The sequence below is a fragment of the Carassius carassius genome, chromosome 8 (assembly GCF_963082965.1).
Source record: "Carassius carassius chromosome 8, fCarCar2.1, whole genome shotgun sequence".
Classification (NCBI taxonomy): Eukaryota; Metazoa; Chordata; class Actinopteri; order Cypriniformes; family Cyprinidae; genus Carassius; species Carassius carassius.
In genome coordinates this window covers 21,254,536-21,398,714 of record NC_081762.1, presented here as the reverse complement: position 1 = coordinate 21,398,714, position 144,179 = coordinate 21,254,536, and the positions used below count along the sequence as shown (strand labels likewise).

Sequence of the window (144,179 nt, the reverse complement as noted above, 5' to 3'; positions counted from 1 at the left end):
CCTTCCAAAAAAAATGAAATGTGTTGTGATTGGTAAGCTGTCTTACCAATTGCATCCCTTCTAGTTACAACCACGAATATAACACATAATTACTGTATTTGCATTACTGTAAGGGTATGTTTAGGGTTGTGGTTGTTGTAGACGTAAATAAACCATAACTTTACAGGTAACATTTTTTGTTGTCGAATTGTACAATTGTACAAGGTAGCAAAATCTGACAAGGTAGGACAAATCGATGGCAACATAAGGATGGCATCAATATTACCATATCAATTTGAGATAGATTCAGACACCAAGAATATTGAACAAGAGGATTGCAAATTGCACACATGGATATTAGTGAAGTGAAGTGAAGTGACATTCAGCCAAGTATGGTGACCCATACTCAGAATTTGTGCTCTGCATTTAACCCATCCGAAGCGCACACACACAGAGCAGTGAACACACACACACACACTGTGAGCACACACCCAGAGCAGTGGGCAGCCATTTATGCTGCGGCGCCCGGGGAGCAGTTGGGGGTTCGATGCCTTGCTCAAGGGCACCTAAGTCGTGGTATTGAAGGTGGAGAGAGAACTGTACATGCACTCCCCCCACCCACAATTCCTGCCGGCCCGGGACTCGAACTCACAACCTTTCGATTGGGAGTCCGACTCTCTAACCATCAGGCCACGACTTCCTAGTGGTTACAAGACATATTACAAGACATATTAGAGTGGTAACGTTATCATTGTTTTTTTTTTGTTTTTTTTTGGCTAAATCACGTTTAAGATAGGATTTCAACAACCGCTTAAAATAACTGCATGTAATATGTACAGATAAGTGTAATAGTAATATCTATAATGTTTATTGTTCTTTCATTCTAACATTATAACATGAATTGCAGTGAAACTGTTATACAGTTGAATTTATTTTGTCTCATAATTGAAGTGTAAATACTGCAGATTACATCATTGTCCAGTATTGTATTGTAAGCAGTTTACGAAAACGTTTACATAACTGTAACATACATATTCTGGTGCATGTGTAATAACTTGTGAAAACTTGAGGCTATAGCTGTATAACTGTTAGCCTGAATGCACTGTAAGTCGCTTAGGATAAAAGTGTCTGCTGAATGCATCATTTTAAAATTACAGAAGCACTACTTCTTCGTTGTTGTGGTCTTGTCTGATGCAATCAACCAAGCATTCTAACCACGACCTCGCCCCTCCCCACCCCCCAACCATTGGAATTTCTGTAGGCGGGAATTATTTTAATTATATTATAATGGGCCACTTTGTGACATCACAAACCCCAGAAAACAACGTTGTAGTCCAAACGAGCCGTTCTTTGTAGTACTTGAAAAAAGATTTTTCTAAAAACAAAATATCTACTTTTGGAGTGGACTTTGAGATTTGTAACTTTGTAGATCTTTTTAATGTACAAACGTATACACTACACTACAAACTAGTAGTTAAAATAGACTGTTTATGCTGTACTGTGGACCAAGTAAATGCAGGCTTGGGGAGCAGAAGAGCCTTCTTTAAAACAACATATATATTTATTTATTAATGATTAATTAATATCTATGTGATGTGAAGTAAAACTGTTGTTATTACTCACATTGTCTAATTTTCCAAACTCTTTTTGATTGTTTATCTCTGTAAACTTCAAAATCACATGGCGTTTTGTCTACCCCTGAAGATGTGCTAGATTTTCAAAAATAAAGGATACCAAATGATAATTAATGAGATAGTTAATGAGAGCATAGCATGCAGAGAATGTGGAGGCTGAATACACAGATAAATGTTTTGTTTATATCGTAGGCTGTATTGAGATATGATGACTGTACTAATGACAATTAAGCTATATTGTTTTACATTACATTAACTTTGTGTGGAAGGAGCAAAAAAAAAAAAACATTGTGCAAAAATGAACCTGGGTCATTTAAGCATTATGACATGATTTGGGTGACCTAAACTGGTGGACTTTTGGTCTGGACTAATTTTGAATAAACTCCACTCTTACAAAACAATGCATATTCAAGCATTTCACACAGTGAGATGAAACATCTTGCCCTTTAACAGCAGATTTATAAACAAAAACTTAGTCAAGAATAACCAGAATATGATTCAGTCACAAACAATACTTAAATCTGCCATGATTCCCTTCTTGCCTCACCAGTCAAATCCTCTGCATACTTGAGCTCTGATGATTACCTCTGATTCTTTGATCATTTTGGGTATGAAATAACCAATTCTGATTTGTGAATCGACAACAGCTGCAAACAGATCAGTTAATTTTGAAAAAGGAAATGAATAATTTTATTTTATGAAATTTTTGTACAGCCTGTGAATACTCAACATGTTTTTTAAGAAGGCTCAATAGTTATTAGTTATTAGTACAAAATTATTCATAATCTTACTCCACACACTCTTCAATGATGCGTGACCCATAACGGAAGTGCAGGTAGGACTAGAGCATCTGCCAGGGGAGATTTGATACCGCAGTACAGAAAAACAGCCTTTGGGCAAAAATCCTTTTCAGTTAAGAGTAGTGGGGTTGTGGAATTCCTTACCTACAAACATTCGAAGCCTCAATAGCTTCTTAAGTTTTTTAAAAATAAGCTTAAGTACTGGCTATTATCACAACAGATCTGCAACCACTAATGACTGTGTTGTACATTATCTGTTTTATATTCTGGTTTAAATTTTATATTCCTGGACCTTTATGTATTGTGATGTTTTATGTGGTGTGTATGTATTGTATGTCATTTTATTTGTTAGGGACAGCAGATGTAAACTAGCTATTTGCTCATTCTGGTGCAATTACTTTTAATTGTGCATTGTCCCTGTAAAAATAAACAATAAAATGAAAAAAAAATGAAAATGAAATGAATTAATTCACAAACCAGAAACTCCCTTCATGTATTGATTTCTTCATTTCTAAATGACTGATATGTTTTTATGAAATGTAGTAAAATCTGACATGATTCTTTAGAACATAGAGAAGTAAAAGTTTAAAAAGAAAATCATTCTGTTAAAGTACAGATAAAATTGGTCAGATAAAATACAAATAAAAAGTACATCAAATGTTCACTTTTTTAATTAAGATATTTATTAACAATCCCATCAAATTGATCAAGAGTGACAGTAAAGACATTTCAGTCAAAAAACCTTTGTCAACGTATATTTATTACAATTATATTCCAGATATTTTTAGTGTTGGCAGTGTGTCTCTGTTTTAGGCCAAGTTCCACACGCCTGTCCTTGCAGCAAGTCAAACCCCCCTGTGGTAGAGAACAGATCCAGTATATGCATACATAATTACAATTGACGATTACATGAGTTTTAGAAATACAAAAAAACATGATAGAGAATGCTTGCAATGAAGTGAACTGTATACAGAAAAGAAACAAAAGTCAGATTAGATTACAGGTTTAGTTAGGTGGAGTTGGGGCTGGAAGAGGGAGTTTAAATTGTGAGCAGCGATGCGATAGAAGAGATGCTGAAGAATGGCAATTTAAATAGACCGCTGCGACAGGCTTCAAGACTGGATTGGTGCACTACAGGATCAGCTGACTATAACTTACGCAATGCTAAATGTATAGATTAACCTCCCCAAAATATATATATTTTAAATCAAAGCTGCTCTTTTGAACCTTACATTAAAGAATCCTGAAAAAAAAACATGCTTTCAATAATAAGATTACATAAATATTGAATCAGAATCAGAAATATATATTTAATATATATAATATATGTTATATATAATATTATATATAACAATAAATGTTCCTTGAACACCAAACCAGCATATTAGAATGATTTCTGAAGGATCATGTGGCAGTTTTGCATCACGGGGAATAAATTATATTTCAAAATATATTAAAATATAAAATACTTTTTGAAACTGTAAAAAATATTTCACAATACTACTGTTTTTACTCTACTTTAATCAAATTAATTTAGCCTTGGTGAGCATAAAAAAATGTCTCTCAAAAACATTACAAGGAAATAAAAGGCAAAGTTGAAGTGTGCTGCTTTTCAACATACAAAATTCAAGTGCAGTGAAAATCAATGTATATTGATTAGATAATACAGTATACGAAAGTTTGTATTATATGCATTGCTTATGTGATTATATTTTGCTGGTGGCCAGTTACTTTAGTCCCAGTCCATCCCTACAAGATTGATCCCAATTAGGCAAGTGACCACAGTTGACTGCTTGACTTCATCACAAAGGGTGTGTTAAATTGTCATTGACCGGCGTGTCCTGAACGATAAATCCAGGTCTTCTCATTTTGTTTTCCTCTCACTGGCAAGCCGAACAGAAACCAGGCCATGGGCTGTTAGTGTCACAAACAGTCACCCATTCCAGCAGAGGACGGGGAGCTCAAGGGGTGATACTATAAGAGTGAGAATGAGTCATGTGGCACGAGTGATAGAGAGTGTATTCAATGCGAGGCAGCGACTTGACTGGAACCGTAGCAAGCGGGGATGTCGGGATGTGTAAGAGCACAGAGGCTGACGCAGGCGTGTGTGTATGTGAGTTAATATGGCCTGTGGGGATGATGAAACAGCTCAGACGTGTATTGTGCTTATGTGTGAGTGAGGATGGGCTCACTCAGCTGCATAATTGAGTGGGATCTCAGCCAGCCCCTCAGTGCAGCCGGTCCCTTTTAGCTCCACTTCACTTTCTGCACTTCTTTGATATCTAAAACTGTGACTTCTGCTCTCAGAAGCCACATGCATGGAAAGCCAGAGTGGAGGCGACTAACAGCATACCATAAAGTGTTCACAAGTCATCTCTTTCAATGTCAGAGGAATAGCTTGTCCTCACTCCATTTTACTCAAAAGAAGAAATGCTGCACTAAAACTTAATCGCATGTAGCTCATAATAACAGTGATATGTTTTACTACAGTTGCATCTGCTCTGAGTTTATGCCGCTTGTGGTGTGCATTTGGGAACACAATACGCACCACCCATTCACCAGATTGGCAATAAAAATGCATTTATAAACCTGTTGCCAAAAGAGAACCTTCAAGTTCCCCCTGTGGCTTTTCCAGCAAAATAAAAGCTTAAATAAATGTAATATTGTAATTTTACACTTGTACTGTGAAATGAAACTCTTTGTTATTATTTTTACTGTAATGTTTTATAATAATAGCCCTATACATACAATAATTACAAGTTTTTTTATAATCGGTTGTCAGTACTACTTGTGTATATTCTATGCTGTATAGTTATTTTATACTGTTCCTCTGTATATTGTAGTTAGTGTTTTTAAACTTCATATAATCACTTGATAAATTTGATATAATCACAAACTACTACAGCTAATATACAGCTAACCTAAAGCTCACATTTAAAACTGCGTTCACGATTTATATCAGAAAACTTCCAAATTGTTTAGCTTTACAGCTTACAGTCTCCAACAATTTAGATAGAAAGATAGATAGACAGAATTTTATTTTTTTTTTTCTTTGGGATGGCATTTTGTTAAAAATTTTCGGTGGATGCAATTTCAGTGCATTCCTTTTCTAAAACTTTCCATTTCTGGTTATAAAAAATTAATTTATAGTTACATTTAGTGTTATCCTTCCCTCTAGTGAGTGACAGAATCTGTCCAGTGAAATCATAAAATAAAATATTTCCAAATACATCACTCTTACTGACATACATCGATTGACATACAAATATTCCTTAGTTTACTGTCAATCAAATGAAATACAAACTCACAATCTTTTGGATAAAGAGCAAAAAATCTTCCTCTGAGCCATATCCATAGCCTCACTATACACACATAAAACCCAACCTCTTTTGAAAATAAATTTCATAGGAATTTGTGCAATTTTATTTGAACAAAAATGTACAATTTGTATAAAAATAAGTTTGAAGCTCCACTCCTAATCCAAACCCTCAGTGTGGAGTGATTATATGTCCATGTGCAATTGTTGTAATTTAATATTTATAATAATAATCAGAGTATTTTTATTATTTATTTTTAATGGAGTCCATCAAACAGGACCTTTGTGTTTGTGGTAGTACCAAAGTTGGTTTCGAAACTTGTGAAATTTCACTGGTATTGATATTGACTATTGGTGTCTTGTTATTGTGACAGTACTAGTCCACTGTGTAACCACAATTACAACACTTTGCAAAGAACACACACACACACACAAGTACCTGTAAACACAATACGTTCACGAGTCCTGTGATCTTCTAATCAATCACTGCTGCGGTGGTCTCGAGTCTGGAGCTGTCGACCGACATGGTCTGTCTTTAGGGAGGGTGTGAAGCGAAACTGGTGTGACATAGTGATTGATGCTCCCAATCTGTCTGCATCACGCACAGTTCGAAATGACTGTCACTCTGCGGTGGTCTCACTCCCATTAGCTCTGGGTGCTGTGATGTGGACAGAGAGATGGGAAGATAGACGAGGAAAAAGACAAAAATGCAGAGAGGATGCTTAATGTGTCACTGAAACCATTTGTTGGGGCAGGGCATACTGTAGTAACGGATCTGTTTAAATAGTCAGCAGCCTTAAGATTGGCAAAACCATTGTTTATTACTTGCTATTGCTAGCTGGAGGCTGGTGGTTTATTATTGAGAGGGAGGAGACATTGTTATTCCAAAGAACACTTCATTTGATGCCGCCCAAATTTTCAGGAAAAGAAAGAATGTTACTTTTATTCTTGCTGTAGTATTGTTGCTTCCACCGCCATGTCGTGGAGATGCTGTGTTCCGTTGTGAAAGCGTGAAATTTCGTTGTGAAATGTTTTCATATGTAAAGGATTTGCCACTGATGATTCAAACGTGAGTTTTGAGCAGTGTAGAGTAGCGCTTTTTGTTTGTCATTTCTCTGATCACAAATGCAGACAAATGGTTCGCTCGTTCGCTCATTGGCTTGTTCTGCTGCAACTGCACAGCCTATCGAGCGCGGGCTGATGCAACATCAGACCAATAAGGGCGCTTCGCGCCCTTCTTGCCACTTCCCGCCGAAACGGGTGTGGCCCAACCTATAAAAGGAGCTCGAAAAGGCTGACTCACCTGATTTTTCATCTCTTCAGCGAAGCTCACGCATCGCTGGATCACAGAGGAAGCAAGCGCCGTCTGAGAAAGCACATCAGCAGGACGAGCCATTCTGAAGCTGCTGGCATCGCCACCTTCCACTGCCGTTCCTGCTGCGCTATCCGGCGCCTATATCCTTTCAATTCTGTTATATCCAAGCTGTTCTTTATGTGTGTGTGTGTGTTCGCCCTGCGACACACACTCGTAAAAGAGATCTTTTTTAAGATGCCTTCCTGCGGCTCGTCAGAGCCCCACTCAGCGAGGGAGACCGGTACGTCATCTGTGTCTCCTGCCTGGGTGAAGATCATGCAGCGCTCACGGTCGCTGACGGCGGATGCCCCCACTGCGAGCTGTTGCCATGGTGACTCTTCGCCTGGCCTTTTTCTCTGAGCCTGCATTCTCCGCTGCGCTGAGGCGCCGTAAAAGCATCGCTTCCAGCGGATTCCGGAACCGTCTTCAGCTCAACCGAGCTCGCCGGTTCGCCCTGCTTCACCGGCCCCCCCTGCATCGCTTCCCGGTGGGCAGCGCCCGCTGTTTGCCGGCGCGTCGTCCGAGGAAGTCGATCTCAGGGCCGCGTCGGGGGAAGAGGACACGCGCTCTCTGCTAGCTTCGGGCAGTGAGGGCTGGGCGAGCTCTGAGGATCTCGCGCCTTCTGCTCAGAAGCCCAGCAGACGAGCTGACATCGAGAAGGAGCCGGGGCGAATGCTCGTGTTGGCCGCGATGAGTCTCGGCCGTGAGTGGTTTGCACCAGCGCCCCCCCTCTCGTTCCCGGCTGGATGGTATTTCCCTTTCGGATGAGCGTACTTCTCAAAGCCCGCCTCATTTCTTCCTGAGCTTCACGAAGAGGTGGCGAAGGCTTGGAACGCTCCATATTCAGCGCGAACTCATTCGTCTGTCTCACTAGCATTCTCCACACTGATGATGCTAAAAACAGGAACTACCACTCACTTCCGCCGGTGGAACAGGCGATAGCGACGCACCTTTGTCCGCCCTCTGCTGGACGGCGGCAAAAGCGATGTTGCCATCTAAAGCCTGCTGTGTGACGCTGCGTCGGCACTACTAACTTCACTACTTCATCGAAGCGCAGGTGTACGAGTTCCGCTGTGGCCGAGCTCTCACCCAAGCGCGCCGCTGTTTCAGTTCCAGGAATTGTGACTGTCTCAGCGTTTTCTGCAATGCGCAAGCCTGCACAGTTGCACGCTTGCCTGCACACAAAAGCCGTTATCACAACAGCTTCAGCAACGCAGCTCGAGACCCCCGTTCTCGCTCTACCGGCCGTCGCCCCGCGCCACGGGGACCGCGGCAGAGGATTACGGTGAGGCCGGGAGCCCCGAAGCCATCCAAGGAAAGCCATCTATGCATGCTGCATGACGCTGCGTTGGCACTACACACGATGGCTGCTTCATCGAAGCGCCGGTGTACGAGTTCCGCTGTGGCCGGGCTCTCACCTAAGCGCGCCGCTGTTTCAGTTCCAGAGATTGTGACTGTTTCAGCGTTTTTTGCAATGCGCAAGCCTGTAGGTTTGGACGGACGCCTCCACTTCGGGATGGGGAGCGCTGTTCGAGGGCAGACCGTCCTTTGGCCTATGGTCAGAACGGGAAAAGCTCCATCATATCAACTGTCTGGAAATGCTGGCAGTGGAGAACGCGCTGATGCGCTTTTGTCCCCAAATCAAGGATCACCACGTCTTAGACCGTTCGGGCAACATGTCTGTGGTGTCCTACATAAATCGCCAGGGCGGTCTCGGGTCCTGAAACCTGTACAGGCTAGCGGAACGCCTCCTGGTTTGGGCTCAGCACGACGTGCGTTCGCTGAGGGCAGTGCATGTGCCTGGGCTACAGAATCTGGGTCCAGACAGGCTGTCCAGAGGCAATGTTCCTACAGGCGAATGGTCTCTACACCCGCAAACAGTCCGGCTGTTGTGGGAGAGATTTGGCAGGGCGGAGGTGGACCTCTTCGCGTCCCACGAAAACGCTCACTGCCCTGCGTTCTTTTCCAAGAACGAAAGTGCGCTGTCACGGGAATGGCCGTGCTGCCCGCTTTATGCTTTCCCTCCCGTCTCCCTCCTTCCGCAGGTGATAGAACGGGTGAGAGAAACGAGATGTTCAATACTGCTTGTAGCACCTCTTTTGAGGAACCAACCATGGTTCCCAGATTTGATGCAGTTAGCAGATGTCGCCCCGTGGCCAGTAACGTTGAGGAGGGACCTCCTCTCGCAGGCTAGGGGCTCGATTTGGCACCCTCAACCGGAGTTGTGGTCCCTCCATGTTTTGCCGCTCAACGGTTACCCGCTGATCTCGCAGTGGGAGTGCTGAATACCATCACTCAGGCTAGAGCTCCGTCGACACGACGTCTGTATGCCTCGAAGTGGTCGGTGTTCTCCAGCTGGTGCACAGCTCGAGGATATTCACCCCTTAGTTGTGAGGTGACGGAGGTTCTCTCCTTCCTACAGGAGCTGTTGGATAAGGGCAGAGCCCCATCCACGCTCAAAGTTTATGTGGCGGCCATCGCAGCGTTTTCTGAAACAGCGCTCGGTCAGTCAAAAGGAAGGAATGATTTGGTCATCCGGTTCCTCAGAGGAGCTAGGAGGCTGAATCCTCCCAGACCTCCGTCAGTCCCTTTGTGGGACCTCGCGGCGGTTTTGGAGGCCATGAAGGGTCCCCCTTTTTTGAGCCTATCCAATCGGTTAGCCTTCAGCATCTGTCGTTCAAGACAGTATTCTTGTTGGCTCTCGCTTCGGTGAAGCGTGTGGGTGATTTGCACGCGCTCTCGGTGAGCCAGTCGTGCTTGGAGTTTGGGCCCAATGACTCAAGGGTCATACTCAAACCTAGGCACGGTTATGTGCTGAAATCCCTCAACACGCCGTTTCGGGCTCAGGTTATTGCCCTGTCAGCCCTGCCGGTGTCAGGTGAGGATAGAGACTCGAGTCTTCTTTGCCCTGTCAGGGTTTTAAGAGCTTATGTGTCTCGCTCTGCTGCCTTTCGGCAGACGGAGCAGCTGTTTGTCTCGTTCGGTGGACGTTCCAAGGGAATGGCTGTTTCGAGACAGACTCTATCCAGATGGATAGTTGACGCCATAGCGTTAGCTTATGCTTCCAGGGGCCATCAGTGCCCGTTGAGCGTCAGAGCACACTCCACAAGAGGCGTCGCCTCGTCGTGGGCGTGGTCTACTGGGATCTCCTTGCAGGATATATGTATGGCGGCAGGTTGGGCCTCGACGTCTACATTTATCAGGTTCTATAACCTGGAGGTTCCCACCTTGCAAGCAAGGCTGCTGTCGGTATAGTCGAATCAGGGCCCTGAGGGGAATTCTGAGTTCATGAGCGCTATGTGCTGCCGACTGTTATATGGGCAGTATTGCGTAAGACCCGCATTGCCACATTGGTCAGGCTTGGCTCGGCTGTGTGATGTCATATTGCCGCATCTACGGATGCTGCTAGATATGGGACGGAGGGCTTTCCCCCTTTTCTGTCCTGGACTCTCTGTGAGTCCCTCAGGTGACTGTGCACTGTAAATCCTGGGCGTTGCTTCAGGTTTATTGGTGTGTGATCCCTGCGCGCACGGCGTTTTGCATTGGGTTCCCGTAGCGTCTTAGCTAAGACGCAGTACGAGAGAGCTCTCGAACGAGTACTGCGTTCTCTGCCGTGCGCACGATTCACTCTGGTTCGCTTCGGCGATGAAATAAATCAGGTGAGTCAGCCTTTTCGAGCTCCTTTTATAGGTTGGGCCACACCCGTTTCGGCGGGTGTACCCAAAAATGCAAAATTAAGGATAATTTTTTGCTTCAGTATTTCGTGAAAAGAGACTTTTCCCATAGCGTCTTAGCTAAGACGCAGTACTCGTTCGCTCTTCTAGAGAGAACCGAGGTTACGTTTAGTAACCGAGTACGTTTTATGTTTACGTGGCGTGATACGCAATGCGTAAAAAGACAGTATAAGTCATTTTAATCAGTATTTATGTACACACTTGATGCCTCGTTTGTAATGGGTTTTATTGGTTTAGTCTCATCGAGCCGGGACACACAGCATCACAGTATGGTGAGGGGCGTAACATTTCCGTCACATGCTTGAGGAATTTTTCCAATCACAACACACTGGATAGCTGGCCAATCAGAGCACTCCTCAGAACGATGAGCTTTGTAAAATTTGACTCGTTTCAGAAAGGTGGGCATAGAGGAGAAACAATAATGTACAGTATGTGAAAGAAATGTGTTTTTTAACCTTAAACCACATAAACACATTACATTACACCAAATACACCAAATAATGTTCTTTTTAGCAACGTCATATGACCCCTTTAACTTAAAAAATTTGGTCGATCCCATAATAACATAAGATTTGTGTTTTTTAAAGCCGTTTACGGTGAATGCCACCTGACCAGTGGCCCCTGAGTAACTTGGGTTTGAAATCCTTGATATAAATGGCTTCAAAGTCAATCGATAAGGAATAAAAGCCTCAAAACTTCAATTCTGAATTCAGGGGGCTTTAAACTTCATGACAAGCAGGAAGAGATAAGGCCGCAAAAGAGATAAGGCCGCAGGTTAGATGCTTGTTTTATCTCTCCTAAAAGCCCATGTCAGACATCTATTCACAATGTTTCTAACATTATGAAAATACCTCTTAGTTGGCTGACAGAAGGCTGGTGAATTACCGGAAAAACCGCAGTAGTTCTGAAGGTTGGCTCGACAACACAGTCTGAGCTGCTCTGCCAGAGACTTCATCTACGTGTCCCCCTGAAGAGAGAATTAGTCATACTGTCTACCTCTCTCCAGTGTTACAGTCTTGTTTTCCAAGGAAGGAAATCTCCAAACGCATGCTCTGCCTCTGTCGGAGAAGAATCAGCAAGTAAACAAAAACAACAATTTGAAAAGGTCAGTGCTCACATAAAAATAAAGGCCTTGTCCCTCGCTCTGATTTCCCATCATGCATTACACAAAACATCTCACTAAAGGTTAGGCTGAGTACAGATACGTTTCTTTGAATGAACAGAGACAAAGGTTGAATGAGTCCTCCCACGTGCAGCTTTTTAATGTATGCGGTGGCATATAATGAACGCTTCTGAATCCAGCAGTCAAGGTGCAGTCATTTAGCTTACGGCAAGTCAAACCGGTAGATCGTTCCTTGCATACAGCCGAACTAATGATCAAGAAACATCTGCTTATAGTTTCTCCTTCTTTAAAGACCTTTGTATAGTTTGTAGAAGTGAGATGGCTGTGGGTCAGGGGTGATAGGATAATAATGCCATTTTTGGCATACATTTTGATTAAATACTTGCAATTCCTGCAATGACTTGAATAAAGTTCTATGATACGCATACTTTTATTTGTCAGAATTTTTTTTTTACAAAATTGGTTTATTGCCTATTAAAGTTTCTTCTAAATTAAGAAATAATAACCCATGCAGACACTCATTATTGTATGTCAAGGTCAGTAAGTCTTAAAAAAATACTTATTCAAAAGACATTTGATATCTCATAATTTGACTTTCATAATATGACATGATTAGTTCCGGTAAAATACCATGTGGTGCGACACCCCAAAAAATGTGAATACGTGACTACGGTGAATACACGCACAAAACGCACAAAGATAATTGAAGATTATCGATTCAAATAGTCATTAATAAATCCACAAGAGGGAAAATACACAGAAAAGACAGGCAGGATAAATGCAAAGGGATGTAGTTAACACAACTTAAATAGGAGGGTAAATGAGGAAAACTGACACAACACTGAACATAATGATACAAATCAGACATGATGGAAAACTAGGTCACAGGCACATGAGGGAAGAAAACACAACAAAAGTGCATGAGAACTAAAAAGAACAGAACGTGAGAAGTGTGACAATAGTATTGTTAAGTTAATAATTCTTAATATTTGATTATTACTATTTACCTTGAAAATATATATAATGAAAAAAAAGTATTACAATGTGTACACCACATCCTAGTTTTAGTGTTATTGAATTACTATTATAACATTTATTTAAATTTCCATTATATTTTATTTTTATATATGCGTTTTTTATTTTATTTTTTTTTTTAATTTTTTGTCTAGTTTTGCTTCTGTTTTCATTTTTATTTATTTATTTGTTTGTTTGTTTTAATTGATTTAATTTGTTTAGTTTTTTTGTTTTTGTTTAGTGCTTCAAGTTAAACTACATGAACATGAGAAATGTTGCCTTGCACTGAAAAAAAAGTGCTGTTAGATCAAAGTAAACTTTGATCTTCAGTTCAGTTTCTCAACTGAAAAAAAAAAATGAAGATTGGACAAATTTCTATAGACAACTGAATCTAAAATTTCACTTTCAACCAAATTTATTTTTTACATAATTATACCAAAAATATCACAAAATCGATTTGGATTAATGTAAACTTTTACATATTTTTTTAATCAAATATCTAAATAAATACAAATATAATATAAATTGTACATTTTAAGCACACTGAAAAATGTGACCCAATTAAGTAGTTTAAATTAGACCAACAAAACTAAATATTTTACTTTATCTCAGTGACAAGACAGAAAAGTAAATTTATTTAGTTGAATCAAGCTATAATGTTCTTAAGCATAGTGACAAGGCATATGCATTTTTCAGTGTAGCTTAAATAAAAGTTTTTAAAAAAATTTATTAAAAAAATGTTTTTAATGGTTTTGATTTTATAGTTTATGATCATAATTCTGCATTTACACTCAAAGGTTTTCAAGGTTTACGGAAAATGCTTTTACTTTTTACTTATTCATCATGATATGTATTTATAAACATTATATACGTATAAAGTCAAAACATACAAAATCATAATGCATATAAAGAGTAGCCTTTATAAGCATTTGGCATATATCAGCCACTCAACTCCACTGAACAGCTTCAATGTAATTCATTTGATCAGATTTCAGAGTCTTAACTGTGTTTTTTATGCAGATTTCTATTTTAGTATTTTCATTTAGTGTGCTGCTGCATCAATTAGGTAGCACATGCATATGTTAAACAACAAAAAGGAAATCTCAGTGAAATGTAATCAATCTTCAGTACAATGATATAAAAGACGGTTGTTGATCTGTCATCATAAATCTGTGTACCCGTCATAACTCAAGCATCCATAAAAAGAGTTTAATTATGATTAAGTCTAAACAGATGCTTCTTTCTACTGAACACCTCCTTAAATTCATCACTCCAGACTGCTAATTACTGCAAAACGTTAAGTTGCAAACACTTCCGAACTCACAGCCAAAGCTATATATTTAACATGACAATATGTTGCATGCAACACATTTGCAGTGTGTCTGCTGCAATGATCAATTAGGTTGTGCCAAAACCTTATTTGTGAGATGGATGCAGCAAACTTTTGCATATGACAATGTGACCAATTTAGCAAGTGGTGGACACACATTTATTACAAGCAAACACACACCTTCTCTTCAGCACTTATATTTAATAGTGCTGTCACACAGATAGACGATTTCATACAGATCATGTTCCCCCATGATCACAGCAACCTTTATGGACAAATCTCATTTCTATTATTTTTTTTTCCTGAGCATTGTTGAATTCTAGATTCTGGTTTCTATTAACATATAAACCCTACTGTATCGTATTTGATAAACAAATTTCTACGGCTTCTAAATTAAAACACGAAAAAGCTGAAAGAACTGTTGTTCACAATCCCTTTTGTCATCTGATTATATTAACATGAGTAACCTTTATATATATACTTTATATTGTAAGTACTATTTTAAGATTAAGACTTACTGGACTGAAGAAGATTGCGTTTATGTTATTACCAATACATCATTTTAGGAAAATCTTATTATAATCAATATTTTATAAGTAATATTTTTTAAACGTCAGGCTTCACAGGGTAAATGTATTTATTTATTTATTTTGTAAAAAAAAAAAAAAAATCTATGAAATAATAATAAAAGAATATGCCAAACTACAAAAAAAATAAATCTTTATTACAGTGTCAAGACACCTTGGCAGTTTTGACTTTATGCGCCACTAAAAATATCACAATTTAATTCAGAAATTTCAGAAACATGCTTATCACAGAAAAAGTATTCAGGTCACTGTATGTGTCAGACTCGCACAAAAACAAGGAGCGTGATGTCACTGACCCCTGTTCTACTCTATTTCCATTCCAATCCCTGTTTACAGGCACAAACAACCATTGAAGTGGACAACTAAATGGATTTTAATTCCTCCCCTTCACGTTACATTTCCCCATTGCCTTCACCCATCCGAGCGTGCCAAACTACAAACTGCATCCTCACTCAAGCGAGGTCAGAGGTCACTACCTCAGCGATTTTCTTCGCATTTCAGGAGTGAGATGAAGGAAAAGTGTAGCACAGTCTTCAGGCTTCTCACAGGCCTGCTTCTCTCCCATTAACCCAAGATACCCCAGACAACCAACACTTTAACCTCCTGGTATTTTCGCTTCTTCTGACGCTGAACTCCTCCAGTGACAGTACATCATCTGTGATGTGATGATACACGAGCGTCCGCCTCTGCGTTAACACCTCACGAACATTGCTTCATATAAATGAACACATTTAGTAAATGTCTCCCCTACAATTAAAAGAGACGAGAGGTGGATATATGCAACGTGTTGAATACTGTACCTGTCAAGACTCTGAAATTATTACAATCACACCCTGAAGCAAAGCGGAAAGCCTGTCAGATGCAGCCGTCTCCTCTGCATATATAGCCACAGCTAATGAGCAAATAAACCGTACGCACAAAACCTGTTCTGTGCAGATAGGTGAGGGACCATCATCACGGACAAACCTGAAATGCACTCCAAACTTTAGTTGAAGAAAATTAGACATGCCCTCAAACTGTTTTGTAGCTAGTGTTGGTTTCAGACTTTCAGCTATATGCACGTAATAAATCTCTGTCATCTGAAACGGTGTCATTTGTTTTTGCTTCCTGCACAGGGTCATGACTTCACCTACTTTAAGTTTAAAGTAATGAATAAAAATGTGTATTTGAAGTTAGGGGAGACTGGGGAATACTGTAACACATCTTGTTTTTCTTTGTTATTTTCTACTTTGTGTCACCAACTTTGATATTACATTCCCATATTTATGTGCTGCAAATTATCCCTAAATGTTGTAAATTAATGTCAACTGCTGTGACAATCTACAGTGCCTTTTACTGTGGTCTGTTGCAATGCTAATGTGGTTTAAATTCTGTAAAGTTATTTATGCAATAATCAAGCTTACCATTCAGAATAATTGTGCCATCACCACCCTCATTTCATTGTAATCAAAAGGCAAATATATGGTAAACATTTTATTTAAAAATTACAAATTCATAACAAGTATAGAACAAATAGCTAAAGCGAATATATGTTCCTGTTGTCCTATAATATATGTACTAAACTGTTTTGGTAAACCCTCCTAGTTCATTCATTCATTTGTTTGTTCCTTCATTTGTTTGTTTGTTCTTTCGTTCATTCGTTATAAATCAACTTAAACAAGAATCCACTGATATGTATCGTTAACTAACACTAAAATAACTTAAATTATGTTTGTAAATTTAAATAAAATATAAAATCTAAATGGGGAAAAGAAACTATTACAAAAACAAAAATTTAAAAATATAAATATTTATACTTACTAAAATTCAATTGAAACCTTAAAATATAAAAATAAAAGCTACTACCAAATATAAAGACTAGTAATAGTACTAAAATAATCATCCAGTTTATTTAATTATTTTCACCATTACATCCCATTGATCTGTTTTTCAAATTAATTTCCATTCTTATCTTTATTGCTGCTTTTTTTCTTCCTCTCCCTGTATGTATCATAAAAATTGATTGCAAATTTACCAAAGACAGCAGATCGTACAGTCACATCAAGAGGGTGGTGGACATGATTTAATGCTGTAATTCATTTCTAAATGCTTAAAATAATGGTGAATAAAAACCATTTAATAATACTGTTGCATAAACAGACAATTGTAAAATCTGGAACTACACATCTCATGAGCAATAAGCAGCATCTTAAATATGACATGACATGACATGAACCATATATCTAAATATTTTGTGATACTAAACATTCTGCGAATACATTTTATAGTACAACAGAAACACTAACAGATCAAATGAGAAATAAAGAGTGAAAGAGCTGGGCATCCATGCATAGATATTGGGAAATTATTCTCTTTTATTTGAAGTACTGTTGAGAGATAGGGCCGTGCTGAAGACAGCCTGATGTCTTTCATTAAAATGCTAAACAGGTGCAAAGGTGGAGAAGGAAGACAACGTGTTTGATCAATGCACCCTTACCGTTTCATCTCTACCAGAATGGGACTTTATATAGAACAAGATCTGGCTAAATCTACAGATGTGATATGTTGCACAGAACTGAAAAAAAAGTGACATTTGGAGGCAAATTTACAACAGTCCCACTATTTCAGCATATATATATATATATATATATATATATATATATATATATATATTTATATATATATATTAATGTCGACTTTTATATTATTTTCAACAAGACTTTAAAATGTAATGTGTTGTGACTATCAAGGAAAATTAACTGTATATTTATAATAGTAAAAGAAAATACAGTAAATAAAATGTAATAAGATTAATAGAGCATTTATACAAGAAAATACTATTTCATTATTTCTGCTTGGAAAATGCATGTAAATAATTGTGAAACTTTTTTTGTACATGAAACATATGAAAAAAAAACTTTTCAAATTTTTTATGGTATTTTTTCGGCAAGAAATATCACAATTTATTAATTCGTAAAAATCTTTAATTTTGGGGAAGTTGCACCACATGACATTTTACAACCTGAAACTAACCTTGTCATGTCAAAACAAGGTCAAAATATCTCATATTTTACATTTTGATCTTGATACACAGCTATGATATCACTTCCTGCTTTATGTATGTTGGTCCCACCGCATGACTTTAATTTAGCAGACAAAGATTTTTCAAACATTGCTGAGCTGGAGCACTCCTGTTCAAATTCTAATATTAATCATATAAGATTATGCCAAACTACTTTTTTGCATCCCCCAAAAACTAACACGCAGAATTGACCCATAAACATAACATGCAAATTGAATTCAGTTGATTTTTTATTTTTTTTTGGCCTGTTACCTGATTTGCATAATTCCTTTAGTGAATCGGTTACAACAACGCAGACAATTGTATGCAAATTAGCAGTGCTATCAGCAACCGCAATTCATTCATTTTATTTATACATATATTTTCACATAAGAGTTTGAAATGGAGCAGCAAGTCCATTTCATCAACATAATGTTTTGTTTTTATTTTTGTTAGGGAGAAGGAAAGTGCTGCTGTGGGATTCGATTAACATTATTTGCATAACTTATTCACTGATAGCCTACAGAATGTGTCTCTGCAGACATTCACGAGGCCGTGAAAGAGATCCAGATGCCCCCAAAAAAGCTAAAAGTGGGATCGCACTTTGGTGCCATATGCTCTTGCTTTATCATTTGAGAAGGCAAACTTACACTCTGTACTTCAGAACCAACCACCAAATGTGCTCGACAATCAAAAGCTTTGCCCATAGCCCTACCAATATTTCATGATAACGTGATGCAATGCTAAAACACGTCAAAGAGAAAGCAAGTTTTAAAACGGTCTATATAAATAGCGTATCTCCCAGGAATAACCGGAGTGTTGGAAAAGGAATAATTTTATCAAAGGATTTGGGACATATTGAGGTCAGTCTGATATGTGGTAGAGTCCATAGATAGAGACGGCGGGAATTAAACACTGCTCGGTTTCTCTTTAATATCGTGTCATTTGCATCTAGTCACATCTGTAAACACCGCACTGCAAGAGCAACATTTTCTGCAGTGCTTTTTACTTTGCCAAGCGATTCAGAGAGCTGTTATCTATTTCGATGTAGCAATGCCCCCTAACTGAGCAGGCCAGGCTAATGCATTCCCTTTGAACAGCCTGGGCTGGATGGAGGTGTCAATCAGACATTCGTTGTCTGCATCCTCGCTCCCCTCTCACTTTTTATATGCCTTCTCGCTTGTTCATCCAACGCTAGGCTTGACAAAGGTGGTCAAATAGGGGTGACTGCAGCACTGAAAACACAACCGGTCCCTCCAGAGACAATACAAAACATACCCCTGCACTGTTTTACTGCTGTCTGTCCAATTATTTGATAAAAATCAGGTGGTTATTCTGTTTTATGTGCAGTGCAGACACTGTCCTTTTGGACGTTAGAAACAAAGTAGGTCTTTCCAATTATTTAAAGTGAGTTCCTGCTAATTTATCTGCATTAGAAACATATCTAACTGAAATTCATAAGCAGGTTTGGGGGCTGCCAGGATGGTTTGATCATGAAATAGTACAATAAATAAATGATTTTTCTAAGTTATCAAGACATAGCCAAGTTCAACCAAAAATTAAATGCATTATTTGTATCAAACTTTATGGTGACCTCTTACTCGCTGCACATAATGGGGAAAACGGCTTAATCATCTAATAAAAAATCTTTATTTTCTGACCTGTTAAGGACAAGACATCTCATTTTGATGTCTTCATGGTTTTATATGAATTTATATAATGCATGGTTAATATATTTATATTTTACATAAATAGAACATGCATTAAAGGTCTAAGTGTCTAAGTGTTTAATATGTAAGATTTTAATATTGTGAAAATTGTGAAAATAAAATGTTAAAATATATAAGTGAAATTATGTTCCATCTTCATTCATTGTAAAATATATATTTAAGTTAAATGCAATAGCATATTAATTCTGACCTGTACTTATTAAAATGTAATTAAAAAGTAGTCATACAAAATGTTATTACATTTAAAATTATTAAAACGTCTTGCTGACAAATGAGAAAAACCTAGTGATTTGAAGGATAATGGTAAACATTGTAACAGATTTAAAGCTAATTAGTTTAATTAGTTTTGGGGTGCTGCACTAGGAGTTAAACTGATGTTTTTTTTTGTTTTTTTTTTCATTGCATCTAATGATTTGTGTTCTATAAATGGCTGACACAATTGTTTTGTACACTGGCATTGTAATGGGTGTCTCTGTAAACCACATGGAAAAAATGTGTTAGTCATTATTTTTTGCTCAGAAAATAATAATAATAATAAACAGGACACATTCTAAGGTACGAAAAAAAGAGAGCTGTGGAACTTTTATTGTTTGGATGTTTGAAAACCCCTTTTTGTCTTTGACACTAGATACCTGGTACATTTGGCATATTGTGGACAATTGTAGACAGAGTAATTAGAGTAATACTTTATGTAGACAAATGTTTAAGACCATCAAATTATTCTTTATTGCTCAGCTGCTGAGTACCGCTGGCTGTGTTGCTTTGCAAACGATACACAAGCTGCTGCTGGACCACAACACAAGTGCATCCTGTCTGACAGCCAGATTCAATTATGTGAAAGGACTGAGCTCTCTCTTTCTAAAAGCACAGAATTACACTGTTACTCTCTTGACAAACAAAATCTTATCTTTGATTATGAAGTCAACTGAAACAGCATCAACCCTCCAAAACAGTCGGACAACAAAGAAATACATTTAAACCTCAATCGGCATGCCTCACTTCTCAATGGCAGGTTGGGTGAACAAACAACATTTATCACAAATAAATAAGTATTTCTTTGACAAGTTGCTGGATAATTTGTCATTTTGCATTTATTTATAATGTTAAATTAGGACATTTACATAGAAATTCATACTGCAACTTTAGTGGCCATTGACAAAAAATCCATCTCAAACCTCATATAGTTTCTATATCCACTTTATTTCTAACTTACAAATGGGTGCAGCTTTAGTAATTTGCACAAGGCTTCCTGTGTCATTTGCTAACAGTTATTTCATGTGTATAAAAACTGGATATACAATAATGGATACAGTTTTTCTCCAGACAGCATAAGAATGTTTGAAAGGCACAGACATTTGAAGACCTCTCTTTTTGGCTCTGATCTGACAGCATGATGCCAATCAACACCACACTCCAATCTCACTGAGGCAAGCAAGATTTAAAGATAGACAGAGGAAGAAAAGAAGAAAGCATGACCTCTCTGTGTAACTTCACCTATCTCTCTCACTTACCATCTCCCGCTTTTCTCCTGGAAAACTCTTTCACACTATTGTCAGAGGGACAGCGGGATGCCCTCACTGTGAGAGGGTCTGTGCAGTTGTCACAGACAGTTGATCTGCCTCCTCCCAGTGATGCCATGCTCTGCCAAAAGCCTTCCCATCATGCTCTGGGGCAAAGGCATCAGTAACCAGGAAAGGGTGGGGGACCTGAGCAAGAAAACACTCTGAATCATAAACAAAGATAAATAGTGCTATGAGTCTTATTCCACACCGACTGTAGATGGACACTGCATCCTCTCTGACTCGGGTGTTATTGCATTAGGATGGATTGGGAAGTGAAGTCGACACACAAATGGGGGAATATTCAAGAGCGATTGCTTTTCTTTTTCCTCACGCCATGCATCAACTGCAGCTTTTTAGACCAAAGTGAGCTCTGTAGGAAATGGGGTGAAATTTCCGGGCTGCAAATTGGCTACAGATATCTGGATGAGAGGCTGCAGTATTCTGCACTTCCTTTGATATATGTATTTTTTTTCCAACTCAGACTCAATTTTCTCACAGCTTTCAAAGAAACAACCCTGCAGTATGTCATTAGATCATCACTCTATTCATAGGCAGGAGAACGTATATGCTTGATGGGGTTATTGAATGAATGTATTTGAGAATAACAACATGATCAATGACTCTATTGAATCATGCAGCCTGTTTATTTCATTCTGAAATTGGTTGGGTTTGCTTTCTAAGGCTCAAGTCAAAACAAAGTCAATAAAGTGAGGTAATGTGCTGACACAAACTTTGCTGGTCTAAGTTGGTTCAGTTTACTATAGTTTGGGGGTGGATAAAATCAGATTTTACATTGAACATCAAGCAGTGACTGAACGTTGAATCAAAACTGTTTATAATACAAAAACTACAAGGCACAGCACTGCGCATAATGTAAAAGATTGCATTTTTAAAAGTTGAACGTGACATGGCGTCATATAAACGCAATATAAAAGCTGTCAAACCACAGCATATTTACATAGAAAAACAATTAATACGCAGGTGCTGCAGGATTTTAGTGACTTCCAATACAATGTTGTGAAATTTCACGGTCAATCTCTCTGCATCCAGGTTTGATGTTTACCAGCCAATGGGATTTGGGTGTGGGCGTGGCTACCTGGTGCTTCTATTCCATTAAAAATAAAAATAAAACAAGTAGGCCTAACCAACCGAATGTACTGTTGTTGGGTGTAACTGGTTAGGACAAATATGGAAGAGATTGCGATGTTTAATGTCACTCATGTCTGAGCATAAGCTATATATTACATGGAAAAATTGTATTAATTAAATTAAAATAAATAAACACTTCAAAATTTCACAACTCCACTCACCGTTGACATTCTTTCCTATTATCCGAGATTAAATAATCATATAATCATGCATAGCTAGGATACCAAAATACATTAGGAATAGGATTTTGGTAACAATTCTAACAATATAAATAAGCTGCATTTTATTGTTTATATGTGCCATTGATTTTTCACCTTTTTCACCAATAAGCAGAAGAGACCTGCAAACAATTGGAGAACCAAACTAGACTGAAAAACAGGCCTGACTAAGAAACCAGCTAAGGGTTTTTAAGTAGGGTAGAAATAAAAATTTTCAGCGACTGTGTGTGTTTTAAACAAAAGCAGGAAAAGTGCCAGTCTAGTTGAAGGGAAAAGAGATGTGCTGTTGGAAAGAGAATGAGAGCGTTTCTTCAAGGGTGAAATTAATGGAGAGAGGAAGGGAAGGAAAACTGCATACGAGTGTGAGAGTGATCGTGTTTACTGGATGTGTTTACCAGCCCGTTGTTTTCCAGTTCCCCGTGGCTGCAGATCAGTGTCTGTAACCAAACAGGGTTTGGGTGGATATTTAACAGACAGAGCAGTTGGTCATTTCACAGCTCATGCATTCCACAAAACAATGCTAAAGTAATTATGCCTAATTGCATCCTAATCTCTCCCTTTCCATCTTAAATCTTTAATTGGCTGCTGCTGACATTAAGATGGACGGTTCGATATTCTATGCACACACACATAAAGATGAAGAAGAAATCTTTCATGTTTTGCATTGTTTCTAAGTCACTTATCAAATACGCAAATACTTGACACTGATTTCTTCAAAAGGTCAGATGTTTTAAGAGAGTGCATGGTACAAAAATATAATTCATGGACAGACCAGTTGGGTGGCTTAGATTAGATCAACATGTTAAGTATATGATAATGCTTCTTCTTTTTTTCCAACTGAAAAGGGAAAGACATTCCTTCAATATTTGTAATGTGGCTCATACTGGAAGTGACATCCATCCATCAGGTGACAATATATGGTTTTCAGAGTAGACACCCAGTTCACTGTTGTGCCTGATAAAGGTCAGTAAACTTCAGCATAATGCTTCTGTGTCTGCTGCTCTGTTACATCACTGAGCAAATCACCTTGGTTTATATTAAAATATAATTAAAAATCAATATTTCAATATGCAAATAGGTTGAAAATGTAAAATTTGTGATTCAAGACAGCAATATTCAGTAAAACTGGAAAAAGAACTAGTCATTATCTTAGTTTTAGGGAAAAAAAAGTAATATGAGAAATAAGTTATCTGTCCAGACATTAACCTATTTTTAATTGTATTCCAGCTAACAGTCGCTGTTCTCAGAACTTTCTTAATGTTTTGGGAATGTTCTCTCAAAGTTATGAACAAATGCTCTTTCAGTAACATTAAAAGAACCTTTAAAGCTATCTGGTCTATGATAATGTTCTCAAAACATTAGCCCAAAACATTGTCTATACATTGCTAATGTATTGTTATATATATTGTTTTATATATATATATATATATATATATATATATATATATATATATATATATATATATATATATATATTAGAATGTCGTGGAAAAGTTCATTTATTTCACTAATTCCCCTCAAACTATGAAACTTGTGTATTAAATAAATTCAGTGCACAAAGACTGAAGTAGTTTAAGTCTTTGGTTATTTAAATTGTGATGATTTTGGCTCACATTTAACAAAAACCGACCAATTCACTCTCAACAAATTAGAATATGATGACATGCCAATCAGCTAATCAACCCAAAACACCTGCAAGGGTTTCCTGAGCCTTCAAAATGGTCTCTCAGTTTGGTTCACTAGGATACACAATCATGGGGAAGACTGCTGATCTGACAGTTGTCCAGAAGACAATCATTGACACTCTTCACAAGGAGGGTAAGCCACAAACATTCATTGCCAAAGAAGATGGCTGTTCACAGAGTTCTGTATCCAAGCATGTTAACAGAAAGTTGAGAGAAAGGAAAAGTGTGGAAAAAAAGATGCACAGCAAAAAGAGAGAACTGCAGCCTTATGAGGATTGTCAAGCAAAATCAATTCAAGAATGAGAGTGAACTTCACAAGGAATGGACTGAGGCTGGGCTCAAGGAATAGAGACGTGTCAAGGAATTTGGCTACAGTTGTTGTATTCCTCTTGTTAAGCCATTCCTGAACCACAGACAACGTCAGAGTCATCTTACCTGGGCTAAGGAGAAGAAGAACTGGACTGTTGCCCAGAGGTCCAAAGTCCTCTTTTTAGATGAGAGCAAGTTTTGTATTTCATTTGGAAACCAAGGTCCTAGAGTCTGGAGGAAGGGTAGAGAAACTCATAGCCCAAGTTGCTCGAAGTCCAGTGTTAAGTTTCCAACTGTCTGTGATGGTTTGGGGTGCAATGTCATCTGTTGGTGTTGGTCCATTGTGTTTTTTGAAAACCAAAATCACTGAACCGTTTACCCGGAAATCTTGGATCACTTCATGCTTCCTTCTGCTGACCAGCTTTTTGAAGATGATTTCATTTTCCAGCAGGATTTGGCACCTACCCACACTGCCAAAAGCACCAAACGTTGGTTAAATGACCATGGTGTTGGTGTGCTTGACTGGCCAGCAAACTCATCAGAGTCTGTGGGGTATTGTCAAGAGGAAAATGAGAAACAAGAGACCAAAAACTATTGTTTTGAATGTTTGGATGTTTTGAATGTTTGGATTTCATGGGAATGTTTGCTAAATATTCTTAGAAATAATTTTTGTTAGCTGGGATCCACAGACAATCTTCATAAAAATTAAAATTAAAATTGTAAAGTGTATGTGAGGGACATACTGTATATTGATATCATATCTGACTAACATGCTTGTTAATGTGAATTTTTATTTTGCAATTAACATTAAAATAACTGCAGATATTTACTGTCATATAACAAATGACATCAAGTTAGAAAAAGTTACAAAATATGTTTAAAATTTGTAATTTAATGAATTAGATATTCATAAGATAGGAATAATATGACTATAGCAAGAACTGTTTGTGATTAATAGGTTTAGAAACAAGAAATTGTTCTGATTATTGTAATTATGTTCACACGTTTTTCAGTAAAAACTATTAAAAATACACCAATAATTCTGTAAAAGCAATTTAAGTCATTGAAGGGATGCCAAAATGACATGAGCAGAGAGGATAGCATTACACGCTTCATAAATTCTAATAAAAATACACAAAGTTGGCAGAGAATGTGTGGAAGTTATGTAGATAAAAAAGCAGACTGTGGATGCCCGCTCAATGTATTTGAGTGAGAACTAAGGAAAAACTTGCTATATAATCAGAAACAAAAGGAAACTACAGCCAAATTAATGGATAGCCAGATGTGGGAGTGTTGTAAGAGTAAAATAAACAACTAAAAAAACACAACAGAGCCCTAATACTAACAATATTCTTTCCATTCTAGTGTGGGTGATGTAGCCTACAGGTGAAATTATCTCTGTTATTAACTAAAAGTTGTAGTTTCATATCTTTTAAGGTGTGATCTATGAGCCATCACCACTGTGCACTTGAACAAAACACTTTACCTCTAGCGCTCCAGGGGACTATGATAAATGTATTGTCAAAAGTCAAAAGGTGTTGGCTGTATGACTAGTTGGTTCAGTTCTTAATATACACCTTTGCTACTATCACTAAACTTTATTGTAGTTTACTTATGCATTGTATGTAGGCGTTTTCCAAGCATTGAATGTAAATGAAAATGTAAATTGACTATCAAGTCACTTTCAGGCCAACTTTTGTCCTAGTTTCTTCATGTACTTGGTGTTTTGATTTGGTTGACCCCTCTCACTCATGACAGAGTGAGCAGTCAAGCAAACACAGATGATGAACAATGTATTAGGAGCAATGTTTGTTTGTTTTCCGCCTGCCCGCACCAAACACCAGAACTTTTCGGTAAGGACTTTTATGTGAGGAAGCCAGGGGGTATCTCTCTGCCTGTCCAACACAGATGCGCACAAAGAAGAAGCAGCAGAACCCAAAAATAAACCAACAGAACAGACAGAGAGAGATTTTACAAATGCAACTGACCTTGTGATGGATTAGAAATCCACCTCTTGACATAATTGCTACATAAGACCTTTAAAATTGTTACTTAGGAAATAGCTAGAGGATTTTTGCGGATATGAAACATTGATCTCCCCGAGCAAATATGAGTCAACTGGTGATTATGTGTGGATTTATGCAAGCACAGAAAGAGAGCCATCAAAGAGCAAATTCAAGGTCATTTGAATAATATAGCTGGATTATGCCATCTGTCACAAAGCAAATCCAGTCTCAATACGAATGGATATTGTCCCACAGTGAAGATCAGTCCTGAAAAGCAGAGGACCACAATCATGTGTGAACAATAAGTTAAAACACAGAGTTTTTAGATTCTGAGGATTTTATTCATTATTATTTGGTGTCTTCATTATGTTCTTCGTTTTATAAATCTTGATCCCTTATTATTTTAGAACAGGAGAAAATCCCTTATTATTCTAAATGGTCTATATAAAGGTCTTAAATAAAGGTCTATTGCTTAAGTCTATAATGAAATTATAAGGGCTGTATAATAATATATATATGTATATATATATATATATATATATATATATATATATATATATCAGTGATGCGCCAGTCAATGTATTAATAACCCGCACCCGACCGACGTTTTCAAATAACCCTCCCGCAACTCGGACCGCAAAAAAAATTTAATAAAATAATGTACCCGACCCGCTTACTGACCCGCATTTTTAAAAAGCAGTAAATGCTCATCGTAGAGTCATTGGTCCATAGGAACGTAGGCAAAACTAACTAGGCAAAAAAAAAAATAATAATAATAATAATAACTTAATATATTACATTTTTGTCAAGAGAATTATACAAAATCGTCAGTAAGCTCATATTTTGTACTAAAATAGTCTAGTCTGGCTATGTCTATTTGTATGTTTTTGCAAGGTCAGCAGACAGTGAGGCTCGGGTTTGTTCCGAGCAGAGCTCGTGAGCGGAGAGCGCATTTCTGAATATCCCGATCCGCTCGCTCATTGCGTGGGGTCTCGCTCAACCCAGAATGGCCTGCTGGTTCGAAAATATGCAAGGAGTCATTTTATTGTTTAGTAGTAAACTGGTGTTTTCTGTGTCGCTACAAAGATGAACGCCAGAGAGAAATGCACATTTCATATGGATTACATCATCAGAGAGTAGCCCTTTAATTTTGGTTTGAATATTTTCGTTTAAAAGAAGACATTTCAAGCTTTCTGTAATATATAGCCTATATTTCTCAAATCTGAGGCACACGCTGAGTTTAGTTCACATGCAATGCAAGTGATCATGCCGGCGCCACATTGTCTGCTAGGCTATATATTTGCTTCTTATTTATTAAATACGGGCAACTGATTGATAAAACATGATCAAAATTAAGATACAATTTATACAAAACGAAAATCTTTTAAAAATAGTTTTCTATAAAACAAAACTTAATGAAGTCGTCAAAATCATGTTTTACCAAAAACAGCGACGTTGCTCCCCATGCAGTCTTCTTTACCACCTCCATTTCTACGTGCAGACTGAGCTCATGCGTTATCTTCAAGCCAGTTATTCGGCCAATAAAGTGTAGGCCTATGTATTTCAAAAATGTGTCTAGTACTATATACATTTTATTTAAAAGGACCCGACCGACCGCGACCCGAATATCATTAAAAATATTTTTGGATGACTCGTAACCGCGGGCAACATATATTCTAATATGCTGATTTGCTGCTCAAGAAAAAAAAACATTTCTTATTATCAATTTTGGGTTTTTCAGTATTCTTTGATGATTAGTAAATTCAAAATAACAGCATTTATTAGAAATATAAGTTGTTTGTTCAATTTAATGTTTTGATTAACTGAATGAAAGCATTAATTAATATATTTTAACCTTATTGACCCCAAACTTTGAAAGTTAAAAGCTAATTGTAAGAGACTGCTGAATATAAATATGTAATGTCAATTGCTGATAAAAATTATACAAGTCTAATCTAAAGAGGCCTACCATATATATGTGTATTAATTAAAGTATGCTAACATGATGTTAGCCCCACCCACCCGAAAGGCTAGCCCTCATGCTGTAGACAAAACATTACGGAGGAAGGAGAGTGGGGGCTCAGGAGGAGGACGAGGGGCAGGCAAAAGGAAGAGTGTACAGTTCATAGAGCCATGGTGGAGAAGATGGTGGAATTATCCAGAAGCAGGGGGAGACAGTTAAAGATCCAGAGGCCATCCAAGTCGGTGGGGTATGGTGGAGTTGCTGGTGGGAGGAGCAATAGTGAAGGTGGAAGATGGAGATGGAGCCAATGGAGCTTGGTCCCTGGACGAAGACGGAGAGCCAGGGTGACACAGAGGATCTGTAGGGCCAAGGCAAAGCTGACAGCTCAGGGAACTGAAGCAGACGCGGGAATCCAAAAGGCCGAGGTGGATCGGGATGAAAGAGGACCAAGGAAGAGCCTGACAGAGTCAGAGGAACGGAAGGACGAGGCGAAGCCGGAGGAGTGAAATCTCAAAGCAGAGGCAGGTCGACAACTGATCAAGGTGGAGTCGGAGGGAAGAGGGAGCACAGCGGAGATGGTGGCATGATGGGCCACGTTTGAGACGAGGGAGCATTGCACCGAGGTGAATGAGTCAAAGAGGTGAGGTGGAATCCAGGACTCGGAGGCTGGAGGCAGAAAAAGGGGATCCTCCAACAACAAGGTAGCTGGTTACTTTAAGGCTCAAAGTGAATCCAACTCACAGGGTTTGGCATGCTGAGAGTGAGCTGAAGGACTTACAGGAGCCAGCAGAGCTAGGGCTGATATACTTGCTGACAGAGGAGGAGAGAGTGGGAGGCTGGTAGAGCTCCTCCTCTGGCTCTGAGGCAAAATATGGCTCAGTCGCTCTATCTAGTGATGGCTCCTCTGACACGGCAGGCTCTGACCTCTGGCTCTCCATCTTCAGTGGTTGAGCATGGGCTGGGTCTTCATTCACATATCTGTCAGTGAAAGGCTATCCGAAAAAAGCCAACAGCCACTCAGCAAAACTCCCTCAAGGACCATCCATTGGATGGCATGCCTTCAGCCACTCACTGAGTGAAAATAATGCAAAACGGGTAGTGGGTAAGGCATGCCAGATCTAAAAAGTCCCTTGTGTGGTTATCGAGGGAGCGATCCACCCGCTCCAGCAAGGAGGAGTTGGACGGACATGCTTAATAATCATTTTGAGGGTCTTGTATTCGGTTATGGGTTATTGTAAAACCAAAGCACACTACGAAGGAGTAGATACCAAAAACAAAATCTTTTAATCAATATTCTACAAAGAGAACCCTGGAGAACACAGGAGCAAACAAACACAACCGCTAAACTTCAGACAACAACAATACAGGACAAAGAACCAGGGGAGAATTCAGGACTTAAATACTAGAGGGACCTAATAATCAGCAGGAACCGAAACAGGTGTGAAACAAATAACAAGTACAGAAACCTAAAAGGGAACTAGGGCAGAAAATCATCTCAGTCACCATAGAAATCTATTGGAGGGAAAATACTAACAAAGGAAAAAATCATAACATATAGTTATCTTAGCAACATCTTAGCTATTTTCCAATATCTCTATTTTAAGAGACTGCTGTGCACGAGATGCAGTCTTTGTGTTTTTGTGGCTCTAAATAAAACACAAGGTTTTATGATGCTGCCTTAGAAGGCAGCTGCCTATGTACGCAGCACACATCAAGGCAGGATTTGGCACATAGCTAGAGACATCAGTATCACCAGAATCAGGCCTGGAGGGAGACATGAGGACTCCACACCAAAGCTGGCTTCATTACTACATCTGTCACCATGGCAACAGAGGGTTGTTGCCAGCAGTGATGAAGTAAGGACTTGAGGAAGGCAGTTTAAATACTTCAACATGCCTGTCAAAGTACTGCAAGCCAAGGGAACACAATAAGTCCATTATCACACACTCTCCTGCTCTCTGCTTCTCTGGTACAGGGTGCTAAACATGTCTATAAAGAAATGTTCTCAAGATTCAAGGTTCTCAAGAGTAGATTAAAGACTCTCACCAGGTAAAACATTTAACAACACAGTCATTTGGCTTTTATAAATAATGCCATGTTTCATTTTCTTCCAGACTGATCTAGTTTCTAGACTGAGCCAACAAACAGTGCTGTAAAATTCACAGTACATGACATACTCCCATCAGGCAGCAGTTTTGAAATGCGTGAAAAAACCCTCCAAATTACTTGTTTTCACATAAAAGGCTATAAATGAATGGGACAATGACACAATGAGAATAAGTTTTGCCCAAAAGAAAATTCTAACATTATTTACTCACCCTCATGTCATGTTGTTCCAAACTACAATGATCTTTCTCTTTAATTTTAGCAAAATGTTCATACCGCTCTAGTCCATTAAAATGAAAATAAAAATATATATTTATGTATTTTCAATATAAATGAGATTTGAGAACCTAGGAAGATCTTCAGGATAAAGACTTAGAGGGACACTTCACCCTAAAATGACAATTTTGTCATAATTTACTTATCATAATATGGAAGCATATCACAATTATGAGAAAAAAATAAGTATTATTAAAATGTGATAATTCTGATATAAAAATTTATTTTTAACTTTTATGTAATTACCGGCCTTTTAATCGAATAATTTAGAGTTTATGTCAGTTTCGACATTTTGTGTCCACTTTGTCATAAATTGATTTTTATCTCATAATTTGACCTTCAGGTTCAATTCAATTCAGGTTTATTTGCATAGCAATTTTTACAATACAAATCTTTGCAAAGGAGCTTACATACAGAATATGTAAGTTTCAACATTATATTTAGGAGTAGCTTATCAGTGGTGACTGTCAAGTTGATATCAATATCATTCAGTTAGTTAATGACATTTAATCAAACAGACAGTGAACACTATTAACAGCAATGATTAAATGATCAAAAAGTGTGGTAGTTTTATGTTGTTTCAGGGTTTATATCAGCTGAGGTCCTCTGGGGGGTTGGCATCATCTGTTCTCAAGTCATCTCAGATCTTTGTAAGGGTTGGATCCAGACTGAAGCTTCTGTAATTCCTAGTTACCTTGGGATTCCAATCCCATGGCAGAAACAGAGAAGCAAATAGAGACAACATACGTAAGTGTAACTGCTGTTCCAACCAAGCAAAAAAATATAATGTGCATTTGATCAGATATAACTATTGTACAAGGTTATGAGGTACATTATTTGAATACTTGGCAAAAGAGATGTGTCTTTAGTCTAGATTTAGTCTAGAACACCAAACATTATCAGGATCACTTTTACAGAATTTGGGAGCCAAATGTAAAAAAGCTCTACCTCCTTTAGTGGATGTATGGGGTCTGTGTTGCGCATGGGTTGGTGAGTCCTGTGAAAACCAACGTTTGTTAACGGGAGCAAAGGAAGAAATGTTTCCTTACTTTAGCAAAGGATCTCCTCTCGGCTTATATCGAAATACTCTGACATTCTTCTTTTCAGATATTTGTTTTGCACTTCTATTTACTGACCGTTGTTTTGTTTTGATCTCTCTGCTGTGTTTCTTTATTCATCACTTCTGAGCGGCGCATGTGCAAAGCCAACCTCATACGTCATTCCCTCAGAACTGCTTCGGTTTACAGCATTGAGCGCAAACTAGATTAAATTGATTATTACATTTTAAATAGGGTTATTTGTCTTACAAAACTCATCGATTCACTAAAGGAGTCCTTTGTTCATCCCCTGGAGCCATGTGAGACACTTTTTTTAATGGATGGGCACTTTTTATCTCACTTCTTTTGGACTGATGCACTGCAACACCCATTAAACAATTTGAAAGATCAAAGACAATTTTTATATAACTCTGACTGGATTAATTTTTATATAACTCCGACTGGATTCATCTGAAAGAAGAAAGCCATATACACCTAGAATGCCTTAAGGGAGAGTAATTTACGGGCTAATTTTCATTTTTTGGTGAACAAACCCTTTAAGGCCCTTATATGTAAGAAGTAATATTTTGTAAATTATTTGGAACTTAAAAGGTAGCCAGTGTAGAGACTGTATGATCATATTTTCTTGACCTGGTAAGAACTCAAGCAGCTGCACTGTAGACTACCTGTAGCTGTACCTGTACAATGGTCATAAACATTTGTTTGGTTACCAACATTTTTCATTCTTCTAAATATTCTCTTTTGTGTTTCACAGAAGAAAATCATAGAGGTCAGAATGACATGAGGGTAGTGAATACAATTTTAGAAAGACTCCATTTTCAGTCTGTTCAACAATGTAAATGAAAAAACATATGGATTCAGAACTAAATGAAAATAAGTAAACGATGAATGCATTCTTTTTGTGTGTGGGGGGGGGGGTGAACTATACAGGTCCTTCTCAAAAAATTAGCATATTGTTATAAAGTTTTCCATAATGTAATGATAAAAATTAAACTTTCATATATTTTAGATTCATTGCACACCAACTGAAATATTTCAGGTCTTTTATTGTTTTAATACTGATGGTTTTGGCATACAGCTCATGAAAACCCAAAATGCCCGTCTCAAAAAATTAGCATATTTCATCCGACCAATAAAAGAAAAGTGTTTTTAATACAAAAAAAGTCAACCTTCAAATAATTATGTTCAGTTATGCACTCAATACTTGGTCAGGAATCCTTTTGCAGAAATGACTGCTTCAATGCGGCGTGGCATGGAGGCAATCAGCCTGTGGCACTGCTGAGGTGTTATGGAGGCCCAGGATGCTTCGATAGCGGCCTTAAGCTCATCCAGAGTGTTGGGTCTTGCGTCTCTCAACTTTCTCTTCACAATATCCCACAGATTCTCTATGGGGTTCAGGTCAGGAGAGTTGGCAGGCCAATTGAGCACAGTGATACCATGGTCAGTAAACCATTTACCAGTGGTTTTGGCACTGTGAGCAGGTGCCAGGTCGTGCTGAAAAATGAAATCTTCATCTCCATAAAGCTTTTCAGCAGATGGAAGCATGAAGTGCTCCAAAATCTCCTGAGAGCTAGCTGCATTGACCCTGCCCTTGATAAAACACAGTGGACCAACACCAGCAGCTGACATGGCACCCCAGACCATCACTGACTGTGGGTACTTGACACTGGACTTCAGGCATTTTGGCATTTCCTTCTCCCCAGTCTTCCTCCAGACTCTGGCACCTTGATTTCCGAATGACATGCAAAATTTGTCCAAAAGTCCAGTGCTGCTTCTCTGTAGCCCAGGTCAAGCACTTCTGCCGCTGTTTCTGGTTCAAAAGTGGCTTGACCTGGGGAATGCGGCACCTGTAGCCCATTTCCTGCACACGCCTTTGCACGGTGGCTCTGGATGTTTCTACTCCAGACTCAGTCCACTGCTTCCGCAGGTCCCCCAAGGTCTGGAATCGGTCCTTCTCCACAATCTTCCTCAGGGTCCGGTCACCTCTTCTCGTTGTGCAGCGTTTTTGCCACACTTTTTCCTTCCCACAGACTTCCCAATGAGGTGCCTTGATACAGCACTCTGGGAAAAGCCTGTTCGTTCAGAAATTTCTTTCTGTGTCTTACCCTCTTGCTTGAGGGTGTCAATGATGGCCTTCTGGTCAGCAGTCTTACCCATGATTGCGGTTTTGAGTAATGAACCAGGCTGGGAGTTTTTAAAAGCCTCAGGAATCTTTTGCAGGTGTTTAGAGTTAATTAGTTGATTCAGATGATTAGGTTAATAGCTCGTTTAGAGAACCTTTTCATGATATGCTAATTTTTTGAGATAGGAATTTTGGGTTTTCATGAGCTGTATGCCAAAATCATCAGTATTTAAACAATAAAAGACCTGAAATATTTCAGTTGGTGTGCAATGAATCTAAACTATATGAAAGTTTAATTTTTATCATTACATTATGGAAAATAATGAACTTTATCACAATATGCTAATTTTTTGAGAAGGACCTGTACATTTAAGGTCATTTTTGACAGCCTTCCCATTTACATTATAAATAGTCATTTTATTCTCTAATTCAGTCCAGCTGGAATAAAACATGATAGCAGACAGTGAATTATCTCAAAACGGGTGTGTCCTTAGTGGGATGGAGGTCTTTCTTGGAGAGTGTGTAACATAATAGCTGGACTCAGTCAAGTGTCTATAGACTCAGGTGCACTGAGTCAGCACTTAACAAGGAGAGCTCTTCATGATGGAGCCAACCAATCGCCTTTGATACCTCTGCACTCTCTGAGTGTGATAACTGCTCAGATGGAGAGTTTAAAGTATGCTCCTTTAAGTAGGTGGGAAATAAATATTCAATCTGGAGAGTGAGGAGTGTCAGGTGGAACGTTAGTGGAGACCAGAAATGCTGCATGTTTGCTGCCTAAGGACAGACAGGTGCCAGAATGCATAGATCGCTTTTATTAACATTATATATCTTCATGAAGTCTCACCGTTTCTCATTAAATGACAGCTCTGATTATATGCGAAAGGGATTACGCAATATAAAAGCTCTCAAAATCAAATAGCACCTGAAAGAAGGGCACTGACCCTAATCTCATCTGCTATAACATCCACTTACTTCTCAGTATGCACAGTCACACTACATGGATTCTGTCACACAGTGAACACGCATAAGAGATTTTCAAAAGAAAAGGTTAGAACTGTTAGGCCAATCTGCATAATGATAAAATTACCATTATTCTTGGCATGACACATTGCGGATAAAGGACCTATTTCAACTGTGACCATAATAATGTAACAATAAGGTTAGCCTTAGCCTGTGTATTAGCGGTAGGGATTTTTCAGTGATTCTTTCAACAGGTTACAGTAGGTGGCGACAGATGGGTTCCTGAATGACTCAGTATTTTATTTATTTTATTTATTTTTCCCAAGAAGGAATTGGTTGAGTGAATGATTCAATAAGTCACCTTAATGAGTGAGTCACTGAATCATTCATTCTACTGATTTGTTTTAAAAACAATAATGCTGTATCTGAAATCACATACTAAAAAAGAGTAGTATGTCCAAAAACTACCCGAATGACTTGCTACTTCCGATGAGATTGTGAAGTGTGCATCCAGTGGACACTTTGCTCTCCTCTGATGCCTCAAGAGAGGATCTGTAAATGACAGTGAAGTGACGCAACTGACACCGGCAGGTCATGTAACAATGACAACATTGTAGATGTAGATACTAGACACATTCTTACTATATGAAACATACTTTACAGTGGTTGCAAGGTAATTACTTATTCAAAAGAAGTGCCTATTCAGAGAGTATGCGATTTCAGACAACAACCTGTGTTAATCAGTTTAGTGAATGATTAATTTAATCATCTTAAAGTAATGACTGAATCACTGAATTATTCATTCTACTGATTGATTCTATTGCATCTGAAATTGCATACTTCCCCATATAGTACACAAATAAATTGCATGTGAAAAGAGTAATATGTCCAAAAACATAGCATTCATAAAACAAAAAGACTCGCCTACTACCCCAAAGACACGCCCCCCTTCAGTACTGTTGCAATGTCCGACAAGCCATGGTGTTCTCACGCCACACATCATGTTTCTTGCACAGTGAAAAATACTTTGTGGATCAAAGAAGAAACTGACACAATGACAGACAAGACAGAGCTGGTTACTTTAGGTATGAAACAAAGTGTCAGGTTTTAAATTTTGTCATTTTGTAAGAAATTTTAACAATAAAAACCATTTTGTGGCTCGTTGTGTGGTGACATATCGCTGTAGTGCCTCAGTTCAAGCAGCACATGAAAGTATCATCTCTTCCTCTTCTAGTTATAGCATGAAATAAACATGAATGAACATCAGAAGGTATCTTGTTTCAACCACAGAAAGATGTCATTTTTCAAGTTCAAATGCACCCACGTTAATCTCTTTTTCATGACTTCTTTTTTATTGGACAAAAATGGTAGATTCTGCATTATGATTGGTCAGATCTCCTGTCGATCAAAATCCCCGCAAAGGGTCAATTTGCTAACAATGAGGCCACAGCTGGGAGGAGTTGTCAACAGCAGTGAAGTAAAGCAACTGACTCTTATGGGTCACATGACAGTGACAACATGGCAAATGTAGTATGCCTGGATTACATTCACACTTTACTATAACACACTTTTCTTGTGACCACAAGGTTATTACTAAGAAGTACCTACTCAGAGAGTTTGGATGCACCCTAATTCATTCAAGAACAAAACACTGGCTGTTTTGTTTGAACCGTTGAATCATTTACTAAAATTATACTTTAAGGGATGCATTTTGTTTTGACATTAATGCATTTGTGTTTTTGAACAAATCAGTTGAAAGAATGATTCAGTGACTCACTCATAAAGACAAGACATTCCTTCAATTACATTGACTGAAAACATTAATTCAAGACCTCCTCTAATGTGTGTTGCTCAAAGATAAAACACGTCCTGCTTTGGCTTTGCTTGGACACATTCACTGTCAAAGCAAAAGTACACTTAGCAACTGGAAATATTATGTCTACAATATATTTTAATCAATACAATTCTTTTTTTACTAAAATGCTGTATGAAAGCAATATCACACTTTCAACCGTATTGTCGGTCTCATCATTATGACTGTTGACCAGCACTGACAATTATTGGAACAATTTTCTGAATATCAGCATACTTCAATTTGCATCTGTGAATACATAATTACCAATACCTGAAGATGTTAACTGATGTGTTGAGTGAGTGATGAAATGTTCTCTTTGATGATACTGAATGTTTCATGAATCACACAAAACACGTTTTCCCTTGTGTTTCATTCTACCTTCTATGTATTACCAGCGCATAAAGCCTTCTCTCTGCTTCTTCTCAACTCACAATAACAATCCCTTTAGTTTGTTTTCACACACCATCACCATCTTTATCCTGTGTTATGTCTGTGCATCTACCATGACTTGTAACTTTTAAAATAACAGGGATCTCCTCACAGGCTCTCCACGCTCAATCAGCAGAGCAAATATGCTGTTATACTCATCGGGCTAAAACTAACCCCACCGCTGTCACTGATGATTCACTGACAAAAGCATACTTGTGAAATGCAGAAATGCAAATCTGAATACAGCATGAGGGGTGGGGTGTCCAAGCAATGCTTGTTTTTTTAAGTGGAGAAGGTCAACAGACCACAGACAAAAAGGAAGAATTTGTGTGCGTGAAGTGACTCAGCGTACTGAAAGGTAGAGAAGAATAGTAAAGTAAGTTAGTATTGTATTTTTCCTATATATATATATATATATATATATATATATATATGAAGCAGATCCTTTACAGCAGTCTTGCCCCAGAGTGAAAACAGACGTCCTTGGTTTAACTGTCCATTCAGCCTTACACGGTTCTCCAGATGCCCATTTATAGCATTATGCTTTTCACAACCTTGTTCTAGATGTGTCTTAAACCCATTTAGAAGTGTATAATCATATTCCTGAGCTTTCAAATGAAAATTCACAACCATTACATGCTGCTTGGCATTCATTTTCACTGGCTTTTACATTTCCGTGTCTCGGCCTGCTGCTGGTTTTCCCACCCCAGTTGCACTGAGAGAGTGATTCAAGAGAATAGGGAGTCTAATACTAATGTAATAAATCCTTCGGTTCAGCCAAGCCTGGACTCACGACGACCACGGCGTCTTGACACAAGTCGGATTAGGCCCGGGGATTAAGACAATATAAGCCTTGAAGAAAAAGCATCCCCTCTGTGGCATACCGCTCTTGAGGAGATGAAAAGACGCTCTACTGTAGCGTTAACTGTTAAGCACTCACAGTCTCTTTGAATAAAGGCAGTCTTAGGATAATGTATGTGTTCACAGAAGGTCACACAGCCCTGCAGGCAGGCCCAGATGCACTCTACTGAGCTTTTTTCACAATTCCAACGTTAAATTAGACAGTGTAGTTAATATTTACATGGACATGGAAGGGCTTAGTGATATTCAGGTGCATCCCAATAAATTAGAATGAAAAGTTCATTTATTTCAGCAATTCAACTCAAATTGTGAAAATCGTTTATTAAATAAATTCAATGCACACAGACTAAAGTAGTTTTAGTCTTTAGTTCTTTTAATTGTGATGATTTTGGCTCACATTTAACAAAAACCGACCAATTCACTCTCAACAAATTAGAATATGGTGACATGCCAATCAGCTAATCAACCCAAAACACCTGCAAAATGTTTCCTGAGCCTTCAAAATGGTCTCTCAGTTTGGTTCACTAGGATACACAATCATGGGGAAGACTGCTGATCTGACAGTTGTCCAGAAGACAATCATTGACACTCTTCACAAGGAGGGTAACCCAACAACATTCATTGCCAAAGAAGCTGGCTGTTCACAGAGTGCTATATCCAAGCATGTTAACAGAAAGTTGAGAGAAAGGAAAAAGTATGGAAGAAAAAGATGCACAGCAAAAAGAGAGAACTGCAGCCTTATGAAGATTGTCAAGCAAAATCAATTCAAGAATGAGAGTGAACTTCACAAGGAATGGACTGAGGCTGGGCTCAAGGAATAGAGACGTGTCAAGGAATTTGGCTACAGTTGTTATATTCCTCTTGTTAAGCCATTCCTGAACCACAGACAACATCAGAGTCATCTTACCTGGGCTAAGGAGAAGAAGAACTGGACTGTTGCCCAGTGGTCCAAAGTCCTCTTTTTAGATGAGAGCAAGTTTTATTTTTCATTTGGAAACCAAGGTCCTAGAGTCTGGAGGAAGGGTAGAGAAGCTCATAGCCCAAGTTGCTTGAAGTCCAGTGTTAAGTTTCCAACTGTCTGTGATGGTTTGGGGTGCAATGTCATCTGTTGGTGTTGGTCCATTGTGTTTTTTGAAAACCAAAGTCACTGAACCGTTTACCAGGAAATCTTGGATCACACACATGCTTCCTTCTGCTGACCAGCTTTTTGAAGATGATTTCATTTTCCAGCAGGATTTGGCACCTGTCCACACTGCCCACACTACAAAAGTTGGTTAAATGACCATGGTGATGGTGTGCTTGACTGTGCCAGACCCGAACCCCACAGAGAATCTATGGGGTATTGTCAAGAGGAAAATGAGAAACAAGAGACCAAACAGTGCAGTTGAGCTGAAGGCCACTGTAAAAGAAACCTGGGCTTCAGACCACCTCAGCAGTGCCACAAACTGATCACCTCCATGCCACGCTGAATTGAGGCAGAAATTAAAGCAAAAGGAGCCCCTACCAAGTATTGAGTAGCCTACATGTACAGTAAATGAACATACTTTCCAGAAGGCCAACAATTCACTAAAAATGCACTTTTTTTATTGGTCTTATGAAGTATTATAATTTTTTGAAATCGTGAATTGGTGGGGTTTTGTTAAATGTGAGCCAAAATCATCACGATTAAAAGAACCAAAGACTAAAACTACTTCAGTCTGTGTGAATTTAATTTATTTAATACATTAGTTTCACAATTTTAGTTGATTTACTGAAATAAATCTACTTTTCCACAACATTCTAATTTATTAAGATGAACCTGTTTATAGGGTCGTGTGAAGATGAGCTCAGTTCAGATCTCATCCAATCATTCATTGGCAAATATAAAGTGTTCTCAACTAAACAAGACAAAAGACATTATACAAATTTTCAAAAACCAGAATGCACACAAATACAAACAATGCACTATTTAACTCCACATAAATCATAAATAAACAGCATGTCATATTTAAACAATTATACAAGCAAGTGTGTTGTTGTTCTGAATGACATGCTGATATTCAGACTAAAAGCATGACCACAAGTGTGAAATAGTTTTTATATAACAGTAATAACCATTACACTTCTGTTAAAATTTTTGAAGAAGATTCATATATATATATACACTTTTATTTAATAAGGATGCATTACTTTGACCAAAAGTCACAGTAAAGACATTTGAAATGTTATTATAAATGCCCTTCTTTTCATCAAAGAATCCTGAAAAAGTTTCCACAAATATATTAAGCCGCACAACAATTTTCAACATTAATAATAAGAAGAAATGTGTTTTGAGCAGCAAATCATTTGAATATTTTCTGAAGGATCATGTCACACAGAAGAATGAAAATGAATCTTTACCATAACAAGAATACATTTAATTTTTAAATGTATTCAAATAGAACACGGTTTAAAATTGTCATAATAGCTCTTTCAAAACATTTAAAAAATCTTACCAACCACAAACTTTGAACAGAAGTGTATGTTTCAGATCAAATTTAGCCAGTTTGTGTATTTTTTCTAAAACAACAGTCTACACACAGTACACACTCTGGTCTGAAATGGTGCATACACTGACAAGCGAGGAGAAACAAGCAGTGAAAAGTCACTGTGCTGTTGGACTGTATATTAGCACACTTGGAACGCCTAGCAGTCAAACAAGTTTGAAGCCAAAAATAACTTTTGGCTTTAATAATTAATTTCAAAGTCGACAAGGAATGATTGATTACAACCTATTTTGTATCTGTAATATGATACATTTCCAGGAGAAACAACTTGTACAACGGTTGAAAAAAACAAACAATTAATCTTTCAAGATTTGATTGTATGGTGAAACTATTTAAAAGGGAGAGGTTCAACAAGGGCTTGGTGATTTTAGCTGAGAACGAAACTCATATTGAAATGTAATGAACTGAATTAAAGAAACAAAAAAAACTTAGAATAAAAGGTGTATTTAAATAATTTTGATTCCAAATAATGAATGATGAAATATGGATCAAGGTGTCATTAGAGCTCTGCTTAAGACAAGTTACCGTAGCATCTAGATGAGCAGCCATTTCTAAAGCTGCTTTGGACAAGTGAGAACAAGCAAGTGAAATTAGGCCTCACTGTGACTCACTCTTCCCTCGAGCTCCTCACACCACCCTACCTAAACACTCGCAAAGCGCCACCACATCCAGCTCGGTGCTGATGGAGAGAGAGACAGAACAGAGGTGCTTATAACACATCCATTGATGAGAGACAGACAAATGTGGGAGGCCTAGAGAGAGAGAGGGGGGGGGGGGGGGGCTCATTAAAAACACGTGTTGCAGGGGTGTGCAGCGGAGCCCAGAACAGAATCCAATTATCACCTGCCTTTTTCTCAGCACCGCTGCATCAATACATCATTACAAAAGAAGCATCCATGAGATTCACACTCAAACAGGACCCAGTCTCCAGCCCTGCAGTACACCTTCCTGTTCAACTCCAGAGTCTGGATGTGTCCCTCAGATCGCCCCATCTGGAAGAACCACTCACAGCTGCCATTCTCTTCTGAGTGTTTGAGGACCCCAAATATTGACATTTTATTTAAAACAGCTAGTTAATAAGGACAGACAGAGATATGCCTTTACAGGGTAATAGGGCTAAAACTGCCTCTCCTCTATGCTAAAACTGTAATCTGTGCTGCTTCTGTTGGCATGTAAATTATATAAACATGTAAAAGTGAATTTTGCATAATTCTTGGCTGTCAATGTTTCTAACGTATTATTTGCTTTTTAAAAATGTTCAAATCCTAAAACGTTATTTCCAGGTTAAAATGTGATTTCACATTTTTTAAACTTAAAGGATATATCGACCAGCATCATCAAGAGGCAAGATGGTTTATGCGCAGTGCTAAAAGTGACAAAGTCCAGAGTGTTGTTAGCTGTGCTAATTGGCTGCAAATTCTTATTTCATTCAATACTAAAATACCTATTCTTATATTACAGCAGACTGCCAGAGAAAGAAGAGCAGCTGTGCTTGTAGCAGAATTGCATCACCTGGCATCTCAGTATTTAAGCTACGCACAGATTAATTCAAGCTTTCAGTGCTCCTTAAAAATAACCTAGAGCATCCAATAAAAAGCAATAGAAAATGTCAGAGATCAACGGTCAAAAGCGGCCACATCAACTGTGAGGTCGAGTAAAACTGCTCACAAATTGGATGTTTACTTTTCAAAACATACACGCTGCATAAATGAGGGGCAGCAATTTCAAACTGATCGATTGAGCAAGCTGCTGCTAAAAGGTGGAGGAAGAGAGAGAGAGGGGAAGAGAGAAAATCTCAGGCACAGAGTTTTTTTATTTTTCTCTGTATATTCTATGTTCAAGAGTTTATATCAATTTCTATATATAAATGTGTGGAGAGCTTGAAACAATGAAAACTGGTTGTATTGATTTTTTTTTGCAATGTAAGCTGGTGCGTTCGTATAATGACAAACTGAATCTCAAAAGGACTATTTTGATGGTGCTACAGACATGACTCTGCAGACCTACTCGACTACACCATGCAGTATTGCTTTCTCAAGAGGTATATTGAAGCCAGACAAGATTATTGTGTAATGTTCCTGACACTGACAGGTTCTAACATTGACAAGTGATAATTACCATGTGGCGCTAATATTCTCTTGGTAATATTTGATCATTCATTATTCTAACTGTCAAATTAATAGCACGCATGATGAAGGGTAGAAACAGTGATTAACTTGCTCAAAGAATATATAAACACATATATCTATAAATCAATAAATCTTATTGGTCAGTCACAGCATACTGCAGTCATGAGTGCTGAACTCTACATAATCAAGTGGAGAAAACCATAAATATAAAATATTTAGAATTCAGGGGAGAAAAATGCTAAATGGTTTTCATTCCAAACAAACAATGCAACATTTAGGTACAAACTCCTATCATTTGGTAGATGCTAAGAAAATTCTAACAAAGATTTTAACAAACATAAATAAAAACATACATACATAAAGATTAATGAGAAGGCTCCAATTTGAAAAAGTCTCTTGAAAAAGCGCCAGGGCTGCATTTATTTGATCGAAAATACAGCTGTTTTCTATTTGAATATATTTTAAAATGTCATTTATTTCTGCAATGCAAAGCTGAAGTTTCAGCATCATTAGTCGAGTCTTCAGTGTCACCTGAATCTTCAGAAATCATTCTTATATGCTGATTTGCTGCTCAAGAAACATTTCTTATTATTAATGTTGACATCCGTTGTGCTGCATAATATTTATGTGGAAATTGTTATACAAAACTGTTCTTTGATGAATAGAAGAAAAGAAAAAACATTTTGTAACGTTTTGACTTTTTACTGATACTGTCTTTAATTACTGTCACTTTTGATCTATTTAAATGCATTTTTCAAAACAAAAAAAATGAAAACCTCCAACTACATTTGGCACAACAGCTATGAATTATTGGCTGTTAGGAGCATGAAAACCAACTTCGTGCTTAGAAATCTAACTATAAAACTATAAAAACAAGTCTATTATATCTATATATACAGGTACTGTGATAGATTTCCCACAGATTTGGGATCTGAAATGAATCCAGTAGAAACAAGTTAGTTAACAAAACCAGGGATGGGAGTGTATTCTGTTTATGACATATATTGCACACCCAGTTCCAGAAACTACAAAGGAAGGACTGATGCCAAGATTCCTTTACGAAAGATTAAAACCCAGCCTGGAGGGGTTCAGAGGGAAGGACACAAGAGAGATAGAGAGAGCCATCTCATTAGTAGGCAAGTAAGCGGAGACCTCCCCCCTTAGTGCAGCGTATCGCCTTGTCATCCTGTCACACAATCTGAAAGAGGAAAAAAATGAGAAGAAACAAAACACACAGACATCCAGAGAACAATGTACGTGTTTATTTCCATGGTTGGTCTTGTCAGGAGTTTGAGTGTAAAGTGCCAGCTGTGCTAGTGCTGCAGCAGAGTGTGTGTTCAGCTCAGAGGAAGTGTTAATGCCACTATGGGCCACAGAACAGACTCAGCCTGAGGCCCACACAGACAGCGACGCTAGAAGACATAGCACAACAGCATGCTGCTGCACTATTTATGGAGGACAGGGAAAGTAGGGGACAAAAAGAGCAAGAGTGAAAGGATGGCGATAAGTCAAGTATACATGAGTGAAACTCATAAACACTGTCAAAAGAAATAGCCTGGCTATATTGAAACCCCAAAAACAACAGAAATAGTGAAAATAAATCATATTTTGAGTAAAATAAATAAATACTCTTAAAAGGACCATTAAGGTTTAGTGCACCAATCAAATAGAAAAGGATATAAAAGCACTATAAAAGTATCAACTTGTGTGCTATTCAAAATCTTCCGAAGCTAGTTTTAAATTCATTATTCACTAAAAGTACTGACATACATCCTAGGTCTTGTGTAGTTCATGGAATAAGTACTTCTATTTCAGTGAATTGGAATGATTCGGTTCATAAAACCAGTCTGAATGATTCATTCATGAATCGGACTGATCCAGGTCCATTCATTGACTCTGTTATTCTTTCACAATGGTTAACCATTCAGTTTTTTTTTTTCTAATAAAAAATACTAGCATTTTCATGAAAATTAGTGAAATATTGTGCAAGACAACTTTTTGAAGAGTGAATGCTAATTTTCGTAATTTAACAGAAAAGTGAATGACATTAATAAACGTGAATGAATGCATATTAACTTATAAATTATTACTTAATTTATTGCCAAGAACAATGTAATTTAGATTATTTTGATTAGGTTAAAATATAAAAAAATACAGCTAACACAATAAAACATGATAATAATTAAAAACGGGATTTGTGAACTTTTAAACCAATGGAGTTAACCGTTTTTGCAAATAAACCCTTTGAATATGAAATAATATTCATTATATTTGTATATTGTCATGAAAATAATGTCAATGCATAAAAGGCTTTTTTTTTACATTCTGGAGTGTAGTATCATATTTCTATGTGAGCCTTATCCCTCAAATTCTTTTATTCAGACAGGGAATAAGAGAGAATTCAAAGTCCAGCTCTTCGCAAACTAGTGATGCTCTTCCCCTATTGAATCACACTCTCCATTCAGGTCACTGCACAATTGTGGCGGACCTCCCTCCGGTCAAGCCCGTTTCAGACACATGACCCATGGAACATGTGGCAGAATCCCTACAGAGGCAAAAGCCTGGCCTTCTGCTCACAAGCCCGGCAGCCATTTTATCATCAAAGGAGCTTTATCTTCCACAATAGCCCACTTTATCTGACAGACCGACTGTTAGCCAAGAAGAGAAACAGCAAAACGGTTTTAATTCTACAATGTCCCCGCACCAGAATCTTGAATGAAACCCTGGGGCAGGGGTACCAACTCACTGAACGCCAGCAGAATCACTGAGATCATCAATCACAACATGGACTGGATTCTCAACCAGCCAAAGAGAAGCTTGCGGTACTACAACAACTACAGAACTTAATGCCCCCGACCGGCTCTCTCTCACTAACGAGGACAGAAAAGACTTGAGAGAGATCAATAAAATGAGCAGGCCACAGGAGTGTGAGCCTGGCCATGTTGCGACTCAGAAATAGGCAGCCTGTCAGACAGAGCGCTGCACAAAGAGAGACAGAGAGGGCTAAATGGAGACAAAACAGATAGAGACAGCAGAGCCAGCAAAAGAGCTTAAAACCAAGAGCGGGATGCCGAGAATGATGGGTCAGGTATCCGCAGTGAGGGACGCTACGGATTGAGGCTAAGATGCAGACAGGATAGTCTAGTTGGTGTCTAATGACATCCCTCGTGACAGGTGCTGGCTTTCCCTACAGGCAGCTGGTTGATTTGCCAAACTCATCTCTTCGGCTTCAAAGGAATGAAGAGAGCAGATGTGACTCAATTCGGTTTGACAGCTCGAGAGGGTGGGAGAAAGCAAGGCAGCAACAGTCTACACATTCTATTACCTAAAGTAGGAATATTTCCAAGAGTACATTCTTCAAACCTCTTTCTCGCTAGCCTTGGTGGTGGAGGAGGACGACACTTGAGGTGTCTTAGCACGCTCCAAGCATTGATTAAAAAGGTCGCCGCAGCCAAGTCATGTGAAAGCAGGGCACTGTTTCCTTGCTCAGTATTCCAGAGGAATGTATTCAGTTAAATTAAGGTGAAACAACACATTAGCGGTGTCCAGAGAACTGAAGTACAGTATCCATATACAAGTTCTCATTGTGAAAGGCAAAGCATATTAAACTTAAGGCTAGCTTCAAAGTGAGTTCACTCAGAAATAAGTCATAACTAACTAAAAGTACTTCTCTACAATTTTCAGTAGCATGACAGTAGTTCAGCTATTTTCATAATAGTCTAGCATTTTCAGTATTACTTTATTAAGCAGTGTAGCACAACCAAAGGCTGGTGCTAATACTGTTTTAGCATCTAAGGGATAACTGATGTAAATGAAAACAGATTTGCCTCCAATTTTGGGTTTTTGTCATGATCTCCATTAATTCGGTCTGCAAGTGGAAAATCAGAGCTAAAATAGGCACCATTAGGAATATACACCTCTCATCGCCAAGTCTAATAGTTACGAACCAACGTTTAATACTTCATTGCAATACACATTGGTTCAAATCCCAAGCTCAAAGTATGAGCAATAGTAATGCTTGTCTTAAAAAAAGCACCATTAAAAAGCACACTGTGGATGATTCCAGACTAAAATGAAATAAAGTTGCTGCTAACTACTGTATAAATGCAAATTACTCAAATTAGCAGCTCTCTTATCAGTTTTGAACTCAAAATCCCCAGACATAAACTGTTTAACCACTAGTGTTGCTCATCTAGATTAACGGGAATGATAAATTCTGTTTAAAAAGCTTACTGCAGTATCCTGGTACTCCTTGGGCAAAAGGGAAAATAAGGCTCAAATTGCTACACCAATGTTCTCCCTGATGACAAATTGAGTATTGACTTACTTATATATTGACCATTGTTTGATTAATCATCTATTCTAATCTAATGTAAAAAAAATTGCATTTGCCAGATGCTTTTATCCTTTTTACACTGCATTCATGCTATGTATATTTATTGAATCGAACCCATGACCTTGGTTTCGCTGGCGTCATTCTGTACTGTCAGAGGTATGTAACTTTGCGCCATCAAGCATAGTTACTATTGCACGTAGCCAAAAATTGGCAGCTCTTATTGGAATGTATTTACAGTCACTACAAAATGCTGTCATTGTGATGCCAATTCTGCGTATATATCGCTGTTTTCTTGAATGCATCTAAAATACATCTATTCACTTTCTATTAGTCTCTGTTTAAATTTTTGTTGTGTATGCAATAAAATATCCATCATACCTCAAATCTACCCAAATTACGTTTTCAATTGACACTCCAATACCAAAATTGCACTGGAATCTGACCCTTATTCTCAGTGAAAAGCTCTGATCTATGGAGAGGTGACTGAGTCACCGCTGCATCTGCTGGCTGGGTTTGCTGCAGGGAGGCTGATACTGAGGTAACAGGATGGGTAATTAGGTTGGAAGTCTGAGTCTCGCAGAAAGACCCTTCGCCCTTCCCCTGCTAGGCTTTCTTCAATCCTACTAAAATTAGAGCTGAGCCAAAGGCAAGGCACATCAACTGCAGAGGGTCAAACATGAGAACAGAGAGAGGAAGAGAAGGAAAACTGCAGGTTGGCAGGAGACTACGAGCAAGCAAGGAGAATTGCTAAGACCCGTAGAGAGCAAGAGAGAGGAAGGCAGAGACAGTCTGTGGTGGTCAGTGTTGTGACTAAAGCACAAGGGACGTGTGGGAAGCCTACGGCTTGGTAAAGCGCACACTTTCCCACCCCCACACCTCCTTCCAAGGCAACTATTTAACATAAAAATTGATTTATATCGAGCCCTAAATTGCTTCCGAGGGATTCACTCCCATGGAAGCGCAGACGGGGGTCTGGAGTCAAGTGTGTGAGCTAATGAGGCCCAGGGTTTCCATGTGAACAGGACAGAAGAGAAGCAGCATGCACGGACATGTCAACGAAGACCGCAGCAATGACCTGTGACAGACCGTTGGGTTTAAACTACATTCCCAACTAGAAGCGATCTTTAAAATGTGATCCTGGGGTTAGCTTGAGAAGGTGGATTTGCTTGGAATCACTAACGATAAAAAACATAAACGGCATCAACTGCAAAAACTTTCCACATGAAAATGCTCCTGAGGCTTTGTTGCCATTTCAGTCTCACTCAGAGAGAACATATTGGCAGCAGACCAGTGAAGAGGAAGGATGAGAGCGGGCGGTTTTGTACAGTCGGCGTGGGTTGTAGGTCAAAATGAGAACAGTTTCCTTTTTAGTTATTTAGCTTTGCCAAACTATGCTCTGAAAACACAAGGATGGAAGCAATTACTCATCTATAAATACATGAAGATGCGATGCAAAGATGCAACACCAAGAGTTTATCGGCAATAATGCAAAATGTACACAATGTGGCACAGAAGGGTTTCTGAAGTGGCATTTACACAAACTGTTTAATACAGATCGGAGGTGGCATGAATGCATTTACATGAGAAATTACAATTATATACCTTGATACTAAGGTGGCTGAGGTGGGATGAAGCAAGCATAATATAGCTGGGACTGTATGCAGCATTGAATCTTTATACTGGGCGGGCTCAGAACAGCCTTAACTTGACTGTGTGAAGACACCTTAAGACATGATACTTCCTCTTGAACTTAATGCTTGTTGAGCACAGCCAAAGGGCAGACTGGCGCCCACTTCCCTTCAAGCTGTGTAGTGCTCTGCATGTCTCATTGATTCTCATCTGTTGCACCAGATACCTGAGCGCACTCGCATTAAACACATATTCCATTAAAAACACCACAATTGTTCAACAGACCCTGCTTACATCAAGGTTTTTTCTAAACATAGTTTTCTGAGTGCCCAGCTTGTGAAAGCACATCCTCGTTGTGCATTAAAAGTATTCAAGACTAAATGGGAGTCTTCAATTATTCACGAGGGCCACATGATGCACATCTTATCCATCCTTATTGGTTTCAAAACATGCTCAGCACAGCAACCAGCAGGACAAGTAGCTATTACACAGACTGTCTGAATGCTGCTTGCACTTACAATGGAAGTCTATGGGGAATCCATACAACAGCTGCCTCACGGACATCCACTGCAAACACATTTCTGCTGATTTTACAATCTGAGGTATGAGCCAGCAAGATTTTCTGTGGTAATAGGCATGCAACAGATGTTATTCATAAAGCATAACCATAAAGGTTCTTTCTAATCATAAGTCTTCAACCCTGCTCCTCATAACTGCAATAACCTTTAATAATGAGCTAGTCAAGGGGACATCCATTTATATAGTGATGTCCAAAACCATTGTGGACATTTTCGAGTGTACTCATTCAATGTCATAAAGCACCTCATTTACAAGTGTACAACCAATGTACACTTAATGGCTGGCCAATAGAGAACACCCATGAACTCTTATTGTATTAACAGTTCAATTTAGTTAAATTGCCCAACTCACTTGTTTTCATTCGTTAGTGATGCAATCTAGTGATTTCTGAATAAGAATATAGGGAAGGGGTGTTCAGACTCAGTACTGGGCCACTGCCCTACAGATTTTAGCTCCAACTTGCCTCAACACACCTACCTGGAAGTTTCTAATATGCCTAATAAAACCTTGATTAGCTGGTTCAGGTGTTTAATTGGGGTTGGAGCTTGGACAGCCCAACAATCCTGCAAAGTCTGTCTGCAACCTGCTTCAACACACATGCCTATGATTCTCAAGTGATCCTGAAAGACCTTTATTAGCTGGTTTAGGTGTTTGAATAGGGTTGAAGCTAAACTTTGCAGGCCAGGGGTTCTCCAAAAACAGGTTTGGAGACCTTTGCTTTATAGCACAAAGGTTGCATGGCTTAAAAACTAATATATATATATATATATATATATATATAGACAAGGGAGCCACTGACACCTAAAAATGAAGTCAAATTACAGTAGCATTTAATAAAGATGGTAGCTGATTGAGTGCATTGCTTCATTCTTTAGAAGTCAAGATTTAGCAGCCACTGTATATTTTATACTGATTTATTTTACTGTAAACCATTGTTATATTTGTGTCAGTTGTAGTCCATTCTGAAACCCTAAAGAGAACAAGCCATCAAGAGACATGAAAAAAAGCTTTGAAAGAGACACATACGAGCCGCTTCTTTAATCCAGTTTCTTTTTATTTTTGACATTACAAAACGGGTAAAAACATCTGTGAAGTAAAGTATTCTCATTGTACAGTCGAACATAATAACATGCAGGCTGTGTGGGAGTGCTCTTGGATGCACCAACTACCAAACGCCTTTAAATGTAAAGAAAAATTCTGTCCGCTCCCCCAAGACACCAAACGGTTTCTCTGACCCCAAAGGCTTTAGTTTGCTTCTACTGAGATAAGGCCAACAGCTAGGCACTTCAATAAGCTCAAATCCAGTTTAGTTGCACTGTAAATACAGGCTCATCAATATCCTTAGGAAAACAAAAGAATTCAGACTCCTGGCACTTGTATTTCATCACTAATCCCAAGCAATTCCCATGGTTTCCCGACATTATGTTAGGTGTGTCTGCTTATGTGGATGTTGGAAAACATGCAATGGATTGTTACTTCAGCGACAGCCAAGGTGGAGGTGTCCAACTTTTAGTCCTGGAGGGCTATGGATAACTCGAGCCAGATTCCACATGGATGGATTCAATTCATTTTCATCACAGCACATTGAGAGAGACCTTCAGGAGGCTTAGTTATTACCCGCATTTCACACTAAAGGAGGTGGCCAGCGGCCACGGTTCTCCAGGACGCAAGCCAGAAACCGTCACAACTCCTCCCCGTGCACTCAAAACCCTGACTCCCTGGGGTGTGTGTGAACTGGTTAGGTGTGAAACTAGCAAAATAGCCATGCAGGAAGATGAACAGTCAGTAGTGTAGGCATTTTTCAATTCCATTTGCATTCACAAAGCCATGCTTCCTGTTTTCGGCATGCACAATGTTTGTTAAAAGAAAAGAGCTGCCGAACCACAATCCCCCAGTTTCGGACCAACACACATGCCTTGCATATTACCCCAGAGGCATTCCCCAAGCAGCTCTAAGGCCACACATGTCCAACGCAAACAGATATGACCATGTCAACGAAGACCCATTAAGTGCTCACAGTGGGTTTGAACACTTCCTCCTCCTTGAGAGAAGTTTTCTTTAACCCCTAAGCATCTGTCTGCTTTTGCGATTTTTCATAACAGTGAAGTCTGTATACAAACCAGTCAATCCTCTACACACGCGTAGCCATTTCCAATTGTTTGATGAAACTTGAGCAGTGGCTGATGCTTATTAAAATCTGTGCAGAGGACTCAGGACTTCAAGAGATGGAAGCTACAGCGATATACACTGACAACACCACATACACATGCACAGTGCAAAACACAGCGAGGATTAAAAAAAACAACGCAGAATTTATGGAAAGCTCTCATTTAGGCCAAGTAAGACCTTTATCCAGAAGGTAAAAAGCGTTGGCATGATTTAGATCAACCGTTACGCTACACTGCAAAAACCTGGAGCTTTTTGTGCTTGGTTCATCAGACGCAAGATTCATTTGCGATTCATACAAACTGCAAGAGAGCACCGGCAGCATAAACCCATTCAAACATATCTACTCAAGAGAAAGATTAAAATAACCATGGCAATTAACGGACAAAGTCTGTGCTAAGAGATAGGGGCTGGACAACTCCAAATTAGCATGTACATTCCTCAAGCAATGAACCAGGGAAGAAATGCTCGTCTTGCAGAATAAAGCACTGGAGGTGAACAAGTATAGAGAAACCAAACATTCAGTACAAAGAAAATGACCTTGCATAACGACTGGAGAGCCAATATAAACAGCACCAAGAGCTTAAGACTTTTCTGCTTTAACACATTAAGAGGATGCTGGATCAAATGTTTGCCGACAGGACCATCGATTTCTGCCATTCCACACTGTTCAAAAGCTGTTCAGTCAGACTGTCCATGATTCCTTAAAGGCAGCTGGTGTTCAAAGGTAAGATTGCTCTTACACTGCGAACAAACGCTTGTCTTTTCCTGTAGGAGAATTACAAGTTGATCAGCAAAGCAAGCAAGATGAAGGAGCACACACACACACACAACACTGAGAAATCTAAATAATCCGCCAGTGGTCCATTCATCACATTTAGCCACTGGGGCTACCAGTAATTACAGAGCTGAGTATATAGTGGAAACCGGAAGCAAGCCCATTAGGGCAGTGCAACTTTGTGCCATTTAGCTCTTCTTGCAGAACACGCAGATTTGGAAAGATTTGACTCATCAGAATTAAGATGGACTAAAACTACATAAAACAAACAAAAGTAACAAAACTTTTTTTAACGGACTAGCATTGATGCATGTTTTCAGTTTCAGTGGAAAAGATAACTAACCTGAGGAGAGGTCTGACACTCGATTAAATGTTCCATTTCCAGGAATTGCTTGGCATCACAACCTAAGGAAGAGAGAATGCTATGAGCGAACAACCAAACATTGCTATGATAAACTATTTTGTATTGAGGAAGCTCATGCAATCTGCCAAGTTTGAGTCATGCAACTCAAGCTTTTCCAGGTAACTTTTTCCAGGTAGGACATTTGAGTTTTTCAATACGTTAAACAAATCGCAAAAGAAAAAAAAAAAAAGAAAAGAAAAAAAAAACTGGAGCAGCATTACAAACATAGATGGATCAAGATTTGACACTGAGCACTTTTAGCATGAGTTGCATTATAATTCTGCTCTGAAATGTTAGTACAGAAATATTATTAGCAAAATCTATTACTGCGTGTTTGTATATGTATATTTTTCCACTTTACTTTTATATTTTTAAACGATTGAATCTTTTAAATCATTGCACGCTGTTACCAAACAGTTTTAAGTATATGAATGTAACACTACACACGTACAAATTTAGGGTTAGGGTTACCTTTACAATGCTGCACTTAAAGTTTAACAGTCCTCTCCGGTCCTCTTTACTAAAAGCAGCAGGCTTTTACTAAATTATTTCAGGCTGTAATACATTTCCCATTCTGAGACCAAAAATAAAATGTCATTCAAGAAAAGTTTAATACATACCCAAGCATCGAAAGCTTTAGTTCTCTCTATAGACATTAGGAAGCTATCCAGGTTATTTTAAAGAGCACAGGTCTTACCTCTAGGGTCCTTTTTAAGTATAAAAAGAGAGAGAAACATTAAAGGTGTGCTTTTAATTGTCAAATCAAACACTTTAAACAGACTCCTTTAGTGTAGTTTATGACTTCAGACTACATGCATGGTTTTAAATTTAAAATCGAACCGCAGGTTATGAGTTATTTAAAAGGAAATTTCAGATTTTATGAAGACAAAGAAAAATAAACCAGGTTAAAGTTTCATAAAAAACAATCTAGGCTTTATTGACATATGCTGCAAAACATGTTTTGGACAGATTTAGTTACCTATTTAGGCAAGCTTACACAAGTCATTCTGCATTTTATGGAGAGGATACAAATACTAAATGGCAGTAAAGAACAGTTTGGATATGGGTTGTTTTTTTTTCTTCTTTAAATTATGTACAATAGAGTCAGTTTTAGCTGCAGGATCCCTTTACATAAGAAAGAGATGACCCTTGTGGAGATTGTTGTCCCAATCCTTTTTTAAGCAGTTTGTGCATGCAGTTTATATAGCATGGTGTCATCCACGATAATCTGACTATTTTTCCCCCTTTAAACATAAATAGCCAAACATGGGTTATTCTACAGAACAGTTTTGAAAAGTAACATCTTATTTTAACAAATTAAGGATTTGAGGACATTCCATCTCAACAGCGTCTAATTGGGCTATATTTCAAAACTCTAAAGATGCAAGGAAAAATATTGAGGCCTAAATTAACATTTACAGCTTTTAAGACTATTTAAATCAAATTAGGAATAATCAATGGCTGTTGGAAATACCATTAAAGACATTTTGCATTTCAGTAATTTATACTCCTTATTACAAAACAGACATTACGTTTAGGGTATTTTTGATATGCTAGTATTAAACAGAATTTTGAAATGTAGCCTACATAGGAATCTGCAACTGCACCTCAGCAGAGTTTTTAAGGTAACACAAAATTAAAGTGGTGTCCTGAGACACATAAAAAGTGGCTGTACAGTTGTTATGCTTTACCTTTCAGCTAAATACTTTTTCCAATCATTGGAACAAACGTTTACCATGGACAAATGCAAAAAAGCAAGGGTAGGTATGAGCAGAGGAAGAGATATTGGCAAAAACAAAAATAAATAATAATAAAAAAAACAGCCATGTTTAAACTAATCCTTCTAAAGGTTATGTTGATTCTTGAGGCAAATCAAATGCCATTCTGTCGAGTTTCTTTAAAAAAGTCTGGAGTAAAAAACACAAAACCAAAATACAAAAAAAAAAACAAACGGACAATTACTTTTGTCGGGTTGCTTAAAGCGTGAGCTGCCATGGGACACAGTTGTCATGGCGAAGCGTTGGGTGACGTTCCACTAATCAGACTTAGTATCGTCCATATGGGTGTTCCCTTAACCCAGGCTTAGTCTGTCTCTGAGTGGTTGCTTTTCCACCGCCAGCAGTGCGCTGTGTCCCGTTCCAGTCATCTTGAGCTGCGGGAGCAAACACAGTTGCAAGTGGGTAAAACAACAGCAAGCAATCTATAGCTCACCAAAAGATATCATGTAAATAAATGATCTTCACTGTGTTAGAATGGTTATAAATGCAAATTTACAAGAATTGTTTAAAAGTAGGTCTGTACGATTAATCACATGCGATTGTCTCTTTACTAAAGCTGGTTCTGTGATTAGTACTAAATATCCATCACCTGCTTTCAAATGGAGTGAAACTTAATATACAGAGCCGTAGTTCGCTGACAAGCTGCGCAATACCCCGTCATAAATCGCAGATGAATCGCATTCAGTTATGAACGCAATATTGCGTAGCTTGTCGGTGAACTATGACTCTGTATATTAAGTGCCGCTCCATTTGAAAGCAGGTGATGGACATTTACTGCTAATCACAAAACCGGCTTTACTGACGAGACACGCACGACGATCACATGCAATTAATCATGCAGCCCTATTTAAAAGTCAGTCAAAACATTGCTGGTAGGGCACTTGCTATAAAATAAGTATAAAGTAAACTGAATGTGTGCTTCATCCAGATATGGCTACTTCATAATACACAGTAGGTCAGAGTACCCTGACAAGTTTTTCCAAATTCATAGTTTTCAAAAAGACATATTCATACTAAATAGAATGTACTTCAACAGTAATGGTCTCAAAGCAAATACCTTCTAGACGGTATGCGATTTCAGACAGCCTGTGTGACGGGCTTTATTTCCAAATATATAAATATAACATTGGTCTGGTAGTAATACTTCTGTAAAAAATTGTGAAATACAGGAACTGTTCTGTTCAGTAACACCAGTGTTATCAACTGTAACATTGTCCACACCCTTGAAGTAACTATAATAAATGTTTGAAACCATCAGAAACAGATGAAGGTTTGGGGATTAAATGACGAGAAAACTAAACTCACCATAGTTTTCATAGCCCTCCTGTGTCTCTCCATGTCCATAGTCATAGTATTCTGGTTCTCTGAAATAAAAATAAGCAAACACAAACACTGTTCAAATGAACAAATCTTACACAAGAGAAACTGGCCTGAATTTCCATAAAATAAACTAAGTTAGGAGTTCTCAAATCTACATTCAAAAGGTCCAAATCTGAATTTTCATCAATGTCAAAGGTCCGGAACAATTGGTTATTACAAAACATGCATAATAAATAAAAAAAAAAGAGGGTCTTTTCAAAGATACGTTCATAAAAAAAACATTTGAAATGTGCAGTGCTCAGTTTATCTATTTCTGTCAGTTTTGATAGTGAAAATAAATCAATGTAATGAAAATACTCGACACTGCCATTGAGTCAAATTGGCATAATCTAAGTGTAAATATTTTAACTCATTATCCAGCGGTGAAGTGTTGCCTGATTACATCAAACTTAAGCTCACTGCATATCATGACAACAGAATGTCACACAGGAAATCTTTAAATATCCTGCCTTCGCTTTCATCTCGGACCATCTCCAAAAATACGCAAGTAGGAAAGTAATTCCTGTAATATGAAATGGAGGCGGGCCCTGATTGAATTCCCTCCGGGTCCGGATCAGAGTCTGGACTTTGAGAAGTGCTGAACTAAGCAAAAAAACAATCACCCTTTTTCCAAAAAACCTCCATAAACCACAGTAATTATAAGATAAGTTGGTCTTTGAGGAAACCTGCACTTTCCAGGTCCCAAACCAAAAATAATATTAATAATAAATTGTACTATTAACTTACGCTTGTGGCTGACTGTAGTAGCTGTCATAGGATTCATAGCCTGCCTCTGTGTAGCTCTCGTCATAAGGCTGAAGAAATAAAGAAAAAATGAAATCAATCCACATCAGCATAAACTTTGAAGATACTAGTAGTGCACTCAACATCTTCAAAGCAAAATCAGAAAATATCTATAAAAAAAAAAACATACATATTCTTCGTATGACTCTTGAGCAGGAGGGTGCGAGGGTGGTGGAGGGGGCATCCTCTGAGACGCAGGGGCGGGTGGACGGGCACGGTTGGAAGCTGCTCCCCTGGGCGGCTGGGCTGATGGTCCTCCTCTACCTGCAGGTGCTCCCCTTGTGGCTCCACCTCGAGGGGGTCCGCCACGACCACCACGTGGGGGCATACCACGACCCCTGCAAAGGTTAAAAGTGTTAGGTTCTCTCTGCATTAATACCAGTTTTAGAATCTACATGCAAATCCATCTCAAACCAAGTCACAATAAATCTGTTAAAAAGGAGCATTCATTAGTGTGGGTACCTGGGTACTCCAGGAGGAGGAAGACCTCCACGGCCTCTGATTGGTGGCCCTCCTCGGCCTCTGCCCCCATGTTCCTGGCCACCGTTTAGAAACTTCATCTCCATGAATTGCTCCTGGCAAATCTCATCCATCATGTCCTGGGAGACAGGCACATAGCTTAGTAAAATGAAACTTTCATCACATCAGGACATTGTATCTTTCCATAAAATCAGATGCTTAAAGAGTTGAACAGCATGAGAAACCTAGACTTGCATAGCTCACACAACGTACAAAGGTTAAAGTAATTTGTAGTGGAAACGCACACACTGTTTAGTGAAACCTTTCAGTCACTTAGTTTAGGCACAGAAATGAGTTTGAAAACAACCAATTTATCATTAAATATTAATCTGCTGCCACAGGCAGAGCAAGTGGAGTTACAATCCAACAACGCAGGCGGTTTGGACTTAAACAATGGCCCATTTGGAATTCATAAATCACAGCACTATAAACGGAAAGCTTAGACAAAACACAATATCAGCACTTCACTGCAATGAACATGATCTCCGGGCTGCCCTTCTTGAATCTAGAGCAGATTTCTAAATACTTACAGGGAACAAGAACTTTTTGATCTCCTCCATGGCATGAGCCATGCGCACATATGCCTCAGGAACAGGAGCAAACACCTCAATAAACACATGAAGCTCCATGGACAAGTGTGCATACTTTGGTTCTCCACTTTTCCTCAAGCCTTCCTCCTAAAAACACAAAGCAGTTCAGCAGATCCAGTTTACCCTTAGTTTTTCATTTAACCTTCATAAAGACAGACAACCAGAATGTGATGCATCAAATATCCTAAAATCATCCTTTTATTCCTTTAGAGATTTTAGAGCTATCTTAGAAATCCAGCAACAAAAGTAGGTGCCCCTGGTAAATCGTTCTTGCAAATTAATTCAAACTTTTAAAAAGAACCTCAATAACACTTTACCTTGGTTTTGTCCCTCATGGATCCTTTCCCCAGTACAGAGATCTTAGCGCCAGTCTCCTCCTGCAGTCTCTTGATTGTGTTCCCCTGAGGTCCAAGGATCTTCCCAACAAAGTTAAACTGCACAAAGAAACAAAAACTTAAATATTAAACCCACATCGTTTGAAGAATTCTACAGTGCCTCACTTAGACTGACTGAAGTTGTTTTCAAGGACTAAAAACTCAATAGTTTTGATCTTCCTGAACAGGACCAGACTAAATGCAATGCACAGAGATCAAAGGCCAGAGTCGTGCACTGCTTGACACCAAAGCGAGGGGTTACATTAGGCAGTCTGGGAACACAAGCATTAGGACACTCAGCAAAAATTGAGAACTTTTTTTTTTTTTTAATCACACTCGGGAGACAAAAAAAACGTTTCTTTGCACAAAACCAAAAAGAAGCGACACTCGGAAAAAAAACTAAGAGCTAGGTACAACATTTAAAATCAAAGTAACTTTCAGCAGAGAGAACCTAAGAGTCTCCTACTGAATACACCTCAAGGATGGGTTACAATTTTTTTATATTCAATTTGTTGGTTTATTAATAGAATATCAAAAAGGCTGTGCAAATTGTTTCATTTCTCCATGTTATTGGTGCTGATGTGCTGGTGACGCGTTCATGCGAGCAGAGGGTGGCGCTGCCGGTAGCACAATAGTTCTGATGTCAAAGACAACAGAAGAATAACATTGTCTCACGCGCATACTGTAGATTTAAGTCGAGATTAAACCGCCAAAACTTTCTCAGCGGCCGATTTTCTTAATTCTAGCAGCACCCCACCCATGAAATAAAATGAGCACAACTACACGGAGTGCAAAGCTGCTGTACTTACAACAGCTTTCAGCAGAGATCATCCCATAGAGAAAAGCCGTATGTCAGCCAGAAGTGTTTTGTAGCCTCAGCTCGGCGGTTATGGTGCGTTCACATCAGACTCGCGAATGAATCGTTAAGCTCAAGCGATTTACATGCTAAGTTAATGCAAAGATGCGATAGACATCCTGCAGCGCAAATTGAGCATTTCGGGTGTTTGACGTGCATAGCACGTGATTGGCTGAAGTTGAAAATCTGAACTTTGGCGAAAATATACACCGCGTTAACCAATCAGGAGCTTGCTTTAGTAGTGACATGATTATGACGTAGCGAGCAGAGGCAGAAATCTGATATCCAAAGACAAATCGTCGTCACTGTATGTGGATACCCGGAGCTGTGCGATACATCTTCGTACTTTTATAGAAACAGGAAGAAAAAGGATCTCGCTTGGAAGAAAGTGCGTCTCCACTCCTTCACTTTGACTCTCACTCTTCCCTCTTCCAAGCAAGATCCCTTTTATACCTACATGTAAATAGTTGTAAATATTCTTTATATATATTTTTTTTTAATTTGATTTATTTTGTATAAATAAATGTTCTATGATGCTGTCTACATTGGATGCGACACGACGCCACAAATCCCTGACAGTAAACTGCTGCTGCGTTCTATTTATGAAGAGTTGACAAATTTCAAATTATTTTCAACAGTTGCTTTTCGTGTCCAGTGTAGAAGTCTTTAGCTGATGCGGCGCAACATGACAACTGCCGCATCTCGGTGTAGACAGTAGTAAGGAAAGATGACGGAGGACGATGGCAAATGATTTGCAGATCCTCAGCACCACTGACAAACATATAATCTTGTGTGTGCGGCAAATACTGTAGCTCCATAGCATAAATAGAGTATTTGCTATAACGAATCTCGAAAGTGATAGAGAGACTAAAAAGTGATCGTGCATTTAAAAAAAAAGGGGTGGGGGATCTGGATGCCAGTGCAACATTGTGATGTCTATCAGCCATCAGCGATGGACGATGGCATCATCCAACGGCCCAACCTTAGCCAAGGCTGAACCAACAGTGCCGCATTTCAGCCAGAATCGACCCGAATGTACTTCCATCTGGGCTTTCTCTGCAGCCATACTAAAATCGGGATGAAGAGTGGAGTGCAATCTGTTCACTAACATGCTCAGTTTTTGAAAAAAATAAAATAAAATTTGAGATTAGGGCTGGGCGATATGACAATATAAATCAGATGGACGAAATTAAGTCTATCGATTCATATTGTGCTCCATTGTTTCTTTCGTGGTGCCGCAAAATACATTGTTTACGGCAATATGGTTTTCATTATTTGAATGACGGCAGTCTTACATGTATTACACAGATGCAGGCAGATGCATGAATAACAGCGTGCGCACTCTCACGTGACGTCACGTTGTTGTGCGCGCAGCAGCTGCTAATAGAGCTTGTGAGCATTCTTGCTGCTTTATTGGCTTTGAACGTTTTTTTTTTATTTTGAATAAATGCAGTTCTATTTAACCTTTTATTCATCAAATATATTAGACAGCAGAACTGTTTCCAACACTCATAATAAATCAGAATATTAGAATTATTTCTAAATGATCATGTGACACTGAAGGCTGGAGTAATGATGCTGAAAATTGAGCTTTGCATCACAGGAATAAATTTTTTTTTTAAGTATATTCAAATAGAAAACTATTATTTTAAGTTGTAATAATATTTCACAATATTACTGTTTTTTCTGTATTTTTGATCAAATAAATGCAGGCTTGATGAGCAGAAGAAACTTCTTTCAAAAACATAAAAAATAGTAATGTTTCCAAACTTTTGGTCTGTACTGTATATATATATATATATATATATATATATATATATATATATGTGTGTGTGTGTGTATAGATATAACTAATTCCTTTACACACTATTTCTTATATATAGTAGTTTTTGTCCTATTGTCGTGTAATTAGTTTCTTGTTCTTATTTCATCGCTGTTTATGTATCTCCAGTGAACTTGAGTTTTTAGTTTTTCTTCTTGTATTAGTTTGATATTGCCATTGGTGACAAGGATTATGAAAATTCTATGGTATAAAATCTTAATAAAAAATAACTATATCAAGATATATATTGTTATCGTGATACAAAATTTCTCATATCGTGATAAGATTTTAGTCATATCGCCCACCCCTAAAATAGATTATTGTTATGAAAAAAGACGTAGAGTTGCAAAAAGATGGAACATTTCTAGTAAATTTCGGAAACATTCCAGAAATTGTTAACTTTCCAGGATTTTTTGGAATATTCCAGGGATTTTTTTTTTTAAGTTTCAAGAAATTTCCCACCCCTTTGCAACTCTAGAAGTTCAAATTAAAGTTCACATAAGCACCTTCATTCAGGTTGTTCACAATGTTTTAATGCATTTAGACTGTCATTATGGCTTGAAATAATCTTCATGGATGAATTAATCAAACTTTTGATTTTCTTTTTAAATTGTTATTCATGTTCATAAATGTAAATGTACTAACCTTATGAGCAGTTTATCCTAACCGACAGACAGTTATGCTAATAACTCCCGTCACTCAGTTATATTATATTAATATGTTTCAGCACATTACAATCATTATATTGTGTCCAGCTGACAAGTTTGAGGCAAGTCATAAGCAAAGACCTAACATAATTTGCTGCCTCTACAAACACGGTCCACACATGGCACATCCTCATGACAACCCATTTTTTAATCAAATATAAGCAAAAGCTTAATATAACAAGCTGTTCTAAAGAGAAACAGCAATTTTTCAATTGGACTTGAGCAGCATAATCAGTCAATCATTTTCTTGCATACCAATCTGATATTCATGTAATACTAAAAGAAAAAAAAAGCGCTCAAGATTGGATTCTGGGAAGAGGTGGAGAAAAATAAAATGTTACTTTCATCTAATCCCAATTGATCTACGAAGCAAACTTGCAAGGTCAAACTGAAAAAAATAATACTGCTACTGCCTCTAAAACAGCAGAAGACTCAATCAAACGGTCTGATCACCTCTGGCAGGTAAGATATCACAGGACGTATACAAAAAAAAACATGCATTTATAAAATACCTAAAGCCTCCTCATGACAGATTACAGGTCTTTTGCAGGCTTCAACAAATGTATGCCTTTGGTGAGACCAGAACTATTTTGCTCTTTAATAGTTCTTTCCAATACTAATGCAATACTTATCAAGAAATAAGTTCTACTTTCCTGTAATTTTTTGTACCCCTCGAGAATCCTTAGGTAACCTTTGCTTCCACTGAGGTGTTACACATTCATTCAACACCAGATCTGAAGCAGCGCACAAGTAATCGCGTAAACCAGCACAGCATACATTTTCCTGAATACCACAGAGACACTCACCTTAGGGTACTGCTTGACTGGTATGAGAACCCTTTCCTTCAGTTTAATGTTTTTCTGGGTGAAGATGTCCAGGTAGCTTTCTGTATCTTTCTCTGTTTCTCCTTTCTCAACCCTCTCGATTTCTAAAAAGCCACAAAAAAATATTTCCTGGCATCAGATTTGAACATTTAAACGCAAAAATTTAAGCATCTCGATATATTTGAAGATACTTTACCAGTCATTACTTAACCAGATATTACATGCATTACAAAACTCAAACACCAGAAACATTTGCACACAAGTTTTAACTTCCATCAGATAAGATCATTAATATATTCTGTTTCAAGTATCAAGGTTTAAACCTTAAAAATGGCCATCAATAATCAGGAGTCATATTAACGTACATGGTTAGATCACCCTCATTTAAATATGACTGGATTAGAAGCTTATGTTTACAGGGCTGGAAGATTTTCTCTTTGGCCTCTCCAGGTCATTTTACATCAATGCCACATGTACTTCTGAGATTTAAGTGTTTGCTTCAGGTTGCAAAGAAAAGTGCTTGCCTCACTGGCAGCAACAGCCATCAATCAATAGCCTGCTTTTTACTGCAAGTGTGATGCTAAAAACCAACACTTGCATGCCTCTGCAAAGGTAACTTAAGGAACTGATCTGCTAATACAAGCCACAAGATACAGTTAACCTCCCACTAGACTGATGATATAAGACGTGGTGAAACGAGGCCAGGAAAAGACATTTCCTACACCAAAAAAAAAAACCATTTCAGCTCCAGATGTAACAATTCCCACACTAAAGGCACATATGGTCCGGAACATGGTTTTTATTACTACGACTTCTCAAACTTAAGACATTCAGCCGACTTCAATTGCATTTGATCAGACTTGGAAGGTTTTCATCTAAAGCTTTCCAGATCTTTCCGTCTAGACATGAAAGATAAGCGAATGTAGGCTCGGAATTGACGCGTAACGTTACAAAGAAACGCCACGTTGACCCCCTTAGACACAAAGCCCTCCTTACAAGCAAACAAAGGGCAGCAAATATTATTTATATACACATAAAAAAACTAATTCATACGCAATTCTAACACGACAGTCATTTTTTATATGTCATTGAAATTTACTCTAATTCGTATAACGTTAGGAGACTAGTTCGCGGTGGTAAAGTTGTATAAAAGGCGTAATCTGTTTATGAAGTGTCCACTTCGAAGAACGCACGGCTGTTAACGTTAAACCGAATCCAACACGCGCTCAAACACCGCACTGAAGCGGACACGGGACTGCTGCCCGGTGAATGAGGGGAGTATAACTCCACACCACTACGGGTTTTAATAGAGAAGGGTAAAAAGTAATTTTATCACCCGGTAAAGTGTGAATTTCTCCCGCCGAAAAAAGCATAACATAAACACTGAAAATGGCTTCGGTTGCACGTGCCTGGCTCACCCCCCGCGCGCGCGCTGAAGCGAGACTTTGTAACGGTCGCCCTGCGTCCCGTGAACGACTACAGTAGACCCACAGCGTTTCTCTAAATAAAATTACGTTTTCTCTACATAGCAACAAGTTCCCGGTTTAGCCTCCTCTCCTTCGTTTTCAAAAAACAACGGCGTTTACCTGCGGTTAGAAGTTTCATGGCGTGCGTGAACGACGCGTCCAGGCTGTCGCGCTCCGCCAGCAGCTGCGGGAGGTATTTGTTCTCAGTCTCCATGTTCAGCTTCTGAGTTAAAGAAGGTTTAAACACCAAACGTCTGATGGCGAAACTACGTCTGTATCCACTTCCACTTCTGAGGTGCGAACACACGAGCGGCGGCTGCTGCTGCTGCTGTAACGTTACTGAGAGGCAATGGCTCCTGTTCTCCGGCGCGCGGTCACAGACAGATGAACAAAAGCTGGAGACGAGCGCAAATGACTTGAGCTAGCGGAAATTACGTCACGAAACGAGACGTATGGGACCGCCCACTTTGAAAGTTTTTGGATTGTCTATACAAAATTGCATTTGCTTTGGGAAAACGCTGCCAGTCCCATTTATATATATATGAAGAGGTCATATGCAAAATGTTCTAAGTGCTATCTGAAATCTTGCTCTAATATTAGAATTTTTCTGAGGCTCCTATGTTTACGTTCAGTTAAGTGACGTGACGTGACATTCAGCCAAGTATGGTGACCCATACTCAGAATTCGTGCTCTGCATTTAACCCATCCGAAGTGCACACACACAGAGCAGTGAACACACACACACACACACACTGTGAGCACACACCCGGAGCAGTGGGCAGCCATTTATGCTGCGGCCCCCGGGGAGCAGTTGGGGGTTCGATGCCTTGCTCAAGGGCACCCACCCCCCCCCCCCCCACCCCCCCCATTTCTCTTTAATGGCAGTAAAAAAATCATATTAATTGCCATTAAAGTGAAATTACTGAACCTTACACACAGGAGCTGGCTCATTTTACAAGAAATGTTCAAATGGCACTTAGAGCCTTGTGTATCTGAACTCTTCACACACACACACACATACAAATATTTCTTCAGATACACAATATAATTGGTGCACTCCTCATACAAAAATTATCTGTGTTCTTCCAGTAAATATAAATCTGTTATGCATGAATTACTATGCTGTTATGCTGTCTGGTTCTTGGAGGCATCCACAGACGTTTGCATAAGCTTCTGGGCTCATCTATGTGGTAAATTATGAAGGGATGGCGCACAGTGCATAATATAATGTTTGCTGCCCCCCACTGGATGAAAATGGAAAATGATTTACTTTCAAGCGTCGGTGGTGAAACATTTAATACTATAAAAATTGTAAACGCAAACTTGATGGGTTGCATATCCTTTGATTTATAAATTTAATTTACATGTTTATTTATTAGTCACACTTACAAGATAATTCTGTCATAGTCTCATGATCTCTAATCTGTTTTGAATTAGAGAACATATGCTGCACTTTTACACTATTATTATAATATGCATCTTTCATGTAAACACAAACGTGCTTGCTTTCCTTCATCTCTTCTACTAAAAACACAGCTCCTCTATTCCAGTGCTGGAAAGCAGTGAGGTCAACCATGGCTCAGCATTGCTAGGAGGCCAGTGAAACCTTTTTGTCCAGTGAAAGCTTTCAGAACTGTCACACCTGCTTAGGCCTTTAGCACCACTTGCACCAGCCTCCGCTCCCCTTCTCCCCTCAGCCTCGCTCAAGGTTAACACACTCTGTTCGAGCATGTTAGACTATTCAAACTCATAACGAAGTGGCTTCTGACCACTGTGGCCTTTGAGATTGGCTAGCGTATATTCCTCACTTTTTCTTCTCTGCTGCTTTTGTGCTTTGCCTCACTCTTTCTCTTAACAAGGCCATCGATTAAATTCACACAGCCCAGGATAAATAGTTACAGTAGACTACACCATAAAGGACTCCACAGAGTTAATGTGGTGTGGCGGATTGCTATTTGCTAGCTAAAGCTGTTCCTTGCCTTAGCATATAAAAATCATTTAAAAAATAAAATTATTTAATAATTATCATTATTAATCATTATTTATTCCTTGCTGTTTCTTTGCTATCTTCTTGTTTTAAAAGATAATCAGGTAATAAACCCTCACAAGGTTAATTGTAGAGTGGAACAATCAATATTTGCTAAGTAAAGCTGCAATTTGCTTTGGCATGTACAAATAAATGTCACAAGCTATTATTTACTTCTATTACTTTATAATGCTAATTGTTTGTTTATTTCCCTGATGTTTCTTTTATATCTTGTAATTTAAAAAACGTTTGAATATAATCAGGTGAGTTGTTTTGTAGCTCACTGTGTTCCCTTAAAATTTCTCTCTCATCTTCTCAGCACCTGCTATAGCAGGAAACTTATGATAAAACATCTTGTGACATGAGGCAAACACTTGAAATTTCGTTCAAAAGCTGGTGTAGCAACACATTTAACAAATCCCTTCTGTTCTGTTGATAACTGACAAATGGCACATTAATTATGTTAAGAAAACCTACTTTCCAAAACAAGTTATAATTTTAGGTACTGAAATCTACAGAAGAACACAGCTTTAGAAACACAGCTAGTTTACCATTATCTAATCAATAACACTACTATTTTTTCATACCTTCCGGACAACTACAAAGCTATTTACAGTTATGTTATTAATGTGAATAATGCATGATTCATTTTAAAGTGTAGATCATGAAAACCCACTAGTAAGGACTCAAGTATTACCAAATCTGTCAAGAAGGAATTGCAAATTATTTGGAAATGTATTCTAAAGTGAAAAGCAGGACAACTCAGTTTGCAAAGACTCAGGTCATTGTAAGCTTTTGAAGTTTTTGTAAGTTTTTTGGGGTGGCTGTACACATAAGTGTATGTAGTTTCTAAGTAGTTCCAGGATGAAAAAGAAACCGCTAGAGTGCTGTTACTGATTAATTAATCAGAGTTTCTTGTAAGTTAAAAGTAGTTACTATATGTAGAATGGTAATATTTGTGTAAACTTTTGTTCAGTTAGTTATTAGTGATATAATCTAAATTGTTACTCATACAGTAGCACAATAAACACACTGAGCGAGTAAATCAAGTGATATGAGAAAAGCTCCCATGGTTTAACTGCTGGTGTGTTGTTTTCCTGATGTTAGAGCTGCACATCAGGCTCTGACTTCACATTGTGAAGCCAATGAATAGTGACTTTTCAAGCCAATTTAGGAGGCAGATCTCAGTGAGGAACTGTTGGACTTGTTTCTCCCAGTTACTCGACATCCCAAACAGAGGTCATTCGTCATTTTAATCTAAAAATGAATTGCATGGATAAAACTGAAAAAGCTTCACAAGGGTTTTGTAAGGTAAAAATCAAGATTTTATAAATAACTTCAAACCAAGCAATCAATTCCACCCAAAGGGAAGCTGAATAATGGATTATTTTCAAGAAAATAAGTTAAAATTAGCTCTCCAGTGTGTTTGATGTGAAATAACTACAGCGCTGCTTTTAGAAGGTGCCTGTTACAGCACACTTTTCCACATGTGACAGCTTCACAGGAGCTCTGATAATTAATCAGCACAGGGTTTGATTCCCTTTAACCTGCTTAAGGGCCTCAAGCTAGATCTGTTTCCTGAGAGACCAAAAAAAGCATAAGATACACTAATGATGCTGGAATAATCACTTCAAGCGAACAACATTTTCAAAGCTTTTCCAAGCAAGCACACAAACATGTACGCACCGACTGAGAGTGAAATGCCATGTGTAATGTGCTTTTCCCGCTCTCTCTTTGATCAGTTTCCATAAAGACAGCATGCCAGTGGCACTTTATCCGCTGCACATTCGAGCTCTGGCTTCACCAGTAGACCTAATGATACAGAGTTTGGGGGGGGGGGGGGGGGGGTTACGCTGCAGGTTCAGAGTCTGAATTGCAGTTTCAATGTCTCATTAATGGTTGGTGATTTCTCAATTTTGGTCACTTCGGTACATGAGGTTAAAGTGCAACGAACACTGGACGTGTCGAGCTGAACTTGTGTGCAGGTTATTTGAAGTTCAGGAAAATAAAGGGCTGTTTTTAAAAAGAAAGCTGCTAGAGATGATGAGCACTAAATTATGAAAGATGGTGCCATGAAATTATAATGAGCAAATAAAAGTAGTGATAAATGGCATCTGTGAGAGTCTCAATGATTTCAAATCACTATAGTTTGCAAGTTCACTTGAGGGAATTTCAAGGGTATGCCAGCAAAGCAGAAGAAAGAGATTCTAACTCCAGATGAAAGAAATGACCAGGTTTACTTTTCATCGACAGCATTACATGGAGATTACATATGTGTGTGTGAGGTTAAAATTAAGTTAGTATATTTAAATGGTGAATTGTTACAATTAATAATGGCTTTGTATTTGCGTTTCTTTTTAAATGGTATTTATTCCTGTGATACAAAGCTGAAATTTCAGCAGCATTTAACACATTTTTCAGTGATCCTTCAGACATCATTCTAATGTGCTGATTTGCTGCTTAAGAAACATTCATTATTTTATTTTCTGGAAACAGTAATGCATTTTTAACATATTATGGTTGCATAATACATTTTCTAATAAAAGTTCAAAAGAAGACTTGCGGAACGTTATAAACATTACTATTACTTGTGATCCATTTTATTTCTCCTTGCTTAATAAAAGTTTTCATTAAATTCAAACAATTACACACACACTCTCTCTCTCACACACTCTATCTCTCACACTCTTTCTCTCACACACATACACACACACACACACAAACTGATGTAATGTATTAATTTTAATAACCAAATCCTACTACTTTATGTCAAAAATTCTCATTTTGTATTTTATCATCTGAGACAATGTTGAAAATTAATTGAAGCATCACTGAGAGCAACTTTATGAGGTGTTGTATTGTTTTAATCTCATCTTCTCCGTTTTTATATCACTGCCTTGTTAATGTGTGGAGGCTGAATTGTCTAAACTCGTCTTTATCTGAAAGTATCCACCCACCCTTCCTCCATTACGACTCTGAAACAGTGCTTCAATTGCTTATTTCAGTGCCTTTTTGGACATGATGTGTGACTTCACTTTTAGTTTTATGATTGGCTACTATATTCATGAAGCGTTATCTCAAGTCTGCTGAGGTGAATTTGACTGTCTAACTAGATCCATCAGGCTTGACCTTTTGTTTGGGTGAATGCTTGTCTTTCTCTTGTCCACCCAACTGATTCAAAACACACGATTTAGACCAGCAGTTTGAGGCAGCCGCGGGCATGATTTGCAGTAAACGGCGTACTGCCAACTTTACTTTGCGCTTCACACATAAGCCCAGCCATGTGCACCTCAAGCCATGATTCAGAGCATCCCAGAAGCTCTGAAAGCCACACATCCTCAAACGAACCAGCCAAATTAGGGTTAATAGCCAGTAATTTCCTTTTCTTCTTACTTAAAATGTCTTCTGTCCTTTAGGTGGCCTCCATGTGGTGTTTGTCATTCATGTCATTCACTGAAGGCCTTCATTGGGCAGCGTGCCAACGCATTAAAAGACTTTATAATTACTCGTGCATCAAGATTAGCATGCCAGTCTGAACAGATTTCTCATATCCCTGCTGACTTTAGTCAATCTATATGTATTGAAACCAAGTAGACATTTAAGTATCTGCAAGGTCAGTGGCATTATAGTTGCGTAGTTCCTTTGAGGGAACCTCTGTGGCTCCGGCACTAAAGGTACTAATTACCTCTCACACACGGTGCATTTTCAAAGTGCAGACACCGATGAGATGCGAACGGGCTGGGGTGTGTGTATATGCATAATTCAAAAGCTAGGCTGAATATGAGCCTTATGTAAATCATCAGTGGCCTACAGTGGAGATTAACCAGAACAGAAAGGAAGGAGAGCGCCATGAGTAAACTATGCCACACTTACCAGGCCAGACTGTGTCTGATCCTAATCGCCTGTCAACGAATTAACAAGAGCCCTCAGCACTTGACAGCGAGGCCTTGAGTGCGGTTATCACCCTCGAGTCCCGTCTCAATGTCAGGCTGACCGTGTTTCACCAGCACATGTGCACACCCCCGCGCGGGCTCACTGCCTGCCAAAGACACAAACACTCAGAGGATGGAGGGTGTAAATGACCTTTTAGAGCAGAGGGCTGAAAGACAGCAAAGAGCGAAGCGGAATATCAAATCAAGTGCTTGCTTCACATCCATTGTGTATATAATATGTGTATAATTCAAATATACACATATAGAAAAAAAGCCCCCAAATATATTTCCATTATATATGATACAATATATTTACATAAATAAAAATTTTAATAAGTTCAGATATTTTTTGGCCATTTTAAATATTTTTTATATAAATACACTACCATTATATAAGTTTGTTTTTTTCAGCATAAAATAAAACATAAAATGTATTTAAAAATTACATAAAGACAGAAATTACATAAGTTATTATGTTACAGAAGTTTTTCTAGTTCAAATATTTAACAAACATTTTACCAGTTTTAATAAATTCCATTTTAAAATATATTAAAATAGAAAACAGTTATTTGAAATTGTAATAATGTTACGGGTTTAGTGTATTTTTTATCAAATAAATGCAAGGGAGCGCAAAGATACTTTATAAATAAATAAATAAAATCTTTTGAACAGTAGTTTATATTTGTACAATTTAATTTACAAAAAAAAATGTATTTTAACATCGTAAATATATTTTCTTGCCCTTTGAAGTACATTTTGTACAATATATTGGCATCTAAAGTTAAAAACAAATGGCATCTTATATTATATATATATATATATATATATATATATATATATATATATATATATATATATATATATATATATATATATATATATATATATATATATATATATATTATATTTAATAAAAAAATATATTATAATTTTTTTGCATTTTACCTGTGCAAAACTTGTTGACATGACTGGCCCAAGTCACAACAGCCCGTGGTTGCTGTAAATATAAATCTATGAGATTTTTCATTCATTTTATTGCGTGACATGGTGAAAATCCAGGTTAAATACTTTGAAAGAAATACGTGCCTCCTCTCCTCAACAAAATATGATTTGAGGTTTCATTCAGGTCTGATGCACAAACAAGCGCTGGACAAGTTACAGTTCAAAGTTTGATACTTCAGGTCGGATATTTATTCCAATTTAGCAAGCACCCTTAATAATATTGTGTATCAATACATTTTTCAGCGGTAACTGACTGTGATATTGTGAATAACTCGTCCTGCACTCTAGCGGGCCTGAGTCAAAAGCTATGTTGGCACAGAGGAGGGAAAGAGAGGTCGAGGGTGAGCTTTTAAGACTCCAGACTGTGCTGCTCATTGTAAATGGATGGTGTCTTGTCTTCTGAAAGCTTTTGAAGTCCTCTCTTGATATAACAGGTCTGTGAAAAATCTGTTGGGCCGTGACATAACTGAAAGAATGTGCCGGCAGGGGACTTCTGAGAGCGTTAATGTACCATCACTAGATAAAAAAAACCTACAGGACCCCGGAGAGATGGAGCGGTGCACATCCCAAAGATTTCACACTCATTCAGTAGTAATAGAAGGTTTATTTCAAATGTGCTTGTAGTGCATGTCATCAAAAAAGCATGAATAAAGTGCACAGAAAGCACTGGGGTAATCCTTCATCTTCATCAGGGGCTCAGATCTGTCAGTGGGGTCTTGTTTCAGGAGACTGGCGAGTCTATTAAAAAATGCTCTTAACTGTTTGAAATTGCTTTATTGGCAATTCACTGTAATTTAGGCAGAAATGTAAGTTTGTGATCTTGGATGACAGCACTATTGGGGTTTTTGCATATGGTTATCAGTGGTTTAATATATCTATTTAGCAATAAAAATGATTTATGTTTTTTATGTCTTTTACTGTTTACCAAGGTTGCATTTATTTGATCAAAAATACAGTAAGAACATTGTGAAATATTATAAAAATTTAAAAGAACTGTTTTCTATTTGAATTATTAAAAAATTATACTTATATAAAGTGGTTGATCAAAGAGACTTGAAATTGCTTATGTGCGTGCCATGAAAGACATCATTTTATATGTTGTAAGACAGGCAAAATAACTCTCAGGGTTTAATCTCGCCTAGTTGCTGAACAAGCTCTCTTTCCTCTGTTGCCTTGAAGGCAATAAAATAGTGGCCATTTCCAAGGATTATGCTATGATTTTCTGTTAGAGCCAGCAGTGTGGACAAGATTTTGACAGATTCAGGGCGGTTAGTGTGATTTCTTTTTACCGCACCCCTTTATAGTGGCTAAAATAGGACACGCTGAATAAGTATGGGTGCCAAATCTAGAACTTATCACCCTCTCAAGGGCAAACCAGCAACTAATGTTCTCTGCAATCGTCGCACTTTAATATTGAGATCAGTTTTTTTTTCAAATGTGAGATGCATATATCAGCACAACTGAAGAAATAAAAAGGTGATAATGAGTTCACAACAGCAGCATCACAATCAAGAAGCTGAGATAATGTGACATCTGCAATGTCTGGTGAATCATGAAGATAAAAGCCACCAGTCAGACTTATATCCGCTGCTTTTAACACCATTAACAACATTGACAAGACCATCAGGAGTTGCTCAGGTGTCATGTCCATTTTTTGCCATATAGAGGGGAATACACTCAATTAAACGAGTAATGTGTGTTTTTGTTTTTGTATTTTTTTTTCCTGAGAAATTGAAAATGGTATTCCTGGGCATGGTTTTATAATTAAGTTAAAAATAAATAAATAAATAAATAAATAAATAAATAAATAAATAATAATAAATTTAATTTAATTAGTAATAATTACTTAAAATAAAAATAAACAATAATGGAGATAAAATAAAATCTACAAAAAAAGTATGTATTTATTGACTTATTCTTACTTAAGATATCTGTCAAAATAACTTGTCATTTCACATCACATTTTCATTAAGTTTAATTTGATATATAAAATAACAAAAACTAAAAAACACATTTTATAGACATATTTTAAAAAAAAAATTAAAAAACACAAGAAAATTAAAACATAACGAAAATTTAAATAGAAATTAAAATAAAATAAAAAAAAAATCTAAAAAAAATAAATAAAAATTAAATAGTAAAACTGAAAAACAGACTTTGCTGCCACCTCGTGGTCAATGGATTAAAACGCTGTTGAAAACTGCCAGAAACTTGCATATAATATACAGTTAGATTGCATTTACATTGTGTTGCAAATATTGTGCATTTTGTTTGCTTTATTATATATTGACCAGTATGACTGAAAAAACGTGATTGGAACATTTGCTTTGCATAACAGTATAATTAAAGAGTCATGAAAACCTTCACATAGGCTACCTTTCATACAGTATAATCATCTTTCATTTAGCAGAAGGCACTTTCTCATCCCGTAGACTCTGACTGTGTAAGTGCCCAGAGGCCCTTGAGATGTGAACACAGCCCGCTTCTGTTCTCTTCTCTCACTGACGGGTCAACTTTTACTCTGATCTTATTATCTCTGTGCCTCAGGAAAACTTGTATATCTGGACTGGAGCAGACTGCCTTCTAGTGTCTGCATCAGCCCATCTATTAAAGAGGAATTTACACTCACATTACATGTTTCACATCACATTGCTATAGATTTACTCCCAAAAAATACAATAATAAAAAAAAAGAGTTTCTTTTGATGGTAGCCATTGACTTCCATAGTATTTTTCTCGTCAGTGGCTACCATCAAAAGTTTGCTTACTATTCTTCGAAATACCTTCTTTTATGTTCAGCAGAAGAAGAAAAAGTGAACTATCCCTTTAATTACAATGAAAAGGTTAATATGCTGAATCTAAAACTTAATCATAATCATTTTTATGCATTTGCTCCTGGGGTGTGATTATGCATTTATAATATGCAGTAGCTTATTATTACTTGAAGTCATCTATAATGCATGTTACATTATTTAGCTCTAAAGCAGATACCAGGGCTAGATGTAACATGAGGATGTTGTGTTTCATAAATATTTGACTGTTTAAATACTTAAAAACTTGTAATGGACTGTTTAATAGTAGCCTAGTTTCCATTGTGACATATTATTTCATCCACTGACATCCGGCATTTTGTCACAAATGTCAAAACTTGTATTAAATCAACTGTATATAAAAATTCTGACAAAAAGTCCTGGCCCACCTATAATACACTTAACGTTAATTAAGATTAAAAAATAATAATAAATTAATAAATAAAAAAATAAGGATGGAAAATGTTAAACCTAATGTAGCCTAATATTTTCTTTCATTTCTGTATTTTGCGAATACAGACCTGGAGGCATAAACTGGAAGATGCACAATATGTAGCAATATCATGGATTATTTGCTAACCCCTTTAGTTAATTATATTAGTACACATACAATAATCTACATTTTCATAATCGTAGTCTCAAATAAATGCTTGTCTTCGCAACTGTTACTAAGGGGAGGCGGTGTAAACTACGTCCTGTCAATGAGTCTGTGGGATCATCATTCAAGGAAAACTGACCAATCAATCTGACCGCGCACAGCCAGTCCCGCCTCCGTACATGGTTGCCAAGTCGGAGTAAAGCCCCCTTGGAATATTTAATTTGAGCTTATAAAATGTGTACAATTATTTTATGAGAATATTTTAGTTTTTAGCGTGTAAAAAAATTTTGTAAATGAGTAATGAGTTGTTGCTATAATTATTATTATTATCATTAGTAGTAGTAGTGGTAGCCTAGTATTGGTATTAGTATTTATTTGCTCCTAGTTATTTGAAAGGAGCCTGCCAGAGGAAACTATTTAGTGAGAAGGCACCAGTAGCAGTATTTTTTTATTTGTATCATCTATGCAGCATATTCATTATACAATAAAGAAATTCCAAAGTAAAATTTATAAAATAGTTCATTATATTAATTAAAATATATACTGTATATTTAATGTATTTTATATTGTTTTATACACAATTATATTTATTCAAATTATGTAAGTTAAATCATATAAGTACAATTTGTTAGTTTAGTGGTAGACGTGTTTTCATTCACAGTCCAAGGGGGAGAACGCTAAGAATCACTTTAGCATATCTACTGTGCCTCAACTGTGTACAATCATGTAATTTTTAAATACAGGAACCAACAACTTATATATTATTACATTTGCAGTCAAACAATGCAATATTTGTGAATCTATGTCACTTTCACTTCACTTCACTTTAACACTAAGCAGCTTAACTTCAGCCTTTACAAAAAAAAAAAAAAAAAAAGAAAGAAAAAAGGAAGGGTTTTATTTTGGGGATCTGGCAACCTGTCATGCATCAGCGTTCACTGTGAATTGGTCTGAACCACACGCGTCTTAATTCTCTCGTCGCTCAACTACAATTTCGTCTCTTAAATTGTTCGATTTGCTTGTCATGTAACTGATATTTCCAAAAGCAGAAATTAACAAGGGGTGAAAGCTTTTGTCTGGAAAGGAAAAACAACATTCAAGATGGGTTGCGCTGGATTCACCTGCTCCAAGAACTCCCTGTGCGCGCTCAACATCCTCTATGTGGTGAGTAACCAATGCGAGAATAGAAGCAAGCATATGGAACATCTTCATCGGCCTTTATCATGACATTAGCACATCTGCTTTACAAATACTCATACAAGAGGTGTTGTGTCTGTGTGTCTGTATTGCAGTCCTCTGTGTCTCAGGGTTCATGTGAATTATTTAGAGAGATTCTTTGTGTGGAATGAGGCCGACGAGCGGTTCTGGTTTCACGCGCAAGCCTGTAGAATAACATCCCGGTTTCCTCGCAACTCGTCTGTTTGGGCAAAGTCACATCCTGCTTTTGTTCTTCTTATGCAGATATCCTGCTTCATTAGTTTGGAGCTGATACTGTGTGCTGATTAAGCTCTTGTCTGTACTCACTATTTAAGAAAACATTATTATCAGTTGGCATCATTAATAGATGGAAGCAGAAGCTCAGGGGTCATTTCCATTTCTTGGTCAATGATGGACTAATCCCAACATATTCATTTCAGCTTTAAGGGATGAATTGGCTGAAACATTTAGTTTTATAACGTGTGCTTGTGTTTTATTGCTCAAGTGGCATCGCAGCTGTTTGGTGGGCCATTCACAGAAAACCAGCCATTTGTGTTCCCATGAATCACCACTGACAGAATTAACAGGAACCTGAACCCAGTCACATTATTTTATAGATTTAACTTTAACTGTATATCTGATTTCACTTTAACTGTGTGTGTGTGTGTGTGTGTGTGTGTGTGTGTGTGTGTGTTTCATTTAATTAGTCTATCAATTAGTAACTTTTTAGTTTTTCCTAGGCTATAACTAGATATTTAAGAATCTGTCATCATTATTAAACATTTTTGGAAAAAGTTGACCACTTAACTGAATATTGTAGAGCATGTCTCTTTTTGAATCAGGAAAATGTAATGCATATTATATAAAATATTGAAAATCAAAACATTTATGTATATTAAGATAAAGTGGAATCTCCTGAGAATGACTATAATAGTTTTATTAATATTTTGATTTGGCTTTCATTCAGGCTTTCATTATAATTTCAGTTTTGGTGCTATTTTTATTTATTTATTTATTTTTATTCCTATTTAGCTTCAATTTATATTTCAGTTTTACTTTTAGTATCTTTATTACTTCAACTTATTTATTTCACTTAGTTTCCTACACTCCTATTTAAATTTTAGTTTTCCATCTTATCAACTTTATTTCCATTTTTTCTTTATTTTTTATGTCTTTTAATCGTTTTTTAACACTAACAGCACTGTTCCTTCCGGTCTTCAGATGGTGAGCTTGCTGATGATTGGCATCGCCGCCTGGGGCAAGTGTTTTGGGTTGGTGTCGAGCTTCCAGGTGGTGGGTGGCATCATTGGAGTGGGGGTCTTCCTCTTCTTTGTTGCCCTAGCTGGACTTATTGGTGCCATGAAGCACCACCAGGTTCTGCTGTTCTTTGTATCCTTTACTGTGATCATCTGGTGCTCTACATCTCATTTGTTCGGGTTTTGAAGAAATGCAGAATGAATAAATAATTGTAACTGTTTTGCAATAATTATACCAGGGTCTAAAAGTTACTGATGTGATGCATGTAAAACAGTTTATATGAATCCTCATTTTTTTGTTGTATCCATGCTTGTAGTGTGCAGTTTCTTCTGGTAAACTGGACACCGCTGGAGACAAACTGTGCAATCAGTCAAAAATGATTAATTGGAATAAAAGGGCTTTGATAATTATATTGATTTTCTTTCTAATGTATGAAAAATGTATAAATTGTCACATAAGTATTTTAAATGGCCTCATGCAAACAAAACAGAGTGTGTGTGTGTTAAATAATGTACGTTTGCATTTCATTGCATGAAATGCTCTGTGTTTTTCTTCATTGCTTTTGGAGATGAGACATGATTATGATGTGCTCATGTAATGCACTTCACTGTGTGACCAAAGAGTGGTGCAGTTAACATGACAAATGAGAGCACACAACTAAAAAAAAAAAAAAAAAACTCTCAAATAAAATAACATGAACTAATCCCAAGAAGAATTTGGGCCATTACTAAAAATGCCCTGGAAGAAGCTTATATATGATTGCATGATCCTTCTGGTAGTCTGTTAAGGGATAGGAGACTATTTCTGTATATTACATTTCATACTCAATAAAACATAAAATAAGTCATGTTTGTATTTTAAGCATAGCTTACAGCGTAATACAATTCTGTATTGACATTTATTATTGGATTTCAATAGAAAACCCACAAACAACCACCAAATGTCCCTTAATTTACTTTATGCCTTGTTGAATCTAATTTTGTTTTATTGAAAGTTCTGATATTTTATACAGGACATCTAATTTCTACTGAAGATAGTGGTAGACTTTGTGTTAATAGTGGCATTATTAATATTTCTCCATTGTATCTTTGTGTTTTAATCCTTAATTCATTGACAATAGTATATGATCATCCTGTCGCTGGTGTTTGTAGTTCAGTTTTCAGTGTCTAGTGCATGTCTGGCTATTAATGAGGAACAACAGGTAAGATAACATTTCTGAAAGTAATATTAATTATTAAAATTAATGCTTTAATTCAACTTGAATGCATAATATTGATCAAAAGTATTTATAAGTATTACGCCTATGAAAAAAAAAAAAATATATATATATATATATATATATATATATATATATATATATATATATATATATTAAAGACTCCTGAATATAGTATCATGGTTTCCACAAAAATATTAAGTAGCACAACTGTTTTTAATATTAATAAGAAGAAAGGTTTCTTGAGCAGCATATTAAATTGATTTCTCAAGGATCATGTGACACTGAAGACTGGAGTAATGATCACAGGAATAAATTATGGTTTAAAATGTTTTTGAATAGAAAATAGTTATTTCAAATGGTAATAATATTTTGCAATATTGCTGTTTTTACTGTATTTTTGATCAAATAAATGCAGCCTTGGTGAGCATAAGAGACTCATGAACGTAAAAAATCTCACTGTCCTTAAACATTGGAATGGTGTATATACACAGTACAGACCAAAAGTTTGGAAACATTACTATTTTTAATGTTTTTGAAAGAAGTTTCTTCTGCTCATCAAGCCTGCATTTATTTGATCAAAAATACAGGAAAAACAGTAATATTGTGAAATATTATTACAACTTAAAATAATAGTTTTCTATTTGAATATACTTAAAAAAAAATGATTTATTCCTGTGATGCAAAGCTGAATTTTCAGCATCATTACTCCAGCCTTCAGTGTCACATGTAACATCCAGTCTATCACATGATCATTTAGAAATCATTCTAATATTCTGATTTATTATGAGTGTTGGAAACAGTTCTGCTGTCTAATATATTTGATGAATAAAAGGTTAAAAAGAACTGCATTTATTCAAAATAAAAAAAAAATTCTAATACTATATATTCTAATAATATATTTTCTTTACTATCACTTTTTATCAATTTAACACATCCTTGCTGAAAAAAAAGTATTGATTTTATTTAAAAAAAAAAAGAAAGAAAAAAATTACTGACCCCAAATTACTGACCAGTAGTGTATATTGTTATTACAAAATATTTATATTTTAAAAACATAGCTTCTTTTTTCTCTTTTCTTTCTTTATTCATCAAAGTATCCTAAAAAAGTATCACATGTTCTGAAAAAATATTAAGCAGCAGAACTGTTTCCAACTTTGATAATGAATTATCATTTTAGAATGATTTCTAAAGGATCATGTGATAATGAGCTTTGCATCACAGAAATAAATGATAATTTAAAGTATAATACATTTAAAAACAATTATTTTTAGTTGTAATAATATATCACAATATTAATTTTTTTCTGTATTTTTGATCAAATAAATGCATGCTTGATGAGCAGAAGAAACTTCTTTCAAAAACATTAAAAATAGTAATGTTTCCAAACTTTTGGTCTGTACTGTATATATATATATATATATAAAGAAATTTTTTTGATTCTCCCCAAAAAATTTTAAAATTAACTTTTTTGCTACACCTGCCAAGTAGACCCCTGCAAACTCAGATCTGTATAAACAGAGTCTTTAGTATTTTGTATAGTGTTTTGTCATGCGTTCTCATGTGTTTCATCCCTGTGTGTAGAATCAGCTGTTGGAGGTGGGCTGGAATAACTCTCTGACCACTCAGAGGGACGTGGAGAAGAGTCTGAACTGCTGCGGTTTCTCTCACATGGATATCAATGGAAGCTGCGCCGCTGTAATTTCCTCCGATACACAAGTTTCATTGTTCTTTTGTAGTGTTCCTGTAGCACTGCATGTGCTGAATGATATAAATGACACCTGTGTGGGTGATAATAGTTGTGGTACTAATTTGCATTCTAATGAAACCATAATGAACTGCAAGTATGTGACAAGTTCACACAAGACAAACACATAATTTGTTCTGTTATAATAACTTGGTGCTCTTGTCAATGTGTTTTTTTTTTTTTTTGACCTTGTGCAGCCCTGCTTTCGTTACGGCACTTGCACCACATGTGCAGCAAAGATCCAGGAGCACGCCGGTGAGGTGCTGCGCTTCGTCGGAGGGATCGGCCTCTTCTTCAGCTTCACTGAGGTCAGCCTGCTAAACTAACTCCAGCTTTCTCTTCTTTCAGATTCTTCACAACCAGAATGTTTTCTGGATCTTTCCTGATTGTCAGGCATCTTACAAAAGAAAGACTAGTACAGAATACATGTTAAAGGAATAGTCTACCCAGAAAATGAGAACTTGCTGAAGATGTACTCACCCTCAGGCCATCCAAGATGTAGAAGAGTTTGTTTCTTCATCAAAACAGATCTGGAGAAATTTAGCATCGCCAATGGATCCTCTGCAGTGAATGGGTGCCGTCAGAATGAGAGTCCAAACAGCTGATAAAACATTACAAAAATCTTTAGATCACATCTTTTAAAATTTAAAGCTCTGTTTTCTACTAAACAAATCCATCATTAAGTCATGTTTAGCTTAAAACCCTTGCTTCCGGCTAAAACATGAAACCTCTATCCATTATATTGCTATGTCCAGTGAAAAAGTCAGCTTGTCTGAATCAGGAAAGAAATATGCAAAGATCAAGCACAGTTTACAACTGAAAACGGTCCAAAATAATTGTGAACAAATGTGATGGTGTTTATTGTTTTGGGATGACATGAGGATGCACTTTTCTCTGGAGAAAGTTATTATGGATTATTGAATGAAGCTTAGAAGTATTAAAAGCCTTGACGGATTTGTTAGAAACACACTGCTTTTTGCTTCATTAGACATTAATTGATGGACTGGAGTCGAGTGGATTACTTATGGTTTATTGGGATATTTTTATCAGCTGTTTGGACTCTCATTCTGCAGAGGATCCATTGATGAGCAAGTGATGTAATGCTAAATTTCTCTAAATCTGTTCTGATGAAGAAACAACCTCATCTACAAGTTAAATTTTTTAGGTGAACTACACTTTTCAGCGTTTAACTTTTAGCTTCCTGCTTGTTTCAGATCCTGGGAGTTTGGCTGACTTATAGATACAGAAACCAAAAGGACCCACGGGCGAATCCCAGCGCCTTCCTGTAGGTTTGATTCCTATGCTGAATTCTCTGGATTTGTCTTCTGACCACTGGATTTCTGGAGTTGTTAAAGAGAGTGTGCGTTTGCATTTACTGAAGAGGAGACCAACCTGCGTGTTCTTGCTGCTATATATTATTATATTTGCTTGATTTTCCAAGAGTACAGTGTGACGGCACTGTACTATACGTTATGAGGTTGTACTTATGCTTGAAGAATTCCTCTCAATGAAAGAACAGAACACTTAAACCCAGTATGCAGTACCTACACTAATGGGCTAAACAACAAACACCATTTGATTTTATGTTAACAGTTTTATGTGATAAAAAAAAAAACAGTAACAGAAAATGAGCTGCTGTGATCAATACATGCATGACACTATTTATGTTGACAGTTTATATATGCTTGTATCAAAATTTGTCCATATCAATTCCACATAAATTTCTTATATTAAATGCACACGTTATCAAATTAGCACGAATGATATCATTAAACTGAAGTTGCCCGTTATCGCTAATGCAATACAGTTGCAATAAATAGGCTAACTGTCAGAATGCTATATACACTATTGGACTTCATAATTAGTAAGAAAATGCCATTTGAAAATGAAACAATTGATAGAAGTTTTCTTGAGCCCTGTTTAATGATCTCATACTGCATATTTATCTGCTTGTTTTATTTTCCATTATGTGTGTGTTACTTAGTTTACCAATTAGATTTTGTGTATCGTTTTGGCTTCTTGCATGAATTCTTTATTGTAATGTACACCTATATCCAATGGTTCTGTGAACTACGCTGTCAAAAATAAATAAAGACCCTGAGGACACAATTGTACCTTGGCCAGTTTTGTCTTTGTATAATTTAATTGTTGGGTTTCCACATTACTTAGGGCTAATGCTTGTATTGTCTGAAATCCTTTAAGGAGTATTTCAGTAGAGCAACTTCCTTTAACCTCAAACCAATCAGAGACTGACACGCTCAGGCCAAGAGCTCAGTGTATAACAAAGGCAGCTAGTAACCAGGCAACAGTATGTCTCAGGAAAACATGCTGTCAGTTACTCTGACTCCTCCCACCAGGATACTAGCCGGAGGAGACTCCATTAAAGGGACAGTTACACAAACTGTCTAGCGGTAGCCATTGACTTCCATTGTATTTTTTTTTTTTTTTTTCATAGTGTGGAAGTCAAGGGCTCCAGGCAACTATTCGGTTACCAACATTATTATATATATATGTATATATATATATATCTTCATATGTGTTTAGCAGAAGAAAAAAGCCCATAAAGGTTTTAAATGATGACACAACTTTGGAGAAATTTAGCATCGCCAATGGATCCTCTGCAGTGAATGGGTGCCGTCAGAATGAGAGTCCAAACAGCTGATAAAAACATTACAAAAATCTTTAGATCACATCTTTTAAAATTTAAAGCTCTGTTTTCTACTAAACAAATCCATCATTAAGTCATGTTTAGCTTAAAACCCTTGCTTCCGGCTAAAACATGAAACCTCTATCCATTATATTGCTATGTCCAGTGAAAAAGTCAGCTTGTCTGAATCAGGAAAGAAATATGCAAAGATCAAGCACAGTTTACAACTGAAAATGGTCCAAAATAATTGTGAACAAATGTGTTGGTGTTTATTGTTTTGGGATGACATGGGGATGCACTTTTCTCTGGAGAAAGTTATTATGGATTATTGAATGAAGCTTAGAAGTATTAAAAGCCTTGATGGATTTGTTAGAAACACACTGCTTTTTGCTTCATTAGACATTAATTGATGGCCTGGAGTCGTGTGGATTACTGTTTAGCAGAAGAAAGAAACCCATAAAGGTTTTAAATGATGACAGAACTTTCATTTTTGTGTGAACTGTCCCTTTAACTGGAAAACCCACATGACCTCTGCTTTGAATAAACGGTGCGAACATAACAGCATAAACAAATTACCAGGAGAAACAAATTTTCAAACAACTTCATTTATTGGAAAAAAACCTGAAAAGAAAGCCTGAAGTTTACCGTAACAATCTACTCAAAGAACATATCGTAATTTTGTACAGGGCTTTACAGTGCATTACATGCCGTCAGTAAACAAATGACAGAATAAAAGTGACCCTCAGGGAAGTAATATCCTTTCTGCTGGGCTTGTGTGTTCACAACTCTGTCTTCAGAAACTTCAGGGCTCTTTGCATGTTGCTCAACACTGTGGAAACAAACCAGACGAATGATGCTGTCAGTCTGGTGACGGGGAGTAACTTATTTTTGGCATTAAAACAGCTTTCAGACTTACAGAGTTTCATATCCGCAGGTTCATAGGCGTACAGGCGGTTGGAATAGCGGCCAGTGATATCTGCACGAACAGTCATGGAGGGATCTGGGAAACGAGAAGGATTTGAATCATTTATGCACAATACTTCATAATGTGTAGCATTACTTATGTATCAGTCATGATTAAATCAACTCACCGACGAAGAGGATTCTGGGAACGTACTGGCCATCAGGAGACAAGTGTTTATCTGTGGTTTCGTACTGTAAAAGACAAGACAGTTCCCTTTACATACATTTATACACATAACAGACAGACTACAGCCTACAGATTAATACACAGATTGCATTATACATTAACTATGAGCAATACTGTGGTTGCAGTATTCATAAATCTTTGTTAATGTTACCTAACCTTATACAAATGTTTATAAAAATAATAGGTATAGAGTAAAAGCCCTATTCATTTACAGTGTTGAATTTCATATTGGTAGATAATGGAATTAACATTAACTAAGATTAATGAATGCTTTAGAAATATGTTTAACTAGTGTAGGCTAATTAACTGTTAACAAATGGTAAAAAAAATTTTTACTGACCACCAGGTTCAAGATCACGAAATCGTCATCGGCCAGCTTCTGGATGTCTTTATCCTCAGCGAAGGCCTTCTTCAGAGCTGATGAAATAATATGAAGCATGTAAAAATGTAAATCATAATACAAACATGAAGAAAAAATGGAGAATTGTAAACTAACCAACAGTGAAAATGTCAAAATAAAAATCAATCCTTACACTGGCTGTGTGGACAGTCCTCCAGATGAAAGATGACCATGAGGGGCTTGTTCCTAATTAAACACATTATACAAGTTCACCAACAGACCTTATACACACAGAAGTACTTAATATTTAACACCTTACTCTATAATTCTATATAATATCATCATTTTTCTCACTTTGATCGTGACCAAAACAGAGCTTCCTCGTACGTCTGTGCCCAAATCAGCTGATCGCCCCATCCTGAAAGAAAAAGAAAACTGAATATGAATCCTAAAAACCAACATTTACTCAGCCGGATCAATATTGCACAAAGGTATGAGACAGCATTTCACACAGCAAAGAACTAGAAACATTTCCCTACACTACTTTCTGCATAGTTCATATGTAGCTTCAGTTATGCTATTCCAACAGCTCACCAAAGCAACTTAATTTTACAAAAGCTGCAAAAAAGCAATATTTTGGCATGTTTTCATGAAGCTGACCTCTGGAGAGAGTCTGAGGAATCCTCTTCTCTTTCTTGGGAGTGGTCTTCTCAGGCTTCCCGATGGCTGAAGACAAGGTCACCAGGACCAAGAGCACTGAGAGTATTCCTTTAAGCATCTTCACAAGCTGAAAAAACAAAACATTTTGATATATACCTGTTAGAAAATGACAAAACATGATTTAACATCAGTCCCAGCAGTTAATGGTGCGGGACGCTTGAAAGCGACCTCCAGAAAGATATTGCAGAGCAAAGTGCCTGTGATGTGGAATCCTCACCTGTTTTCGCCTTCACTGTCGAGTGTGTTCAGACTCAGACTCCTCGTATCTCTCTCTCTGTCTCTCACCTGTACGGCTCTTATACCTGTTCACCTGAGGCTCCGCCCACCTCTCTTCTGTTCTGGAATTTGATTCTGCGCTTTAATCTATTCCCCCTTATTTTTTGCAAGCAAACTTTGCATTAAGTCTTTTATTTGGCTCGGCGCCAAGGACAGGTCAGCGGATAGTCGTGATAAGCGATTGAAGACTAGCATGATTGGGCTTTTTAGGATTGGCTGAGCTCGGAGCCGTGATGTCAGAGGGGTACATTAATGGGCTTTTGTAATTTGAGGCATGACGTGGTGCTAGAATGAGAAACCTGTTTATTACGCAGGAATATCTTGATGCATATTTTTATCATATTATATTAGATTATAATCTAACTGTACAGTATGTTTGTTAACTGTGTATAATTGCATCTGAAGGAAATCTACTATTTGCATGTAGGAATATTTTGACATTATAAGGTACTAGTGCATTCTAATCTGTTTTCTGTAATATAATAGGGTGTGTATTGTATACAGGATTCTTAATAGTCCATATACAAAGCGTAGTTTGCTGGTGAAATCCTGCCTTGCAAACATTTGCTTAATGAAGCGCTCAAAAGGAAGTTTATTGAACACCGTTCCTTCGAAAGGACTGACGTGTCCTTAAGATGACTGATTCTGAATGAAGATGACTTTTGGTGTAACGTTTTCTGTGTAACCTTTTATTATTATCATTATTATTATTTTACATTATTTTATTAATTTAACTATTGTTTTATTATTTAAAAAAAATCATTCATTTTATTTTTATACATTTTTTCAGTTCTTTTATTTTATTAGTCAACCACTTTTCTAATAAATTCTAATTCTAATAAAGGTTCTAATATATATATATATATATCATTTTATTTTATTAAAAGGAAAATCAACACCTTTTGTTAATAATATTTAAAGTATTTTATTTTTTCCCCCATTAATTATAATGAAGGGAAAATCATCACCTTTTATTTATTTATTATAATTTTTCATTTTATTTTATTACTTCTATCAGCTTTCCATATTAATTCTAATAAAGGAAAAGCATCACCAGTGACCTTTTTAATGTACGTAATAATTTGCTGTTATGTTTATTACATGACAGTTGTAAATGTTATTGTGTAACATCCTCTGTCGAGTTGCTCAAACATACAGACCACGTTAACATTTCCGGAGCAAATCATTGCTGTAAACTGGAGAGGTGCATGTTTAGCTGATTTCATCTCCTCTGAAACGAAGGCCTGACAAAGCCTCTTTCCACTAGTGGCTATGGGATAATGTGACAGCGGAGGATCAATGGTGTCTTTGTGCCGAGTGGAATGGAGTCAGGGCCTTCACGACAGACAACTCCACTCAGACTCAATGAATCCAGTCTTTATGACTTGACTCTCTGTCCTTCAGCTGGACGTTTCACTGCCCCTATATTGTGCTGAAAATGACAGGTATGACTTACTCCCATTCACAAACTAAAGCTTTGTCACAAACAAAACACAGCCGAGGATGTGATTCAACTAAGGCAACAATTTGTATTTATTTTTGACCCTTATGACAAAGTAAAAGGTGCTTAACCTTCAGGAAATGTATATAATAATAATAATAATTAATATACTGTATAATGATAGCCCAAAATACATAATAAAATAATTTTAAATAATACAATAAAATGTATTTTAATAATTTAAATACACACAATATAGTATCTTATGCCCACCAAGTCCGCATTAATTTGGTCAAATGATAAAACTGTAATATTGTATTTTTCTATTATAATAATTAAATGTGACAAATTGTGAGTTTTCAGCATCATTACTCCAGTCTTCAGTGTCACGTGATCCTTCAGAAATCGTTCCGATATGCTGCTCAAGAAACATTTTTATTATTATCAATGTTGAAAGCGGTTGTGAATAATGTTTCAGTGGAAACCATGCATTATTGATTATTGATACATTCGTTTTTCAAGATTCTTTGATTAACAGAAATATTTGAAATAACAATATTTTGTATAAACGAATAGAACAATACACAATGTTTATATACTGTATATAACATTTATATTAATAAAATGCAAATATAAATATATTTTGTATTTCAACAGTTTGTAATAATATATTCTATAATATTATATATTTTTTTATAATTTAAATATTCAAACTATATAATTTGATTAAATTTTTTGTAACAATCTTTACGGTCACTTTTGATCAGTTTAATGTGTCCTCGCTGAAATAAAATAATTCTCACTGACCCCAAAACGTTTGACCAATAGAATCCTTGCATTTACATTTACTTCCATTCTTACATTTATTGCAGCTCCGTTACCAGAATTAGTTACTTATCTGAATACATCTTGTTTGATTTAGTTGTTTTCTTGAAATAATCATTAAACAAATTCTTTCCTTGGAAATAAAAGAACATTTGTCAACAGCAATCTAGCATTACATCACGATCACAAAACTGCTTGGATGTTTTTATACACAGCAAAGACCTAGATTTATTTCCGGTAGCATTTTTCCTGTACAGTGGCTGAAGAGGACACACTGAAAGCTTGTAAAAATGAAATGAACGTTACATAGGATGAATGAATTGCTGAGGTGTCCTTAACTCTAAGGCAGAAATTCTCTGAAGCTGAAGTCAATATTTGTCCTCGAGGGCTGGGTGCACAGACCACCCCTGATCACACACTCCAGCAGCCATCTGCACCGACTCCGCCCTGAGAACACGGATCTGACGGCCAGGAAGACAAACGCACCGCAAAGGACTGTTAGCCATCTGACCGCACTGCCATAAGAGGGGGAGGAGAATTCAGTGGGATTGCGTAGGATCCGAACGTAACCTTGTTTGACATATTCAAACAACCAGCCATTTAGAACTGAAAAAAGCAAACAGGCACCGAGAGAGAGTGCTCCTTATATATTGACACTTGCTCCGAAAATAACAGTTCACTTGAGAGAAAACGGCATGTAAGCTTTATTAATTCACAAGTAGAAAATCACCTTACATTTCTGAATGTGCCTTTTATTGTGTTTATGTGGCGCTCTGACACATAGACATCTCTCCGACAACAATAGAAAAAGCAAAATCATCAGACTTGTATCAAAATAAAATCATGGGAAAATAGCGAATCGTAACAAAAAAGAAAAAGAAAATCGAGTCCCACAAGAGACAATGGCCACTGTTTTCACAGAAAACACCTGAATACGTTTGGCCTTGATGATAGTGGTTTGTAGCCCGGGTTAGGCTCAGCTGAACACTGATAGAGCAGGACAGACCCGCACGGGTCCGAGAACATGAACACACAGCAAAGCAAGCCACAGCATCAACATCACTTATTCTCCTGATTGTCACTCTACACAGAACAACAGCTGATGTTTCTTTAGCAGGCTAGGATCGCTTTCCATCACAAAGTATCGATTCAAGTATTCAGTGGGACTTCAAAAATGCTAAAGGTAACGCTTCTGAATAGTACTGACCCCTTGAGTACATACTATTTCCAATTTCGGGGAACATAATGCCAATTCATAAATACATTTCAGTGCTGCGGAGTATCTTTTAGAAACTAAAAATCGTAGATTCAAAGAAAAAAATAATAATAATACGAGGACCGTGTGGGAGGCATCTACACATTTCATAGAAGTACGGTTTCTCCCTCTTCGATAGAAACCTGAAAATAAAATATCAAAAAGCATCGATTTCATTGATCAAAGAATGACTGACGTGTGAATTATTATTTAGAAAACTGCACATCCAGTATCTTGGGGTTTTGCCAGCAGGAGAAGCTTAAGGAACTGGGGGCCACTGGCTGAAGACAATCATTTACATCACGTCCTAGTGGTTCAAGAGTTATGTAGTACAATCTTTAGCAGTCAGGTCAGTGGTACAAAGATTCACAATAAAAATATACATATCCAGGAATCACTATTTACAGGTAGTCTCTTCACAGAGGATCTCGGATCTTCTCACAGCTTTCCAGATGAGGGAAAGTAGTGTAAAATGGAGAAGTAATATTACTGTTCAGATCCAATGAAGCAACTGTACAGTCAGAGGAAGCAGGTGGGATGGAGCGGTTTCAGTTACGAGGCTCATTTTGAGTCCTGTTGCCCACTAGTGGCGAGTTCAAGGAACAGCAGTTGTCAGTGTGTTAGTGTCCGTGCTGGGGAGGAAGAGGTGGGCCGTTTACACCGGGGTGGTAAAACGCACAGTTGTTTTCATACCGACAGTTTCCCTTCATCATGAAGTGACGACACACCGGCCTCTTTGACATGTCTGAAATTGAACAAAAAGATTCATATTTACGTGCTTGTTTTAAATGCTGGAAAATTAAAAGCGTTTGGCAGTCAACCTTACCGCCCATGTTGTTGTGTCCCCCACGTGGTCCTCCGCGTCCCCCTCGTCCTCTGAAGCCCGGGTCTCCTCCTCTCCCTCTGCCCCGGTGGAAGTGTCCTCCCCGGTGTGGGCCACCTCTCATGGAGTCGTCGCCCCAGTAGTTGCCGTTGTCCGCCCCGCGGCCCGGTGGACCGGGTGGAGGACCCATCATGCGTGGGCCGCCAGGGTTGAAGGGTGGGCCGTGGCCGTGGGGAGGGGGAGGAGGATGGTTGAAATGTGGTCCAGGGGGCTTGTTTGGAGGGAAACCACCATTCATGGGCATCGGCATGTTGTTCATGTTGTTCATGCCGGGGCCATGGCCAAGCAGACCCGTGTTCACTATGAAGTGAGGGAAACAGAACATTAAATATGCTGCTGAACCACCATCCAGTTATTCCTCAACATATCAGTGTTATGGTGAACTAAAACTAATAATAAAAGGCTTTAGTTTACTGAAATAAAATTAAAGATATTAAATGAAAAACAAACAAAAAAGGCTAATAAGTTACTGAAACTAAAACTGAAATTAAAGCTGAATAAACTAATAAAATCAATAAACTAAAAAAACTAAAATCACAAAAAGTTACTAAAATTAAAACCTTACAAATTAGAAAAATTTAATAAAAAGAAAAAATATTCAACTACAGCTGAAATAGATCTAAATAAAAAATACTTATATAAATAGTGTTGAAACAGTTGAAAGAGAGCAAAGACGTACTTGGCGGAGCATGGGCAGGTTGGTTCGGGTTTGGATTCTGGTTCTGGTTCTGGTTTTGCTGCAGAGAGCCCAAAAGCTGCTTGATCTTATCAGAGAAATCAGGCTGTTTGATCAGGTCCTCTGGAGACTGGTTAGATCCCTGAGCACCCTGAAAACCAGAGGAGATGCTTCAAATAAAAGCCTTTACATATTCTCCTGGTAAATAACATTACATATCCATTAAATCTTACCATGATAGATGAGAGCAGTTCCTGCACATTGACAGCGGGGTTATTACTGGTTGCTGGGGCGTTGCCTTGTGGCTGAGGGCTGCGGCCACTGTTGCCCAGACTTCCCATTAGGTTAGCTAGAACAGGAGGCAGCTTGGAGCTTTCATTAGAGCCGCCGGAGGCCAGAGTGTCAGCGGGCTCCATGTAACTCTCCTCCATACTGCTGTCCTACAAAACCACAGAGGAAAGAGCTCATCAACATACCACGTCTGATACTGGAAAATGAAAGAAAGAAATGGAAGGGGAAAGCATATGAAAAGGTCACTGGCTGTCTTACTTCATCCAGTGGGATGAGACGAGGAGGCATGGGCTCATACGGCTCAGGGTCGGGCTCATGAGGACTGTCTGGAACACTGCAGAGAGGGAAACAAACCATATAGGTCCATTCAAAGCTCCTGAAAACAATTAACCCTGTTTACTTCATTCACCAGTGTGGATCATTCATTTGTGCAAGGTTTTATTTAAGCATCTATCAAAAACTTTTTTTGTTAAAGCTAAAATATATAATAATACATGAATTACCTATCTTTAATATATGAAAAAAAAAATCCTAATAGGAAATAAATAAGAAATACTAAATCTGAAAAATAAATAAAGAGTAAAAAAACGACTAAAAATTAAACAAAAATGAAATCTGAAACTATATATATAAAAAATATTTTTAGTACTAAGTATTTTTTTAAACTACACGCATATAAACAAAGCTAAAATGATTAGTGCATATTATTCTTAGTTGTAAATAATATCATGACCCACTTTTCTACACGTGGGACTGTATACACCATATTATGGTCATTAAATGCTTTGCGAATGTTGTTTCATGCTATGAACAATCTTCATCAAAGCGTTGTCTTACCTCTCTTTGCTGAGGAAGATCTCCTGCAGAATTCCCATCTCTCGGTCTCTCTGGATCATCTTCTCTCTGCTGCTGGAAGCAGGAATGACCAGACTGCCTATGAGGGTCAAAGGTCGAGGAGGAGTCCAGGGCACCCTCTCCTCCATGGCATCGTGAGAATGACGACGAGCCATTTCAAACGTCTGCCTGTCCATCATCAGCTCCCGTTTGGCAGCCTCGCCAAAGTCCTTAATTTTATTAACGTTCACTGAGACAGAGAGAAAAAGAGTGAGGATTATTACTGAACAAATCCCACAAGTATTTTCAGGTTTTAATAGTTTTATATTGTAATAATAATAATAATAATAATAATAATACTAGACTTACAAACTGAAAAACCTTACAAACAGCAGTGTAAGTAAAGATAGTGCTGCTTTACCTCTCTCAGTCTCATCCAGATCAAAGTAGAAGTACTCTTTGAGATGATCCTCTTCCGCCCACTGAACACTCTTCTTTTTCTTTCCTTTCTTAGTCAGAGCCTCCTCCTCACCGCGAGGTTCAGCCAGAGCATTGGGTTTTTCACCTTAAAACAGGAAATAAGGCATTTTAAATTCAGCACATGCTTTCATACTGCTCTCATAGTGAGGCTGTGGCCCTTTTCTGTGCAGCAGGACTCACTGGTTTCCATTGCGTCAGGGTCCTCGGTGGGCACGGGTGTGCCGGGCTGCTCCAGGTCTGGGTTCTCATGAGGGGGTGTCTGAGACGAGGGCGTCTCAGGGGAAGACGGTTTGGCCTGTGTGCCCGAGTATGACTGCGGCCTGCTGTCAAACGGACAGGGCTGTGGGGCACATGAGAGATGAGAGGAACAAAACAAAGGTTAGTGGGTCTGTGGGAAATTAAAATCCATGAAGCACAAACACAAATGATGGTTGTATGATGTGGCACACCTTGTTAGTGGTAGGGGAAACTGCTTTTGGTTTCTTTTTCTTGATCTTGATGCCAGGCACTGGAGCGGAGTTGAGGGCATCCAAAAATCCAGTGGCTTCCATCGCTACAGTTAAGAGAAATAAATATAAAGCACCAGTCGGAGGGGAAAGCCTACTCTCCTTTTTTACAGATGATCATAATCATATGGCAGGTGCTGAATGGGCATACTCACGCTGTGCGGGTATAAGTTTGACTTTGATCTCTTTGGTAGAGTTGGGAGTGGTGTTAAGGGGCTTGTACTTCTTCTCCACTGGTGGTGTGTCAGTCAACGATGTGCTGAATAAACAGCAGAGTCAGAGATTAATGATTCATTGTCAAACCCACCCAAGTTAAACTGCTTTCAAATTCATTCAAATCTTCAATCAGATGATAAGGGGCCCATCCTGGATTATATGTACCTGTTCATTACTTGCAAGAAGAAAATGGAGCATCCACTTACCTTGGTCTTTTGAGAAGAGCAGGCTTGATGTTGTATTTGTCTCCAAGTTGTGGTGCAGGAGGGGGTTTCTTTACAGGAACTGGAGCTGGACTCTCTACCTCCAAACCTGAAGACACAATGTTTAGCGTAAACGTAAACAGAATTGTTTTTTAATGTGTTACTTAGACATAAACAATTCTATTATATATATTATATGTGTATATATATATATATATATATATATATATATATATATATATATATATATATAGTTACAAAAATCATAAATTTAAACCTGAACAAAATCGTTTTTGATTTAGTTAATAAAATTAAACATACATATAGCATTTTAAATATATATGTAAAAAATATAAATGTTCCATTCTTGGCAACTAACTGAAATACATTTTAAGTACTAGAACAAAAAAAAAAAGTTAGGAATATTATAAACAAATTTACAACAACTAAAATAAAAAATAAAAAATTTAATAAAACCTAATTAAAATAATGAATAAATACATGAAATATAAAATTACTAAGACTACAAATATAACTAAATACTCTAATAAGATATAAATTATACAAAAACAGCACTGGTGACTAACCTGTAGAGCGGATCTTTGCATGACTTGGGGCATAAGCTTTTGGTTTTTCTTTCTTCTCCTCCTCCACTACTTTTTCTCGGGGCTTCACCTCTGGACGCACTTTTCCATCCTCCTTTTTCCGTTTCTTGTCTGATGAAAAAAAAGGGTTGGGTTATGTGCCAATAGCAGGAACCCCACTTTCCAATAATTCAAGTTGAAAGTGCATTAAGTCTACTTTAACGCAAACAGACTGACATAGTTGACAATGTAAACTGGGAACCCTACCATTGGGTGACGCTCCACTGGAGACACTCTGAGAGCGGATAATAGCCATCCAGCCTTCCACCAGCACAGACGCCAGCTTCCTCAGCTCTGAGAGAGAGAGAGAGAGACAGAGAGAGTTTAAACCTGAGCTCTGGAAGACAGACTGTCCAGTATTAATTCATGGAACATGTGCTCTTACCTTCGGTCTCGCCGCTCTTGCTCAGATGTTTCACAAGCTTAGCTGTGTTGTTCTGTCAGAAGAGAGAGCAGGTGTTAGAAGACAGCAGGGGCATGCATGTGTGTGAGTTTTATGGGCCGTGGTGTGGTGCAGTACCTGTTTGAGGTGGTCCACAGTCAGGGGGAGTTTCTGCAGGGTGAGCAGTATGAGCTGCAGCAGGGGGGTGTTGGTGGTGGTCTTTGAGTAGGTGAGCCAAGAGTTCAGCAACTTGTAGCCTCCGACTCGAATAAACCTGAGCAGAAGACATAAGAATTAAACATAACCTTGAGAACAAAAAGGTTTCAAATGTTTCTTCCGATGGCTATTATTCTTACCGATTGAGTACATCATGTGACTTTGTCTGCAGCAAGATGTTCAGATACATGCATCTGCTGACCATTTTATGCGAGGCCTTCATGAGACTGTTTGAAAAGAGGAAAATATGTTAGAAATACTATTGGTAAAGGAATATTTCTTTTTTTAGAAATTAAAAGGTACAGCTTCTCACCTGAAGACTTTAGCAACTCCCTCAAGGCTTCGTAGCTCTCCATCTTTCCCCAGCATAGCTTCCACTCCTTTCAGCACCTCTCTGGGGTCCACTGGGCCCACGGCCATAGCTGCTTACTGACAGAGGGAGAGAAAACACGGGTTATTCTTGTGCTTGTGCCACTGGGGAGAATCTGGGATATGGCATGAAATTACAGAGTCAATACTGAAATAATGAGATCATGGCACTTCAGGAGAGCTCACTGGAACAGCACAAGGACAAAGTTTGTAGTATTGTACATTTACGGAGGCGACTGAGGATCTGAAATAACCTCAAAACAACAAATTCTGAAGACAGTGGGAACGAAAATGGTCACATGACTACCAAAGACATCACAGAACAGCTGCAGTTAACGCTGCATGTATGCATTCAAAGAACGGATAGAACCTTCTGAATGTTTTATATATTGTACTTAATCAGATGTGGATGTCTTATCAGTTATCTGGCTCACACCTCACAGTGCAATCATGACCACAGAACAAGCTGTGTGTAAAAGAACTGTCTTCATTATTAAACACACTACTTCAAACAACAGTTGGTTTTCAAATTCATGTTGGTTTCATCTTTTAGAAAATTATGTTATTGTAAAATAAGGTGGGATTTAGATTATTACTAGAGTACCAAAACTGTTGGGATAACAAGTATAAATAAATATAATACTTCCAACTGTCTACAAAGAATCCTTCCTGGCAAATAACGTGTTTAATATATGATGTCTGGTGGGAAGTCAATATTTACTGGACTTACTAGAAAGGGGCAGCTGCTACAACTGTTATAGTTTAACATCTGACTGCTAGACTGAATAATACAGCGTTCACGTAAACCAATCTTCTAGAATAATTAAATAAGTCTGTCAATTATTTAATTATACGAGAAACTCAAACTGGATGACTGGTTATGTGAGCGCTGCATAATGTAGTTCATAATTTGAAATGATCAAAGATAAGCATAAAAGTAAAATGTTATATTGCATGTGTCATGTCACTGTCATAAACCCACCTGCTTTTTATACACACTGTACATTACCCAAAGTAAACATCACAGGTGCAAAGGACATGTAAAAGAATATAATGGCTGTGATCAGTAATGTGCATTCAGATTATCATATAATTTAAATAAGAATTATACAAGAGCAGAAATAAAAAAAAATGCTAAATTAAATTTGAGAATGCACTTAAGAGTTAAACATAGTTTTTGCAATTTATTTTATTAGCAATTAAGTAATTTTTATAGCGATGACCCTTGTAATCCTCCAGAAGTTCTATCGTAGCACAACTAATACCATTTCAAGAGAAACTAGGGAGGGCACAGTAGAAGTGTTCAAATGATTGACTGGATTTTCTTGTTTATCAGAAAAGCATCGTCACACCTCAGCTGTAGAGCACACAGGGACTCCAGCATTAATATCATATTTCCGTGTTAGACACTGCTGTGATCCATCCGTCTATAATCTAACATCAATAGATAAAAGATCCTATAGTAAAATTAGATGATTGTAGACACTTACAAACCAAAACATTTACAATAAGTAACACTATAAGTGTAACACTATAAGTAACACGGATTATAAAAACTGAAAACATGAAAAACAAAACAGACTTTACCCATATCCACAATTGTCATTGCTATGGGGTTGATGGATATAAAATGTGTAGGACCCACTCTAGCCTCTTTCAATTTAATTGTAAAACTTTAAATACTAACTTGATACAATGCTCTTATTGTGTACATACTTGGTTTTACACTGTACTTACATTTTAAAAATACCTGCATGTAATTATTTTTAACAGAACCTACCCACGAACCCACCCTGACCTAACCTTCTCACCTTAATGCGTTGCAATACACAATAAGTACAATGCAACAAATAAATGCACAAATAATAATATATACATATTTTTGCTTCAAGTACATAGTAGTTAAACACACCTGATATAAAGTGTGACCAACATGTATCCTAATTTTAAAAAGTAAGCTTTAAATATATTCCAATAATACTGCAGGTTTTAAAATCTCAGTACATTAAATTGACCTTTTTATTTATGTTTTCATGAATTCAGTATGTTTTATACATACAGAAGTCTAGAACAACCAGGTGGGGCTAAAAAATTCACAAAATGATTTTTTTAAGTGCCTTAGTGGCTTTGAGAGACTATTTCCTCATTAGAATTTTATCTGTATTGAGCTACATTTTAAAATATGCAATATTACATATTAAAAACATATTACCCCAATAATGTTGCCAGTTGCAGCCATCTTTTCATATTTTGGCCAAAAAAAAAATCAGGAATAAATATATAATGAAGGAATTAGACTCTGAAAGACAAGACTTTACTCTTGTGGATCAATATCCAGTAGCAATAAACTCCTTAAGTAAATGAGTGTATTATCATAACTCAAGGGGTTTTGTGCGACTGAGCATAAGACTTCGTGAGTTGTATGTCGCCACCATGTGGTTATTTCTAAATATACACGAATACAGAAACAGTGTATTTGCCACGCAGCAATAAGAAATGCAAGTATCAAATGTGATCATAATATATTAAAATACAGAAACAAGTGTAATATGTGAAGTTGTTAAGTTAATTACAAAAAATAGAGGGCAGTGTTTCTGGCCGAGAGAGAGCGAAAGACACACACAGAGAGAGAGAGAGAGAGAGCGAAAGACACACAGAGAGACACAGAGAGAGAGAGAGAGAGAGCGAAAGACACACAGAGAGACACAGAGAGAGAGAGAGAGAGAGAGAGAGAGAGAGAGACAGAGACACAGAGAGAGAGAGTCACGTGATTCGCCCCGCCCACGCGGAGCAGCAGCGAGTATTTCTCCTTCAGTTCCTCTCACTACAGCACACTCGACGGTACACCGGCGACACCAGCTGACTAACTACTGCTGAAAATGAACAACGGGGTGAATTACACATCAAAGAGAAATACATACACCGACTGTATCTAGATTTTTTAGACTGTAAAGCATGCAAGTGTTTAGCAACGTTTGAATTCATGTTCTACGTCATTTCCAAGACAAGGTGAAAAAGGTCTACTAATGTCGAAAAATGAGAACTTACTCAATTTTGATCGTGTGAGAAATCAGGTTTTGTCTTACCCGCAACACTGTTGTTGAAGAACTTTTTATAGTCACAAGCGAACTCCTTTAACACGGAACAATACACACAACTCCTGGAAACGTCAGTTTGTCATAACAAACAAGAAAAAGTCAACAAGAGTGTACGTTCACTGGAAAGAAAAAAGCTTTTAACAATGTATCTGTCAGGTTTCTGATGGAATGCAGATGTGGAGAAACACAATGTTTTAACTTTTACAGTTACATTACACCCTGTCCTATATAAGACTGCAGCACTATAGATCAAGTTCAACACCATGTAACCTACTTTAACTTTTTAATCGAGAGTAACATAGACAGCTGGCATCTTTAAGCAAATAGCATGATGGTTTTGTGTTGGAACTCGTCAACACAAAGCATCCAGTGTTGTTCTGACTAAAGGCCAGTATTTATGAACTCATACATCTGCTCGTGGCCACAGGGGGATTTGATTCATCTGTAGAAGTCTCCCTCTCTCATATAGCAGCTGACAGCACCTCCTCTGATTGGCTGAAGTCTGCGGTAAACCACGCCCACTATCTTTAACCGCTTGTCTTCGTGAACAGTTGCCCGGTCGCCATGTTTGAATTCCAACAAGTTTTTAAAAACACAACGGCTATGTTCCCCTCCGCCTGGCATTAGTCTCGCTCGTTTACAAAATGCTACTATATTTACCCCGCTAGCGACCCACGGATATTAAGACGATACCTCGAGCCGTATATGGGGATGATGGCGACACGAGACAGCCGTTCCGAGCTACAGCATTTCCCGTAGATCCAGTCAGAAAAACAAAGCCACCATTGCCTCGAGTGATCCGAGCAAAGCACAACCCGTCCGCCATTATAAAGCAAGATCGACAAGACAGATATTCTAACCTAACGTTACGTACTCGTCAAGCACACAAAACAAAAAATGCAATCTTTATATTCAGACTGCTATGCATTTTTATAAGTTATAATTGCCTAGGGATGTTTATTTAACCAAACTAGCTCAACGTGTATCAAGTTCAGCAAACTAACAACACCTAACGACATTATAAAGAACAAAATATTGCATTTCAGTCTTTTTTCCCCGTTCGGCTAAATCCACAGGCGTCACTTGGCAATCTTTATGTGCAGATTGCGTCGATTGTTCCAGTGAGCTCTCCTCTGAAAAGAATGCAGTTTATAAAAAGCCCCAATTGAATGCAGTCACTTCCTGGCTCTGCCTATGGCAATCTTTATGTACAGATTGCTTATGACTAGCGATGGCTAGCTTATTATTCGATGATTTATCTATCGCTTCTGTAGAAATCATTAGGATTGCTCCGTCTCACACACAAAGAGAAGCAGGGCGTTGGAGCCGCTGCTCGGTCTTTGCGGTGTGAGCTCATACTCTAGTCTCGCTTTATCTCAGCATGCTGTCTGCTTCTAGACACCGTGGCGCAGTTAGCTCGCCAGGCTCGATATAGCTAGGAATCTTTCATCTCTATGTATATCTGGAATCATTTTCAACACAGACAACTGTTACGCAGTTTCGATTCAAATTGGTTTGAAAGAACACTTACTATTAAAACCTCTCCTCTGCGTCTCGGGCTGCTATTAATATATTGTGCTTAATTTTCAGCTTTTTAACAGTTTAGAAGAACGTAAACTGTCATGACTTTAGCATTATTGGCTGAAAAATGGCATAATGGGCGGGATTGTGGTGGCTGAAATTGAGCTTTTCCTTCTTGAACAATCTGGAGCAAAAAAGTAGTAAGAGAATGTCCGTTACTCGAGTAGAAAAAATGAGTTTTTGGGCTTTGATCTTCGCACACAGTTGAAAAATCCTCGACGCCAGATCTTCAATGAGACCTGAAACGAAACAACAGCACAAAGAAACGTTAGAGAAAGGCGACTGTTTGGCGGCGGAAATCCAGACAACGATCAAAAAGTTGTTTCTGCCGATAAAAACTGATGTGGTAGCTTTTAAATCGCAAAAAGGTGGAGAACCGTCCTCCGACATGACACTTACCTCAGACAAATCCAGGAATGCTCTGGAAAGGGTGGGACTCGGTTTATATAGTTCTGACGTTTTCTGCGTCACCTCGGACTCGCGCCTGCGCGCGTACTTACACAAAATGGAGTTGAAGAACACGCGCTCTTCTAGAAACGACCTTGTTCAAGGACGGGCCCATCCCCCACTCCGGTTTCCGGTTACTTTACGTGATTTCTATGCAAAGCTAATCATTAATCTGTTGGAATTTTTTTTCTGAAAATGACGTAAGAAATCCATCTACATCACTGTACAATAATCTAGGCGTATTCGTTTATGCAAATTCAAGAACTAGTTATTGTAAGACAGATTCAGCCTTTATGTAAATGACTGTCACGCTGTTATGCTTAAAGTGTGGGTTCAAATTTAACATTCATTTAAACGATCATTTATAGAACCACAAGTGATATATCTATGACAAAAATACAAAATACAAAACATTTTACTTTTTTTTTTTTGTGTGTCTTGAAATATTTGACTAGGTAAACTATGAATTCATTTAAAACGATCTCTTTTAAAATGGAAAAAAGTGAGACCCGTGAACGCGCACTTCCGTCACAGTGCACTTTAACCTCTCAACAACTTCCTTTGATACAAAGACGAAATGGCAGCCTCCTTAAAACGCATTTAAATAATTATCTGCCGCACATTTCCCGTCATTTTACATCGAAATATTCAAGCACATGTTGGTTGGTTGCAGACAAAATATTTTAACTGATGTTTATATATCCTGTATAAGAAAACATGCATCTTGTTGTCCACTAATTTCGCGTGCAAACATCCTCAACATAAAGGACACATTACTCGTTTTGTTTTGCAGAGAATCTGTGATTGTAAAATAACTGCTCCAGTGCTGCGTCTGAATGTTCGTGCTTTATCATCTTCATCATCTGCTGATGACACAGATGTGCTGTCTAGATATTCAGACAGACCATGGGAATATATAGAAAGTGAAGGTAAATATGATTGATTAGATGATTGAGTTGATTGCATGAGTGTAATGTTGCTCAAATCTCTGTTTAGAGTACAATGAGCGCTATGGATCAAAGCCTGTGTGGTCTAACTAAAGGAGGAACCATAAGGGGGGCGTCCCTCCTCAAAACACAAGAAAGACCTGTATCGTAAGTAGGACACATTTTTCTAGAATTTTAATTGATTGTTCAGATGATTTTATTTCCTCAGTCCATTAAATCTGTGTCTTGTCATAGAGAGGTGATAATATATGCGGCAACCCGTGTCCCATCTGTCGTGATCCAAACACCATTGTCCATAACAAGGTCTGTTTTTTTGATTCTGACATTTATTTTATTGTGTGAGGACCGTGTGTTTGCTTTAATATACGTTTTTCTCTGCAGAATGTGAACCTGTTGCAGCAGTTCATTAGTCCTCAAACAGGAATAGTGTATGAATCCACTCGAACCGGTGATTCATTTCTTTACATTGAATACATTCAAGAGTCACATTTCTGGTACGATCATAATCTGATTAGCTCTTTTCACCTTTGTTTCTTCAGGTGTTTGTATGAAACAACAGAAACTACTTAACAAGGCCATTGAAACTGCTAGAGATTAAGTTAAACGGACACTTTTTTTATTGGTATTAGTGCTAATGTGCACAAACATCCTTCTATAAAAGAAAGATCAAACTCGTTATATGGTGCTCATGTGCTTAATGTAATGTTCTTTTTCTCCTTCTTTGGTTTAAGGCTTACTTTCTGCCCAGCTACCTCATGTTGATTACTCTAAAGAGGACTACTCAAACACTCATGGTGCTGTAGCACTGACTCCTGCCCCATCTTCTCTCCACTCTGGAGAACTGTGGTATGAAAGTATAAAACCAGATGAGCGAGAACTGGAAAGAGTGAAGTGGATCTTCAAAGACTACCTGAAACCAAACGTTTGAATCCTGTTGTAAAAGACCTTAGTCAGAGCAGATGCTGTGTATTTGACACGAGAGAGAGAGAGAGACAGTTAGGGATAGACTTCCACAATGGCAGGTCCTTCATTTTAAAACTCATTTATAGCGTTATGTCTACTGTAAGCCTTTTTGGAAAAACATTTAATCAAATGAAAAATCTGTATTTTGTTAAACAGCAGAACTGATTAATCGCAGTGTACTTCTCTCCCTCACAAACTCATTTTAATTCCTATCAGAAATGACATATTGTGTTACCACGACTAAGCTCCATTTAAATCGGAAGTTTGATCCAAATGATGTTTCCATAACAGTACGTTCATGAGCATTTTCCTTTCATGTTGTTACATTTTGTCCAAGCATAATATATGAAATCTAATAAAGTTAACTGTTGCAAAAAAAGAAAATATATATTTTATTTGTTTTTCCCATTATATTTGGATGCATACTTTATATTCAAATCAAGTCCATCAATAGTTTATTTCATCATTCAAGACCGATGAGCTACAGGAAGAATCACTGTATGAACATTTACATAGGCTAAACAATTAGGAGCTGGTTTTGAATGTGAGCTTTAATGACCTGAACCCAAGCACTCATTCTACAAAGGCAGTTTAATACTAAATATATGCATCAGACTTCATTATCAAACTGCACCCTTTTAACCCCATCTGTTCACATTTGATGGTGACATTGTGTGTTTTATAGCATTGCATCACATGGATGATCAGAGCTGGTAATGATATGGCCAGAAGCTAAGCATAATACAAGAATGTCAGACATCATGACTAAAGAACAAGAGCTGTATATGCAGTACAAGTTGTCAGCAAGTAAAAATACAGATCTTGAATTGGTCTTCACCTGCTTTAAAAGTAAAAGACATGAAAAACCCATCCTGGTATTGTAGGGTTTGTGTATATCACCCTACACAATTCACATGCAGGTGCTCAGCAAAATCTGTCAATTTACCAAGAAGAATTTATTTTAGTACTGAGGCTTTAAAAATAAGCAATGCAGATGCAACCAAAAGCCCTTCAGTGATGTAGTTTGACACGCTTATGAATAGCAGCTGTTGTTCATTCTTTAGGCTTGTTGACCAGGATTTCTCCGAGAGCCTCCAGCACTTCTCTCTTGTAGTCTTCAAAGTCTCCATCGATATTGTTGATCGACTGGTCCTCAACCACCCACAGCTGGCACTGGGTCTCCGTGATCAGCCTGGCATCGTGGCTCACAATTATCACAGCTAAAAATATTTATAATAAAAGACTTTACCCCCTGGTTTCTACCAGTATCAATCATTGTATATAGTTTAAAAAACTTCTAGAACATCTGATTGCATTACATTTACACAAGATCATTCGGCACAACAAAAAAAGAAATGGAAAAAACATACCTCCTTTGTATTCATTGATGGCTTCTGACAATGCATCAATCGACTCAATGTCCAAGTTATTTGTAGGCTCATCCTGTACATTTGTATGGGGAAAAAAAATGTTATAAAATACTAATTTTAATTAAATTGAGACATTTAAAACCTTTACTCCTTACCAAAATGAGGACATCAGGTTGCCGACAAGCAAGTTCAGCAAATACCACTCTTGCTTTCTGACCACCTAAAAAATTCAGAGAAAAAAAAATTGTCAACGAAGGACAGATGACTTTGAAAACCAGGCATGAATGGATTCCTATAGTGCTAACCGGACAGTTTGGAGATCTGGATGGTGTGAGCATGGCTCTCTAAGCCGAATCGACCCAGGCACTTCCTGGCATCCTGGTACTGGAGGTTGAAGTTCCTCTGGAGGTACTCTGTGGGAGACTCCTCCATGTTCAGCTGATCAGCATACTGCTGGTTGAAGAAACCTACTTTCTACAGGCAAAGGCAGAAGAACGAACCAATTAGCCAAAGTCAGGTAAAGGTAAAACAAAAAGAATGATTTTAAACATCTCTCATACCAATCGATGGTTCTTCCTCATCTCTCCTTTTGTCTAAAATGAAAAAGCCTCATAATTAACGCCATGAAGGAAACAAATCAACAAACATCAGGGGAAAAAATTAGTGCACAAGGATTTTTATTAATATAAAATCTTTTTTTTTTTTTTTTTTTAGCAAATAGTAATACTTTATAAAGATAACTGGTACTTACAGGATTTAATTTTCCAGTCAAAAGCAGGAGCAGTGTACTTTTTCCAACTCCATTGGGCCCAACAATACATACTGAAACAGAGAAAATGATCAACATTCTCTTGTGTATATTTTTCACTATAATTAAACTACTAGTCATGATTTCTACAGATATCTGTGACTTACTTCTGGACTCCATGTCTATACCAAAGTCCACATTTCTGAACAGAGGCTTCTGGCTTTCATAACCAAAGTCAACACCTGGGATTAAGAAGGAGAAAAGAAACCAAGCTGGTCATCAACCACACAACAAGTCTGATACAAATAAAAAACGCCACTAAAAGCCTCACTGTGCAGGCCAAGAATCGGCGGTGAGAGCGGAGGAGGGTTGGGGAAGGTGAATTTGACCGTATATTCTCTCGGTTTCTTGAGGAGCTCTGTGGCCTCACGGCTCTCCTCCTCATGTTGGCTCTTCTTTCCCTTCTGCTGTTTCCTCGTCAGGACCTCTTTCGTCTGTTTCTCCTAGAAATGAATGATGGAGAATTAGTGGAAGGGTTTGAGAAGACTAGGACAGTGAAGAAATCGAGAAAAAAAGTCAAGGACTTACAGCTTGTTTCGTGGATTTTCCTCCAGCCTTCAGGTCTTTGAGCTTTTTCTCTTGTTTCTCGTACTGCTTCAGGAGTTCCTTCTGTTTCTGAACGTACATCTTCTTAAACGTCACTAAGAAACATCAAGCAAACATAAACTACAGTAAGATGATTAAATGTCTTTCATAAGATTTCTTCTGCGATGCTGTTCAGAGACTAAACTCACGGTAGTTGCCCCTGTAGTAGTAGAGTTTCTGGTTGTCCAGGTGAATGATATCTGTACAGACGTCATCTAAGAAACTCTGGTCATGGGACACAATTAGAAGCGTTTTCTTCCAGCTCTGTAAGTAGCTAAAGGAGAAAATATGAAATGGTGATTCATCAGAAGAATATAGCACAAAGGTGCGACACACAAGATTAAAAACACAGGAGCCTGACAATCTCGACCTCCACTTAATACAATCAAAACACACCACCAACTTGGAACATTTAAAAGGAGGCCATTTATAATTTGCATGAAATGTAAATACATCAACTACATGAGTTTGTTTCCTTAATAGCATTGCTTAAAGAAAAAGTAATTACTTGTTAAGCCAGATGACAGCGTTAAGGTCCAAGTGGTTTGTGGGCTCATCCAACATCAGCAGCGTGGGCTCCATGAACAGTGCTCTGGAAGAAGGACAACTTTTCTAATTTCTCATGTCAGAACAGATTTTATTTTACATTTACAAAATTAACTCATAAATTAATGCATCTCAATGTGCCCACCTAGCCAGGGACACTCTCATCCTCCAACCACCAGAGAACTTCTTAGTGGGTCTGTTCTGCATCTCTGGTGTAAAAGACAGACCAGCCAAGATCCTACGAGCTTTAGCCTCCGCCGCCGCGGCTCCAATCGCCCTCAACTCCTCATAAACCTGTGAATTACACACACACACACACACACAGTTATCCTCCTCTACTCCATGGATCAGTGTATTTAGAGGACCTCAGCGAGCTGCTCTCATCTGACCTTGTCCAGTCTCTCAGACACGCCGTCGTCTCCTTTCTCCAGCTGACTCTGTAGCTGGCGTTCCTCCTCCAGGAGCTTCAGTCTGCGCGTGTCGGCCTTCAGCACCGCCTGAACTGCAGGAGTGTTGTCCGCCACCACCTCTGAAGAGCGACACAGAGAGAGAAGTCCGGGATCCGTACAGCTGGATTTATAGCTAATTTAAGTGGTCCAAAATTTGGCTACATTCGCGATCAAAAGCCAAAAAAGCGAAGTATAATATCTGTGATAGCTAAACATGTTGCAAGAGAGGGGTCACCACCAACATGACAAAGAACTTTAATTTAATAGATCATTAAAGACATGATTCAAACACCAACGTTATTCTATTCCTAAATTACAACGATTTGTTGGTTTCATTCCTCAGACTTTGACGTGTGCAATCAATGTTGTGATCACATGGTACATCGGTGCAGAGTAAGATCACTCAGTTTGATTTGAACATTTAAATCAGCATTCACACTGTCACTGACCTAAAGAGAGTAGCTGTCTTTCATGAATGAAACAGCTTCACAGTCTTTTTAGCCACACGGTATCATTATTTCGTGTACAAACATACAAATCACAGAAGTACTGTGATAAAAGTTTAAGTTAAGATATAAACTGTGTGTGTGATGTGTATGGTAGCAAATAGAGTAAATTACCTTTTGAAAGTAATTTGACACTTCAAATGAAGATTTATTGACTACATTGTTATGCCTGTAGGTGGTGAAAAGGGGCTGTTAAAATGTATTTTGTCTTTGAATCATACAAGAGATTCGTTCAAGAAAGCAGATTCATCCAGTAATTCCAGTAAGTGCATCTTGAGTGAGACATTTAATCATTAATTCATAGATTTTGTGTGATTTTGTTTAGTTATCTAATGTATTTTCTTCAGAATCATGAGAGAACCACAACTTCCATTGAGGAAAAATAAAAATAAAAACATGTTTATTACAGCTACTAAAATTATAATACAAAAAAATAAACATTAAAGGGTTATTTCACCAAAAAATAAAAATCACCCCATAAATTACTCATCCTAAATGCATCCTAGGTGTATATGACTTTCTTTCAGACGAATCCAGTCAGTGTTATATTTAGCTTGTGCTCACAGCTGTAAACGAAAAAGTTCGGGGGGAATGACGTATGTAAGAAGAATGTCCGAGGATTTGGAGACTGGTTTCCTTTTGCTAAAGTAAGGAAATTTTGCTTCCTTTGCTCCTGTTAACAAACATTTGTTTGCACGAGACTAAACGGCGCATTTTTCTCACAAAAACACATCAATCCGAAACAGAAGGCCTTTTTCACCCCACGGAGCCATGTCAGACACTTTCTATTAAGAATGGGCGCTTTTTATTTCACTTCTTTTGGACTGAAGCACTTCAACACCCGCAGAGTGTCATTAAACTGCTTGAAAGACCAAATAATTTTTTTTAAATAACTCCGACTGTATTCGTCTGAAAGAAGAAAGTCTTATACACCTAGGATGACTTCAAGCAGAGCAATTTATGGGCTAATTTTCATTTTTGGGTGAACTAACCCTTTAACTGAAATAAATATAAAAAAAGTAAACGTATCTTATTTGATCTAGCTCAGTATAACCTGATGTACTAACATAACAAAAGGAAATTAAAATAAATCAAAACATATAAAAAAAGACATAAAAAATTACAAACACAACAAAATTACTAAAATATTAACTAAAATTAAAATAAATAAAACGTATATAAATAGAATTAATAAAACCTATAATAATATCTTGATTATACTAAGATATCACAGGGTTGTACTGTACCTTGCTCACAAAGCAGCACATCAATATTGGGAGGAATGCTTAGAGCTCTGTTGGCGATGTGCTTTAGTAGAGTGGTCTTCCCTTTCCTGATTCAAACAGGAGTATGGAAACAGGTATCATAACATTTCCAAACTGAACAAAATCTTATGTGCAATGTAGTAATGTTAAATTTAAACAATCAACACACCCATTTGGTCCAACCAGACCATATCGTCTCCCAGCAACAACCAGAAGGTCTGCGTTAACAAACAGCTCTTTACCATGGGCTGAAATGCTGAATCTTTCCAACTATAAACATAAAACAGAAATTAGTACATAGTACAAAATGTTTTCAAATGTCTCAATCATCTCCCAATCGTCTAACCTTGATGTCTGAAGCGTTTTCCAGCATGGCCTGTCGAGAGGACAGCTCAGCTTGAGAGATGGAGAAGTCTCCCTCGATGGCATCCTGAGCTCGTAAACTAGCCACCTGCCGCTCATACTCCTTCTGCACAGCACAAGAGGAAGTGTCTACAATCAGTGCTGTTATTGTCCACTAAAACTATTCTTTGGTTAGTAGAAAAAATATATATAAATGGCCAAAAGTTTTGGCAGTGATATACATTTTGTGTTTTACAAAGTTTGCTGCTTAAGCAGTTGTGGTGTTCATTCACATTGTTTCTGGATTATTGTGTAGACTGATCAGATGCATTTTAAATAATTGCATCAAAATGGCCTCACATGCGAGGAAATTGCTACAAAAAATATTGCACCTGAAAGAACCATTAACCGGATCACCAATAACTTCAAGGAGAGAGATTTGACTGCAGTGAAGAAGTCTTCAGGACGTCCCAGAGTGTCCAGCAAGCGTTAGTGTTTTTTCAAACAGGGCTGCGTTTCCCAAAAGCATAACAAGCATAAGTAGACCTCAAGAAACCATTGCCACATTATTACATTACATTGTTAATATATATAAACTTAATTATGAAAAAATGCATCACGGTTTCCACACAGTTATGAAGCAGCTATAATAATAAAATGTTTATTAATAATACTATATTAGAATGATTTCTGAAGGATCATGTGACACTGAAGACTGGAGTAATGATGCTGAAAATTCAGCTTTGATCTCTGATGCACTTTTAAATTACATTTCAAAATATATTAAAATAGAAAAGTTATTTTTAATTGTTATATTTCACAATACTGCGGCTTTTACTGCTTTTTTCTTCAAATAAGTGCAGCCTTGGTGAGCATGAGACTTAAAACACATATTACATCTTACTGTATCTTTTCTTTGTACTCTTTTGTAATATTACCAAACTTTTGTGTCCATATAATATTTATTTAAATTGGCTAGTCTGTGCAAGTAAATTTAAATTGGTTGTTAAAAGTTCAAATGGATTGTGTTATGTTCTGTAATTGCAGTTAATAAATCTGTCAGAAAAAAAAATGCTAAAGTTTCAACTTTAGCGGTACAACAGCCTGGCAGCCTTTTACAAAAATTAACAATGGTTTTATTAAAGTAACCACAGTATTTGTCGTAAAACTGCAGTAACCACAACTTTACCATGGTAATAATAATAATAATAATAATACATTTTAGTATTTATGTAAAACAATGTTTATTTTTCATTGAGGTAACCTCAAAGTTGCACCTTTGTATCTTATCTACCCTTCAAGCATGCATACTTGTATGGTACTAATATGCTCCCCTTTTAGGGGTACAGTTGCATCTTTGAGGTTACTGCCCCAGTAAAGGGCTAAAATACAATTATAGTATATTTTATTTCTGACAGTGTAAACAAAAAAGCAAGAGTGATAAAGAAGTGGCTCGAAGATCATTACATTGAAATTTTGGATCCGGGGCCAGGCTACTCCCCAGATCTCAATCCCATAGAGAACCTGTGGTCAGTCCTCAAAAGGCGAGTGGACAAGCAGAAGCCCACAAATTGTGATCAACTCCGAGAACTAATAAGGCAAGAATGTATCGCCATCAGTCAGGATTTGGCCCAGAAGCTAATACTCAGCATGCCAGAGTGAACCACAGAGGTTATGAAGGGTCAACACTGTAAATATTGACTGAAATATTTTGTATTGCCAATAAAAGCCTTTAAAACTTATAATATGCTTATCGTTGCTTTTCAGTATACCATAGAAATATGTGGAAAAATTATCTACAAATACTGAAGCAGCAAACTTTGCAAAACACAAAATTAATGTCACTGCTAGGGCTGGGCGATATATATAATGATATGATCATGCGCATGTAATTTGCATCTAATATATTGCGCATGCAATATATAAAAATAACACTTTTACAACATACATTAGAGTATTAAAAATTTGCATACGCTACCCTTTTCTTTTCCTTCTTCTTCTCTTTTTTAGTCAAGTTTACAGAGGAGTCATCCTTTTGTTTCTCTTTGGCCTGCTCAGCTGCGAGGACATCCTCGGCACTCTACGGGACACGAAGCAGAATATCAAGAAAATAAAGGACAAAGAGATAGAAAGTGGATGAATAAACACTTGGAAATTATGAATATTTGGAATACAAAAAGAGAAAGTTCTTGTACCATCATTGTGTCATTTCCATCACTATTTTCCTCCTCTTCATCATCATCATCACTAGGAGGAGGGCGAGCTGGCTTCCCTTTCTAAAAGTTAAAGAAAAGATTATGACAAACATATTTAACTTGGAACATTTTACTACGACTTTCTCTCTGTGAAATAAAAAAAAACACATTCTGAAGAAAGTACATTAAGCACATAAGCAAGTGTTGTTGGTTTTTTAAGTAAGGGAATTAATACTTGTATTACTCAAAAGTGACTTACAATGTTGCAATATATTAATATTTCAAATAAACACCGTTATTTTAAACTTTCTATTCATCAAAAAAAGTATCATGGAGTCTACAAAAACATTAAGCAGCACAACAGCTTTCAATAACATAATAATAAACTGACCTTGGGCTGTTCTTTCTTGCCTTTCTTCTGAGACTTCTCTGGTTCTTTCTCTTCAATTTCATCTTCCTCCTGTCAACATTAAGATGCTCTTTATGTTGCATACACTTGGACTTTTTACTGGCTTTTCAAAACAAATCGGATCCATCAAAACCTGAGTTACACACCTTAGGTGGTTTAGCAGCGACTTTCTTGCCCTTCTTCTCATCTTTCTTCTCCATCTCTTCATCTTTTTCATCCTCTGAGGCCTCCTGTGTTTGAGAGAAGAGAGTAAACCAAAGACCCTATAGAAAAAAATCAGAGCACCACTCGACAATCAGACATAGTGTTAGTAAGGCAGACAGGAATGTACAGAAAAGGGTTAGTTTCCGTGATGAGTGACGCACTTCCGTCATGCAGCAATAAAGAAAAAAACTGCAAGGTGGGAGAAAGACAGAAGATGTGAATTTGGAAGAAAAGTGAATAAGAAAATATAGAAACAATCCCATGTACCCACCTTCGTTAACTTAGGTTTAGCCTTATCTTTTTTCTTGCCCTTGGTTACCTTCTCAACTTCCTGAATCACATACATACACATTGATTACTGGAATGATTTGAAATGATATCCTGAATTAAGACGGATGACGGATGAGTGCCAATATTACATGATTCACTTCACTTTAACTAAACTTCACTTTTAATGACTGAAACAATGATTGCGCTGGCACTGATCTGGAAAAGAAGTGAATGAATGCAAATGGAATGAATTCCACTAGAAGAGAGAGAGAGAGAGAGAGGACACAAGGGACTGGCTGAAAAAGGGAATAAACAATATTAGAGTTGATATTATGAGTTATATGGTGTGTGATGCATATGTACAGTGGTCAGGTATATGAAATCTGATGATCCTGTAAAGATAATATCATGAGCAGCAATAGTACAGATAGCCATTTAAACTATTGAAACCATATACAAATATGAATTTAACAAACAATGTCTTGCATGCAATAGCAGTAGTTTAGCAGTTTATAGTAGTAATTGAAATGATTATTCTTATAAACTTTTAGAAAAACTATTGTACTCCATATAAGACTATTTTAAACAGCATTTTGGCAATTCAATTAGTTCCTAGTTGCTACGAATTCCTTTTAGGGCTTAATATTAATTACGTAGTATATTTGTACTTTTAAAATTTGTCATTTTAAAACTAACTACCGTATTTTCCGGACTATAAGTCGAACTTTTTTTTCATAGTTTAAAAAAAATATAAAAAAAATCGTAGGGCGATTCTGTGTCGTTTTTGAAAGCGATTTTGTGTAGCTTGTCGGTGAACTACGGCTCTGTGTAGTAAATGCCGCTCCACCTGAACCAGTGTTGCCAAATCCACGGTTGTTTTTCATGTCTGCGGGTTGAAGCGACCCCAATACCAATAACGTGATGTTTAGACCCTAAGATGCGAATTTTACCAAGGCAACCCTCCCAAAAAAATGTGTATTTTAACCCCGGGGCGCAATTTTTATCGGGGAACCTCGTGGAAACGCGCTTCGGCTAGTTTTGAGAAGCAAGTGGGCAGGATTTGTTTTGAAAACCTTGCAACCCTGATCTGAACGCACGTGCTGGAGATGTACTTCTAATCACAGGAGCGCCTTTATTGACGAGATGCGCATGAAAATCGCATTCGATTTTTTGCACAGCCCTACATAAAACTAAACATAAACGTGTATATAAGTCTATACATAGTAATTAAACCTGATACATAGTGAATGACAGTGAAACTGGAAGCACGTACCTTTGAGCTCTTCTTGCTTTGGGTCTTCTCATCAACATCATCATCATCATCATCATCATCACCTGCGTCTTCATCGTCGTCACTTTGCCCCTGACTCAGAGCAGCAAATATGTTGCCACCCTGAGAGAAAGAGGAGTACAGCATTAATAAGCTCTGTGGACTGGATCACATGACTTAAATTGCACAGTTCTATACACTGTGCAGCAGGAGGAAAATGATTCTGTCCACAAAGTGCATCCAAGTGAAGAGAGTATATAAAAGCAACTCACTTTGTTTTTCTTTCCTCCTTTGACTGGCGCAACTACTGCAAAATAAAAATAAACCACAATGTTAAATACGTGGTGTGATGTGTGACATACTGGCACAAACCAAGTTTATGACATTACCCTCTTCCTCTTCCTCCTCTTCATCACTGGGTTGAACTGACAGTTTCTTGAGGCGCTTCATGACCTCTGCCTCATCATCATCATCCTCATCGTCGTCTCCTGGTTTCCCCTTCCGCCTGTCTTTCTTCTTCTTCTGAGGCTAACAGCAAATGAAAAGGAAATTAAAAAACATAAAATATTTGACTGTAATTAAATGCACTTTAAATTTAATTTATATATTTAATTAAATAAATATACGTAACACTTCATTTTAAGGTTTCCATGTTACACGTTAAATGTACTATTATAATAACAATAAATTATGCATAATTACATGCAAGTAACCATATAGTAAGTAAGTACATGTAGTTAATTAGTACTCTGTACTGAAATGTATAATATATACACTGTAACAAGGACACCTTAAAATAAAGTGCAACCAAATATATTTTTTTAACTTTATATAATGTATTTATAAACATTGGAAATCATTAAAATAATGCACCTGTTTCCCCTGTGCCTCTTTCACTGGCGGCTGTTCTGCTTTTTCTGGTTTAGCATCTGATGTCAGCTCCTCGAAAAACTGTCAAGATTGAAATAAAAATGTAAAAATGCAGAAATATGTCAGACTCAGAAGTATTGGTTTTAAAATGTATTTATTATAATTTTTTGCAATTGTGTTTGGCGCTGATGGAGCTGGTTCAACTCAGGAAATAATATTCAACAAACATGAATTAAATATTAATAAGGGTAACTAGAAATAAAACATCATATAATGCTTAGATAAAAATAGTTTAGATTTTCTACCTTGAATCAACTCTTGATTTCAAGCATAATGATGTTTATGATGAAAGTTAACACAGATCACAGTCATATATTAACACAAATAAAAACTTACGGTCTTCTTCCCCCTCTTATCCTTCTTTCCTTTTTTGACATGTTTGTCTAAACAAAGAAAAATGATAATGTTAAGCATTTTTGTACTCACTCAAACTCCGCACGCGCATAAACTCGCTTCTGTCGCAGGCTAAGCAAAATATGACAATATAATAAATAAAGATAAGATATAATAAATAAAGATATAATATATAAAGAGTTGTCATCATTTAAACTTGTTCAATAATCATATTAATGTCGGTAGTATTAACAGACTGGTGTAACAGAAACGCAAAATCTTACCTGTTGTTTGTGGGTCATCACCCTCCCACTCAGCGACTTCTTTTGATTTTTTTGGCATTTTTCCGCTAAACCTTTTCTGTGCCAAGGAATGAAAACACGGTAAGTAATGAGACTCAGGGATGTATCACAACTCAGCTGACAACGCACACGAGCACACTGTAGCTCACTCAGGAAGATCACATGAGGCCCATCCACGCACTGCTAAAGACGCTCAAACGCCGGGAGCTCGGTTCGCGACAGCGCCACACCCTCACTCAGGCCGCCCGAGGTACTGCACTGATATGGAGTGAAAACAACGCCTTATATATACGCAAAATATTGAGGAAAATAAATTTGCTTTTTGGAAACAAAAATAAAGAATTGCAAAACATAAATGAAACAGCGCGAAAGCAATGATTTTGCAATACATATTTTCCATGGTCATATCTATTAATTTATCTGCAGCGCTGCTTTTATTTTGCGTGTCAATCTAGTTTGAGCTTGCAATACCGTTTTCCCTTTGCACTTGACTTTTCTGCACGTCTCTCTTTGTGGCACTGTTTTGACGTGGGGGTGGAGTCAAGGGATGGGGGAGTGTACAAAATGCCTCCCTGGAAGTGACGTCATCGGCCCGAGACACAGCTCACCGATCCAGGTCCTGTCATGATGAGCGAGACTTACGAGTGGATAATTTCTTTTTATTTAATAGCATTAAAACATTCATGTTTTCGTTTTATTTACTTTATTAACAAACCGGCTGTAGATGGTAATGTTTTCTCTTGGTTCATGTCAAATTAATTTTGATAAACAAGTTGCACCTGACTATAAGTCGCAGGACCAGCCAAACTATGAAAAAAAAGTGCAACTTTATTTATATAATATATCCAAGTGGATACTGCACACTGCTGGTGGTTGAGGAGAGACACACATGATTGTACAGCGCTTTGGGTGGACAACAATACACAATAAAGCTCTATATAAATGCATCATTCATTTATTCATTGATTCATATAGGCTAACCGTATATAATTGATAATTGTCATGATCCTGCCATCTTGTTCTTGATTTTTCTCTTGTCTTGCGGCAGAATCATGACAGGCCCATGTTTTCATGTGCAGCACATGACCATTTGTTTGGCCATGTGCTTGTGTTGTCTCGTCATGTAACCCCGCCCCTTTTGTGATCCTCGTTTTGTAATTATTAGCGCATCAGTTTCACCTGTTGTGTTCATTATTAGCCTCCCTTTATAAACCCCTTGTGTTTCTCTGTCCTGGGTCGGTTCATTGCCAACTGTCGTCACATGTTGTCAAGCTTTGTCACTGTCTATCTTAAATGATATCTTGCTGTGAGTATTTTGTCTGGAGTTCTGTTCAACGTATAATGTAAATTGTTTTGTTGTTAGTCACTGTTTAGTCATCGTCAAGTCTTAGTCAAGTCTTAGTCAAGGCTTTTGCCTTTTGTCTTGTTTTGCCCCCTCGTGGGTTTTGTTTTCTGTTTTTTTGTCTTCAATAAATCTTGTGAGAGCATTCTGTCTACTTTTGGGTTCATCAACCTCCATGCACATAACAGAATGAACCGACCCAGAAGGAACCCAGTAGACCGTATGTCCTCCCTGCTCCAGCGACAATCAGAGATCCGTGAACAATGCTGGTTGTCAGCCCCCACCGACAGAGAGAGGGTCAACCTTCCATTCTCGTCCCAGGGTGAGTGGATCCTGAGAAATTATGCCCAACTCTGGGATCGTTTCTCTCGGGAGGAGCCGCAGAGTCCCACCGTGTTGTCGCCACCAGCCAAGCTGCCCGTGATCCTGGAGGGTCCGGTCCTGGCTGCTGTTTCTCTAGGGGAACAGGCTCACTCCACTTCTTCCGAGGTCCCATCCACTCCTGTTGATCTTTGTGGCAAACGAGGGAGACGGACTTCATGGGATTCTCCGTCGGAGTCTTCCTCGACTGAGTCAGCGCTGTCTGAGACTGCCCTTCCAATGCAAGTCACAGATCCCGCTGAGCTTCTCCAACCGGCCACATGTCCGGCTATGACTTCCACACCCCGACCTAAGAGAAAGAGGAGAAAGGGAGCCTCTCGCCCTTCATCTCTGCCCGTCCCAGAGCCCGCTACTGCAAGCGCTGTGCCAGAGCCCGCTACTGCAAGCGCTGTGCCAGAGCCCGCTACTGCAAGCGCTGTGCCAGAGCCCGCTACTGCAAGCGCTGTGCCAGAGCCCGCTACTGCAAGCGCTGTGCCAGAGCCCGCTACTGCAAGCGCTGTGCCAGAGCCCGCTACTGCAAGCGCTGTCCCTGAACCCGCTACTGCAAGCGCTGTCCCTGAACCCGCTATTGAAGGCAGGGTTCCAGAGCCTGCTGTCGTGAGTACCGCAGCGAGAGTCGCGGCCGATTCAGCTGCTGAAGCTGTCTTGCGGGCTGTTTCAGCACATCAAGAGATGCCTGTCCTCGTCGCTGCTGACACATTGGGTGAATACCTAAAGCGTCTTGTCCAGATTCTTGAAGCCCCTGGCAAGTCAGTCATGTCTTGTCCTGAGTCCACTGATTCTAAGAGCACCGTGAGCGCCGTACCCCAGTCAGCTGCCGTGAGCGCCGTTCCCCAGTCAGCTGCAGACGATGATCCCCCCCCCGATTCAGAGATGGGGAGCGCTGTTACTGAGCCATCTTTGGGGAGCTCTATTCTTGCTTCTGCTGCACAGTCACCCGCAGTATCCCCTGTCTTGTCTCCTGTTGTGTCGCCTCCTGTCTCCCCTGTCAAGCTGCCTACTGTTTCCCACAAGTCATCCCCTCATGTGTCTGCAGCCAAGTTTCCCCGGATTCCCAGTCCTCAGTCCTCGTCCCAGAGATTCAAGACCCCCAGTCCTCCCATCCACCCTGGACTGCTCCCCAAGGACTTTGTGTTTCCCCCACCTCCTCTGCCTTGTTTATTGTTTTTGATTTTGCACCCTAACCCTGTGATTTTGTTTTTTCATGTTTGCCATTAGTGTTATTAGTCATGTTTTGTTGGTTTGTGTCCTTGTCACAGTCTGTTATGTCTCGTGTCTAGTTTCCCTTAGGGAGTGTCTGGTAGCCGCTCCTTAAGGGAGGGGTTCTGTCATGATCCTGCCATCTTGTTGTTGTTGTTTTTTTTTTATTTTTTTATTTTTCTCTTGTCTTGCGGCAGAATCATGACAGGCCCATGTTTTCATGTGCAGCACATGACCATTTGTTTGGCCATGTGCTTGCGCTGTCTCGTCATATAACCCCGCCCCCTTGTGATCCTCGTTTTGTAATTATTAGCGCATCAGTTTCACCTGTTGTGTTCATTATTAGCCTCCCTTTATAAACCCCTTGTGTTTCTCTGTCCTGGGTTGGTTCATTGCCAACTTTCGTCAAACGTTGTCGGATGTTGTCAAGCTTTGTCACGGTCTATCTTAAATGATATCTTGCTGTGAGTATTTTGTCTGGAGTTCTGTTCAACGTATAATGTAAATTGTTTTGTTGTTAGTTACCGTTTAGTCATCGTCAAGGCTTTTGCCTTTTGTCTTGTTTTGCCCCCTCGTGGGTTTTGTTTTCTATCATCAATAAACCTTGTGTGTCCTGCATTCTGTCTGCGATTGGGTTCCACCTTCATAACAATAATATATTAATTAGGGCTATATTTATTATGCTTACTTCCCCTTTCAATTCGTGTATTGCTTACCTAATTAACGTTCTGTGATTAAATGAGTGTTTTCATTTACAAATGAAACTAGTGAATTATTCATTTATAATTCTACTATTTATTATTATGGGGTTAGGATATTTATATAGTATTGTTAAATTCATCCTCTAAAGTGCACTTCCAGTACAAATTCCTGTCACATAGCATAATCAAAGCTTTATTGGCATGTCGGGCTTTTACAAAACTCTTCAGGGCTGCGTTTTCTTCTGAACTAATGTAAACAAAGAATGCTTCTGTGCGCTGGCGTCCTCCACAAGTTAAGAGACTTTAAACAAACACTTTTAGTTAACCAAATGAAACCATTCACATTTTAATGCTATAAAAGTGTGCACATTGAGAGAAATAAACAGCACATGTTCACGGTAACAACTTCTTTAACTTGAGCAAACGCTGCTAATACACATCAATTGTTAATAAAGTTAATAAAATGAAAACATGAATGTTTTAATGCATTTAATAAAAAGAAACAATCCACTCGAAAGTCTCGCTCATCATGACAGGACCTGGATCGGTGAGCTGCGTCTCGGGCCGATGACGTCACTTCCAGGGAGGCATGTTGTACATGCCCCCATCCCTTGACTCCACCCCCACATCAAAACATTGCCACAAAGAGAGACGCGCAGAAAAATGAAGTGCAAAGGGAAAACGGTATTGCTAGCTCAAAATAGATTGACACGCAAAATAAAAGCAGCGTTGCAGATAAATTAATAGATATGACCATGGAAAATATGTATTGCAAAATCATTGCTTTCGCACGGTTTTATTTATGTTGTGCAATTCTTAATTTTTGTTTGCAAAAAGCGAATTTATTTTCCTCAATACTTTAATTTTCTTTTGCAAAACTTTATTTTCTTTTGCAAATCGTAATTTTTTTGCGTATATATAAGGCGTTATTTTGACTCCATACACTGGCGCTGCCTAAAACCACTGACTTCAAAGAAAAAGCCATAGAACCTGTAGATATAATATAATATAATAAAATTAATATAATATAATATAACATATCAGATTCAGAATTAGCTTTACTGACAGGTATGTTTACACATAAGAGGAATTTGTTTTCATGACAGAAGCTTCCGCAGTGCAACAGAATGACAGCGACAGAACAAAAACACACAGAGAGAGAGAGAGAGAAAGAAAAAAGTACAAGTAGATGCAAGATTCAAGATTTTTATTTGTCACATAACGTTACATGGTTATATGGAGAGCATATGACCAGCAGTGAAATGTAAGTCAGGTCAGCTCCATGGACAGTGCAATTATTAGGGAAAAAAATACAAACACAAGACAATTATACAAAATAATAAGATATGGAAAAAGATAAAAAAAAAGAATAAAATAAAAAGCTTATAAAATAAAATGGGCAGGACAGTATACTATACACTTAATAAACATTAAGATGAGCAGGAATGTACACGAGGAGAATGTGCAAACAGGTTGAATGTGAGTAAACAACAAATAACAAACAAAACAGGAATAACAATTTGAAAATTTACAATCGTGTGTGCAGGTATATTCCAATAGATAGTTTTGTATGTACAGGTAAATTATTAGCAAATTTGAAGTGTAGACTAAGTGTGTGTTAGATAAATACTGAATATATTAAATATATAATAAATATATTAATAAATAAATCTGAGTAATTAAATTAAATTAAATTAAATTAAATTAAATTAAATTAAATTAAATTAAATTAAATTAAATTAAATTAAATTAAATTTGAGCCCTATCCATGGCTCTTTCATGATAATGTAGATCAGGGATCCTCAAATCAGGCTCACGGGATCCACTTTCCTGCAGAGTTTAGCGCTATCCCGAATCAAACACACCTGAGCCTGCTGATCAGTGTCTTCAGGATCATCTGAAAATCACTGGTAGATGAGTTTGACCAGGGTTGGAGCCAAATTCTGCAGCGCATTGGCCCTCCAGGGCAAGATTTGATGAACCCTGCTGTAGACCGTGCGTTTAAGACTTTTATTTTGAAAAGAGAAGGCCAGTAGGTCTTGTTCGCCGCTAGATGTCGCTGTAGTGGACAGATGCCGCTTCTAGAAGGCGGCGGACGCATGCGCAGTTGCGCAGACTACCGCTGGGCAAGGACATAAGGAGAGTGACATTTCTGTAACGTTGACAACGGATTCATATTCTTTCTAAATCACACATAAATGAGCGTCAATCAGATTTGGATCCCCTCTCGCATCTGACGCTCCACAGCATTTCATCAGACTCACGGAGGACGGGTAACGTTATGCGTTTCAGGCTCACAAGCGGGACAGCTAACAACTGACTGCATGTATAGATATGAAGAATTAACAGACTAACTATTAACTTATCTGTCCTGCCTAATCACACTATGGTACCCGATCGCTTTCAGCAGAAGCCCTATCTTTTTTTAATCGTGTAACGTTACTTTGTTTCGGAGTGAATAGGTAGTATTTGTTAGTTTGTCAGCTCAGAGTGAAAGTGATGTTGATTTGTAAAGTGTGACCAAAGCGTGACGTGCATGTGTCTGATCACTGTAAATACTGCCCTACTACTATACAATACTTGTCTGATCTAAAACATGGATACGAGGCTTTTTTTTTATTATTCAAACGGATGATTGAGCAATTTATTAAACACTAAAACCCGTTCTTTTTTATTATAAGAATTAAGGTCTTGTTCAAAGTTTTTGTGCATCCAGAAATGCATCATAGGTACCAAAATGCTATTTATATTGGTAATTCACTAGGTTTTGAGACACTGTCTTGTTCAGTTTTTGCCCCTTTTCTTCCTCACATTTGTTGCTGCCACTCACTCTTTAGTGAACTGCCTGCTCAGACATCTAAATGTGTTGCACACTCCTATCACTATCAGCAAGGATGTTTTATAGTGATCAAAACTGACAATAAAGACATTTATAATATTAAAAACGATCTATGTTTCAAATAAAAGCTGTTCTTTGAACTTTCTATTCATCACAGATTGCAGAAACAATTAACAATAATATTAATAATATATAATAAATAATATTCAGCATTGATGATTAGAGATGTTATTAAAGCAGTAAATCAGCATATTAAAATGATTTCTTAAGGAGCATGTGACACTGAATACTGGAGTAATGCATTCAGCTTTGAATCAGAGGAATCAATTACATTTTAAAATCTATTACAATAGAAAACTGTTATTTTAAAGTATAATAGTTCACAGTACTACAGTCGTGGCCAAAAGTTTTGAGAATTACATAAATATTGGAAATTGGAAAAGTTGCTGCTTAAGTTTTTATAATTGCAATTTGCATATACTCCAGAATGTTATGAAGAGTGATCAGATGAATTGCATAGTTCTTCTTTGCCATGAAAATTAACTTAATCCCAAAAAAACCTTTCCACTGCATTTCATTGCTGTCATTAAAGGACCTGCTGAGATCATTTCAGTAATCGTCTTGTTAACTCAGGTGACAATGTTAACGAGCACAAGGCTGGAGATCATTATGTCAGGCTGATTGGGTTAGAATGGCAGACTTGACATGTTAAAAGGAGGGTGATGCTTGAAATCATTGTTCTTCCATTGTTAACCATGGTGACCTGCAAAGAAACACGTGCAGCCATCATTGTGTTGCATAAAAATGGCTTCACAGGCAAGGATATTGTGGCTACTAAGATTGCACCTAAATCAACAATTTATAGGATCATCAAGAACTTCAAGGAAAGAGGTTCAATTCTTGTAAAGAAGGCTTCAGGGCATCCAAGAAAGTCCAGCAAGCGCCAGGATCGTCTCCTAAAGAGGATTCAGCTGCGGGATCGGAGAGCCACCAGTGCAGAGCTTGCTCAGGAATGGCAGCAGGCAGGTGTGAGCGCATCTGCACGCACAGTGAGGCCAAGACTTTTGGAAGATGGCCTGGTGTCAAGAAGGGCAGCAAAGAAGCCACTTCTCTCCAAAAAAAACATCAGGGACAGTTTGATCTTTTGCAGAAAGTATAGTGAATGGACTGCTGAGGACTGGGGCAAAGTCATATTCTCCGATGAAGCCCCTTTCCGATTGTTTGGGGCATCTGGAAAAAGGCTTGTCCGGAGAAGAAAAGGTGAGCGCTACCATCAGTCCTGTGTCATGCCAACAGTAAAGCATCCTGACACCATTCATGTGTGGGGTTGCTTCTCATCCAAGGGAGTGGGCTCACTCACAATTCTGCCCAAAAACACAGCCATGAATAAAGAATGGTACCAAAACACCCTCCAACAGCAACTTCTTCCAACAATCCAACAACAGTTTGGTGAAGAACAATGCATTTTCCAGCACGATGGAGCACCGTGCCATAAGGCAAAAGTGATAACTAAGTGGCTCGGGGACCAGAATGTTGAAATTTTGGGTCCATGGCCTGGAAACTCCCCAGATCTTAATCCCATTGAGAACTTGTGATCAATCCTCAAGAGGCGGGTGGACAAACAAAAACCCACTAATTCTGACAAACTCCAAGAAGTGATTATGAAAGAATGGATTGCTATCAATCAGGATTTGGCCCAGAAGTTGATTGAGAGCATGCCCAGTCGAATTGCAGAGGTCCTGAAAAAGAAGGGCCAACACTGCAAATACTGACTCTTTGCATAAATGTCATGTAATTGTCGATAAAAGCCTTTGAAACGTATGACATGCTTGTAATTATATTTCAGTACATCACAGAAACAACTGAAACAAAGATCTAAAAGCAGTTTAGCAGCAAACTTTTTGAAAACTAATATTTATGTACTTCTCAAAACTTTTGGCCACGACTGTACTACAGTATTTGAGTGATTTACGTGTATTTTTGATCAAACAAATGAAGAGACGTCTCTTAAAAAAAACTAGTTTAACTAGTAGAGCAATGTTGGCAATGGCAAGAGTTAGATTGCTTGGAAACAAAACTGATCACAAAATAAAGATAAAATATAGAAATTGAATGCATTGTGAGTTGCTTTGTTTAAAATTGTCTGCCAAATTCATGAATATAATGAAGAAGGTCTGATTATCTGGTCTTGTTAGTGTGATTGAAATGTTTTTAGTTGTTGTATTTTTTTGGCCCAGGTTAGGTTTTGAAGGACAGACGTTTATTTGCTGATGAGTGATTAATCAGAGGCTTCGGTGGATGGGAGAGTTCATGCTTCGTCCTCTTTGAGCAGCTTGATGATGTCCTCTTACTGAGACTCCTTCGAGGTCACCTTGGCACCCTGACTTGAATGGCTGTCTGCAGAGGGGGTGTCTCTCTTTGGGTGGGGTGTGTCAGGAACCATGGCGGCAGGCAACAGATGATGAAACAGTGCTGGAATTTATGCCAGGTACACATTGTGACACTTTTTACCATGAAAAATGTATTTAAAAACAATTTTGAAAATAAGAGTTAAAGGGTTAGTTCACCTAAAAATTTAAATTAGCCCATGATTTACTCACCCTCAAGCCATTCTTGGTGTATATGACTTTCTTCTTTCAGACAAATACAATCGAGCCCCATTCACACTGCGATTCCGTAAAATACACAGGTAATGTGTCCCGGCAATTGTTTCCATGTCGCTAGATTTTTCACTTTCACACTGCCAGTGATTACCCGGAATATGTGCGTGCGTTCACACACAACCCATAAAGGTCCCGTAATGACACGAGACATCAGGGCGTGACGTGGAATGTACAAGTCGAAAACGTTAGGAACGTTAACTTTAACTGAAGCTGGCGAACGATATCAGCTTCAGCGCGGAAAGTGAGGAACTAACTGATCTCTGCTTCATTACAGTTTGCACATATTTTTTGTCGCGAGCGTTCATCTTCCTTCATTCCTTCAAAACACCTGGTAAAAGAGTCGCGCGATAACATGTGTCATCACTACGACACGGCATTAGATCTGGCTTTTGTTCACACAGAGCTCGTTCCGGGATTGAACCCGGCAATGTTACTTGGTCCCCGACCCGGGACGTGTTTGCTTTCACACAGAAGGCGACCCGGCAATGTTCCAGCAATTTTCTGGGTCCGACGTGCAGTGTGAAAGGGGCTTTGGAGTAATATTAAAGAAATGTCCATCCATCCATCATAAAAATGCCCACAACTTTTGAACACGTGTATGACACTCAGCAGAAGCTAGAGATTACGGTTTGTACATTTTTAAATATAAATATTTTTGTTCACAAATGCATCGATTCACTTCAGGAGGCTTTTATTCACTCCCAGGAGCCATGTGGAGCACTTTTTATGAGGGATGGATGCACTTTATTGGACTTAAAAATCTACCACCACTTATTGCCATTATAAAGCTTGGATATTTTTTAATATAACTGATTATTTTCCTCTGAAGTAAGAAAGTCATATACACATAGGATGGCATAAGGGTGAGTAAATAATGGGGTAGTTTACATTTTAAGGTAACCTATCCAATTCACATCTGTACACCCAAATATTGTGTAGAGTGTAAAGAAATCCACTACTGTTTACATTTTTTTTTCTTCAATGAATCAAAATCAAAAGCTTTGACCAATTAGACTTGTCTGATATCTTATCAGATTCTGTCTGATTTGCAGACAACCGAATTTCACTTGAATGACAACTGTAGGACCCTGAGCAGTGCATCATGGGCCTTGGCTCCTCCGAACAGTCTGCATTACTTGTCCATTAAACCGCCATCCCTGTCCCATCCCTTCCACCACGCATGCCAGCCGAACCCAGCGGCCAGCCTAGAGGAGGAGGAATGGGAGGAGGCCATCAGTTTGCCTGTCCTGCTTAAACCTGGAGAGACTGATGAGCAGCATGTTGTGGTGGAAGTGCCCTTTCTCGGGCTGGCCAAACTAAGCGAGCTCCTTGCTTTGGGAACCAACAGACCCTTTGACTTGCTTTTTCCTTTAACCACTGTTAATGGAAGCAGAGAGGATGATATTAGCATTACCTTTAAGTTAGAGACTGAGGAAAACCAGCTGACGGAGAGAGGCTCCTTCAGGAGTCTGTTTGAGACAGAGGGATGTCCTGCGCCTTTTACTTTGGGATCTCGCTTCTTTTGCTTTCACTGCCCCGGGATGGAGTCTGTTTCGGAGATTGTGGATAAAGCAGTAAAGGGACAGGACGAGCAGAGCTTCTGTACGGCCCTCAGTGTCACACATTATAGCCATGCTGAGACTGAGAGAGTGGACAAGAGCTCCAGCCAGAGAGACGTGGAGGATGAGGAGAAACTGGCCCTGATGCATGAAAAGCTGAGGGTGGAGGTAAGATGGATGGACCACTCGTAGAAAAGTGAATGGGAGAAAAAATGCTTGATATGGAGGCTGTGGGAAAATAAGTCCTACAGCCTCCAGCTAAAGATATTACATTTATGATAGATGTGTTGTCAGATTGTATTTTTGATTACTGTTATCGCAATGTAATCTTGATTCATTTTTAAGGTTCTACATTGTGTTTCAGCTTCCCAGTTTCTTTGTGAAAAATCATGACTACAGTATATACTCTGAAGATGTTGAGTTCATAAATGGTCTTCTGAACACCAAAACAAGGTAAAGGGTTTCTAGGTGCATGTTATACTGGTTTTTAGGCCTCAAAGTAGGTTAAGACTGTTGTTGTTCAAACTCTGCTGGTCACATATTGCCAATAAAAGGGTGTGGTAAACTCTGAAAATGATAACAAATTGTCTTTACAGCTGATAGACAGGTCAACAACACAATTACAAACTAATAATAAAATAGTATTTTAATTTTGGATGAGGTTTTTGCAAGAAAACTATCAAGTTTTGTTACCTCAAGATGTTTTGATTGCCACGTTTTGTCTTTTCTTTTTGTATTTTCTTCTTTCTTTTTGATTGCATTTTTTTTCTTTCCTTTGTTTTTTTTTTTCAAAGACATTAAAGGTTTTCAGGCAAATTAAACAATGTTTGTTGCATCTCAAAACTTTTTCTTTTATGTTGAAAAACATTTTGCTTGCAAAGCATTTTCAAAGTTTTACCAAGCAAAATGTTTTCAAATGCAAAAAAAAGTCTTGCAAGCAAAATGTTTTAGATGCAAGTATGTTTAGAGGAAAACAAATGATTGGTGGCTTTGTTTGCGAATTACACAGCGACCGTAGTGACCCTCATGTTTCAAAACGAGTCAGATCTTCCACTGAATGGCTGGTTTTGGCTTTTTACCAAAGTACCGGTATATTTGAAACAGCACGGCTGACTGCTATAAAGCCTGTTCTTCTATCTCTAAAGGGGTCGTGTAGCGTACCAGCTGACTCTGACGCTCTGGCGATTGATGTGTCTGTGTTACTATGCGGAGGCTCAGCTGGAAGTGCTGAAGCTGACCAAGCATCCAGAAGACGGCTCCATCAAAGCTCGCTGGAGAGTCAAAGGCCTGCCCTTCCACTCCATTCTTGTCTTCTTCTACAAGAAAGACAAGAGCCACCTCTACAGGTGAGACATGCTGTGACCGGTCATCAAAACCTTGCTCTGTGCTCGTCTTTGTGTATTCTTAATTATTTATTTTCTGTTCAGAACATATGATGCATTCTCCACCTTCTATGTTGGCTCTGATGGACGGATTCACCGGCATAAAGTTGAAAAGGTGAGGTTTGCTTGCAATTAAATTTTTTTTATTTTTTTATTTTTTTTCAGAATCATATTACATTCCTGTTTAAAAGTTCGGTGTCCGCATGTTTTTATTTTATTTTTATTAATAGAAACTTTTCCCTCCTTAACTGGAACACTGATGGATATTTCGGAGTGTTTTCCCTCATTTTGAGCAGATAAAAGCTGAATTTTCCAGATTTATGAGTAAACCAAAGGGGATTAGAAGTAAAAAAAGGGGGGACAGTTTTGTTTTAAAGCGCTGTGTGAAAAACCAGGAACGAGATGTGAGTGAGGATTTGGAGATAATAGTAGCAGGCCACATCTGCACAGTATCTGTTGTCTTTTCATATTAATATAGTGAAATACAAAGATAAAGAAAATAATCAGGGGGAACAGGACACAGCTAGAGGACTGAAAATAGATTTTGTCACAGATAATCTGTTAAAACTAATGTTACATTAAGACAGCAAGCTTTAGATTATATTCCTGACAGATAAACAGTGTTGGGAAGGTTACTTAGGAAATGTAATAGGTTACAGCTTACAAATTACCCTATTTAAAATCTTTAAAATCTAATCAGTTGTATAATTATTTTAATTACTTTAATGTAACCCTTTTTTTAATTTCTATATTTCAAATGAATGTTTTAAACTAGTCATAATTTTCAAATATTTACCGTATTTTTCGGACTATAAGTCGCACCTGAGTATAAGTCACATCAGTCCAAAAATACGTCATGATGAGGAAAAAAACATATAAGTCGCACTGGACTATAAATCGCATTTATTTAGAACCAAGAGAAAACTTTAACCGTCTACAGCCGCGAGAGGGCGCTCAATGTCTTCAGTGTACTGTAGACTAAAGGAGCACAGAGCAGCATAGAGCACCCTCTGGCGGCTGGAGACGGTTATGTTTTCTCTTGGTTCATTTCTCTCGGTTCATGTCAAATTAATTTTGATAAATAGGTCGCACCTGACTATAAGTCGCAGGACCAGCCAAACTATGAAAAAAAGTGCGACTTATAGTCCGGAAAATATGGTACTCAACACTAATTACTGTCAGACTTTCAAATTCTTTCATCATTTGAATTAAGATTTTCATTTATTTTTTAAAGTACAGCCTCCAAAAAATCTGACTTTAGCACCTGTTTTTACTTTGAGATCATTCTGAGGTTATTTACAGATTCAAAACCATAACAAGAAATAGTTTAATAGCTGTGATACTGTTTTTGAAATCAGATATTTGCATCGTTATGACAGGAAACACATGCATCAAACAGTTAATCTTAAAAAAATTAAGCATCTACATAAACCCAGTTAGCAAATAAAACAGTTATTGTATGAACATGTCCTAAACTCCTGAAACATTGGTGTCTTATATTTTAGAGTCGTCAGTGCAATTTGGGAAAGAAATCAATTAAATCTGTGTGTGTGTGAAAATATTCATATGTAACCCCCTTCGTAATCGTTAACATTTTCATTAGTAACTGTAATTTAAGTTAACTTCAGTGTGTGGAAGTTCCCTAAACTTGAAGTACCCCCCTTTATTTAAAGTTGAGTTAACAAGTATTATAACTTTAACGCTTGTCACTTAATTGTGGCATTTATCAGCCATTTTGACTTGAAGGCCAACATAAAATTCAGTGTTGATACTGGTCCCATTTACTTCCATAATATGGACAAAAATTCAGTAATTTCAGCAACTTTGATTAGCAACATTCTTCAGAATATTTTCTATGTTCCAAAAAAAACAACAACAACTGAGAGTTAGTAAATGACAGAATGTTAATTTTTGGGTGAACTGTCCCTTTAAGCCATCCTGCAGCCCCCTTGGATATTTGCTGAGACCCTCTGATTGAAAAACAAGATTTTATCGTGTCATCTCTGGTTTAATCGTAGTGTTTTATCTCTGTTGGTAGGTTATGGAGGCTCGTCCTCCCTTGCTGCCCAAAGTGACCTCAGTGCTGGCCGGGGCTCTGGTGGCGCTGGGCATTCAGGAGCACCGGCTCGCTCTCAATCTGCCCCCACTCCTGCTGTCCTCCCTCCGACAGACCCGAGCCTGGGCCGCAGAGCAGGACCAGAGCCATTAAAAAGACTGAAAAAGATGCAGCACTGTATTGTGTGGGTTGAGTGAATGAGATAATGAAAACTAGTTTTTGGGGGGGAAATCGGGAATCTGTTCTCACTTGAAACAGTCTTCTTTGTGCGGTCTTTAATTTCCATTGTTTGAATATCACCAAACTGGTTTCAGAGACAATATAATACATGAGGCCTAGGAGGTTAACTAACACAGCTGTTAACAGGCAGATTTTGATTACCCAGTACTGTACAGGTACATTCAATGCTATCTGTGGAAATACATTTAGGCAGTTCAGCTGTAAAACTGGCTTTTAAAGCACATGCCAGATAAAAGGTGAAGACGGTTCAGCTCACATTCATAGAATTGAATCAGCAGAGGAATTGGTCATGATATTTAAATATTGATCAGCTTACATTTTGTATTTATATATTAATTGGAGTTCTCATCAGTTGAATTGGTTTAATGGTACATGAAAACCAGCTGTTTCATTTAGTAGCAGTGCAGGATTGCAGCCTTTTTGGTGACCTTTAAGGGAAAGTGATGCCAGAGACTGCCTTTGAGCATCGAGAGTTTAGTTTTCTGTCTGGACTTGTTCTTGTTTGCCCTTACTTTCCATGCTTGAATTGTTTTCAATGTGCAAGTCACATAGAAGTTATCAACCAATATGGCTCCCTGCATAATTACATTGCCAAATCTGCACTGGTCTTGCCATGCCGTCCATGTAAATTAAGCACTCTTATTTGAAAGACACAAGCTTTCATATTCTTTCCCATTGAAGTATATTCAGAAGTGTATTTGCATTTGCAGAGAAAAGCGTGGGCTATTTTTCTGCAGGTTGATTGGTCATTTTAGCTCCGTAATGACTGTCAGTGAATTTAGTGTGATGGCACATGCTCTCCACCCATATGAACAGTTCAACTGCTCCAGCTTCCTGTGGTGAAGACATAGGCCAAACACTTTAATGGACTTCCTGTGTCACAAAGTAGTCAAAAACATCTGTGTCAAGTGCTTGTGCTTTTAAATGGACAGTAAAAGCATGAAACGCTATCACTCCACAATCTGCATTTCAAAGCTGAAAGGTCAGAACCTGTAAAAGTAGATCCATATAAAACATGGCTGAGTAATTGTTCTGGTGATCATTTCTGCGCTAATTACCCAAAAACCTGTATTGAACATGTCGTGTGACAAATAAATGCATTACTGACATTGATATTTTTGGTCCCTGTTCTTCTGATTTATCCACTTTCATTTAGGTATTTGAATAATCTCCAAAATAATGTTTTTTTTTGTGCATATAAAGGCATTTTCCATAAGGTATTTTTTTTCAAATAGGACTTTAAACTTTTATGAATACTTATTTGAATATTGTTTAATTCTCTTTATTTTTATGGTATACCACCTTTCAAAAGCTTTTTTTTTTAACAGCAAAGATGCATTAATTTGATCAACAGTTATAGTAAAGGCTTAATAATAATTATTTTTTTAATAAATGTTGTTTATTTGAACTTTATATTTAAAAATGTACCACGGCTTCCACATTAAGTAGCACAACTATTTTCAACATTGATAATACAAAAAATGCAAATCCACATTTTAGAAATATTTCTAAATATCCCAAGACTAAAAACCCGTGTAATGGCAGATTTGCATCACAGGAATTAATAACATTTTTAAAATATATTTTTAAATAGAAAATAGTTATTTTAAATTTTAATAACATTTTTAAACATTTAGAGTTTTTACCGTAATTTTGATCAATGTATGCAGCCTAAACTTTTAAATGATTATGTTTTATTATTTATTAAAATGTTCTTTTTATTTTATAATTCAGCCATGTCACCAAAGTTTGAGCTGAATGTAGATGAAATAATAACAGTAAAATATGGGTAGCAGGGTTGGAAATTGACCATAAATTAAATCATTGTTCAGCTAGCACTTAGGACAAATGCAGGTTTATGGTTATTGATAACAAAAACCAACCTTGTTTTGTTTTCTTTTTTAAACATGGTTGAGACAATATTAATGTAAATAATGCTAAATTTGTCATTCTCAAAATTATTTAACTTCCTGGGTATCACGGTTTTAGATCTTAAAGTAATGAGATACCAATTTGTAACCACATGGAAGTCATTGTGTTTGTTTTAAAAACTAAACCATAGCAAAGGAGTTTCTTTAATGTAAATGGCCAAACACATGGAGACCGAGACAGCCGTTTCTTTAAAACTAGAAGTAATTCTAGACTTTAACCTTTTATTTTGTAACAGCCACATTCATGAACAAGATGATGGAGCCAAACAAGATGTTTTTGGCATGCAAGAAATACAAATAACAGCTGTATGGCATCACTATGCCAAACTCTTCCAGTCCTCAGTGATAAATGTGCAGCTCTGTACATCTAATCATGTTCAACATGTCTGGAGCTTGTAAACATCGATCTTGACATCTCCTCTATCTACACACGGAGCAGGTCAAGCTGGAACAAATTACGTTTTCTTCATGTTTATGTGCCTGCTATTACGGTCCTTATTAAAACAACTTATTACAACAATGTACAGCTAATTTACAATGGACAGGGGCATATATATGAATCCTGTCAGAGTCTACAGATATACTAATATTATAAGATGCTGTTTTCGACAAATGGATGTCACGTAGTGGAAAGAAAGTTTAGTTTCTCCTGCCTTCATGGCCGGTCTAGTTCACCGGCTCCATATTAAGCCACTATCCACACATTTGACAATGGCAGACATCTGAGATGTGTGTCATTCGCCGATTTCAAAACAGCTGGAACCCCTCAATGCACGAGACGCTATTGGCCATTCCTTCGATGTTTGACAGATGACATGACAGAGTAATCAGAGCTGATGTGTTAGGAGTCTTCAGAAAAAGCCCTGTGCGTGTTGGGAAACCGCTGGTGGTTGTAGTCTGGATCATCACTCAGTCGTTTCTTTATATCACTCTTCACCTGGAAGACAATGAAGGATGCAAAAGGTTTCAAAATGTTCAATGCAATTCAGAGAGCAAGATAACAATCTGTGTGATCTGTGTGGTGTGGTCTAAATTTGTAGCTATGATAATACAATTATAATGTGGGATTGTGTAAATGGTACCTAAACTGAGTGTGTATATGGGGTGGCTAACGTCATTCCTAGAGAGCCACAGTACTGCAGAGTTTTGCTTCTTCCTAATCAAACATCTAAATAAGATAATCAAGGTCTGTAGGGTTAAAAAAAAAAAAAGTTCAAGTCAAGTGAGTTTTACTGAGGGTTGGAGCTGTGCTCTGCAGACTCTCTATGGTCAGAGTTAGCCACCCCTGGTGTACATATTCAAATTCTATGGGAAGACTCTGAAACTCACAGGAACAGTGTGGAAAAATCAGCCCTAAAACTAAAACCATTTTCAGTTGTTTTCTTTAACTGAAATAAAGCTGAAATATGATAAAATATAAATATTACATGAAAATATATAGAGGGAGATAAATGCTGTCTTGGCAATTAAAATAAGTTAGTTGCTAAGTACTTAAAGAAAATAAAAATAAAGTTAAATATAATTAAATATAAATAAAGGCAAAAGCACCGACTAGGTTAAATGGAAAACAATGTCTAAATGTAAATGTCTAGGGAGAACACGATGAGTTGTATTAGCAACACTTCAAAGTCAAGCTCCATTACACTTTAATTAATTAAAAACATATTAGCTCAAAAAGAATATGAAATAGTTAGAAATACCTGTTACTGTACCATCTGATCACACTGCAAAAAGCGATGATGTTCTTTAGTATTTTTGTCTTGTTTTCAACTCCAAATATTTAAATAAAATCTGCTTATGAGCTTAGAATTATGAACTTTAAAAAAATGCAAAACAAGTTTTCAGACCCTACCAAGAGATATTTGTTTTGACATTTTGTTGTTGCAAGAATAAATTAACTTGTCAGCACCGATAGCCCTATGGGTCAACGTGCACTAAGGGGCTGTTTACACCTGGCCACTTCATGCGTTTTCTCAGATCGGATAGCTATCTGATTAATCAAAACGGTTCCATTTACACCTGGTCACATGAATGTGTTTTTGCGAAACGGATTTAAATCCGATCTTCAATTCCCGCGCTATATGCAGATTTAATGGAGTGCACGTCACCGAAAGCCACAGATATGAGCTGCATTTTATTGATCATCAGCTAAAATTTCAAAATCAAAGACCGCAATAAGAGAGAGCGGCAACAGCACTGGTAAGATCATTTCGTTTCTCTACTATTAATGATGATGATTGTGTGTTAAGCGTTCGCGGCTTACTTTCACTTTGATTTGCGATAGTTTGCACGTTGGTTTAATGAATATATGCTCAGCTTCTCATCTGGTGGTGCATGTTCCAGTAGCGTCGTCATATCTGGCTATAACATTACATATAGTCTATAACACGCCCTCACACGTTTATTTTTTTAGCATTTTGGGGATGAGTACAATTTACATATGTGGTTTTAACAACCAGATGCATTTACACTTGTCTAGTTTCGTCTGGAATGCGGCCCAGACCACCTCCTGAAGTGGTTTGAGCGATCGGATTCAAATCCGTCTCAAATGTGTTTCGGAGGGCATTTACACCTGGTCTTTTCAGGATCGGATAGCTATCCTATCCGAGAAAACGCATGAAGTGGCCAGGTGTAAACGGCCCCTATGGGTGTCCCGAGTTCGAATCCCGACTCGGGGACCTTTCCCGATCTCGCCCCTATCTCTCTCACACTTCATTTCCTGTCAGTTCTGATCAGTCCTATCCTGATAAATCTGAAAATTGCAAAAAATGTATCTTATAAAAAAAGGATAAAGTAATTTTTTTTCTCTGAAAACAAGAAAACTTCATGTTTATTCTGCATCTGAAGTAAAGATGTCTCGATTTAAGGATATTTGTACTGGAAAATGAGACAAAAATACTGTGGAAGATATAATTTTTTGCTGATCGTGCAACGTTTCATGCCACAGCTTTATCAAAAATGTATTTTGCTCTGGTTTAAGACCTTGTAAGGCAGTGGTCTCGAACTCCACTGGTCTCAGGGCCACAGCTGAGTTCAGCTCCAAATCACACCTGCTTGGAAGTTTCTAGTGATCCTGAAGACCTTGATTAGCTGGATCAGGTGCGTTTGATTAGGGTTGGAGCTAAACTCTGCAGAACTGTGGCCCTCCAGGAATTGAGTTGAGACTAATAGCCGTATTTCCACTGCTGGGCCAAAAGCGAGCGTGCTAGTGTTTCCACTGTCACTTCCGGGTCTTGATCGTGCCTCGTCAGTGCTTCCTCTGGGCAAACAGCCAGGGTTTTTTGGCCCGACGAAAGCCTTGGGCCAAGGTGGGCCAACTGGGGCTAGAGGAGTGGTTATGAACAAAGGCGGAGTTTCTCTGCATCACAGATTATTTCATAAAGTTAACTATAACACCAGCATTAAAGACTTTAGAAAATAATTTTTGCTCAAAACTCAATTTCATACAACAGGGAGTGTATGAAATAACGTCTGTTTGAGATCCGATGTGGATTATGATCACCATACAAGGCAAAAATATTTATATGCGATGCAAAAGACTACCACGCTAGCCATTACCATAGTAAACATGGTAGATACGACCACTTGAAGAAATCAGATGTAATTTTCTCATTTTCTATCACAACTGTGTATTTATCTAGTAACATAGTAACAAGTCTCATCTCGACACTTTAGCTCAGTATATGTCATAATAATATAATATAATTTGTTCGGGAGCTCCCTCTGCTACTCAGATCGTATTTTTAGAAAATATAGAAAGGATCCGAGGCTATAAGCCCCACCGGGCTCGTTTAAAGCACTGGCTGGCTCTCGCCCGAGGGCAAATAAGGACTTTTTAAGCCTCCTGAATAACACTGGTCCACACAGGTGTCTCAGGGTAGATCAGGTATGATTTTAGTTTCTTACCTGTTGTGTATAAGCGTCCTGCAGCTCTGGTGCCTCCAGCTCCCCCTGTAGGCTATCAGGGGCAGTAACCGGTCGCACACCAGATGTCCTGGCAGCTCGACTAACGGCCTCAGCGAGAGAGAGGTGAGGACCCTCCCCCTGTGTGGTCTGTGAAGCGAGAAAAGCAGTTCTAACTGAATGGTTCATTTTGCATTGGTGATCTTTGGCAGCATTCTAGTTTTAAGTGAATGTAGATGACACACAGACCTTCCTCCTCTTAGCTGGCATCCCATGCAGATACGCATCAGACAGAGGCGGCTGCGCTTTCATCTTCCTCTGGGTCAACATGTCATGTCTTATGATGGGTACCCACTCCTGATTAACATATGTTAAAAAACACAGATTATTACTATACACAATATCAGTTGTTGGTTTATTTTTGCTGTCAACTTTGTCAGTGTACTAGAAAAAGTTAATAAATAAACATTTAGCATATCCACTAAATCACAACAGACAATGGAGTCTCACAGGTGGAACAGTTGCTGCCCATGGCTCCGCCTCTCCAGCGGACTCCTCCCTGTCTACAGGTGCCATGGCTACTGCTCCTCGAGTCTCCTCTAATGATGGCCTGCCAGGTGGCTCATCACCATCAGCAGTGTCTCCTGAGGATGCCATGACTTCCTCTGCAGTGGTGGCAGGAGCAGGGGACAGACCCTCTTCCATCTGTAACATATAATCACTTATTACTATTATGACATACAGTTTATAGTGCAGACAAACATCCAGATGTGTTCAAGGCCTAAGGGATAGGATGTACACAAAGGACAGCAGTTGCTTATGATGTGTGTTATTGTTAACTAGACTAATATATTTTTGAAACTTTAATGGCAATTATATATAAGAAATTTTAAGAATACTAAAAAAATAACAGAACTAAAAATAAAAATAAATATTATTATTAATAATGATCACAAGAAAAGCACAAAAAATAAGTAAAAATAACAATGAAAATGTTTTTTTTAATAAAACAGAAAATTCATAAGTTTTAGATCAGTTATGCTTTTTGTTTAAAGGCTTTTCTGCTCACCAAGGCTGTATTTATATGATCCGAAATACAGCGAAAAAAAAAATTAATATATATATAATTAATATATATATATATATATATATATTTATACTTTTCTATTTGAATACATTTTAAAATGCACTTTATTACAGTGTTGGAATTTTCATTCTAATATGCTGGTTTGCAGGTCAATAAACATTTATTATTATACAATTTTATTATATTTTCTAAATAAGTTCTGCTCTTTTGAATTTTCTATTATAATTTTTTTTCCTCACACTGAATACTGGAGTAATGAAGCTGAGAATTCAGCTTTGCCAACACAGGAATAAATTGCATTTTAAAATGTATTAAAATTACTCAGACATTTTTTATTGTTATAATATTTCACGATGTTACAGTTTTTTTTGCTGTATTTTGGATAAACACAGCCATGGTGAGCAAAAGACAAGTGTCTTAAAAACATTTTAAAAAGTCTTACCCATCTAAAACTTCCGAATGGTAGTGAATAAACTTATGTGCCGATATGTTTTAAGCTGATACGTTTTTATCAGCTCATTTAGAAATAATAATTCTTCTATGCCCCAGTAAACTAGACTCAATCTCGTTCAGTTAAAACGCACCTCAACACTCGTGTTATCTGACTGCTGGCTTGCATGTGCGTCTGACTCTGTTCTTTGAGACGACTCGCTCTGTACGTGAAAAGCATAATAGAAGCATATTAATTTCTGTATTCTGTGGTTCAGTTTGGGAGTGAATCCTGAAGAGAGAGTGAATACCTGCGCATTGATGACATAATGCTGGATCTGGTCATCAGTGACTGGATTGTGCTCTAAAATCACAAGCAGCCTCATAGACATCATACTGGTCAACCAGTTCACCAGACTGGGGTTCACTTCAGCTGACATCCTCCTCTGAGTGAGGAGTAAAACATGAACGGGTCAAAACATGCATTCAGTGCATCACCAAACAACCTTCATGAGAATGAGTCAATGGATCTTACAATTCGGTGGTTGATGACAGTGGTTAAAGCTCTTTGCTCTCCTCTTAAGCAGTAGAGATTGAGAGCCAAACACTCAAATAGACCCTGGGTGCACATATACAGCAAGCGCTGGCCAAATGTGTTATCTGGAAAGACACAAGAAACAGAGCAAATGTTAACAAAAAAATATTACAAATGATAATATAAAAAAAATTCCTACTAATAAAATAACACTGAAGAAGTCAACAGAAAATAGATCTATTATTATTATAAAAAAAAAAAAGTTAATGTTTCAGATTGCCAAAACAGTTTCCATATGCCCTTTGTATAATCTCTTTTGAATTCTTGATTGAATTTATTAATATAAACATATTAAACATAAAACATAACATAAAATACAAAATGCCCCTAATAAGGCATAAAGATGTGTAATTGAAATACTGGGGTCAGAGCAGTTTTTGGCTCTGTGTTTGTGTGGACAGTATGGTGGTCACCTGTACAGCGCAGAATGTGCGTAGCAATGCGAGTAAACTGTTGTCTCAGGAAGGATATGTTGGTTTGGATGATGTCCACTCCCTCGCGAACAGTCACAGTGGACTGAAACAGATACAGCACAGAGACTTAGTCAGCGGCTATGATGAACAGATGGTACAGGATAAATCAGGTGCAAAGAAGACTTACAAAACTCTCTGCAATGTACTCCTCTAGTCCATTGATCAGGTCCTCAGCAGCACTCTAAACAACAAAAACCATTCCATTAGTATCATGAGCAAACACTAGTACAGTGACAGTATTTACATTAACATTTAGTCATTTTTCTGATGCTTTTATACAAAGCAACTTACAAATGAGGAGAAAAGAATCAAATCAACAAAAGAGCAATTAAACAAAAGTGCTATGATAAGTCTCAGTTAGCCTAACGCAATACGCGTAATGTTGCCGATAACTGATGTTTTTGACAATATATCTGGCAATGGTCTTTCTGATTTTTAATCAGTTTAACCATTATACAGCATGATGAAAATGTGACTAAGATTTCATGGACTAAAACTGGACTAAAATGCTCAGACATTTAGTTGAATAAAACTAAATGAAAACAGGCCAAGGTTGATAAATATGATAACTAAAAAGTACATTTGACACAGGACCAAGACTAAATTAAAAATGCCGGACAAAATGAACACTAGTGTGTAATATTTATAGTCAAAGATCATTTCATAATTGAACCAAATTACTGAGTATGTCAATTGAGGATGAAACTCATGTATGAAAGCAGTGTGAGCTCAGACTCACAGCTATGTTGGCATCGGTGGGCTCTCGGCCTTGCAGATAGTGCTCAGTGAAGAAGGCCGTGAGCTGGGGCTGGATGCGGCTCAGAGGCTGAGGATTACCATGTAGCAGCAAAACCATGTCTACCATTGAGAAACTCTGACACACCAGAGACAGCAGATCTCCAAAGAACCCTGCCAAACAAACACAGACAGCGAGTCAGTACAAGTACTAGGGATGCACGATAAATATTTTTACTAAATATTTACTACACAGAGCCGTTGTTCACTGACAAGCTGTAAAATCACACACGTGTAGAGATTTACCACTGATAACAGGACCGGCATTACTGATAAGATGTGTATTATATATCAGTCAATCTTTATTGTGCATCCCTAACAAGTACATCAAATGCAACTTTGAGGTGAGCCAATGAAACTCAGAAACTGACCCACTGCATCTCCAGTTCCAGGAGTGAAGAGGTTGCTGGTCTGGGAAAGTCTCTGAATAAACTGGGCGATGCTCTCAGTATTGCCTTGACCAGCACCCAGAGAGCCCATCATTGTGGACAGGACGCCTTGCACGATGCCTGTGAAAAGCTCAGGACTGAGGGTCTCTCCGCCTCCACTGGGAGGCTGAGGGGCGCTAGTGTGGGCGGCTCCTGAAGGGGCAGAGGGCGTGGCTTGTGAGGGTGGAGGCTGCTGGTTTGGTGGAGAAAACACAGGCTGGCCAGACTGCAAAAAAAAAACAGGACGTTGAAATGAACACATTTGGTAAAATCAGACTACAAAAACCCATTTGCTGAGAAAGGCACCAACCTGAATGAACTCAGACAGGCCCTGGATAAATGCAGGGACACCTGGAACAGTCACTGTAATGGAGGGAGGACCCCCGGACACCCCTCCACCAGCTCCGGCAACACCTCCCAAAAGTGAGCCCAGCAGCTGAGCTAGGTTATCTCCTGGGCCGCCCTCATGGGACTGACCCACGGACGCCGTACTGGTAGTGTGGGTGGACGTCTGACCGGATGTGTTGGCTGAGGATGGAGGAGCGATGGAGGAGGAGATAGAGGAGGAGGAAGGGGTAGCTGTGGAGGTAGAGAAAGATAAGGAATGGGACGATGAGGTAGTGGACGTCTGGGCGCCTGATGATGGAAAACATGGAAGGTTTATAAGCTGTGTGATGTTGGATCTTGAACAGGAACCGAATAGGTAAAGACCACTCACCAGTGTGCAATGGCATCAAAAGCTGGCCTACCAAACCACTGACCATCTGTGTGATAGGAGAGGACGTCATAGGGTTGCCCTTGATCGAAGAACAAAAATTAAGTTTTATGCAAAGAGATTAGATATGGTAAATGGTAAAACCATCACATCAATGAAATATAAGCTTTTTTAAACAACATTTGAGCATAAGAAACAACATTAATGGGACAGTTCATGTCAGATTTTGTTACTGATTTGAAATATGTAATTTAACAATGAATTATATTCTCTATATAATTCTGTATGTGTCGAATACAAATCTTGAATGTGGCAAGCAGTTTTTGAGATTTCAGGATTTTAGAGAGGTGTTGCAAACATAACCACCAACTTTACTTGAAAGGGACTTTGGTTTTGTGTCTCTCCAAAACACAATATTTTATCGTAAAAGTTCATACTTGGTTAGTCTGTTGTCCTGCTGAGGGGGGCACTGCCCGCAGGTTGATGGTGGTCCCTCTGGTGCTCATAGGTTGGGGGATGCGTGGAGATAAGGTGGGCCGTGTGATGACCACCCTGGCCTGAGGTGGCGGAGGAGCCTGGCTGTCTGTACTCTGGGCACCTGTGCCTGCAGTGCCCTGCTGCTGCCCCTGGTGTCCGGCAGAGGCTGCGGTTGCCATGGCGACAGCCTGCTGGGAGATCTGATGCATGATGGCCTGCATGAACTCCGGTGGCAGTCCTGGTACATGGATGGGTGCTGTGGTGCCTTCAGACAATAGATGCACAGAAGTCAGTGAAAAGTGACTACTAACACTGCTGTAAAATGAAACTGTTGCAAGGTTTAAATTTTACACACAAGACTACAAACATCACCTGTGTTACAACCCAGTGCAAAAATATTACTTCTGTCATTATTTACTCACACAATATTCCAAACCTGTATGAATTGATTTCTTCCACTGAACACTAAAAAAGGAATTTTAAAGGAACATCCAGAGCAGTGTTTATATATATATATATATAAAAAAAACCTTTTTGGTAATTAAAATTAATTTTAATTTGAGGTATTACAATGAACATTAACTAAAATAAAAAATATATCAGAAAAACTATATATTTACAGGTTTACCGGTTTTTTATTGTTTATTAGAACTGTTTAGTTAGTTTTTGCTATTTTTTTTGTTAATGCTATTTCAAAAAAAAAAAGAAGAAAAAAAGCTCCAGTACACTTTAATTAAAACTCCAGTACACTTCTGTATAGGGCTGGGCAATTTCGGCAAAAATTCATATCTCTGTATTTTTTTGGCTAATTTGCGGTAGCCTATATATCTTGGTATTTTGTATTTGGATTAAAAAAATAAAGGGAATGTAAGCATGTAGGCATATATTACGTGCAAAAAAGGGTTAAAATCATTACATTATAACACTGCAATCTAAAAAAAAATTTAAAGCAGAAGTTAAGGTTACTAAACTAAAAATTAAAAATTACTAATAGAGTAAAAAGGCTATTTTGATTAACCCATTATACTTTACAGTTAGTGCTATCATAAAAATACACTTACTTGTAGGTTTAAAATTCTACATATGTCACAGACGAATGTTAACAATTCACATTCACAGCATATACAGAGGAAGAGTAAATAACTGGTAAGTTACCATTAACAGATCATGTGTGAACAGGACCTTTTCAACAATCCCAGTAAATTTGTTCTGGAAATCATATCGTTTTTCTGGAGATGACATGATTACTCTGAGCTGTTTACAAAGCTCTGCTGCATTTTAATTAGTTAGATGGACATCTTTGACCATTGGGCCTCAAAGCTTTTTCAACGTGTTGCACTTCTCCATTCATCAGTGCTGCGACTCTGCAATTGGATACTATTATGCGTGTATCGTATTTATAAGTATTCTAAATAAATATAAATATTCTTACTGCCTAGTAATGTTAGTTTGGTTGAGAGTGAAAGCTGTGCTCCTCTCATACCAATGGTAGGCAAACTCATGGACTCAACTATTTGATGGTATGATATCAACTATTTTCTAGGTAGGATTATTGTTTTTACGCAGCCAGTTTACTGGCTTTAGAGACAGGTGGAAACTAACCAGTCTCTCCAGCAGCACTGGGGTTCTGTTGCCTTTGGCCCTGTGCTCCACTGTCTGAATCTGCTGCACAGAAATGCACAGATCAGTGGTTGGCAGTTACACTACAGCTACCCGCTCCAGGTCTCAAAATTCCTTTTTTGAAAGCAACTATTTTAAATTATAAAATCATATCATGATGAAGAAGTGTTTGGAATATTGTGAAGTGCGGCAGACCAGGAATGGGCAGCATGGCTAAATCACAGTGCTAAAAACACTGGGCTTCTGATTGGGTAGGTTGGTGACATACCATCCAGGTTCATCTGCATCATGACCACTGGCTCCATGGTCTGGTGAGTGATTCTGATCACTCTTGGAGACCCCTGACCGTGACCCGTCTGTTGACTGACTCCATTCGGTGGAGGAGGAGGTGCCTGACCCTGAGGCTCTGATTGGTTGCTGGACTGTGAGGTTTGGGCCTGACCCTCACTTGTCTGTCTGCTGTTTGCCATCATTGTCACAGTGGAGCCCAGGTTCATCTAGAAGATGACATATATTTTGAGGCTGACTGTTTGATACTAATAGTAGAAAAGTAGTTTTGTATGTATAGTTGGTTAGCTCACTGGAATGGGAATATGGGGTGGTCCACTCTGCAGCACAACAGGGGAGGTGTAGTGAGACATGGGCCGCACCACATGTAAGTGGCGAGGTGGCTGAGATGATAAATTGCATCGGAGGTCACTCAGAGCCACCAATGTGTTTCCAAGGAGATGGAGTGACTCTCCAATCAAATTGAGAGTGTGCTGATCCTCCTCTCGTTCTTGAGTCTGTCCAAGAAATACATTTTCAGAAAATGAACAAGCCTTACAGCGCGTATGACAATTATGTAACATTAAACTATCTAGGGCATACATTGTTATTGTAGTCAGCAGAACTGGCCGCCCCAAGGATGGAATGTGTTCTCTCCATGAATGGACGGAGGCGCTCCTCCACCCTTCGCACCTCTGACAAAACCTCCACCAACTCCAAAGGGCTGGGGTGACTATTGAGACATGGAAAGAAGTTAGACTTGTACATGTAAAAAAAATGAATTGGCCAAAGACATGGCGATAAACCACCGTTCAACGTTCAGGGACAGTGATTTTGTTTTAGCAAGGACAAATCTAATTTAGCAAGAACACATATCAAAAGTGACAGTATAAACCTTTGTATAAAATCTTTATATTAATCAAAGAATCCTGAAATTTTTTTTTATCTTGGTTTCCACATACAATATTGAACTGTTTTCAACACTTAATAATATTTCCTGAGCAGGAAAACATGTATTAGAATGATATTTTAAAAAGTATATTAAAATGTAATAATATTTCACAATATTAGCGTTTTACTGTACTTTTTATCAACTAAATGCAGCCTTATTGATCATAAGAGACATTCGAAAATATGAAAACTTACCTCAAACTTGTAACGTCGTGTATATCACATGATTTTATATTTTTATGGCAAGGCAAGGTTCAGGTTATAAAACATCAAGGTCTCCCCCCAAATAATATTACGAATAATCATGATATAAAAAAAATAAAATTACTTATCTTGAAAAATATTGAAGTTCATAAGATGTGTACATTCATGTACACATGTATCGTGTATTCAAGGTTTAAGGAAAATACATTGACTTTTTACTTAGAGGGATGGTTCATTTGCTCTTAATTTAGTTCAGGTAATTATGTTAGTAAGGTTCAGTTTCTAGCACAGTCCTAGCATTTCACTTCATAAGACATAATATATCGTCTATAAAAATATTTTTCATTGTTCTACTAGGGGGAAAAAATCACTTATTGTGCATCCAGAATGGATGGAGTGTGAGTAAATTAAGAGTCATTTTTTCATTTTTGTGTGAACTATCCCTTTAATGGTTACACCAAATGACATTTTTAGAGCTATTAAATCTAAATATCCTTGCAGATTGTGGACAATTTTCTATTAAGCATATGAAATCAACATGAATACCAGAAATACATTTCTAAGAGCCTGGTGCGTGCTTTTTACATAGATTATTAAAAGCTTTTTCCTCATCATGGACAATTTTATTTGTCTTAGATCCTAATATTTTCTCTTACTTGGGTCCAGAATGATTTGCTCCATCTGTCTGTGAAGCTGAGGATGAGGGTGGAGGTGGGGAGCTGTCCATTGGTTCTGCTGAGAATGATGATGATGAGGATGGCCTAGGATGTGGGTTCTCTTGCTGAGATGATGGTTCACTTGACTGACCCTGAAACAAAAAGTTAAAGTTACTTTTACCTGAAAATATGCATCAAGCCAAATGACATTTGATATATAAATAAGAAATCCAGAGAGATAGTTTTATTTGTTGGATGTAAATATTTGTTCTGCACCTCAAGTCTGTGGATTAAAGTCTGTGTCTCTCGCAGCAGGCTTTCAGCCAGCTGGAGCCTCATCCTGGGCTCACTCTGCACTGATTGCTCCACGTTGATATCGAAATCCACAGAGCCACTGCTCTGTGAGAGAGGAAATCAATTAATGTAGATGTGTCCAGAGATAACCTTTCATTTTAAACAACAGACTGTGCCCAGACAAAGCATAAGTGCTTCTAATTCAAACATTCAGTACACTGCTTATAATGTTCATAATTATGTAAGTATGGCTGGTGAAGTTAGAGGACGCAAGGATGACTCACTCCTGTGCTGGTGCTCACTCTGACATTACGCCCCATTTCCCCAACACCAGCCAGCATCTGCTGCACTGACATCTAGAGAGGTGAAATTTACATTTCCTTTAATAACAAGACCTTTAACATATGAATTACAATGGCCATCTAAGGTTAAGCGGTCACATGTTGCAAACATGTGTCTCTTCACATTAGGAAAGCACTGCAACCTGTATTTGCTGTTGGTCCATGATGTTCACAGGCAGGTTAAAAGTGCCCAGCATTACATAGTTGTTGGCATTACGGTCATGTGGAGTTCCTGGAAAAGTGGAGGACTGAGAGGAGGTGGATCCCCCATCCGTTGTACCTGAGGAGCCAGAAACTCCACATCCTCCACCCCCAGACTGACTGCTCTGGGGAGGTGCACGCTCCACAAGATGAATGACCTTCCCATCAACATCTGAAAACAAGCACAGATGTTTTTATCATTAATAACTACAAATAAAAAAACAAACAAACTTTTGACTACAGTTATGACAGATCTAAAAAAAGACTGCACGATAATGATTAAATGGGTCATATGATGATACATTGCAAAGACAAACTCCAAAGAGATATTCTTTATCAAAGTTAAGACTCGCCCCCCTAAAATGCCTCGTTTAAACACGCCACCACATGTCCACATCACTATGAGGAAATATTTGCATAATGGCACACAAATGTTCACGCAAAGAAAGGCGGCATGTTTTTGTTTACGTCAAAAACACTTTATTTGGCCTTCCGAAAGTAGATGCATTTAAGAAGCTTTAATATTACTTCCAACAGAACAGCAGCACATTTTATGGACGACCCTTTCGTGAACCTAGGTGAGGCGGTAACTCTTACTTTGCTATGACAGTCTGGCACTTCGGAATCAGCTACTGTAAGTATTTTTTGTTATTAGTTTAAGTATTTGTTATTGAACGTTCCAATGCAGAGTTTTGCGCTTACGTGTGCACTTTCGTGTGTGATAGAGAGAGACAGGGTCAAAGTGGGGAATCCATAAAAATGCATTATAAGACAGTCTCCCAAGATGCATAATATATTACACCCATTTAAAAAACAAAGTATAATGCTATTGTGAATTCACAAGCGCTACGATTCAATTAAATAAATATATCCGATGCAGATTTAATATATGTGCTTTAATTATTTACATGCGTAGGTCACATACCTGCGTGTCAGAGTGACTCTGTTTCACATTAAATAAATGCTGCTCGACACAAACGGTTATCATTTACATGTGTGGAGTAGACATGTGCTGGTATTCGGTAATGCCATATATCATGGTAATGAATATGAACAATATTGTTATCGTGGGCACTTCTAAATACCATGAATAATTATATATGACAAATTATTCAGAATTTGGAATGCATTTTAAGAATACTATTCCCATCAACCAGTCATATAACAATACCGCTGTATGCTGCTTGAAAGATGCGTGTGGCTCTGATATAAACAAGCACGCATGAGAAGCACATGGAGGAACATCTGAGAGATGCGCTGAATGAAAGCACTTTCACTCTCTGACAGCAGATGGCGCTAAACTGCAGGAAATGCAGCTGTAACCCTGGAAACCCCATAAATAAAGCAGCTGCTTCTTTTTAAAAACATATTTAAATCAGTTTAAATAGCCGTTCAGATTTGTGGATTTGATATGGTGTTCTTCACAGCACCAAATACTTAAATATTGAGACTTAATAGGCTATTTATTTTCAAACTTTTTTTTTCATTTTAATCTGGACTTTCAGCTTTCCCTAGATATTATTTGAAAGTGTTTTAATTCGTTCACACTTTACATTAGGGCTTCAATAGTTAACATTAGTTAATTCATTAGTTAACAAACTGCCAATGAAAAATTCTTCTGAACTTTAATTAATCTTAGATATT

At 37.9% G+C, this 144,179-nt stretch overlaps 7 protein-coding genes and 1 pseudogene across 14 annotated transcripts in view; 3 read left to right on the top strand and 5 right to left on the bottom strand.

The window, feature by feature from the left end:
- Positions 1–52,071: 52,071 nt before the first annotated feature.
- Positions 52,072–64,242, bottom strand: LOC132145532 (KH domain-containing, RNA-binding, signal transduction-associated protein 1-like). Of its 3 annotated transcripts, XR_009434473.1 has the most exons (11): positions 63,968–64,224; positions 62,364–62,485; positions 58,116–58,232; positions 57,739–57,885; positions 57,152–57,288; positions 56,820–57,027; positions 56,633–56,700; positions 55,832–55,890; positions 54,711–54,900; positions 52,689–52,750; positions 52,072–52,335 (listed from the first exon to the last, which is right to left on the bottom strand). XR_009434473.1 is itself a non-coding variant. In XM_059556640.1 (9 exons), the coding sequence occupies exons 1-9, from the start codon at positions 64,059–64,061 to the stop codon at positions 54,794–54,796; spliced, it is 1,059 nt and encodes a 352-aa protein (XP_059412623.1). In that variant the 5' UTR covers positions 64,062–64,242; the 3' UTR covers positions 53,654–54,793. The 3 variants fall into 3 exon arrangements, 1 of the variants encoding a protein (XP_059412623.1); XR_009434474.1 differs by lacking the exon at positions 52,072–52,335 and having other exon boundaries at positions 52,688–52,750; XM_059556640.1 differs by lacking the exons at positions 52,072–52,335; positions 52,689–52,750 and having other exon boundaries at positions 53,654–54,900; positions 63,968–64,242.
- Positions 64,243–75,135: 10,893 nt separating this feature from the next.
- LOC132145531 (tetraspanin-13-like) lies at positions 75,136–81,740 on the top strand. The gene is made up of 6 exons (XM_059556638.1): positions 75,136–75,378; positions 76,633–76,800; positions 77,789–77,869; positions 79,469–79,582; positions 79,829–79,939; positions 80,846–81,740. The coding sequence occupies exons 1-6, from the start codon at positions 75,316–75,318 to the stop codon at positions 80,918–80,920; spliced, it is 612 nt and encodes a 203-aa protein (XP_059412621.1). The 5' UTR covers positions 75,136–75,315; the 3' UTR covers positions 80,921–81,740.
- A 1,127-nt stretch (positions 81,741–82,867) lies between these two features.
- LOC132144754 (anterior gradient protein 2 homolog) lies at positions 82,868–84,863 on the bottom strand. Its single transcript, XM_059555326.1, has 8 exons — positions 84,706–84,863; positions 84,429–84,555; positions 84,123–84,186; positions 83,962–84,014; positions 83,769–83,845; positions 83,370–83,433; positions 83,195–83,278; positions 82,868–83,107 (listed from the first exon to the last, which is right to left on the bottom strand). Exons 2-8 carry the CDS (start codon positions 84,544–84,546, stop codon positions 83,058–83,060), a joined length of 510 nt encoding a protein of 169 aa, XP_059411309.1. The 5' UTR covers positions 84,547–84,555; positions 84,706–84,863; the 3' UTR covers positions 82,868–83,057.
- A 2,847-nt stretch (positions 84,864–87,710) lies between these two features.
- On the bottom strand, positions 87,711–99,195 carry LOC132145530 (serine/threonine-protein phosphatase 1 regulatory subunit 10-like). Of its 3 annotated transcripts, XM_059556636.1 has the most exons (20): positions 99,064–99,195; positions 97,358–98,903; positions 97,072–97,145; positions 93,930–94,045; positions 93,757–93,843; positions 93,539–93,674; positions 93,404–93,455; positions 93,226–93,312; positions 92,962–93,090; positions 92,378–92,483; positions 92,111–92,214; positions 91,899–92,002; positions 91,630–91,789; positions 91,391–91,534; positions 90,973–91,219; positions 90,394–90,469; positions 90,078–90,284; positions 89,848–89,995; positions 89,112–89,468; positions 87,711–89,030 (listed from the first exon to the last, which is right to left on the bottom strand). In XM_059556636.1, exons 4-20 carry the CDS (start codon positions 94,034–94,036, stop codon positions 88,906–88,908), a joined length of 2,376 nt encoding a protein of 791 aa, XP_059412619.1. In that variant the 5' UTR covers positions 94,037–94,045; positions 97,072–97,145; positions 97,358–98,903; positions 99,064–99,195; the 3' UTR covers positions 87,711–88,905. The 3 variants fall into 3 exon arrangements, with proteins under 3 accessions (XP_059412619.1, XP_059412620.1, XP_059412618.1); XM_059556637.1 differs by lacking the exon at positions 97,072–97,145 and having other exon boundaries at positions 97,777–98,903; XM_059556635.1 differs by lacking the exon at positions 97,072–97,145 and having other exon boundaries at positions 98,615–98,903; positions 99,064–99,194.
- Positions 99,196–99,808: 613 nt separating this feature from the next.
- Positions 99,809–100,689, top strand: LOC132144880 (small ribosomal subunit protein mS40-like; annotated as a pseudogene).
- Positions 100,690–101,447: 758 nt separating this feature from the next.
- LOC132145529 (ATP-binding cassette sub-family F member 1-like) lies at positions 101,448–112,998 on the bottom strand. Of its 2 annotated transcripts, XM_059556633.1 has the most exons (27): positions 112,788–112,997; positions 112,507–112,553; positions 112,114–112,191; positions 111,630–111,768; positions 111,513–111,547; positions 111,244–111,363; positions 109,972–110,031; positions 109,643–109,726; positions 109,479–109,547; positions 109,088–109,168; positions 108,871–108,972; positions 106,897–107,019; positions 106,720–106,820; positions 106,533–106,618; positions 104,720–104,859; positions 104,476–104,624; positions 104,293–104,376; positions 103,934–104,058; positions 103,728–103,840; positions 103,471–103,642; positions 103,307–103,381; positions 103,143–103,213; positions 102,952–102,984; positions 102,697–102,865; positions 102,547–102,611; positions 102,392–102,464; positions 101,448–102,241 (listed from the first exon to the last, which is right to left on the bottom strand). In XM_059556633.1, exons 1-27 carry the CDS (start codon positions 112,843–112,845, stop codon positions 102,075–102,077), a joined length of 2,619 nt encoding a protein of 872 aa, XP_059412616.1. In that variant the 5' UTR covers positions 112,846–112,997; the 3' UTR covers positions 101,448–102,074. The 2 variants fall into 2 exon arrangements, with proteins under 2 accessions (XP_059412616.1, XP_059412617.1); XM_059556634.1 differs by lacking the exon at positions 109,972–110,031 and having other exon boundaries at positions 112,788–112,998.
- Positions 112,999–118,524: 5,526 nt separating this feature from the next.
- Positions 118,525–128,263, top strand: LOC132145528 (uncharacterized). Of its 2 annotated transcripts, none has more exons than XM_059556632.1 (7): positions 118,525–118,702; positions 121,511–121,756; positions 122,984–123,658; positions 123,855–123,943; positions 124,636–124,836; positions 124,918–124,987; positions 126,911–128,263. In XM_059556632.1, the coding sequence occupies exons 2-7, from the start codon at positions 121,658–121,660 to the stop codon at positions 127,079–127,081; spliced, it is 1,305 nt and encodes a 434-aa protein (XP_059412615.1). In that variant the 5' UTR covers positions 118,525–118,702; positions 121,511–121,657; the 3' UTR covers positions 127,082–128,263. The 2 variants fall into 2 exon arrangements, with proteins under 2 accessions (XP_059412615.1, XP_059412614.1); XM_059556631.1 differs by having other exon boundaries at positions 121,506–121,756.
- Positions 128,264–129,901: 1,638 nt separating this feature from the next.
- Positions 129,902–144,179, bottom strand: part of LOC132145527 (large proline-rich protein BAG6) — a 17,012-nt gene continuing 2,734 nt past the window's right edge. Inside the window, exons 4-24 of one of the 2 annotated variants that reach the window (XM_059556628.1) lie at positions 142,478–142,707; positions 142,278–142,349; positions 141,976–142,098; positions 141,700–141,851; positions 140,492–140,621; positions 140,203–140,406; positions 139,890–140,118; positions 137,962–138,266; positions 137,528–137,606; positions 137,120–137,445; positions 136,753–137,035; positions 136,326–136,495; positions 135,714–135,767; positions 135,527–135,629; positions 135,054–135,178; positions 134,830–134,964; positions 134,674–134,742; positions 133,513–133,707; positions 133,252–133,359; positions 133,006–133,152; positions 129,902–130,036 (exon numbers count right to left, since the gene is read on the bottom strand). In XM_059556628.1, the coding sequence (XP_059412611.1) occupies positions 129,941–130,036; positions 133,006–133,152; positions 133,252–133,359; positions 133,513–133,707; positions 134,674–134,742; positions 134,830–134,964; positions 135,054–135,178; positions 135,527–135,629; positions 135,714–135,767; positions 136,326–136,495; positions 136,753–137,035; positions 137,120–137,445; positions 137,528–137,606; positions 137,962–138,266; positions 139,890–140,118; positions 140,203–140,406; positions 140,492–140,621; positions 141,700–141,851; positions 141,976–142,098; positions 142,278–142,349; positions 142,478–142,707 (3,335 nt within the window). In that variant the 3' untranslated portion in view covers positions 129,902–129,940. The remainder of the gene's footprint in view (positions 130,037–133,005; positions 133,153–133,251; positions 133,360–133,512; positions 133,708–134,673; positions 134,743–134,829; positions 134,965–135,053; positions 135,179–135,526; positions 135,630–135,713; positions 135,768–136,325; positions 136,496–136,752; positions 137,036–137,119; positions 137,446–137,527; positions 137,607–137,961; positions 138,267–139,889; positions 140,119–140,202; positions 140,407–140,491; positions 140,622–141,699; positions 141,852–141,975; positions 142,099–142,277; positions 142,350–142,477; positions 142,708–144,179) is intronic. The other variant, XM_059556629.1, reaches the window with a different exon arrangement.

Excerpts from the sequence above, each read along its gene's own strand:
- LOC132145532 (XM_059556640.1), bottom strand. The coding sequence starts at position 64,061 with ATGGAGACTGAGAACAAATACCTCCCGCAGCTGCTGGCGGAGCGCGAC. Across the intron at positions 57,886-58,115 it reads CCATGAGGGACAAAACCAAG|GAGGAAGGCTTGAGGAAAAG; the intron begins GTAAAGTGTTAT and ends TTGTGTTTTTAG. Across the intron at positions 54,901-55,831 it reads GGAGGGCTATGAAAACTATG|CTCAAGATGACTGGAACGGG; the intron begins GTGAGTTTAGTT and ends TTGCTCCCGCAG.
- LOC132145531 (XM_059556638.1), top strand. The coding sequence starts at position 75,316 with ATGGGTTGCGCTGGATTCACCTGCTCCAAGAACTCCCTGTGCGCGCTC. Across the intron at positions 76,801-77,788 it reads ACCAGGTTCTGCTGTTCTTT|TATATGATCATCCTGTCGCT; the intron begins GTATCCTTTACT and ends CATTGACAATAG. Across the intron at positions 79,583-79,828 it reads TCAATGGAAGCTGCGCCGCT|CCCTGCTTTCGTTACGGCAC; the intron begins GTAATTTCCTCC and ends GACCTTGTGCAG.
- LOC132144754 (XM_059555326.1), bottom strand. The coding sequence starts at position 84,546 with ATGCTTAAAGGAATACTCTCAGTGCTCTTGGTCCTGGTGACCTTGTCT. Across the intron at positions 83,434-83,768 it reads TCGTGATCTTGAACCTGGTG|TACGAAACCACAGATAAACA; the intron begins GTCAGTAAAAAT and ends TGTCTTTTACAG. Across the intron at positions 83,108-83,194 it reads ACCTGCGGATATGAAACTCT|TGTTGAGCAACATGCAAAGA; the intron begins GTAAGTCTGAAA and ends TTGTTTCCACAG.
- LOC132145530 (XM_059556636.1), bottom strand. The coding sequence starts at position 94,036 with ATGGCCGTGGGCCCAGTGGACCCCAGAGAGGTGCTGAAAGGAGTGGAA. Across the intron at positions 89,996-90,077 it reads AACTGCTCTCATCTATCATG|GGTGCTCAGGGATCTAACCA; the intron begins GTAAGATTTAAT and ends TCTGGTTTTCAG. Across the intron at positions 89,469-89,847 it reads ACCTGCCCATGCTCCGCCAA|TGAACACGGGTCTGCTTGGC; the intron begins GTACGTCTTTGC and ends CTCACTTCATAG.
- LOC132145529 (XM_059556633.1), bottom strand. The coding sequence starts at position 112,845 with ATGCCAAAAAAATCAAAAGAAGTCGCTGAGTGGGAGGGTGATGACCCA. Across the intron at positions 109,548-109,642 it reads TCGCTGCTAAACCACCTAAG|GAGGAAGATGAAATTGAAGA; the intron begins GTGTGTAACTCA and ends TAATGTTGACAG. Across the intron at positions 106,821-106,896 it reads AAAACGCTTCAGACATCAAG|TTGGAAAGATTCAGCATTTC; the intron begins GTTAGACGATTG and ends TTATGTTTATAG.
- LOC132145528 (XM_059556632.1), top strand. The coding sequence starts at position 121,658 with ATGGCTGTCTGCAGAGGGGGTGTCTCTCTTTGGGTGGGGTGTGTCAGG. Across the intron at positions 123,944-124,635 it reads CTTCTGAACACCAAAACAAG|GGGTCGTGTAGCGTACCAGC; the intron begins GTAAAGGGTTTC and ends CTATCTCTAAAG. Across the intron at positions 124,988-126,910 it reads ACCGGCATAAAGTTGAAAAG|GTTATGGAGGCTCGTCCTCC; the intron begins GTGAGGTTTGCT and ends CTCTGTTGGTAG.